The sequence below is a fragment of the Tamandua tetradactyla genome, chromosome 5, assembly GCF_023851605.1.
Source record: "Tamandua tetradactyla isolate mTamTet1 chromosome 5, mTamTet1.pri, whole genome shotgun sequence".
NCBI lineage: Eukaryota > Metazoa > Chordata > Mammalia > Pilosa > Myrmecophagidae > Tamandua > Tamandua tetradactyla.
In genome coordinates, this window is record NC_135331.1 from 133409314 (window position 1) to 133553492 (window position 144179).

At 38.0% G+C, this 144179-nt stretch overlaps 1 protein-coding gene and 1 pseudogene across 1 annotated transcript; both read right to left on the reverse strand.

Annotated features, from left to right (window-relative positions):
* Positions 1-2119: 2119 nt before the first annotated feature.
* HTR1B (5-hydroxytryptamine receptor 1B) lies at positions 2120-6543 on the reverse strand. The gene has a single exon (XM_077159253.1). The coding sequence runs from the start codon at positions 6361-6363 to the stop codon at positions 5191-5193; it is 1173 nt and encodes a 390-aa protein (XP_077015368.1). The 5' UTR covers positions 6364-6543; the 3' UTR covers positions 2120-5190.
* A 145-nt stretch (positions 6544-6688) lies between these two features.
* Positions 6689-117968, reverse strand: LOC143683325 (6-phosphofructo-2-kinase/fructose-2,6-bisphosphatase 3-like; annotated as a pseudogene).
* Positions 117969-144179: the final 26211 nt, after the last annotated feature.

A 144179-nucleotide genomic window follows, 5' to 3' on the forward strand; every position in this document is an offset into this window, starting at 1 on the left:
TTCTCTTTGTCAGCTGGCCCAACTCCAGAGACTGGCTCTATCTCAGGGAGCACTGAAAATTCTAGTATAATCCTGAAATGCGGATGCTGACTTTGGAAGTCCAATTTAACTGACAGATATATGAAATGACACACAGAAAATTCTCCGTTGGAGTTAAGAGAATTCTAAGGAGCAATAGTTGAGCAGGAATGGCTATAATATAAATTCACTTGTTTTCTTATTTTTTATCTCACTTTTGATACAGAAACTCAGTTTCGTGATACATAAGATTGTATTCACATTAGATATATGCCTTTTTAAGGCAAATCTAAAAATTATACTGATCTGAAAGTTTGCCTCCAGAGAAAAACTGAAATAAAAGTTACCTTGCTTTTGTGCAAAAATATATATATAGCCTTCTCTTTAAATATTCTGTCCTTGAATTATGGCTATCTCAACCTCAAACTAATGAAATTTTTTAAAAGGACACACTGGTGAAGTAAATAATCAGCTCCCTTTATTTTGAATGTTATTTGTATTCTAACCTTTGACTTCATCAGAACCATGTTAATCAAAGGTCACAATGTTTCAAAATACTAGTATTTTAGCATTATACCAAAACTAGAAGTGAATGAGAAAATAACTGAGTTTGAATATATTAAAAACTTAGGGTTGCTTTAGAGATTCCTGTCTGCATTTGCACTTTTGAAATCTGCTATTTTAAATCAATGATCAACTCCCTCTCTCTTGGCTCGTGCATCTTTGTTTTCACAATCCTTGAGGAGTCAATACCACTTGCAAAGTACCCAGGAAGAGGGATTTAGAGATTGTAAATGATGAGCCTTGGCATCTACTAAAGAACTCAGATGCACTCTGCCCCCTGGTGGACTATTTAAGAGTGGGTTTTGAGGAAAGGTTCAGAAACTTCATTTCCACCTCCTTCTCCTACCAGCCAGCCTCTTCCCCCCTGAAAACTAAAGTGCTACAGTTGGAAGCCTTTGCCCCATCAATTACATATTCAGCTGAATCAGTTATTCCCTTTTATATAATATAAAAACTCTGAGGTACCTACCTAGCCCTCCACTACTAAAATAAGAACTACAGTAGATCAGTTCATCATTAGTGGTGATCATGGGTTTGCCTGAGTAAGAAAACAGAGAAATGGAAAATGAGATGCCGAGGATAGATGTGGATGTGGCAGGGGACTCTGGGGTGCGGGAAGACAGGTAGATATCTCTTGACAAAGAAGAGGAAGTGGAAGAAGATGACTAAGATGACTAAGAAGGTACACTAGGAAACTGAGTATTTGGCAGCTTCATCTTGGGACATGAAAGCCACTATAAGCCATCTCTCCTGGTCCCTTTTAGCCTTTGGGTTGTGCGTCATCAGCTAGGGGGGTTAAGGGTGAAAGGCTGAAAATCTCAGTACCTTCTACTTAACCAAATTTCTTCTACTTGGCTACTTTGTCTTCCCCAGTCCTACAGGTGTCCCACATCCACTAAGGAATCAATGGGAAATAGTAGCTAATAGGCCATCTGGGAAAACCAAAAAAAGGTTCAGGCATCCTGATAGATACTTTATATGAATGGCCTTTAAACGTTTACACCAATTTGCAAGTGGGCAGCATTTGAGAGGGAGAACCGCACAGCCCTGTGTGCAATTCAAATGTAGGGTTTTATGACTTTCTAACTCCAAAACACCCTTCTGGTCTTCTTTGCTGGTGGTGTTCAGATAGGTCAGTCTCCTCCTCTCAGGGCTTCCCCAAATCATCTCCTAGTCCAGCTCCTCCTTTCTTTCAAGCACCATACAGTACCTTAAAATAGCACTGCCCATCCTCACACCTAAATGCTCTCTCCTAAGAATGCTGATGTAGAAAACTCATGATAGTGGACCTAAGTTATTCTCTTTGCAGAATGCATGATCTAAGTCCTCCTACGTTCCTGCCATATATGTAAACTAAATCCCTCCCAAACTGTGGTAGTACCTGCCTGTCCTCTACTGAATCATTTATCATTTATCATCAATCATTGTCCTAATGGCTCAGATTCCTAAATACAATCCCAGAATCCAATAATCTCCATAATAAAGTTCCCATAATAATAGGATTACTACCCAGTGCTTTTTGGAACACAAAAGGACTTTTATTTCATTATTTTCCTACATTTCATTTTCAGTTATACATTTTTTAAAAGGTAGAATACCAAAGGCAATTTTCAGGCACAGCAACTTCGTCAAATACACATAATCTGAGATTTAACTCCTTGAGTGAATTATAGTCCTCTCAAAGTTGCCTGGTTAAAGAAGATAAACCTAAGATAACAGAGAGGAAAAGTGAAGAATATTGTTCCATAGGAAATGTACTGAACTCAATAACCATTTATTCATGGGTGCAGTGTCCACTTTGAAAAGGAAACTCTAAAATTCCTAGAAACAAAACAATATTGGTAAATTGGATGGGTATACATTCATGTTTCTGTGAAAGTCTGTGCAATTAAACAATATGAAAAATATTTTTTTACCATAGGCAATGAAAATATATTTTCACTTCTGCTTAAGTTAAACATTCCCTCTCCCCTTTTGTGTTTGGCAAAAAAAAAAAAAGAGTGGGGGGACTGTGTCTGGCTTGTGAAACAAACTATGCTATAGGTGGCAATAACTGAAAAGGCTCTTAACATGTTTAACAACATACCCCTAGAATGAATAATACACTTTGCATAATCATATGCTATGCAAGATGATGATTCTAGATCTCTTATAACTACAAAGTTTTACAATTTTTACTTCATACAATATGCCCCAAATCCAGTCAATTTAGCCAAACAGGCAAACATTTGGATGGATAATCTACAAAATGGCAAACAACCCATTTGACTAAATTGACCGTGTTTTGTTAATATGAGGCCACAATAATTGTAGGTGCCTTATAAAGAAACAGTTAAAAGTGACTATTTGTTTCAATTAATTTGTCCCCCTCTGGCTCCTAGAAGTTGACTTAATTGCCTCTTAGGTTCAAAGAAAACATAGTTGCATAAACAAAAGACAGCATCTTAATAACATAGAAACAAATAGTAAACTGAAGACAAGCATATTCATAACACATAAACAAATACCACACTCTATGCACATTCATAACAGTGGCAAGCTGGGTATCTCCATAGGAGAAATGCCACACCAAACGAACAAAGAAACTTGGGGGTCTAGCTGAAATATAAGATTATCTAATGCCTAAAATTTTATCTTACTTCTGTGACAGGTATAAATGTTGATCAACATTCAACTGGAATGTAAGCCTTTGAATGGTCTATTTTCAAGAGTCATTTCCCCAAGTAAAGGTCTGCATGGTAGGTAGGCAGCTTGCTTCAACTCAATACATCTATTGTCTGACAATCTGGACTGGGGAGCTTCAAGCACAGAGTGAATCCATTTTACAAAGACAAGTTGCTTCTGCAGACAAAAGGTGTCAACTGCAGAAAGCCTGCTGTGAAGAGTGGGGTGTGAATTTTCACTGGCATATTAAATGCTCCAAATACACTCTTTTATTTCCTGTGCAGATGATCCTTTAGGGCTACTCCTTTTTTATTTAGATAATGCATTTTTCATCTTTTTTTTTTTACCTGTGATCTTGTTCTCCTGTATTGTGGAGCCCTTAGAGTAAATTCGAGATAACTAAGTATTGCTGAAATTTGAAAAGACAGATAAATTTAAAGTATTCCAGATATCCCACTCATTGAGCTGTCAGGTCAGTGACAGATTTCCAAGATTCAAAGCTTGCCAGTTTCCTGACTAGCCTAGTCAGTCTCAGGTTTAGTTCTGTGAAATAAAGGGAAAACAAGTTCAATTTTAGCTTCCCTGAGCTTTCCTAAAGTTCTTGCATATCATTTTCCAGTAATCCTTGTTCCTGCCCAAAGTTTAATAACAATAACTAGAGAAAAGAAACAGGCCCCCCCCCCCTTTAATATAGTGCTTGGGGCTCTTACTGCATTTTGAAGATTTTAAAGAAGGGAGCTAGTTCTCTTGGTTACTTTATGTTAGCACACAAAGGAATTTACAGATGGGAAGAGTGCAAATGACTATCAGAAAAAAGTCTCATGCATTTGAAGATTTTTTTTACAAGTCATAATATACATCTCCCTACTGCCCCACATTCCTTAATCGTTGAAGAACTGTTTCTATTTCATCAGTCTCCTTCATATCTCACTGAGTTAGATAAGGAATAAAGATCCTTTGCTTGTTAAAGAGAAATGTTTATCAAATACTAACCAGTTTAAATGATTGCATTTATAAGAAATATAGCAGCAGTTTGGGCTGAGTCACCCATCATAGCTTCCATTTACAGGGATTTAAGGTGTAAAATAACAGGTACATGAAATTAGGAAATATCAAGCAATCTGCAGACTTTGGCACTAGCACACATAATGTTTTCTTTGAGTTGTTAGAACTGTAGATTAACAGTCGCTAAACAGGAATTTTTAAAAGTACAAATCTGCAGAAAACAATCATGGATGTTGGTTTTCAGATTAACTCTCCCCATCTCCCATTCGCACTCTACTCCCATTTAGTTTCAATTATAATAAAAATAGATATCTTTGCATCAGAATTTCGCTGTTAACTCTTCAAGATTTCTCTGCACCATCCAAAACACACTTAAGGTTTGAAGCACCAAATCCACAAGTTTCTCCAACCAAGTTTAAATAAACAAAAAACGAAGACAGAAGGATGCCAAATAACTGTTCTTAAATGAAGCGGTAACACAAAGTTCTCTCCAACACACCACAGGATAGTAAACACCTAGTTCAAGTACTGTCAGGCTGTGTGTAGATCTGTCTCAGGCTTTAGACAACAACTACTAGTACCACTGGTTTTAGAGGGCATCACTCATCATACCAAAAGAAAGGCAAGTCTGACCTTCCCAAAAAGAAAAAAAAGTCGCAACCCCCTTGGATAAGTTGCCACAAGAAAGTCAGTGCTGAGCCTGGGGGTTTGAAGGGAGGAAGTGAAACTCATCCTCAGTAGGGAAGCTCCACTTTTAGTTTGAACAGTTCTTTCAGAGCTCTCTCCAAGCTAGGTCCTGGCTTCTCAGGACCCAGTGCCCTTGCCCAGGAGAGGCTAGGCTCCGACTCAGTAACAGGGAAAGAAGAGTCGACCTACCTGTGGAACCAGACCCAAAATGGTCCCCAAAGGCCGCTTAGGCGACCCACTGCAATTGACAAGTCAACTTGTGCACTTAAAGCGTATCAGTTTATGGAACGCTTGTTTGAAGTCCTCGTTGGACATGGTATAGATGATAGGGTTGATGAGGGAGTTGAGATAGCCCAGCCACGTGAAGAAGTCAAAGATGGCCAGGTGGAACCAGCAGGCATCCTTGCAGATTGGCAACACCAGAGAGATGATGAAGAAGGGCAGCCAACACACAATAAACGCTCCCAAAATGATCCCCAGGGTCTTGGTGGCTTTGCGCTCCCTAGCGGCCATGAGTTTCTTCTTCTCCAGCAGGGCGTCAGAGACTCTCACTTTGACTTGGTTCACATACACTGGAGACCCGGATTCGCTGGGTAATTCCGGAGCCCGCGAGTTAATGGAGGTGACCGAGGAAGTGGACCCGGGAGAGTCGGTTATCAGCTGGGCTCGGGTCAAGCGCTTGCCGGTTCTGTTGGGCGTCTGTTTCAAAATCCGGGAGCGAGCTTCCACATAGATGCGGCCGTAAAGTGCGATGAGGAGAAGTGTGGGGAAGTAGAAAGCGCCCACCGTGGAGTAGACCGTGTAGAGGACGTGATCTGTGTTCACCACGCAGTCGGACACTTCCTCCTCAGCCTTGGCCTGGCGCCAGAAGAAGGGGGGCAACGAGATGGAGATGGAGAAGACCCAAACCAGCACTATCATGACCGCCGCCCGCCTGGGAGTCCTTTTGGCTGAGTACTCCACGGCGTCCGTGATGGCCCAGTAACGGTCCAAGGCGATGACACAGAGATGCAGGATAGAAGCAGTGCAACAGGTGATGTCCGAGGACAGCCATAAGTCGCAGACCACCTGGCCCAGCGTCCAGCGACCGGTGACCGTATACATGGTGCTGATGGGCATCACCAGGATGGACACGAGCAGGTCAGTGACCGCCAGGGAAGCGATCAGGTAGTTGGCTGGGGTACGCAGCTTCCGGGTGCGGTACACAGTGGCAATCACGAAGGCGTTGGAGAGCGTGGTGGCCAAGGTGATGAGTGCCAGCAGGATGATCAGCAGCACTTTCCAGGGCAGGGCGATCGAGTCCTGGTAAATGTAGTCCTCGGCGCTACAGTTGTGGGAGGGAGCGGCGGAGAGGTTGGTTTGTGCAAGCCCGGTCAGGGAGCTTGCAGGCGGCGGCGCGGCACACTGGGCGCGAGGTTCCTCCATGGCTCTCCTCGCCCCGGCTCTGGGATGCAGCTCTTGGGCATGGAGCAGAAGAATCAAAAGGAACGCGGAGGAGACCACAGGCGCGTCCCTCGTTGCTAGTCGTGTTTTGTAGGTTCTTCTATTACTCCTCCGCCCAGGTCCCCAGCTTGTAACTAGAGGTCACGGGCGCGGCAGCCGTAGTGGGCCGGCGCTCCCTCTGCACTTCCCGTGCGCCTGGCGCTGCTGCCGTGTTTCTGGCAGCTCCTTTCCACGCCCCGTCTTACTCCTGGGTTGCTAAGGACTGACCCACCCAGCACCGCTCCACTCTTCTTTACCAAGGAGGCATCTAGTGGGCGAGCAGATGTATTGTTTGGGAAGGAGGCTTCGGCCAAGTGGGATCTCTTACCCTAACAGCTCGAGGCAGAGCGTCTCCTAACCGGGGAGGTCCTGAATCTGCAGACTCCGCCCGCAGGAGTTTCCTAGCTGTTGAAACCAAGGCTGGCTGGGGAGCAAAGACTCCGAGTCTTGCATTCCCGCCCCCCACCCCAGGCAGGGGCAGTTTGCTGCGGCAGCTGCGGACACCCGAGCTAGGTGGGGTGAAGTCTAGGAGCCGCGCCGCGCCTAGCGCCGCGCCGGAGCTCTGCCCTCTCTTTCTTTTCACGCGCTGGTCACTCGGGCGAGCTGCCCCGCGGAGACGGGGCCGCAGAAAGGGGGACTCTGGAGCTGGGGCTGCGACTGCGGCTGTTCGCGCCGCGCCACAGACGCCTGGGTCCCACCCGCACCGCTTGGAGCCATGCCGCCGGGCGCACAGGTCTGGAGAACCTGGCGCGGCTTGCGGAGACGGGGCAGGTGTCTGGGGGAGTTGGAAGGACGCTGCGTGCGCCAGCCCGAGAGAAGCGTGTGAGCCGCGGCGCAGACGGGCTCCTTTTATAGAGTCCCGGTCCGGTCCGCTCGAGCCGTGCAACTCTTGCAGCGCGGCAAGTGCGGACGCTTGCTCCCAGTCACCTTCCCTTTTCTCTCTCCCTCCCTCCTTTACTCCCGCCCTGAACCTGCCCGCCAAGGAAGCTCCCGCCGGGTCCTACTGCCACTCTCTTCACCTCCCATTCTGTGGCCCCTTCCCGACCTTTGACAGCCCAGCGCCAAGGTTCTGGTTAGGAATATGGGGGTGGGGGTGGGGGTGGTGGGTGGGGACTGAGGGTGTCAGGATCTTTCCTTTGCTTTCTTCGGAGCTGGCTTTGCGCGCCCGTGTGTCATGCTCACGCCCTCAGCCGTAATCACAGGCACAACCTCCGCGTCTTTCTTAGGCTCCCACTTCCCACCGTCGCACCCCACCAAGTCAGTGCAAGGTGGCGTATGCCCTCGTCTCTGACCTTTCCACTCTGGAATCTTAGCCAGCCTCTGCGGACCACACCCAGTTTAGAAAGAGGCGCCAGTAATATCGCCATAAAAGGTGACGGCCACTATGTGTGTTTGTGTTTCGGACTTCAAGTAATATATATCAGAAAAATAAAAATAATTTTTCATATCTGGCTTCAGGAATTTCTAATTTGCATTCAGTCCCTCCTCTTAACTATGAGTCAGGACAAAATAAAAAAAGGTGTTTGCGAAAAAAAATGTAAAAGTATCACAAATAGAAGGCAACTGCATGTGAAATTAAACCTTCCACTCCACACATCTGCTCCAGCCGCCAGGCAGTTCAGTGCCTCGGGAAAACAGTTCCCAGTGAGCATGTTCCGTCCCCCAGGCCCACCCCAACCCATAGAAAGAAAGTCACTAAAATTCAAGACAAAGGCCCATCAACACCATTAGAGTCTCTCCTTCAGACTCAACAGATACACATCAGGAAGGCAGGCTTAAAAGCGGCACCAAGCAATTCCATTGTCCAGGTCTTAGGGCCCAGAGCAGATCTGTATTTAGTTAGAGGCTCTCTTCCAAATGACAACATTTACAGAAACGAATGTAGCAAGCGCGGTAGAAGTCTGGGAAAGTTTCAACAAAAGTGCCTGGGAAGAACAATGTATTTTCATCCCTGATTGCTGAGGTGATACCCACAACGAATATCCAACGCCTAGATGAGAATGCATCCAATAAAAACTGCACGGTAATTGAATTTTCAGGTGAAGCAGAGGTATATTTTAGAGGGAATCCGTCTCAGAGCCATAGATTAGCTGCCCTATCAATCCAGGTTTAGAGGAAGAAGAACTGAGATCCTTTGCAGAGAAGAGCTTTTTATCCAAGGTGACACAGCTGATCAGTATACCAAACCCAATTCCGGGTATCTAAGCCAAAGCAGGAAGGCAAAAAAATAAAATATAGAAATAGAAGGCCCACTTCGTACTGTGGACATTCTTCCACCCCCACCCCACCCCGGGGGGGGGGGGGGGGGGGCTGGAGACGACCGGCACAGACTAAGACCCGGTTTCAAGCTGTTTATTTTCTAGAAAAGGTTATTGTCTTTTCAGTAACCACACGAACAAATAATCAAGGTAACACCACATAGCGTTAAATGTTATGAAGAAAATAAAACACATTAATGCACTGAGAGTGAGCGGGCTGCTTTAACTAAGGTGGCAGCTCTCCAGAAACGTCCTCTTGGTGCGGTCTCGGCTGCAGCGATCACGCTCCGGATAACGGGCACACCCTTCTCTCTCCTCCCCTCCCGTCCCCAGTGTCCAGCGCTTCCCCAGCAACTGGAAGGCGCCTTAGGAGCACATTTTCAGGGGTCCTCTCCCATCCTCCACCCCGCCCACCCATAGCAAGAGCCAATGTAGACTTGTTTTGCAAACTGTAGCGTTCTTGTAGAAACCAGAGAAGGAAAAAGAACAGGCGACTTTAAACCGCTAGGTGGGGGGGTATTGCCAAAATGTAGCAAACTGTGCGTTGGGGGGGGGGGTGAAATAAACTATTTTCCTGCTATTTTAGAGGAGCTGGGCAAGATTAGAGCAAAGCTTGAAGAGATGAGAGACGGGGAAGGCGAAGAGGAATGTTATTCGCTGCAAGAGATCTTTCCTCTTTTTGTTTCTCCTCCTAAAACAAGCAGAGGAGAAAACTTGGCTTTAAAGGTGTGGGAACCTGTGGCTTTCTCCAGCCAGGCTTTTGCCAAGCCCTTAGCAGAATCTGCCGCCACCGTGCGGTGTTGGAGTTTGCTCCCATCGCCTCCATTGGTAAAGAGTTGCTTGAACATCCCAGCCCATGCAGGCGGCATTTTATGCTGAACCACTTGTCACTATCCTGGCTCCTGCATTTCACTCACTCCTCCCATTTTAAAATAGTTAAGTATGTAGGTGTTTGCACATGTGAGTGTGTCCGTGCGTGTGAAGTACCCAGAGAACAGGGCACCCGTAAGGTCGCCTCTGCCCGTATCGCCCCCCTGCGGAGGAGCGGCTCCTGCAGGCAGTCCACGTATCCTCTCCACAGTCCCAAGTTGCGCTCGGAGGAACCGCCCTTCAAGGTCCAGGGAATTTAGCAGATACAGGCGCAGCACTGGGGCAAGGAGGGCATGAGTCGAAGAAGGTCCGGGGTACCAGAGCGCAGCAGAAGTTAGTTAGGCAGAAATGAGCTCCTGTTTGAACACTGAAAACTGTGAATGCGCTTTTATCGGATGCACCCGGGTGGTCTTTCAGCAGACGTCGAGGAGACGGAAAATGAACCGCAGTGAAACCTGTGAGCCCACACGAAGGCGGATACAGTAGAGATCTGCGGAGGGATTAGAAAATAAACCCCCACTCCCACCCACCCCCTGCCCCCAGGAGCTCTCCCCTTTGTAAGAAAGATGTTGGGCGGCTGCGCAGCAGCGAAAAGCCGGACTCAGGCTGCAAAGTTTGGAGTAGGGCACTTGGTAGAACCAACGCAGTGAAGAGACGCTCCTTCCGCCAACAGGCAAGCAGAGCAGTCCCCCCAGAGAACTTGCTGCAACTCAATCTAGCAGCCCCTAATGAGCCTCCTTGTGTGTGTGTGTGTGTGTGTGTGTGTGTGTGTGTGTGTGTTTGGGGGGGGGGGGGTGTCTCTAGGAGCTTCCCTGCATCTCCCAGAAGAGAAATACACGCAGAAGAAAATACGTGTGATTATTTTTATCTTTGTTTCGCTGAAATAAAAAAACTAGAGGAAAATGCAACCCCAGCCCCATCATACCTACCATTTGAAAAATCCACAAGCAGTCCTTCACCACAAAATGTGGGGATTTTGCAAGCGACTTTTTGCAAGTCACAATTCCTTAATCTAAAGCCACTCACTGTTGTTTTGTTTTGTTTAAATTACGATCCAAGAAGTGGGCAACAGGCTACAGCCACTTCTGCACAACATCCTTATGTGTAGAGGTAGCCCATTTCTACCTTCCTCTATTATCTCCAGTAACTTTTTCTTAAAACGTTTACTGGTAGTAATGAAAGTACAAGGTTTACCCAGTGCCTTGGTTCTTACCATCCTTGTTTCCCTTGATGAAACTATGGAAATGTTCAGATAAATGAACATATGTATGCATGCATATAAATACATACAATTTCTGCATAAAAATACTGAGGTTTCCAGACCCAGGCCCAGATCCCTCTCTGCATTTTTGGACCCTTCATTGGGCCCTTGACCTGGTATCTGTACCGTGGTACTTATAAGTTATGTGCTTGATTAGGGATCTTTAAATCTGGCCAAATAATAAAACTAGGTACTTTGTTCTCTAAATGCTAGGCTGGTGTAATTTAATCCCTGAGAATTAGTAGGTACGTTATTGTTTAAGGAAGAAGGCAGACAAAAAATTACAGCAAATATACATAACTTAGACCTTTCCTGATGCCTGTCTGTAGTAATCACTTTGCTACTCTGAACAGATACCTGCAAAAGCTAGCCCAGTGTCAACTAGAAGAACTAGTTCCCAACTAAGGTATAACTTATTTTATTTCTTGCAAAAACCTAGGCCTAGAAGGAAATTTCTCATTTAAAGCTAACCTTAGGTAATACAAGCACAGTTTTCAGCGGTGGGGTGGGCGGGGGGGGGGGGGGGGGGGTGAGGAGGCTACAAAGGAGGGTTGAATTTCTTTTCTTGGGCAAACAGTGGGATTTGGCAAAAATGATAATTCTTTGGCTAGAAAAGCAATGCCAATGATTCCATCAAACTTAGAAACAACTTCACATCATTGGGCAGCTCTTTGTTCAGGGTGAAGTTTCTTCTGAAAATCTGATTTAAAGAATTTAGTAGTGAAGTTATATACAAGCCTAAGGACAAAAGCAGTAGCAATTGGATTTTGTTCTGTATGCCTTATTTCTAAATCCAAAAAATTACAACACTGTGTGATTAGCTCTGGTCTTGCAGAGAAAACAAGTCAAGCTCAGTCGTGTTGTTTCTTCGCCTGTAATTAGTGAATAATTATTTTCCTTTATTGAATACTATGTACTAAACTACATGTCCCAAATACATTCTCTCATTTATGTCTTATAATAACACTAAGAGTTATGATTATCATCCTCATTTTCTTGGATGAGTAAGTTGAGGCTTAGAGAATGTAAGTAACTTCACCAATATCAGCCCACAAATAAGTGATAGAACCACTTTTCAATACAAATCAAATTGCAGGGACCAATTCTTTACCAATAGGCTACACTGAGTCAGCTATGCCGCTCATCACTGGGTGGCCAACTAGAAGAGTTAGTCTTGCCTCTGACTTTATTTCCTCCTGCCTGTGGGGTAACATAACAGAGCTCATGCTCTGGAACTCTCCAAAATATCTTCTGTTAGGTGCCTTCAAATGTTTATAGGGTGGATGGGTGGGGGTGGTGGGGGAGGAAGTCAGGTAGAAAATTGAACACCATGATTGTGTTTAGTCAGCTAATCATCATTCCAAAAGCAGTGCTGATAAGGGATCCCATATCACACATTCTGAAGTCCACAAACCAGATGGAAACCAGTTAAACCTTTAACCAAGAAGTTTCTTGGCTTCTCATCCTGATGTCATTTAATTACCTTCAGAGTATGCTTCTTTCTCTCTCTCTTCTTCCATATTTTTCTTTTCACTCTTTCTCCTCTCACTTTATCTCTTCATCCTGAACCATTGCTCTAGCCTCTGCAGTACATATACATATACACACTGGTGGAGAGAAAAAACAATAAATTAATGGTTTTCTTTCTAAATGTATGAATGGAATGTGTTAAATGCAGTGACATCCCCTGTCCCCCATTTTTAACCGAGTTAGTTTGAATATCAATTTTTAAAGAAACATAATCTAGAAAAATTGGATTGTGTTTCTTTTTCCTTTTTTCCCTGCGTACTGAAGTTGACTCTTTTTTTCCCCATGGGTCAGTATCTTACCAAAGAAAAAGAGAACTATTACTTGTGAGAAGATTATTCAAATAAAGATTCTTACAGAACATATAACAAGAATTCAGCAGTTAGGGAAGCTCACCAACTAAAAATAATGTCAAAACCAGGAAGGGAGACAAAAAATGAATCTAAATGCTGAGGTACTAAAACATGCACTTATACAGGAAAGAGCTCCTCTAGCCTCATTCATAGCTTCTTCTTACTTTATACACAGTTCTGACATGTTTGACTATGAGATTTCTAAGGTCCCTGAAGAGAAGCATTCCATTAGAAATGGATGAGAAACTATCTCAAATAAGGACACTGAGGGCAGCAAGATATCACAACTTGTCATAACTAATGCAAAATAGGCAGGGAAATCCAGGGAGAATTAAAAAAAAAAAAAAAGAAAAACCGAAAAGAATGAAAATAAAACCATTATATGTGTTAAGACATTTAACAGTATAAAGTATGGTTTTAAAATTCTTATTGCAAGTGATAGAAAACTAATATAATTATACATAAAAACAAAAGAGAGAATTTGTATTAAGGAGAGTGGAAACCCCTCAAAATGAAAAGAGGAATTGAACACCCAGGCTTTGAACTAGTTAGGGATGTAGCTGAGCCTTAGGAATAGCCAGCACTCTAGGATACAATCTCTTATTCTTTTTTCTGTTGGTTGCTCTCTGCATGTTTGCTGCTTTCTTCTCTTTCACTGCAGACAGACATTCTCCACACTGTTGAAAATACAGCCATTAATACCTTTTGAACTTTACAACTTTGCAGCTCCTATCATATTTCGTAAATTAATCTGAATTCTGAGTTGCAAATTCAGAAACTCTGAAAAATGGGTTGTGCTTCTGAGTAAAATATAGGAGGCCATCATACATCAACATTCCCAAAGTCACAACTAAAAAAGATGTAAATTAAAAAAAAAAACCTATTATAAGAGTTTGAAGAGCTGTGTGAGCGATAAGTACTTAGATGAAGTTCCAGAGAAAGAAAAGTACTTCCTAGGTGAGCTGTTGATTGATGCTTTTTTTATTTCCGGAGTCATTTGCCAATTCTGGGTACAGATTATGGATTAGACTGGTCCGGACAGAGGGACTTTGCTGGAACAAAGGGAAACCAGCAGAGTTTTTGATGGTCACTGTATTAGTTAGGGTTCTCTAGAGAAACAGAATCAACAGGGAACACTTGCAAATATAAAATTTATGAAAGTGTCTCACATGACCATAGGAATGCAGAGTCCAAAATCCACAGGGCAGGCTGCGAAGCTGATGACTCCAATGGATGGCTTGGATGAACTCCACAGGAGAGGCTCACCAGCCAAAGCAGGAATGGAACCTCTCTCCTCTGAGTCCTCCTTAAAAGGCTTCCCATGATTGGATTTAGCATCACTAATTGCAGAAGACACTCCCCTTTGGCTGATTACAAATGGAATCAGCTGTGGATGTAGCTGACGTGATCATGACTAATCCTATGAAATGTTCTCATTGCAACAGACAGGCCAGCGCTTGCCCAATCAGATGAACAGGTACCACAACTTGGCCAAGTTGACACCTGTCCCTAACCATGACAGTCCACCCCTTGTCAACTTGGCACATATATATATATATATATATATATATATATATATCACCTTAGACCATACTTAATTTCCAAATGAAAACAAATAAGCACATGTTTTTTCTTTTACCTGACAGTACTCAACTGTCCTGCATATAACTGGAAACACATTAAATCTCTCCAGAATAGCATGCAAATCCTTGGGCAACATTCATTCTTAAACTTGATATCTTACAATTTAAATAGTATAACACAAACAAAACAGCATTACAGTCCTCGTTTCTGTAACTGATCACGTGGTCGAAGTTCATATTTATCACTACCTTCTTCCACTACCCATTCCATGTTCCCTTTCCCCTCAGCAAGCACTTCAGCTGGCCATAGTTCTTTGCCTGGTGGGGTGACCCAAACCTTCATTCCTGAAGTCTCAGAGCCATTAGTGGTCCTGCCTGGATTGTGTTGTTGCAGTTTTCCATTGATTTTAATCACAGGGCATGGTAGTACTAATAGACGCCCCAGGGGATCTCCTATATTCCAAGAAAACTCTTCTTTCCCTCCATTATGTAGTTGCAGTCCTACTTCCTTCTGATAGTCAGGGTCAATTACCCCAGACAATAATGTAATCCCCTTCTTGGTGTGTTGATCCAGAGGCATAAGTAGCCCAAAGTGGCCAGGTGGCAATCTTAACTTCCAGTTCAGTGATATCACTGTTGTTTCTCCTGGAGAAAGCACACCCCGTTTTGGAACTAAAACCTGTAGACCAGCAGAACTCAGGGTAGCAGGGATAGGAAGCAAAAATTTTCCTAGTGGATCACTAGGAGTAATAGTGAGTGGCACCACACCCATTTCCACCCCTTGGTTCCTGGACCCATGGATCCTGGCTATGGGAGAAACAGCACCATACAGCGGATGCTGATTCAGAGCATACACAGCTTCCTGGAGAACATTACCCCAGCCTTTCAAGTGTTTGCCACCTAGTTGGCACTGTAATTGAGTTTTCAAAAGGCCATTCCACCGTTCTATCAATCCAGCAGCTTCTGGATGATGGGGAACATGGTAAGACCAGAGAATTCCATGAGCATGTGCCCATTCCCGCACTTCATTTGCTGTGAAGTGTGTTCCTTGATCCGAAGCAATGCTATGTGGAATACCATGACGATGGATAAGGCATTCTGTAAGTCCATGGATAGTAGTTTTGGCAGAAGCATTGCGTGCAGGGAAAGCAAACCCATATCCAGAGTATGTGTCTATTCCAGTTAGAACAAATCGTTGCCCCTTCCATGAAGGGAGTGGTCCAATGTAATCAACCTGCCACCATGTAGCTGGCTGGTCACCTTGGGGAATGGTGCCATATCGGGGGCTGAGTGTGGGTCTCTGCTGCTGGCAGATTGGGCACTCAGCAGTGGCTGTAGCCAGGTCAGCCTTGGTGAGTGGAAGTCCATGCTGCTGAGCCCATGCATAACCTCCATCCCTACCACCATGACCACTTTGTTCATGAGCCCATTGGGCAATAACAGGAGTTGCTGGGGAAAGAGGCTGACTGGTATCCATAGAACGGGTCATCTTATCCACTTGATTATTAAAATCTTCCTCTGCTGAAGTCACCCTCTGGTGTGCATTCACATGGGACACAAATATCTTCATGGTTTTAGCCCACTCAGAAAGGTCTATCCACATACTTCTTCCCCAGACCTCTTTGTCACCAATTTTCCAATTATGGTCTTTCCAAGTCCCTGACCATCCAGCCAAACCATTAGCAACAGCCCATGAGTCAGTATACAAACGCACCTCTGGCCAGTTTTCCTTCCAAGCAAAATGAACAACCAGGTGCACTGCTCGAAGTTCTGCCCACTGGGAGGATTTCCCCTCACCACTGTCCTTCAAGGACACCCCAGAAAGGGGTTGTAATGCTGCAGCTGTCCACTTTCGGGTGGTACCTGCATATCGTGCTGAACCATCTGTAAACCAGGCCCGAGTTTTCTCTTCCTCAGTCAATTCACTGTAAGGAACACCCCAAGAGGCCATAGCTCTGGTCTGGGAAGGAGAAGGTAATGTGGCAGCAGGAGTGGAAACCATGGGCATTTGTGCCACTTCTTCATGTAACTTACTTGTGCCTTCAGGACCTGCTCTGGCTCTATCTCGTATATACCATTTCCGCTTTACAATAGAGTGCTGCTGTGCACGCCCAACTTTATGGCTTGGTGGGTCAGACAACACCCAACTCATGATAGGCAACTCAGGTCTCATGGTAACTTGGTGGCCCATGGTTAAGGGTTCAGTCTCTACTAAGGCCCAGTAGCAGGCCAAAAGCTGTTTCTCAAAAGGAGAGTAGTTATCTGCAGCAGATGGTAAGGCTTTGCTCCAAAATCCTAAGGGTCTGCATTGTGATTCTCCTATAGGGGCCTGCCAAAGGCTCCAGACAGCATCTCTATTTGCCACTGACACTTCCAGCACCATTGGATCTGCTGGATCATATGGTCCAAGTGGCAGAGCAGCTTGCACAGCAGCCTGGACCTGTTGCAGAGCCTCCTCTTGTTCAGATCCCCACTCAAAATTAGCAGCTTTTCTGGTCACTCGATAAATGGGCCGGAGTAGCACACCCAAATGAGGAATATGTTGTCGCCAAAATCCAAAAAGACCAACTAGGCGTTGTGCCTCTTTTTTGGATGTGGGAGGGGCCAGATGCAGCAATTTATCCTTCACCTTAGAAGGGATATCTCGACATGCCCCACACCACTGGACACCTAAAAATTTTACTGAGGTGGAAGGCCCCTGTATTTTTGTTGGATTTATCTCCCATCCTCTGACACGCAAATGCCTTACCAGTAAATCTAGAGTAGTTGCTACTTCTTGCTCACTAGGTCCAATCAACATGATATCATCAATATAATGGACCAGTGTGATGTCTTGTGGGAGGGAGAAACGATCAAGGTATCTGAGAACAAGATTATGACATAGGGCTGGAGAGTTGATATACCCCTGAGGTAGGACAGTGAAAGTATATTGCTGACCTTGCCAGCTGAAAGCAAACTGTTTCTGGTGGTCCTTACTAATAGCTATTGAGAAAAAAGCATTTGCCAGATCAATAGCTGCATACCAGGTACCAGGGGATGAATTGATTTGCTCAAGCAATGATACTACATCTGGAACAGCAGCTGCAATTGGAGTTACCACCTGGTTGAGTTTACGATAATCCACTGTCATTCTCCAAGACCCATCTGTTTTCTGCACAGGCCAAATAGGAGAGTTGAACGGGGATGTGGTAGGAATCACCACCCCTGCATCTTTCAAGTCCTTAAGAGTGGCAGTAATCTCTGCAATCCCTCCAGGAATACGGTATTGCTTTTGATTTACTATTTTGCTTGGTAGGGGCAGTTCTAGTGGCTTCCACTTGGCCTTTCCCACCATAATAGCCCTCACTGCACGAGTTAGAGAACCAACGTGGGGATTCTGCCAGTTGCTCAGTATGTCTATGCCAATTATACATTCCGGAACTGGGGAAATAACTACAGGATGGGTCCGGGGGCCCACTGGACCCACTGTGAGATGGACCTGAGCTAAAACTCCATTGATCACCTGGCCTCCATAAGCCCCCACTCTGACTGGTGGTCCAGAGTGACGTTTTGGGTCCCCTGGAATTAATGTCACTTCTGAACCAGTGTCTAATAATCCCCGAAATATCCAATCATTTCCTTTTCCCCAATGCACAGTTACCCTGGTAAAAGGCCTTCAGTCTCCTTGGGGAAGACTTAGAGGAAGGTTAACAGTATACATTTGTGGCAGTGTAACAGGTTTCTTCCCCATAGGGACCTGGCCTCCCCTTCATTTAAGGGGCTCAGGGTCTGTAAACTGTTTCAAGTCTGGAAATTGATTAAGGGGCCGTGACTCTGTGTTTTTGTAATTCAGGTTAGACTTCTGTTCCCTTGACCTAGAACTCTTTTGTTTATACAGCTCCAACAAGAATTTAGTAGACTGCCCTTCTATTGTATTTCTAGGCACCCCATGATTTACTAGCCAATGCCACAAATCTCTGCGTGTCATATAATTTTGATGCCGCCTTTGAGTTTGTTGTCTATTATAATACCCACGTCTACCCTGTCTTTGGTGATTGAGTGCTGCCACCTGGCTTCTGCCAACTCAGGGTCCTGTCATCCCCATTGTGTTTAAGGATTCCAGCTCAGTGACAGCAGTTCCTACAGTAATATCTGACCTACAAAGAAGTGCAACCACAGAGCTCTTGAGGGATGATGGTGCTAGTCTCACAAATTTATTTCTCACTGTTCTGGTAAAAGGTGCATCCTCTGGGCATTCCTGGGGTGTAAGAGCAGGCTTTGCATGATAAATCCACTCTAACATCCCAATCTCTCTAAGCCTCTGGATCCCCTCATCTACATTATACCAGGGCAGTTCTGGCATTTCAACCTCAGGTAATGTTGGCCACCTTTTGATCCATGTTTCAACCAACCACCCAAACAAGCTGTTAACACCTTTTCTAACTGCTCTAGCTATAACATTGAATGCAGAATCTCTGCTTAGTGGGCCCATATCAATAAATTCAGCCTGATCCAGCCTTATATTCCTCCCACCATTATCCCACACTCTTAAAATCCATTGCCACACATATTCCCCTGATTTCTGTCTATATAAATTGGAAAACTCACACAGTTCTTTTGGAGTATAACGTACCTCCTCATGTGTGATACTTTGTACCTCACCTTTAGGGGCCTGTTGGGACTTTAGTCTAGTTATAGGTCTAGAAGAAATGAGGGGTGGTAGGGGTGGGTCATGAAAAGAATTAGAAATATCTTCCAAGCCATTTGCTTCAGGGCTTTCATTTGCAGTTTCATCTGGTGAAACAGGATTAATAACTCTAGGGCTAATCCCTTCAGGAGGAGGTTGGGTGGCCAATTCCTCAAGGCAGGCAGGAGGTGGGGCGGCTATGTCCTCAGGGCAGACTATTACAGGGTTATCTAAAGAAGTCTCAGCATGGTCTAGGGTTTCAACCTCACCCCCAACATCATTATCAATCCATATGTCACCATCCCATTTTTCAGGGTCCCACTCCTTTCCAATCAATGCCCTCACTTTAACGGCAGATACCATGCAAGACTGAGATTTCAGTTTACGTTGTAAAGTTGCTACTCTAACAATAAGATTCTGAGTCTGATTTTCAGAGATCTCAAGTCTATGGCTACAGGAAATAAAATTTTCCTTCAGGATACTCATAGAAACCTCTACACCTTTCAGACGGCACTTAAGCTTCTTGTTTGAAGCCTTAAGCCCATCCCTTTCACCCTTTAATGTATACAGTGTATCTAACAACAACCAACCAACATCTCTATAACTCTTATTCCTACAAAACTCTGTAAAGGTGTCAAAAACATTATCCCCCAGAGTCTGGCTTCGTACAAGCGAAGCATTAGGAGAATCGAATGATGATATTTTGACTATCTCCTTTGCCAACTCAGTCCATGGATTGGGAGTGTCATTCTGATTACGGGAATCAGAGTCCTTAGTGTCTCTGAGCCCAGTCAGAGTAGAAAACCATTCATAAAAACCCATTTTTAAGATTCTGTTCCTTAAGAACCACTCCTGGTACCAAGATGTATTAGTTAGGGTTCTCTAGAGAAACAGAATCAACAGGGAACACTTGCAAATATAAAATTTATGAAAGTGTCTCATGTGACCGTAGGAATGCAGAGTCCAAAATCCACAGGGCAGGCTGCGAAGCTGATGACTCCAATGGATGGCCTGGATGAACTCCACAGGAGAGGCTCACCAGCCAAAGCAGGAATGGAACCTGTCTCCTCTGAGTCCTCCTTAAAAGGCTTCCCATGATTGGATTTAGCATCACTAATTGCAGAAGGCACTCCCCTTTGGCTGATTACAAATGGAATCAGCTGTGGATGTAGCTGACGTGATCATGACCTAATCCTATGAAATGTCCTCATTGCAACAGACAGGCCAGCGCTTGCCCAATCAGATGAACAGGTACCACAACTTGGCCAAGTTGACACCTGTCCCTAACCATGACAGTCACTAAGACCAGTGTGACAGTTTAGAATCTAGGAGTACTCCAATATATGGCCAGTTTTCCAGATGGACATTTGCTGTGTGTTAGAGGAAAGCAGGAGACTGGGGGAGTGGAAAATCGTAATCAGCAAATTGAAATCTCCCATGCTTTTACAACACTTAGAAGATAAATCCTTCCCGAGTCAGAGTAGGACCCTGCATTAAAGAAATAATTGGTCTTTCCTCTCAAGCCATTCACAATATATATATTTTAAAACTTTTATTGTAGTAAAATACATATAGCACATTCCCATTTTAGCTATTTTCAAGTGCACAATTCAGTGGTATTAATTACATTCAAAATGTGATACCATCACCATCGCCCGTTACCAAAATTTTTTCATCACCACAAATAGAAACTCTGTATCCAGTGAGGAATACCTCCCCACACCCCTCTCCACTGGCTCCTAGTAACCTGTAATCTACTTCCTGTCTCTATGAATTTTCTTATTCTAGATATTTCATATAAGTGGAATCATTAAATATTTGTCTTTTTTGATTTGGCTTATTTGATTTGGGATAATATTTTCAAGGTTATCCATGTTGAAGTATGTATCAAACCTGTTCTTTTTTAAGGCTGGAAGATAATCCATTTTATGGACATACATTTTTTTTTTTTTTTTTTTTTTTTTTTTTTTTTAAAGGAAAGACAGAGAGAAGGAAGGAAGGATAGAAGGAAGGAAGGAAGGAAGAAAGGGAAACATCTTTAAACATTTTCTTGTTTTATTGTATTCTGTTTCTCCGTTTTTGTTACATGGGCTGGGGCCGGGAATCGAACCGAGGTCCTCCGGCATAGCAGGCAAGCACTTTGCCCGCTGAGCCACCGCGGCCCGCCCGGGACATACATTTTATTTATCACTCATCTGTTGATGGACAGACACTTGCGTTGTTTCCACCTTTTCGTTGCTATGAATAATGTTACTATAAACCCTGATGTACAAATATCTCTTCAGGTCCCTGTTTTTAATTCCTGAGGGTATATATCTAGAAGTAGAGTGTCCCTATTATATGGTAATTCTATGTTTAACTTTTAGGAACTACCAAACTGTTTTCCACAGTGGTGTACCATTTTACATTCCCACCAACAATGCACAGGGTTCCAATTTCTTCACATCCTCACCAACACTTGGAATTTTTCTTTTTTTTTTTTTTTAACATCCTAATAGGTGCAAAGAAAAAAGGAATTTTTCTTTTTTTTTTTTTTTTTACATCCTAATAGGTGTAAAGTAGTATCTTATTCTGGTTTTGATTTGCATTTCCCTAATGACTAATGATGTTGCATCTTCTCATATACTTATTAGCCATTTATATATCTTCTTTGGAGAAATTTCTGTACAAGTCCTTTGACCATTTTTAAACTAGACTGTCTTTTTTTTTGTTATTGAGTTGTAGGAATTTTTTATATATTCTGGATATTCAACTCTTATTATATATATATGATTTACAACAGTTTTCTCCAATTCTATAGATTGCCTTTTCACTTTCTTGCTAATGTCCTTTGATTCACAAGGGTTTTAATTTTCATGAAGTCAGTATATCTGTTTTGTAGTTATTGTCACTCATGTTTTTGACATTAAATCTAAGAAATCATTGCAGATTCAAGGTCATGAAGATTTTTCCCCATGTTTTCTTCTGTTTATTCTTTAAGATCTTTTATTTATGTCTTTTATCCTAATCAAGCCACAGTAAATAAATGGGGCAAAAAAACACGTCTTCCTTACAGCAGAATTCCAACTAATCCACATAGGTACTCTCCCCTCCGGGAGAAGGAGCTTAGCTCCCTCCACCTCAGAGCATGGGCTGCACTAGTGGCTTCCTTCCAAAGAGTTGAGTATGGAGAGGGGAAGAGGAGAGGGAGTAATTTTACAGTGAAACACCTGGACAGTGTGTTTCATCACTGATTAACATCAACAGTGATAATCATCAGGTTGACAGCATGTCCTCTTAACATGACGCGATGAGAAGGGCCCTTCACGTCTGTGATCTTCCTCCCCAAAACACATAACTCCAGGCTAAATCATGACAAAAGCATCAGAGAAAAATCTCAATTGAGAGACATTTTAAGAAATAGTTGACCAGTACTCCTCAAAACTGTCAGGGTCAGGTAGTAGTCTGTAAATTGGGAAATATAACTCCTCCAACTTTGTTCCTTTCAAGATGTTGTAAGCACTTGGCGTCCCTTGTGTTTCTAGACAGATTTGAGGATTGGCTTTTCCATTTCTACAAAGAAAAAAGGCTGATGGGATTTCGAATCTGTAGATCAATTTGGGCAGTATTTACGTCTTAACAATATCAAGTCTTCCAATCCACATTTACCGGATGGCTTGCCATTTATTTAGGTCACCTACAGCAAAGACTGTATTTTTTCATCATGTTTAACCATGGACTTCTCTATTCTTTTAACTTTACTCAGCTAGTGTTTTGACAGAGATTTATTTGAATGCTGGGAGATTTTTTTTTAAAGCCAAATTCACAGATACAGATAAAATGCAAAAAACAGAAAAGCCTATTCTGGTCATTGTAGATTGACTCTGCACTGGGGTTCGCCTTCAGCACTTAGACCATCTTGCTCTGAGTGTGAAGATCAACCAGAGGTGATTATGTCAGGTCTTCTCAGGTCTTTTCTGAGGCTATGTCTTCCCCTAATCATGCATTTGACTTCCAAATATTCCTCAGTATATCTGAAGGTTCCATGCCCTAATTTCCTTAGAAAACTCTTCCAGCTGGCAAATTTATTTCCCACAAGGAAATGGGTTAGGAATTCTGGGACTCCTTCATTTGTATACCAGGGCTAACTAAATAAGTAAATATCTTGTAAATAAGAAACACATTTCTTACTGGCAGAGAAAAGAAATTACAAAGAAAGAAAGGAGAAGACTGGGACAAACACCGTGACCCCGGATTGGAGTCCTAGCTATCAATATGGATTCATGGTTTTCTTTCATATATATATGTACTAAATACATTTTATCCGGTTATATAATTTTTCTATAAATTTATAAATATATATAAATTTATCAGGAATGTATATGCATGGGTTGTTATTATACATAAGTCCATTGTTTAGCTCTGTCCTCTGAAGGGGCCAGGAGCAGTGGTAGCCCAGTAGCTATGAGCATAAGTGACACCCAGATTTTAATTTCTAAATGGTGTTCCTCAATAAAAAGGACTCCTAGGAGAACTAGTTGATTTTAGGATTAGGTTAGGGAAAATTTAAGAGAAGCCTGATGCTTCCTGTGGTACCAAGAAGTAAGGAAGTACTTAAAAAAAAAAAAAGGTGGGAGGGGAGAGAGGCAAAGGGAAAAGAATAGTAAAGAAAGCAAGGATGGGCATACTGAAAGCACACAGGAGCCAACCTGAAAGAACTCTCAATGGCCAAAGCTGGAACAAATTGAACAACAAGATAAATAATGATATTTTAATAATAATACAAATAATCAATAACCATGAATCCATACCAATACAAATGAACAGATAAATAAAATTATTGGTGGGGGGAAAGGGGAAATAACAACTCTTCCTTACAGAAAATTACAATTAATATATGTAGAAGGAATGAGAGAAATAGAAAAAAACTCTTAGAACACCACAGTAATCATTGCTCCAAGCAAGATTCCCTATAAATGCTAAAATTAGTGGGTGAAAAGTTAAATAGTAACAGAATATTTGTATATTCCCAAAGTACCTCCCTCTAAATAATTAGTCGTTACAAAGAATAGTGAGTTCACAGTGGAAAACTGGCAGACACCATCTTAGTTTAGTGTTGAAGGTTAGCAGCACCAGAGATGTCACGTGATATCCAGTAGTTCCGACACAATGCCATGAGAAGGTACTTTGTCTCTGCAGTATTCCCCCCAAAGGATCCATAACTGCAGTCTAATCATAGAAAAGCATCACACAAACCTAAAATGAGAGGCATTTTACAAAATACCTGACTGATAGGCTTCAAAATTTTAGGGCTTGCATAAGGAGAGTGAGGAATTATCAGAGAATGGAAGAGACCAGGCAGACAAGTCATGTAATACAACGTGGGGTCCTGGACTGAATTCTGAAAAAGGATAAAGGACATGATGAAAAAGCGGGTGACATCCAAATAAGTTCTTTACTTTAGTTTCTAGCATTGGACCAATGTTAACTTCTTACTTTTCGTAAATGTTCCATGGTTATGTTAGATGTTAGCATAAGGGGAAGTTGGGTGAAATGTAGATAGGAATTCTCTGTACTAATTTTGCAACGCTTCTGTAATTCTAAAATTATTTCAAAAATGCTTTTATAAAGTGTTTATGAGAGAACTAAAGGTTTAGGATGATAGGGCAGAAGAAACCATGTGACATCTTAAGGAATTCATTTTATATAGTTATGATTTTTGAACCATGAGACTGTATTAACCATTTAGAAATGACTTTAATATTTAAAAATAAATACAAATAAAAGGAGTTATTCCAGGAATTTATTCTTTAGTTACTCTCCAAATTATGCCCAAAGATTTATGTATACAGCTATTCATATGGCATATGATGCAATGAAATGGCCTATTAGAAGGGAGTAAGAGATATGTATACCCTGACAAAAGTAAAATAAAATAAAAGGATTCAAGTAGAGATGGTGACAAAGTATTCAAGGCTTGGGATCTCATAATATCAGAAGTTCTCATTGCTATTGTTTGTAAAACACTAAAGGCCATCATTACCAGCTATGCCAATAATAATTTACAGATAATGCAAGGGCTTTGCCGTAATCTCCTAAAAAATTCCATGTCTGAGTCAGTATTGGCTTTCTCTGCCTCTCCCCAACAGAGTTCAAAATCCTATTCCAAAGGAAAGGAAAGAAGGATGGAGCACAGTTTTATGACAGCTTTTCCCAAGACTGAAATTTACTTTGAATACATGGACTAAGAGGCAGGAGAAAACTGTTTAGGGGAGCATAATGGCCATAAAACGCTTTTCAGCATGGGGAAAGCTTCTTGAGGAGATGGTTGGATTTGAGTGTTGCAGGACATGTAGGAGTTTGCAGACAGAGAAGGGGTGAAAAAGGAATCCGGACAGAAGAAAGAGCATATACAAAAGTAGATGGCGTTGTATATGAAACACAAACCTCTTTACCTCCCCCAACGTATCTCTCACCAGGGGCTGCTCCACAGCAGCCACGACGGCACTCACTGGTGGGAGTGCTGAGCCAGTTCATCTGTGGGGCAAGCTGGGGACACACCCCGGTCCTCAGTTCTCTGACTGTGGTGGGAAGGGGAGAAAGGGGAAGGGGAGAATCCTGGCATTGCCAAAAGACCCCAGGATCCAAGAGGAGAAGCCCTGTGATGGTCAATCCTGATTTCCACCTCCACCAAATACCTCCAGCAGGGCTCAGGAGGGCAGGGGAGAGAAGGGTGGGGAGTTGGCACTCTTCCCTCTGCTTTTTCTTTCCTGGGCCACCCCTCCATGGATCCTAAAGGGTGTCCTGTTTTGAGGCAGAGGGCTGTGCAAATACTCCCAGATCACGCTTTAGAAGGGAGATGGGCAGAAAGAGGAGAAGGAGAAGGAGAAGGCGGGACATGCTTTCTTTGAGGAAAGGAGTCATGCTTTCTTTGGACAAGAGGAAACTGCAGCATGTAGGGAGCGTTTTTGTTTTTTGCTTTTCTGGGCAGATGGTGGGGGAAGAGCAGGACCAGGCCCGCCTGGAGGGGGCGCTGGGGGTGGGGGCAGTGAGTGGCAGGGCAGAGAATGGTCTGGTCATAAAGCCGTATTCTCTCACCTCCGGGACCTTCTAGGAAAAGTGTAGAGAAGAACCCCACCCCTCACCCCCGCAAGCCTCCAGCCAGGCAACAAATTACCAATTTGGCTTGGTCGCTGCCCCCCACTCTTCCTCCAAACCCAACCTATGTGTTGTGGCTCCACAGTCCCTGCTATCTGGCCCAGCACCACTCCACCCTCCTTTTACAATATAAGGTCCCAGGAACCCTTTGGCTCACCTTCATTGTCCTCCTAAAATGCACGGGCCAGCCCAACTAGAGAGCAGAGCCCTTGTGAGGACAAAGGTTGTGTCTACAGACAGGACTGGACTCCAGAGGTGCCAAGCCCCAAAGGGCGGGTAAAACTCCTCCCGTGCCACGTGACTTTCCGCCCCAGAGACTGTCTGCCAGGAAGGGCTGGGACATGGTGGGCTGGGGAAATGAGTGGGTCACGGGCTGTCCCAGCCTGCCCCAGCCCCGACCGAACGGCCTCCCGCTCCTTAGCTCAGGAGTAGAAGCCAAGTTAGACAGATTCTTTTCTACCTCCCTGAGGTGGCTCCCAATCCTCAAGAAAAGAAAGGAGCTCACAAGAGACTTTGGTTCTAGCCTTGGAATGCAGACTTATAGACCGTAGGGGGTCCTAAGTGCCTCCAAATGTATTATTTCCAAATAAACTCTTTATACAACTTTTTTTTTTAATTGCACAAAACTTAAATGCTGAAACAAACAAACAAACAAACAAAATAACCTTTCCATGCTCATTTTCTAAAATCATTTCCTTTGTTCAACTGAGAATCTAGTTGTGGAGCACAGGGTTTGAATCTGAGGATTTGCAAGTATTTAACTCTACAGGGGGATATTTAAATATTTTCTTGTAGTTTCTTGTGCCCCTGCATGCTAATTGCAGCCTACTTACTTTACAACTAAAGTTCAGATTTTAAAATTTGACCACATTTTCTAGTGATGTTCAGCTGTCCACCAAGATACTAAGATTTTGTGTTTGGCTTCTCATCTGTGATAAACCACAGCTGCTTTATGGCCTGACCATCCAGCAGGCAATGATTTTCTTGCATCTTATTTTTTGTGCTTATTCTGACCATCTCAATTTACATGAATTTAAAGTCAATTTGCCTCCAAATACCAAAACACGAGCTAGAACATGTTTTTCTATCTTATGCAATTACTCCAGGTGCTTAAGGAAACATGATATTTGTAAGAAAGACTGTCATATTTTCTTTAAAGACAGGGCACTTTCTAGCCATGGTATACAGTGATTTGTTCCATGGATTTGCCAAGGCCCGTATTCTAACTCCACTGTCGCTATCAAATTCAGGCATAAGGCTAGGTTATATCAATTCTTTATAAAACTTCTCCAACTTCCCTTCCATAAATGTATGAAGGCTGATTTCTGACACAAGGGTTATGGAAGCAGCTGAATATTTCTTGCTGATTCATGCACTGTAAACATTATTTGGTTGGATCATTCCCTCTAAGTGGTCTTTTTCTCAATGTTGAGTGAAAAATTCTAGATCCAAGAGACGAGTTCTCATATGGGGAAATTTTACTTTCCTTCCAGTTCTAGACGGAATCTCCCAAGTTCTATTAGACTATGTTTCATCATGCCTTTGGTTGCTTTGCGCCCTGATAGAAAGCCTTTTTTCCTTGATATTTTTGTGTGGTGTTTCTGTTGTTTTTGTATTTGCTTTTGTGTGTGTATGAATGTGTTCTTTTTTTTTTATTTTACTAAGTGAGGATTTACACAATTAAGAATTACCGAATACCTTGACTCCGCCATGCAAACCTGCCTGCCCTATTGTGATGGCATTATATTAAACTTCCATAAAGATCAAGCTGCAATTCTTGAATTTACAAAAGAATACCTACTGACCTACTTTTTCTTCATTTTAAATATTTGGGATAGGTAGGACCATGTGTTACTTTATGTTGATCTGGTTTAGTGCTTAATGGGGCTGTAGCTGCTCTGGCCCCAAATGGTCCCTTGAGGCCTGAGGGATCACTGTACTGTGGCCCACCCATTCTCTACGCAGCTATAAAGACTTGGCAGCACACTTTTTTGGGAAACTCCAGATTCCGTGTTAAAAATGTCAGGTTCATTCTAGACACAGAAAATATTCTCGACTGATCAGAACAGACATCAATCTCGCGCTGCAGCAGGGTCTTGGAGACCCCAACTGCTCTACTGGGGAAAGGTCCCAGGAGGGCATACCCAAGGGTGTCAATGGCCACAGTAGAAAAGAGGACCCCACTCAGTGGGCTGAGGAGAGCAACTACCAACCAGTGTGGAAGTATACCCTACTTCCACCAATCTAAGGCCCTATCAGTAGTAAAGTGAACTATTATTCTATGCACCACACACACACAAAAAATGTCAATTGTCACAACCCTTTCTTTTCATTCAGAATTTTTATGTTATTTCATTGAAAGAGCTATGTTAGACATATTAAGTTATAGATTTTTGTTATGCATCACTTTTATGCGTACAGAAAAATAAACAAAATTAACTGCTTGATGTATTTTCCTAAAATTTCTTAACTTTAAGAATCACTTTTCAACAAAGAGTCATCAATATGCATATTTCTCCACACACTATCTGTATCATTAACAGCATGAGTCATGTAACATTTTTTTAAAAAGAGTACTCCTCTATTGTCTCTGGCGTCCTTTACCAAGGTAAAACATTCTGCTGGGTGCAGAAAAAAAGGATGACAAGTAACAACCACATCACAACTTCCACCAGCAATCATAGAATCCAGCCCTATTTCAGAGATGTTCAAATATAAGAAAAATATGTTTATCTTAGACTTGAAAAGATATAATAATTTCAATATGTTCAACAGTCCCTATGGTTATACTGGTCTGCTGATTATCAGTTTTGTCTCATTCATTACAGCTGATGTTTACATAGTCCATTTTGTGTCAAGATATCAGAATGTTAGTCAAATATTAATAGTTCATATTCTTTTCATAAATATTTGAAATCTGTGTGATATTATGCCCATTTCAGAAATTTGACAAACATTAAACTCTTATTGTTTATCTGTTAAGAGCCAGAATGGCTTTGGCAGAGAAAGAGAAATTAGATATAATTTTTAAATTAATTTTGTGAGTCTAATTCTAGTAATTTGACTGGATATGAGTAAACAAGAAAAAAATCCAAACTGAATTGAAATTGAACTTGAAAAATGCTATAATAAGAAAAAGGGAGCTGTTATAAAAACTAATACAGTAGTACAGAGAGGATGAAGATTTTTTTACAATAAAAGAAGAAAATTTGAGAACTTTATATATATCCAAAAGATGAATGAGTACATAAATCTAAGGGGGCCAATGGAAGGAATAGTTTAATATAAAGCCAGAGTCCCAAAGTGATTTTTTTATATGAAAAGAATGCAAGGAAGCCTTAAAATATAAATAATCAAATTCATTCTAGAATAAAGTAAGAAAATGCAGTAATGCTACAGAATTCTGAATCAGCAGTAGGAAGCACAATATTGAGAATATCATAGCATGTACAAAAAGGAAAAAACAGATGAGATGATAAGAGATGAAGAAGACAGAGATATATGAATATTCTGGAAAAAGAGTCCAGAAGACATACAAAAATCAATGATATAAATGAAAATATGTTTATGGCATTGAAGAAAATATAACTTCACTTAATAAAACTGATTACAAATTCCAGGTCAATTAATGTGAAAAGACCTACATATAAGTTATTACGTGTGTTTTTTTCCCAGGATAATTTTTTTAAATCATAGGATCTTGCATGGAAAAAAATAAGACAGGCTATTATCTTCAACAACGGAAACATTGCCAGCTGAATGATTTCTTTCATCAGTATTTCATCAACATAAGATGATGGAGAAATGTGTACAAAAGTTTTAGAGAAAAAACATTGCAAAATCAGTTATCTATACCCAGCCAAATTGCTACTGACTTGTAATCTCAGATAAGCAAGAAGTTGTACACTTACTTAGTTTGCCAGGCTGCAATGCCAAATACTGCACAGTGGGTTTTGGCTTAACAATGGGAATTTACAGGCTCACAGTTTTGAGACTGGAAGAAATCCAAAACTAAGATATCAGCAAGGCTTGCTCTCTTCCAAAATCTGTAGCATTTTGTTGCTGGCTGCTGGCAATCCTTGGAGTTCCTTATATCCTTTTATCTCTGCCTCCATCACATGGTGATGTCCTTTCCTTCCTGGCTTCTGTGAGTTCTGGGTTCTCTTTATAATGCCTCCAGTAATATGGATTAAGACCCACCCTGATTCAACTAGCCAAATATTAACTAAAAATGACATTTTCAAAAGGGCCTATTGACAATGCATTCACAAAACAGAGAAATGGATTAAGATTATGTATTTGCTGGGGAACATATACTGTCCTCTGGACTCCAAAAGGGCATGTTTTTCCCCCATGCAAAATATATTCACCCATCCCAGTATCCCAAGGCATTGAGCCATTCAGTTACAACTCTAAATTCAAAGTTTCATCAAAATCAATTATGGGTCTGGCTTATCCCGGAAAAAAAATTTCTCACCATCTGTGAACCTATGAAACTTAGAAAACAAGTTACCTGCTTCCAAAATACAATCGTGGGGCAGGCACAAGATAGACATCCCCAATCCAGAAGGAAAAATTGGGAAGAAAACATAGGTCATAAGTCCCAAGCAAGTCTAAAACCCTACAGGGAAAACACCATAAGATTTCAAGGTGAGAAACATCAGGCCTTCTGGAGTGTCCACCTCACCCTTTCCTAGCACCTGGAAGTAGAGCTCACTCCATACAAGGTTTCCAAGAACTGGAGTGATGACCTGGCTCTGCTCAAAAGCCAGAGACTAGGCCCCACCTTTTCCACACAGCAGGGTAGAAACCCCATGCTGCCCAAAGGCTTGGGAGGAAGCCCTTCTCCCTTGACCCAAGGAGATCTCTTAAGTCCAGACCTCTGCTCCCATAGTTCTGCCCTCAAAGTCATTTTTCTTTTATTTAGCCCCATTTCTGTCCCTGTTAGTCCAGGCCTGCAGTGCACCTACCCATGCAAAATTCTCAAATACCTTGTCAGTTTTACATATAGTCCAAGGGGGCCCATCTTACCAGACAAAAGGACTTTCCTCAGGCCCTTCCTGTTCATTTCCAATCCTGACTTCTCAGATGGCTGACTGGATCCATCAATCAAATGCTATTGAACTGAAAAGTTTGGAAGGATATGGGCCAAAATGTTAGCCATTAATATTCTTTGGGTGGAGGTATTACAGATGATTATCATTTGCCTTTTGAATTTATCATTTGAAACTGTGTATTGCTTTTTTTTTCTGAATTAAAAATGAAACTGTTTTTAGAAGCTATTCATTAAGCACTTTATTGCAATGTACAGATTATATCACCTACACAGACCTAAGCCTCAGAATTTAATATTGTATATGTGTGTTATTAACATGGGAAGCCAAACAATTCAAAATTAAGTTATTGAAATTGGATTCTACCTTCTAAAAATAAACATTCAACCAATGTAAGGCCTGCTTGCAAAAACATAACTGAATCCCTTTGTGCCAGTTTAAAAGTATTATGCATCCCAGAAAAGCCATATTTTAATCCTGATCCAATCTAATGGGAGCAGCCATTTGTTTTAATCCTGATTCAGTATAGCAGGTTGGAAACTTTCAATCAGATTATCTCCATGGATATGTGACACACCCAGTTGTGGGTGTGATCTTTTGAATAGATGGAGATGTGACTCCACCCATTCCAGTGGGTCTTATTAGTTTACTGGAATCCTTTAAAAGAGGAAACATTTTGGAGAGAGTCAGAAATGACAGAAACCTCAGAGCCACCAGAGAGAGAGTTGACAGAAACTTCAGGGCAGGATGATACAGTTGCCAACATTTGAAGAGGCACATATGTTTGGAGATGCCTGGAGCCCAGCAGATGTTGCCAAGAGATGTTAAGCAAGCCAGAACCTAGAGAAAGCCAGGGGAAGCCAAGAGATGAAAACCAGCCCCAGAAAAGCAAGTGAGAAACCCCCACAGGAACAGAGACTGAAAGCAACAAAGCCCAGGAGAAAGGGACCAGCAGATGGCAGCCATGTGACCACCCAGCTAACAGGGCTGTTCCTGACCCATCAACCTTCCTTAACTTAAAGTATATTTTTCTGGATACTTTAGTTTGGATATTTCCATAGGCTTAGAACTGTAACTTGTAACTTATTAAATTCCCCTTTCTAAAAGCCATTCCAGTTTTTGTATATTGAATTCCAACAGCTTACAACTAAGACACCCTTCTTAAGAAAAGAGATCATACATATAGAGCATGCTGAAGTATCTGATTTATGAACTCTTTGAATGTTTAAAAGAAGTTCCTGAATAACTGGACATTATAGCAAGCACATGGATTTAATTAAGCATAATTAGGTTGGATCATATTCAGGAAACTTGAAAAAAATACCAAGATGACAATATATTTGGGCCACTAAAGGGATAGTTCAAGTATGCTTTCAATAACAGATAAATTGTAAAACATAGATTGTTTTTAATTATGTTCAAATTTTAATATCTTTAGTGATTTCTGCTGTGCATCTATGGCTTTCCTGTGCGTTTTTAAATCACTGGGTTTATTTGCAAATTGCAATTAATTTTTTCTTTATAAGCTTGTTTGTTTTTTAAAATTATTTTTTATTAGAGAATTTCTGGGTTTTCAGAACAATCATGCATAAAATACAGGATTCCCATACACTACCCTACCACCAACACCTTGCATTGGGATGGAATATTTGTTACAACTGATGATAGCACTTTTTTTTAATTATTTTTTATAACTGCACTAAAATTGCACTATTTTTTTAACAGTAATACCCAGAATTTATTGAGAGATTCTGTTTTCTAGGCACTGTGTGAAGCAATTTACATGGTTTACCTCATTTAACACACCCAATACAAGGTCTGTGAAATCTGTGTGTACTGGTTTGAAAGGATTTATATACCCTAGAAAAGTCATGTTTTTATCCCAATCAATAGTGTGGGAGCAATGGTTTCTTCTAATCCCTATTCAGCACCATTGGTTGGAAACTTGATTAGGTTGTCTCCATGGATATGTGATTCAATCAATTGTGGGTATTAAGCTTGATTAGATGGAGACGTGTCTCTACCCATTTTACATGGGTCTTGATTAGTTTACTGGAAACCTTTAAAAGAGGAAGCATTTTGGAGAAAGCTTCAGAACGCTGCAGAACCGCAAAGCAGAGTCTACCAGCCAGTGACTTTTGGAGATGAAGAAGGAAAATGCCTCCCGGGGAACTTCATGCAAAAAGAAGCCTGGGCCACTGTGGCTCAGCAGGCAGAGTTCTCACCTGCCATGTCAGAGACCCAGGTTCAATTCCCAGCACCTGCCCATGAAAGAAAAAAAAAAAAAGAGGCCTGGAGAGAAAGCCAACAGAAGACTGCCATGTTTGCCATGTGCCCTTCCAGCTGAGAGAGAAATGTTGAACGCCAGCCATCAACCTTCTTAAACTAAGGTATCTTTCCCTGGATGACTTAGATTGGAAATTTCTATAGACTTGTTTTAATTGGGACATTTTCTTGGCCTTAGAACTGTAAACTAGCAATTAATTGAATTCCCTTTCTTAAAAACCATTCTGTTTCTGGTATATTGCATTCCTGCAGTTAGCAAATTAGAACACTGTCCTAATTTGATTTTTTTTTTAATTAGAGAAGTTGTGGGTTTACCAAAAAACAATGAAAAAAAAATACAGCATTCTCTTATACCCCTTATTAATGACACTTTGCATTAGTGTGGTACCTTTGTTACAATTGATGAAAGAATAATAGAATAGTATTGTTAACTATAGTCCTTAGTTTAAATTAGGTGCTTTTCCCCCATACACCACCCTATTGTTAACACCTTGTATTAGTGTCAAACATTTGTTACAAGTCATGAAAAGACATTCTCATACTTCTATTAGCTATAATCTTTCGTCTACAACAGGGTTCACTGTCATACAGTCCTATGTTTTAACTTTAATTTTTATTCTAGTAATATATATGAACTAAAAATTCTCCTTTTAACCATGTTTACATATATAATAGAGTACTGTTAATTACATTCCCAATAATAAAGTCCCACCATCACTACTATCCATTTCGAAACGTTTAAAATCAACCTAAATAGAAATGCTTACAAATTACACATCAGCTCCCATTCTCTATCCCCAGTCTATCCCTTTGCATATTTCACTCAGCAAAATGTCTTCACGGCTCATCCATGCTGTTGCATGCACGAGGACTTCATTCCTTTTTACAACTGAATAATACTCCCTTGTATGTATATATACCACATTTTGGTTGTCCATTCATTGGTTGATGGACACTTGGGCTGCTTCCATCTTTTGTTTATTGTGAATAAAGCTACTATGAACCATCCTGTTAGTAGTGGGATTGCCAGGTCATATGGTAAGTCTACACTTAGCTTTCTGAGGAACCGCTAAACTATCTTCCAGAGCAGCTGTACCATTTTACGTTCCCACCAACAATGAGTGAGTATTCCTGTTTTTTCATACCTTCCCCAACAATAATAAATGTAAGTTTTTTTTAAATAGCTGCCAGTCTAGTGGGTGTGAAATGATACCTCATTGTGGTTTTAATTTGTATTTCCCTAATAGCTAGTGATGTTAAGCATCTTTTCATGTGCTTCTTAGCCATTTGCGTATCCTCTTTAGAGAGATGTCTATTTAAATCGTTTTCCAGTTTTAAATTGGGTTGTCTTTTTATTGTTGAGTTGTAGGATTTCTTTATATATATTCTGGATTTTAAAGCCTTATTGAATATATGGCTGCCAAATATTTTCTGCCATCAAGTGGATCCTGTGATCTTGATGCATAAAAGTTTTTAATTTTGAAATGGTTCCATTTATCTATTTTTTTCCTTGCTTATATTTTGGGTATTAACAAAACTTCAACTATTATTTAGTAGTTTAATGTTAATATTTACAAAAAAGATATAGCAGTAATTATAATGCTCTATGGCTTTGTAGGATGGGTGTCATGATAAGCAACTTTGGTACCATAGATTTAGGGCCAAGCAGTGCTTTGCTCACAGTAGAAAATTTGGTAAACATTTGTATAATTAATCAAAAACAGCTATTCCAAAATGGAGCCAGCATAAAATTTATAATTTGTCACGTTGAGGAATTTTATAAAGGTACTTTAAAACTTAGTATAAAATACTTCTTAATACTTCTTATGTGTCATTGCAGATTTCCTTTGACATGTAAAATCATTACATTACTCACTTTTTGTATATGGTTTTTAATGATTCGCATAAGTCAAAAGTCCTTTCATACAGTTCTTTGAAATATAGTTGGACTTATTTAAATACATCATTATACCAGTAATCCAGATTGAATCAAATTATGCAGCTTGAATTGCTATGTGATAATAGCTATTTATTCTCTTCAAGGAAGAAGGTGGAAGCTGAAAAAATAGAAGAAAATAAAATTAAAAATAATCTGAGAAAATAAAGATGGTTGGATTAAATTGACTGAGCAAAATATCCTTTCTTCCTTTTTCCTTATTAAGAGAACCCCTGGGTGATACACCCAACCGAGAAAGGACATTTTTTCATCTCCCTTGAGAGAAATAGAGTGATAAAAAAGCAAATGATTTTGAGTGTCTTTTGGGAAATCCTATTTTGTGATTAATATGGCTGGAGTTCCTACAGCCATCTTGAACAGTGAGGGATTGAGCATGGAATCTCATGCTAAGGATGCTGAAGCAGGAAGTTATAAAGAGCATGGGTTCCAGATGCTTCTGTGAGAGTGCCATTCCAGCCCTGAACTGCTTACTTCAACTTCTTCAACTTTAGTAGGTCACTGCTATTTCCAGACTCTAAACTAGAGCCAAACACAGTTCCTAACTTACTTAAGATATAATCTTTACCCTTAGTGAATCAATATGACTTTATCAAGTCATACAATACTATTTTAAATACTAGTCATAATAGTGACTAATCTCATAAGCTTTGGCTGAGAGATAATTACTTAATATATCCTTCATTTCTAAATACATTTTCGAGCAGCCAGGCTTTAAGACCTTAGAATTCATTAGTGTATATTTTGAAACATACATGATAAGCTAAAGTGCTAAGTAATTTGTTTGCTAATTTCAAATAAATTAACAATAATAAAGGAACATAATTAACTATTTTAATTTACGTTTAATTTAATTTTCTCATATAGCTAAGTAAGTGCATCAAAGTTACCTCGAATTTTCTTCCTTTGCATAAAAATACCTATTTAATATTATGAGGATTTTTTTCTCTACACTTATGAAAATGAACATTGCATAATTCTTCCATTTTGGGGGAAGATTTTCTCAGTCGATATATCTCTTTGTTTTTTATTTAAAAAGTATTTATTGGGTAGTGTAATGGTGGCTCAGCAGGCAGAATTCTCACCTGCCATGCCAGAGACCCAGTTCGATTCCCAGAGCCTGCACATGCAAAAAAAAAGTATTTATTAAGGGCCTTCAAAGAGTGTGCAGTATTCAGGAGATGTAAAAGACCTGTTCCCAGGCTCAAGGAATTCAGTCTTCCCTCCAAATTTGGGAGAAAATGTGTCTGCCAACTTCCTAATTGTAAGTTTTAGTTTTGTACATTATATCACTTTTATTTCTAAGAGATGCCGTTATTAATTGTAATTATTATTTTCTATCTGAATAAAACCCCAAATCTACATGAACTGAAAACTTGGAAATGAATATTGAAAAAAATGCAAATGCATCACTCATCATCTGGAACCCTAGCTTTATCAAGACACCAGTCAAGAATACCATCAATTAAGATTTTCCTTTTAAGTTTGAAAAAAAAGATAGAGCCAAGTCTTTCCTCCTATTTCAATTCAGTTTGCCAAGAATTGCATCCATTAAAAATAGAAAAGCTAGTTTTGAATAAATTGTTAAGAATTATTTACTTCTTAGATCTTACTAAGAACAAGAAACTTTTAAAATTTTGATATAAAACAGAAGACATTTCCTTCTGGCACATCAAGGCATCTAAATCGATATAAAAAGTTTTGTCTTATTTCTTAAATAAATTTAAAAACAACACGTGTAAATGTTTTATGCCTCCTCTTTAGAAGATATTTTTCTATTCAAGGTGTTGAGGTAGGAATCACCTTTGAAAATTTGTCATTGGATATTTCTACTGCAGGAGAGGGTCCTTGTTTTGGTGTCATATCTGTCCTTTAAGATGGCAATAAATTTGGTCTTCTGCTAATATCCTATCACTTCACTTTGTATTAGAAGAGCTTTCAATTTCAAGTGGTTAAACTGATGGAATTTATCTAGCAAGACTGAATAGCTCACCTTTTGACCAAAAGACTTTGCTTTAGTAATACTGTTTATTCGTAACTCTTGATTTCTAGTAATTTTAGCTATCTGTCATGGGTAGAAATTAATTAGCTACTACAAAACTCTTCAAAGTATAAAATCTTGTTGTCATTAAAACCAACCTCCTCCCAACCCTCACTTTAGTGGTAGTTTTTTGATTTTAGGAAAAATCCTGACCAGGGATCTATAGATTCATCTTTGTTTTTATGTTGTGTGCATGTAATAATGCTCACTAGAAAGTTTTAATACATTCAAATTCTGTCTTTAAAAAAATGTACATCAAATCATCTGACCAAAATAAAACAAACATTTGATATGTTATAAATTCTATGGAAAAAAACTAGGTTTTGGTTAAAAAGAAATAGATTAATGGTATAGAATTGAGAATAATGGCAAAAATTTAAAAGTTTGCTGGCTGTGTTATTTTTTTTGATGGGAATTTGTAGCTCTTAGACATTATATACCAATACAATGTGCAAATATGTTCTTTATGCTAGTGACTTTTATTTTTGTTTATTTTTGGAAATATGTTTACTCATACTTTCTGGGAAGAAAAATGCTTTCACATTTTTTCAAGTTTCCATGAAACTGCTCTATTTATATGCGGATTATTTTTACTGTCCCTTTATTAACTGTTTTTACTTGAAGGTTTTAAAACAAAATTAAAATGTTTCACAATTTTCCCTCTCATCTTTTTGGTATTAGCTTTAAAGGCTGTCCTTGATCTCGTCTCCTCAAAACATTAACTTTATAAAATTATTAACTAGCTTTATAAAAATAGTTTTAGTTCTACTCTGTGTGACTTAGATTTTCAAAAAAACAATGACTATGCAAATTGGGATAGATAATTCCTCTGAGCTATTACAACAAGAATATGCCTCAGAATTGAATATTTTGGGTATCAATCAGGTTTCCAAGAAACTTTTACATGTAGCAAATTGCCAGCCCTCAGACACTATCCTCCCTTCCAAGAGTTTCTGTTTCATTTTTACTCTTTCTAAACTGAGCCTGTTGTACATTTTCAAATGTCCCTATATATATGAATTTTTCTAATAATTCAAATTTCACCCTTAAAAGATCAGAATCCCAAGCTAATTTATGAGGAAATTTTACTTGACATTCTTGGTTTTTTTCTGCCCTGTGTCATTGGGCAGACTGAGGAGAAAAACCTAAGCTCCATCACTTCCCCTTTACTCTCATTTATTTAATCTCAGTTTCAATCCACTTAGCTGGGGCATGCACCAAAGAAAAAGTACCTCCAGTTCAAAACCAGATAAAGGCCAAGATAGAATTCACCCCTACAGTGAGATATTAGCCAGGATAAAGAGAGAGGTGGGGAAATGGGGGTGAGAGGAAAGAGTGTTTTGGGCCCCGCGGACACCATGTTCAAAGGCCCTGAACAAAAGGAAACATGGGACATTCAGGGAATTGTAAGAAGGTTGGTGTGCCTGGACTGTGGTAAGGCCAAGTGGACGTGGTAAAGGCTTATTTGTGAGGAGCCTTTATGGTTGTGTATCTGTGTGCTCATGTCTGCACACATGCACAGCCAACCTTTTTGCTTCTATCCCCAAAGAGCAACTACTTTGCAGTCCTAGAGCTAGAGATGAAAAGAGCTTTAACCTAGTCATTCTTAATTCTCAGAGATGATCAATCTTTTTTTAGAATATGATGAAAACTATCTATCCCCTCCTTAGAAAAATGTACATATTCATAGAAGATTAAGAGAATTCAGAATATTGGAAGGTCTGTGGACTCCAGGATAAAAATTTCTTGTGGAGACTGATAATGGTCAACTGTTCCTTAGAACTTTTTTTGACCAACCATCTTGGGTCTAAGAAGGGGCTGACTGCAGGAATTGAAGTTCTGGATAGAAGCTAACTTGTCATCGGTCATCCCTGAACACTTATAAAGCTAGGAATGAAATTCCCTTAAGAAGTTTGGAATCTTTTAAGAATCCTAGGTGTTGGGTTTGTACTGAAGCAATATGGTATTGTTGCTTTGAAAGTTAATAATCTGTGACTATTTCCTTACTTATAAAATGCATAATAAAAATAGTATTGGGGGGTAAAAGGGTAGTTCAGTGGTACAATTCTCGCTTGCCATGAGACCTGTGTTCAATTCCCAGTCCTTGCACTTCCCAAAGAACAAACAAGCAAAACAAACAAAAAAAGAAAAATTCAACAAAATTGTGCTGCAATAATGGGATACTCAATGGAAAAATAATGAAATGTAACCCTGCCATACAGCATACAAAAAAAAAAAAAATAGTACCTACTTCATGGTCTGTTTTAACGTTAAAATGAGTTAATATGTGTAAATATTTACATTAAAATGCCCCAGGGGGGTGCAAGGGTAGTTCAGTGGTAGAATTCTGGCCTGCCATGATGGAGACCCAGGTTCTATTCCAGCCCATGCACTTCCCAAAAACAAACAAACAAGCAAAGAAAGAAAGAAAAGACAAACAGACAAAAATTCAACAAATGGTGCTGCAATAACAGGATACTCACATGGAAAAAGAATGAAATCTGATCCTGGGCATATAGCATACAAAAAAAATGCCCTAAAATTTTTCAGTTTTTATGATGAGCATCATCAATATCATTATCCTCATCATTCCCCTGAAAAAGGAAAATGCACTGTCAAGATACAATCCACAGGGATACAAAGCTTGCACCATTTGCTTCATAACCAGGCAATCTGATCTGGAGCTTATTGGACCTTTCATGTCTGCAGGATGACCTGTGTTCTGATTCAACTCCTACCACATACTATTCCCCACTCTAAAGCCTGGCAAAGACTGTTTCCTAGGAGAGTTCAGTCTCAGCTCACTTCAAGCCCAGTTGTTGGGATAGGAATGACCCACCTCTGAGTCAGGACCAACACTCAGTCATTCGGGGTTTCTAGTTCTTGTACCATCTTAGGAAGCCTTTTCTTGATGCTGTGAGATGCCTCAAGAAGCCCTAGACTGTTCATAGAAAGTGGCTTCACACAACATAGGCTTTGGTCTCATTCAGTTAGGGCAGAGGGGTTCAATCCCTTCCCTTCTGCTTCTTTGTCTTTGGACCCAAATTATTCTGCAGGCTGCTGCAGCCTTGGTATCTTTCAGTAATGGAACTCTCCAACAGTTCTCTCTACATTTGTCATTTGCAGAGTCAAGTTTCTATTTTCAAGGCAAGTTAACTTCAGGAACATAAAACTTCTTCCCCTTGCATAGAAAATGGGGTATTCTGTAGGTCCCAGGGATTCACTGGCACTTTGCTGTGTTCGTCCATGTAAGCTTCATACTTAAAGGTTGGTTCTGAATAGGATGGAAAAGCATGTGGCAGAAAGGGTGATAATAGGTAGGCCCTTAGAAAGCAATTATAAAAACCTTGCTTGGTTGTTCCTCTGACCCTTAATAAATGCTCTCTAGCCAATCTCTTCAGGTGGAGGGAACTCTGGAGCAGCTCCTGGTCCAGTGAAGCCTGGTAACTGCCGTGATTTAAAAAATAATAATTTGTAATGTTTGTAGAACTGGACCATATATGTAGAATAGTCCATTACCTTCTCTTCTGGTAGCTATAAAAGTGGATAGACCTTGTGATGTTCCATATATTCCAGTCATCCCGCTTCCATCATCACTGAATCACATGGTCTGTTTGTCAAATTCCATATTATCATATCTCAGGTCTCAGTAGAACTGCTATGGACTGTCAAAGATGCTCTCCTAGCATCTCCATTGAATGGGAAATTATGCAAAAGGCAGACTTGTATGGCTCGGAAAGTCCAACAGGCAATGCACAACTCCAGACTGACTTTGTAAGGCCTATAGATCCCTTTGTTGCAGTGAAAAGCATGAAGATGCGAATATGGCAGATATGGGTGATGGAGCTGGCAGTGAAGCAGAAGCAGAAATCCAGCCACAAACACAGAGCTATTCCTTCACTTGATTCACTTCATTGTCACCCTTGCTCTTAGGCCACTGACTCTAGTATAGGTGCTATGTGATATTTTACTGCATTTTCTTCTGCTTGAGGTCCCCATTAAACTGCAGCCCTAGGCCCTCCTTTTTGGGAACTTCTACTCATCCACTTGGCTGCCAGTCAAGCAAATCAGTTGTAAACTCTTTCCATATGCCATTGGAAAAACAGCACAATCAGCTATAATCACCTTTCTGGAGAGATCATTTAGGACCTACCAAAGGGTATGCAGCTAGTAAGAGGCAGAACAGAGAGGCCAACAATAGCTGTCTGACTCCAAAACCCTACACTCATCGGCTTTGAAATATATTTACCTTGTTTTTTTAAGTGTTCTGTGCCCCCAAATATCTAAATCCAGGTCCAATAAATGAAAGAGCCTTTAGAAAAGCCAGCAAGCAGTCAGAAAACCCAAGTTTGATTCTTCATTTTTAAACAAACTCTGCAAGTCTCCTTAGACAAATCAGTGGGTGCCACTTCCTAGGCCACACTGGACTGTGGTCAGCCCTCAATTACACAAAACAATTAGAATGACCTTAGGTGTAGGTTATCTTAGAAAGATAATTTCATTGCATCTGTTTTTGTTACATTGTGTTTTGTAAGGAGGAAAATGAAATAAGCTCATATTATTTTAAAGATTTTGCTATAAAGAATTAATATTGTAATCTGACATAGTGCTTTCATTTATATGAGAAGTTCAGAGATATGTCTATTCAGCATGGTGTACTATGATAACTGAGGAGTCAACCTGAAAGTTTTCATTCTGTTCCTTTATTCTTCTCTCACAGTCTGGAAAATGAACCACCTGAGTAACTGAGAGCTGACTATTAAAATTTGTACTATCATTCATCCCCTAGAGGAGTGATGAGACATAATAGAATGATTTATGAAAGGAACATTAAACTCATTAGGAAAAGGAATGTGTTTTACATTTTCTTATTAACATAGGACTATGAGCTAAAATGTGTCTATAGCAGAATAAAATATAACTAGCCACATCTCAGTGCATCAGTTGTAACACTAATCAGGGACCAGAAGACATAAAATACAGAAATGAAAATTACAATATCCCATTTCCCAAGAATAATTATTTTCTTTAAGTCTCTATTAATATGGCACAAGACTATTCAGAAACCAAAAATGTCACTAAAAATTGTATTAATAGAGAAATTGAGCATTTTAATCCTTTTTGATTGGCCTTCACCTTTCCATAGGGTCAATTTTAATATTTGTGTATTTTTATTGTAGATGTGAACAGGTTTCTTCCTGCTGGGTTGTCTATTAACCTTAGAGATGTGTCCTAATTCTACGAAAGCTGAGGATATAAATATTTTCATCAGATTCCAAAAATTAACTCAGCATTATGTGCTAATTTTTAGGGATAACCAATATTTCTAACTCGAATACAAAATCTAAGTTGTTACTAAACAACTCTGGTAGGGTGAATCCTGTACTCTAACAAAAGGTATCTTTTGATCTTAATCTGTGTCCCTGTGGGTTGTGAACACATCTGTAAGTAGAACCTTCTGAAGATGTTATTCTTGGTTAAGGTGTGGACTAATTGAGTCAAGGTGGGCCTTAATCCATATTACTACAGTCCATTAGAAGCAGAAGAAATTTAGATCCACTCAGAAAAAGTCACAGGGAGGAGCCAGAAGCTGGAAGTTAGCCGAGATAGGGAGAGTAGACACTAAGAGAGCGAGCTCTCCATATGAAGTGAGACAGACATGCGAGCCAAGGATCCCGAAGGACTGTGGCAAACCAGCACCAGAATGCTACCAAGTTTGGGGCAAAAGCTCAGCCTCACCTGTGAACTTCTAGCCTCAAAAATGAGCCAATCAATCCTCATTTAGTCCAAGGGCCAAATCTATCGCACAGACTGTTTCTGTAAAAACGACAACAACAACAAAAAGTTCTACTGGAACACAGCAGGTCCATTCATTTACATTATCTGTTGCTGCTTTGGGCTATATTGGCAGAGTTAAATAGTTGCAGCTAAGAATATAGGGCCTATAGAGAATGTAAGGCACACAGAGTGGAAAATATTTCCTCTCTGGCCCTTTACAGAAAAAGTTTGATAACCCCTGTTCTACATGATAAAAATTGGAAAACATTTCCTTATAGAGTACACAGAAATAACAGTAAGTCTTTTTCTGTTTTTGAATCCCTACCTAGGGTAATCTGGCATTGTGAATTGTAAAGCTTTGGGGTGTGATACTATTGACAGATCAGGGTGTATGACCGAGTCAATCAGCCTCTCCAAACAGTTCCACATCGTGGGTTGTCAATAAATATGACTTTCCTTCTTTCCTCTACAAGGAAGTTTGAAGTTGAAAATATTAATGGACAAGTCCTATTTATATAGAAAATTAAGTATTTCAGATGTCAGAAGCAAACTATTCAGTACTTAACACCAAAGAAATAATTTTAGTAAGATGCAGTGCTAATGCACCTAATATCCTTGGATTTAATCAGACTTCATTTATTGATGATGTTCCAGCTAAATTTGAAATGTCTAGTTTTTCTTTCCTACTTTCACATCATCGATTGCTATCTTAAAACACTTGCTACTGTTTATTTTTTATTTCTTGCAACCTTTTATTATATCTGTTTCCAAACATCATTTTTCGTCATTTCTATATAAAACAGACTTCCATTTTATGTTAGAGCACATCCCCTAAATTCAGATTTTTTTCACTAATTCTAGCTTCATCTTTGTCCTAAGACAAGATAAACAAGTTTATAATCTAAATAAATTTTGATGCTGCCACATGCACAAAAAATAATTCCATCTGTTCCCTTCTCTAAGTCGAATGGGCTTGGAAAATACTGAAATTGTTGGTTACTCAAACGTATGTTTCTCACCTTTCCTCCTGAATTCAACATATGGAATAAAATCTACTGTGTTTGGGGACAACAGCATTTTGTTTTTCAGCTTCAACTAGACATATGTAGAATTTAGCTGGGAAAATCTTTACTAAATTAGGTACTTTTAGTAAGTCCATAAATTTAAAGTCCAAAAGTCAAAGAAAGAATGGGGAAAAATCTGTAAAAAATCTGCTTTTTTTTTTTTTCCCCCGCTAATAAAACAACAAGCCAATAGTGAATGTCCTTATTCCACGCGGCAGTGAAGGGCACAGCCGCACTCCAGTGGGATCCTCGGAAGAAAGGCTGCCCTGGGATTGGCCTGAGCCATTTCTAATCTCTGACAAATGCTACTTCAGTTCAAGTCTCAGAATCAGTTGGGGAAAATTTGAAGTGGGGCTTTTCCTGAAGCAGTGACAGGTCTGTCCTAGACAAGCATACATAGTAAATCAGAATTTTCACATTTCATTCCCTGGAACTAACTCAAACAGTCAGCATGTGGCCAGGTATAAATCATTCAGTTAAGATGAAAGAGAACAAACAAGGAGAGCTGCAGTACTAAATACTGGAAAATAATTTAGAGATGAAGCTTTTTGTAAAATAATCAACTAGAAAAATACAAAGTTAATGCCAATATTTGAAAGGTTACATGCCAGATTCACAGACTGTAATATTAAAATGGAGCCAATTAGTAATTAAGTTGCATAAAGAATAATAATATAATTAGTATGAATCTCAATTAACTTATTAATTTTATAAAAATATTTACTCGATATGTGGTAAATACTTGGTAATACCAAGACTTAAATTCAAAGAGAAAAAAAATAGTAAACATTATTCTCTGGTCATCCAGAAGTAGCTGGAGGGTGCTACTGATATTTTAATAAATTAAAAATTTACTTTGGTACGACCGATACTTAGATCTTTGCAACTGGTACAAGATCCACATTTATTTTAGGGAAAGTATTACTAGTTAACCTGAGGGCAGAAACACACACTTCCCCTCTGCTTCATCTGGGTGTTTCTGCATCTTTTCAACCTAAGGGACAAACCTAGAACTCTTTAAACTTACCTAATCCAAACTTTTCACTTTAGAGATGGGGAAATTGAAGGCAGATTGTGTTTAGTGACTTAGTAAGAAGGCTGCATAATCAAGGTCTGAACAACTTGGGTACTGAGTTCATGAAACTACAGATTTGAACTCTGCAAATTCAATTTTGTTAATCAGCTTGAACCCCATTCTCTTCCTCCACAAGCAAATATATAATTTTCTTTTTATTTTTCCGCTTGGCGAACTTACTCTTTTTCTCCCTTGGAATCACTCCTTTGTGATTTGGGCCTTGGAACCTCTGCTTGACCAAGAATTAACTCTCAAACTGGAACCCAAGAACAAAGTCACAAATTCTTAGCTTTTTAGTGCAGAATGCATGATCTAAGCACATGACCAAAGTGGATGGCAGGACGAGATTTTTTTAGCACCCACCCCACTATTAAATAAAGACATTCTGAGTTGGGTAGTGAGAAGAGAATTGGAGAAGAATCAGTTCAGTTTGGAAGTTCATCTGTTTCCAAGTCCTGCCTTTTCCCCATCTTAGTAAGGGTGAGAAGTGTTACAAGAAAAGTTCTTTTTCTAGATACCTTTGAAGGATCAGATAGTTGAGGATTTCTGTACTCTACAAACTGAAGTTGTCAATAAATTTACTGATGTCCATTTAGCCGCAATGACATGGGAGCACTAGGACAGAGATAGGTGGCAAGCGTGTTAACAGGAGAGTATTTTCTGATAGCCCCTGGTTTCCCACAGGTACATGAAGGAAGAAGAGGATAACCTGATAAATATTTCCATGCTTTTGGAATGGATTAGATGAGTCAGGTGGGGCTGAGCTAGGGCCAGCACACACAATGGATACTAGCTGTTAAATGGGAAAGATGCAGAGCTAGCAGAATTACTGTGAGCTTGATGTCCAGGTAAGGCAAGATGCCTGATACCTCTGTGGATATAGCAGGGTCAGAAGATTAAAATAGATAAAAATCTAGCAAGGGATGAATCTGTACCTCTGTGAGGTCCGATAGAAAAATGAAATCACTCACATACTCTTTGCCAATGCTTACGGACTGTTTTTTTTTTTTTTTTTTTAATGCTTAGGAACATTTTAAAAAGACGCCCACATCTTGCATCAACATCAAAGTTGGTGACTTGCAATAAGCAGGGTAACAAACTCAAACACATGGAATTATACCGAATTTAACAAAATTTATCTGAAATGATTAGATTATGGGTGTTATTTTTCCATGCCTGATTGATTGGGAATCATTTCTATTGGGAATCAGAAACTGAACTGATCAATGGAAAATAAACTTATGTTTTTTCTCATGCAAATCATTGACTGTAAAATGCGTATCTATATTAGTTTCCTACTGATGCTATAACAAATTACAAAATCTTAGTGGCTTAAAAGAGCATAATTTTTTTCATTTTATAGTTTTGAGTGTCAGAAATCTAAAATGGGTCTCATGGGCTACAATCAAGGTATCAGCACGGCTTCACTGCTTTAGAATGCTCTAGAGGAAAATATGTTTATTTGTGTTTTTCATCTTCTAAAGGATTCCTGTATTCCTTGGCTAATAGTTTCTTTCTCTAACTCCAAATCCAGCAGTGTAGCAACTCCAAATCTCTCTCTGAATGTCTGTTTCCTTTTCCATCTTTAAAAACCTTTGTGATTATATTAAGCCCACATTTGGAAAGTCCTTTTTATCATGTAAGGTGGTATATTTGCAAATTCTGGAATTAGGATGCAGACATCTTTGGGAACCATTACTCTACCTATCATAGTATCTGTATGTTTATGTGTGTTGTGTGTGTATGTATGTAGAGGCAAATTAGGGGGAAAGAGAGTATGTGGGGAAGAGAGAGAAAGAGAGAAGTGTGCTTGGCAAACAAATATTCAATTTAAATACTCAAGTTCTCATCATACAGTTTAGAAGTTAGTAGTAAAAGCACCAACAAACTAGGAATCTTGATTACTTTCTACTCCATTAAAGAAGAGCCCCATCCACCAGAAAATGAATGTATAATGTCTTTATTTAACAAAAGGTCAGAATTAGAGTAATAATTCTAAAAAGACTTTCATTGGATCTTTGCAGCTACTGAAAAAAAATAGATTCATCATCACATTGAGCAAAATGCTCAGCCCTTTTCAGCCTGATGTCTGATTTCCTTCACTGTCTGGTCCCAACCTGCTTTCTTAGTCTTTCTAACCCACTGTTTCCCTTCACTCCTCAAGTTAACCCCAGTGTCCAATTTTATTAACCCCCTTCCTCTATCCCAAAACAACTTCCCCCTGGCTTTGTCTATAATCTTTCCCCCAATTGAAAAGCCCTCTGAAATCCCTCAAAATATGCCTGTAGAAGACCTTCTTCATCCTTAATGCTAAACCAAGTTTCAACTCTCCCATGAGAGCCTCTACGATGTAGTACAACACAGACTGAATGAAGACTCTTCCCCCAGTTCACCTCTACTGTGGCAGACTGCATTATGTACCCTACAAAGATACACTCTTTGTCTTAATCCATATTCCTGCGGGTGGGAACTTGTTTAAATGCAGTCCTTTGGAGATAGAATATCAGTTAAGTGAATAGGATCTTTTAAGATACTATTTAGGTATGGCCAAACTGAATAAGGGCATGTCTTAATCTATGTAACTGGTAGCCTTATTAAGAGAGGAAATTCTGATGCAGGCGAAGGAGCCAGAATCTAGAAGCAGAAGAGCAGACATCAGAAGCAGAAATCAGAAGAGCAGATACAAGAAGAGAGATCATCCTGTGAAAGAAGGTAGGAATGCAAGCCAAGGAACCCCAAGGATTCCAGCAATCAAGCAACTGAATGCTACAGATTTTGGGGAGGAATCATGGCCTCACTGATGCCTTGATTTTGGACTTCTAGTTAACCCTGAGCCAATACATTCCTTCTGTTAAGCCAACCCATTCCGTGGTCTTTGTCATAGCAGCATGGCAAACTATTTTAGAATTTTTCTTCATGTACACTGGTTTTAGTTCTGACTTTCTCACAAGATTGAGTCTTTGGAAGCTAGAGACAAAGACGCAATCATCACGATATCACTCGTTAGTGGGGAGGTGAATAAGTGAAAACATATTGGGTGCTCAATAAATGTTTATAAAACAGATAAATGAGAATTAGGTCCCATACCCCCCAAAAAAACCATAATAAATGAAAGAATGGAAAAGATCTTGAAGAGACAAAAAGCCAAATTCAATATATTTTAATGAATAGACTACAAACATGAATTCCATTCTTTATTATTATAGAAATTAGAGAGAAATATTTTCAACAAAAGTGTACTTGTTTCTAATTCTTCAATTCTCAAAAGATGGGATAAATATTCTGTTTGCCTGCTGGCAGATCTCAAGTAAATGACTTAAACAGCACTACATTTCTGATGAAAGTTTTTTTTAACTTTTTAAAATTGTAAAATATCAAATATATACAAAAAAGTAATAAACTTCCAAGTACATTTTAACAAGTCATTATAGAACAGATTTTAAAGTTTAGTATGGGTTATAGTTCCACAATTTTTCGTTTTTTCTTCTAGCTGCTCCAAGATACTGGATACCAACAGAAATATCAGTATAATTATTCAGCAGTGATACTCATTTGTTAAATACTGCCTTCTCTGTTATACTCCTCCCTCTCTTTAAATAACATATATACATAAAAACAATACATTTTAAAGTAAATCGCAACAGTTAGTTATAGAACAGATTTCAGATTTTGATATGGGTTACAATTTCACAATTTTAGGTCTGATGAAGGTTTTGATTCCATGCATTAAAAATTAGTTTAAATTGTTTCTCAAGTGACTGCCCAGAGGCTTTATATTGACGAATGCAATTTACAAATAAAAGCAAAATTGGTTATAAAACCAATAAACTTATATTGGTGTGGAATAGGAGACATTAAACAAGAATCTGCATCAGATCCCCTCTAGGAATGCATGTGTATAAAAGAGAAAAATTGCTTTGAACCAGAAGACAGAGAAAGAAAACACAAAGTTGATATGTAAGCCATGTAACCATGGTCTCAACTACCCTGGCTACTGACAGCTGTCAACCCAGTCTATTCACTAGGATCCTGTTTGAGACACTAGAGAAATTAGGTCCCTCAAACAACCCTGGAGCCATGAAGGACTCTTGAGAATACTGGAGCTATGATGGAGAGTGAAGATCACTGTTCAAGGAATAAGTAAGCTACATGCTAGTTTCCATATATTAACATCTGGGACTCTCTGTGTTAAAAAGTATCTTGGAGTCACAACCAGGGTCAGTGGGAAAGAGAACCGAACCATGATGATGTTGATAGGGGTGGAGGTGACAGCAGCCTGCTATTCACTACTGATGATCTAGGGGCCTGCTCATGGCCACAGGGTGTTTCTGGTTGGTAAAACTGCTGGAATGCAATATACCAGAAATAGATTGACTTTTATAAAGGGGATTTATTAAGTTTCAAGTTTCAATTCTAAGGCCATGAAAATGTCAGAATTAAGAAGATGCCTTCACTCAAGTAAGGCCGACTGAGTTCGAGGTTTTCTCTGACACATGGGAGGGCACATGAGGATTTCTGCTCTGCTGTCCTTCTCTCCAGGCATATGGTTTTAAATGGCTCTCTCAGCAGCTCCAAGCATCTGTGTCTGAACTTTCTCCAAATGTTCCCCTCTTAAAGGTCTCTAGTAAGATAATTACGACACATCTTGAATGGGTGGGGTCACATCTCCATAGAAATAATCTAATTAGAAGGCTCTACCCATGCACCAACAAGATTGGATTAGAAGAGCATGGCTTTTCTGTTTCAAACCAGCACACATGGGTTTTCATATTTGACTCAAGATATTTGGCTCCCAACTCCTACTCTAGATTTTTTATATCTGTACCATGCTGACTCCAGTGCCCACTTAGACCAAGAAGAATTTCACTTTAATCTGTGTCTAGGAGTTTATGTCTATGCCTTCTAACTAGAAACCCTGACCAACAGTGAGTAACTACTAACATGGCCCGAGATACTGCCTCCAAATGGGGCCTCCACAGCAAGCATGAAACAACTTTGAAAGAATGACTTGACAATTTCAGAAAGCATTCACATCTTGTATTCTCAAGTGAAATACTTTTTTGCATAGTTTTTCCTGCATCATTCAATAACAAGTCTCCATTCCACCTTCATTTTGGAGTTATGAATTCATTGTTATTTTAACATATGTACCAGTGCACTCCCAAATTGTATTCCTCTAAACTGTTTTCCATTAACTTATTAAATTAACTCTTCCATCTCACTCTGTGTACTTCACTAGGCTTTATCCTAGTCCACCTCCCTCCCATCTCACCCTATCCCCTAAACACGACTACTATAATGGACTAGAATTTTCCATGCTAGAAGTTTATACAGTGAAGGAAGGAAAAGACCAAAGGGGAAAAATGCTTAAAATGGTGGTTTATAAAAAGTCATCATAGAACATTTAACAAATTTTACGAAGTTTGGTAAAATTTGGCTAACTAAAATTATTACTTGGAAAAATTATTCCTCTGTTAAAGCACATGTTATACCCTCTTCATTTTCAAATACTTTATTAAGCAAAATGTTATCTTGATTGGTTATGAAGTCAATTCTCTTAGATGACATATATGACCACGAATTTAACACGTTGGTTAGATATTCAATATAGTACACACTAAAAATAAAGAAAAAAATTATCTGAAGGAACTGCAACAAGTAAATCATTACGAGACTAACTAAGCCTAGGCCATATTAGAAAGAAAGGGAAGGAAAGGAAGGAAGGAAGGAAGGAAGGAAGGAAGGAGGGAGGGAGGGAGGGAGGGAGGGAGAGGGGAGGGAGGGAGGGAGGGAGGGAGGGAGGGAGGGAGAGAGAGAGAGAGTGAGAGAGAGAGAGAGGGAGGGAGGGAGGGAGGGAGGGAGGGAGGGAGGGAGGGAGGGAGGGAGGGAGGGAGGGAGGGAGGGAGGGAGGGAGAGAGAGAGAAAGAAAGAAAGAAAGAAAGAAACGTGCAAGCAAAAAGAATCGTGATGGTTGGAAAAGAATCCAGCACTTTAACGGTTTTGTGAGCTTGAAATACAACATTGTAACATGTACACCCTAATTTAATAAAAATGAGATTTCCAATTTATACAGGAATGGGAAAAAATCAATAGATTTAGTGATGACTGCTTTGATAGGAAGAGCTGTGAAAATATTTTATATAACCAATTTGTATATGTTTTTTCCTATTTCCTTGGCACAGAGGAGGGAAAAAACACTAATTAGTAGTATTGCACTTCCCTGGGAGACATATGTTGAGGTCAATGATTAATTATATTTTAGGAACAAATTGTCGAATACTTGAATGCTTCATCTTTATCAAATAATGGATATTGAAAAGCAAGTACATCAATGCCTGTTTAAAAGTACTAAATATCCAGGAAAAAATGCTATGTGAAAAAAAGTAAGTATAAGCTATTGATTCATCCCCAAAACATAATGAATTAGGCTGTCAAAGAAGACGACAATAGAATGTATATAATACTACAACCACTTTTGTTGGAATGAAAAATTGTTTATGTCCACTGTGACTCCATATCCCCAAAGAATAGCTTTGAGATTCCCTTCTATTACCTAGTGCTTTGCTGTATATCTTTGGCAAGTCAATTATACTCTTGAATATAAATGTGTTGACTTAGACTTTATTTGCCACAAAAATTCTGAAGTACCAAAATTTTTAAAAAGCAGTTGCATCCTTAGTGACACTCAACCACTTGCCTCTCTTTCTCCAAGCTTCTCTGTTTGGGATTACATGTATAATCTCTGGCATATTTAACATAAAGAGTGATAATTTATTATTCAAAGTCGCTCATACTCCTTATGCTCTATTTATTGGAACTGTGCATGCCACAGCTACATGCTCCGCATGCCATCCACATTTACATGCTCAAGCTACAAATGTGGCACAGTCAATTTAAGACTATGATTGGACCTGAGAAGTAGCATCAACAATCAGAATCATCAGAAGAGAGGGGCGTGATGGGGGTGATACACCCAGGTAGGGAAGAGGATTTTACCCCTGGCATTGTTTATAAATCCTGGTACACTGTGTTCTTGAAAAGCAGCCTGACTGCTGATCGTTTTAATCACCATTTTTACATTCTCTGCAGACGCAGCAATCCATTTTGCTTGTACCCAGGGTGGAATGCTACTTCCCACCCTTCCTCCTCCTGGACTTGCTATTGTGAGCATCCATGCTCCAGAAGCAGCACTCCCATCTCATTCAGTGCAGTTACACCCTATTACTGCCTTGACTTGAACTACTAAGGGAAGGTGGTTTATTTTCCTCACAGACAGCAGGAGTGCAGGGTCAGGAAGAGTAAGGGAAGGAGAATAAGCCAATTTAATGGTATATTGTTGAGGTTGCTGTTGTGGCAATGGTGGTTCAATCCCACTGACCTCCTGAGAAGTGTACCGAAGGCCTCCACAATTGTCCACCTGAAAGGTGGGTGGTGCAGCTTTTCTCCACCAGCTTCCCTGCTGACTTGTGGAGGCTTGCCCCAGGGCAGTCATGACTAAGTCTGAACTTATTCTTTTTCTCTTGTTTTTTTAAAAATTATTTATTATTGTTCTTATAATAATAATTGTCATTGTTATCCATAATAGCTGCAGTTGAAACCAGAGTTGGATCAAAGGGGAGTGATAAAAGGCACCACAGGTTGTGTTACAATTACCTATCAGAGAACACTTTGATTTGGCAAATATTAATCATGCATTGCAGTTTAAAAGTGCTTTCTCAAATGTCCTTGGATTTAATCCTCACTATAACATATGAACTAGATATTAGATTTGTTGTTGTTGTACCACCATCATCATAATCATCATCATCTTAATCATCCCTACTTTGGATTAGGACTGCTTACCCCAAATTAATTTCTAGTAATTACTTCTAATCAAGTTCTAATAATTTATTGTGCAAGGAGTTAAATTCATTTGCAGTGCTCTTTCTATATTATTTTTCATTACTCTTTAAAGTAAATAAGAAACACATATCATAGTTACCCTTGCATGAAATTTCCATCACCTCTATGCATGCTCTTTGAATATTTAAAACAACCCAGGATACTATGATCATGTTAATTTCCGGGCATTAATTATAAAAGTCAAAATGGAGACAGAGAAAATATATGTGATGATAGGACCCTTAGCCACGGTTAACCTTTTCAACTGATTTCATGTATCATGATCCATATAGCCTTTTGAGTGGCTGTGTGGTAGCCAGCCTCCAAGAGAGCCCCAGTGGATCTTGCATCCTGGTATTTCAGGTCCATAAGTCTCTCCATCCACACTGAATAGGCAGAACTCTGTAACCAACAGCTATTTCAGAAATGCCAGAGTCAGACTTCTGAAGCCATGTCACAAAAGACATTGCCTTGCTGCCTCAAAGTACTTACTCCGGAAGAAGAAACTCCCTGCCATCGGGTGAGGACGCACAAGCAGCCCTATGGAATTATTATGGCAAGAAACTGAGGCTTCCAGTCAACAGCCAGCACTAACTTCCCAGAAGTGTGAGAGAGCCAGCTCAGAAATAAACCTTCAAAGCCCAGGCAAACCTCTTGAGGGACCCTGAACCAGATCCTAGGAGCAAAGCTGATCCTGGATTCCTGACCCATAGAAACTGTGTGGGATAATAGGTCTTCACTGTTCTTTTAAGCTGCTAAATTTACACAAAAAAGGAAAACTAAAGCAAGCAGGAATCTGAAAACACTGGTTGTGCCATTAGTTTACTTAGGAATGCCTGATTATGCTGTATTTTTAGAACTGACAAATAGAGTTAAAATTCACAAGAAATTCTGTCTTCTAAGAGCTACACTGTGAAACTCTTTCAGGCAAACTATCCTAATAAGACATTTGGTATTACAATAATTAAATACATGTTGCTTCCAGTACAAAATGAATCTGCTCTCTATAACCCCCAATCTAACCAGTTCTATTCCATAAAAATAGTAGTAACACAAGGTTCCAATAATCCATATTTCCTGGCTCACTATGTCATCCTAACTCAATGAGTGCTTCAGTCAGAATTTGAGTGGCCTAAGCTTGCAGGTTATATAGTTCAAGGTGACCCTTAACCAATCATTAATAACAAGATTTATCAACCTGAAATATTTCACCTGAAAATGTGTAACTATAGTATATGTTATGAAATGATTGGGGGTGGGAGAGTGGGTAAGAATTATTGTATACTATAGAAGTGATTGTTCTAAATGAAAAAATGCAAAGTTGTAGATAAAGCAATTTTAAAATGTTGAATAAAAACTAAACTGTCTAGAATAAATAAAAAGTAAGAAAATTTATAAAGACAGTTGCAATTTAACACCATAATAGATCATACTGTAATATTTTGGGGGAAGAGAATAATAGAGAATAATAATAATATCTTCTGTTTATAGAGTACTCTATGTGTTGTGCTTAGTGCTTTGCCCACATTATCAGTTCATTTTTACAATTGCATTTTACATTTACTAAATCATTCGCTGCAGCATTTGAGTGTACTATAACTTCTCTCATTTAAAAAATTGAACAAAAGAAACTCTTTTGACTACATATCCTCCTAGCAACTATTCCATTTCTCAGCTTGCTTTGATATCAAATTCCTAGAAAATTCTCTATATTAATTTATCCCAATTCCCAGTCTCTCATTCTCTTTTGGATACATTTCACAAAGGTTTCCCTTTCGTCATTTCACCCAAGCTACTCTTATCAAGTCACCAATGACCTCTAATTGCCAAGATCCTTTAGTAAATTCTCAGTATTCATCTTAACATGGCCTATCATCAACACTTGGCACAGCTGATCCTTCCTCCTCCTTAAAACACTTGGTTCACTTGGTTTTAGAATACTACACTCTTTGGTTCAACTCCCACAGGACTATTTTCTTTCTCAGTAGCTTTACTTGGTTTATCCTCATTTGCACAACTTTGAAATGTTAGAGTGTCCCTGATCAGTTCTTGAGAATCCTTTCTCTGTTCTCTGTACCTACTCCCTTGGTAATCATATCCTGTCTCCCAGCTGTAAATATCATCCATATACTGAGGACTCCCAAATTTATCCCTGCAGTGCAGACGTCACCTGTGAACTTAAGACATGTATTCAAACCATATTCAACATTCCCTGTTGAATATCTAATAAGCATCTCAATTTTAACATGTCCCAAAATGAACTCTTGATCACCCCAAACTTTAGTATCCCTTCACCTCTCTCCCTGTATCAGTTGATGGTATTTGATTCTTCTAGATACTTTGCTCAGAAACCTTGGAGTTATCATTGACTCCTTTGTTTCTCTCACACTCCACGTTCAATATATCAGCATATCCCGTTGATGCATCCTTTAAAATATCCAAAATCAGGCCACTTTCCAGCACTCCATTGTTGGCCCAATTCATTATCATCTCTCAACTAGACTATTATAATGGGCCCTTAACTGTGTCCATTTTCTATCTCTGCAGACCCTACAGTTTGTCTAAACAGAGTTTTGGGAGTTTTCCTTTTAGATTTAAGAGGGATCATGATGTTCCTCTGCTAAAAACACTCCAATGGCCTCACACAGAGGCAAATTAAGTTTGAAAAGCCTCTACAAGACCACATTGCTGGCCTACCATGTCCTCCTTGTCTCATCTCCTGCTTCTCTCTCCCTCATTTATGCCACTGAACCCAAATTTTTTTCTCAGAACATGCCTGCCTCAGGGCCTTTGCTCTTTCTGTGGCTTCTGCTTGGGCAATTCTTTCAGATATCTCCCTGGCTCACCACCTTATCCCCTTAAAGCCTTTACTCAAATGGTTCTTTCTCAGTGACAAGTTTTCTGACTACAGTACTTTTTTTCCTCATACCATTATCATTTATTATAGGGCTGCAATAGAGATGTTTTTTAAAAACTTTTTTCCCCTTCTTTTTGGGGGAAAAATAACACATATACAAAATAGCAATAAATTTCAAAGCACTGTACCACAATTAGTTGTAGAATATATTTCAGAGTTTGACAATTCCACAATTTTAGGTTTTTACTTCTAGCTGCTCTAAGATACTGAAGACTAAAAGAGATATCAGTTTAATGATTCAGCATTCATATTCATTTGTTAAGTCCTATTTTCACTGTATAACTCTACGATCAGCTTTGATCTTTCCTCCCTCTCTTTAGGGGTGCATGGGCTATGGCCAGTCTAAATTTTTCATATTGGGAGGGTGTGTCACTAACATGAGTTAGGTAGATGGAACTGTCTGATGTTCTGGAGAGGCTAGGCTTTCTAAGTTTTAGGACTTATCTGGTCCAGAACCCATCAGGAGGTTGTAAGTTTCTAGAAAGTTACTCTAGTGCATGGGACCCTTGTGGAATCTTATAAATTATATATTGCCAAAGGTGTTCCTCAGAATAAGCTGGAATGGTCCTGGTTGAGGTTTGGTAGGTTATAATAGGTAGCGAGGTCTAACTGAAGTTTGCATAAGAGCAACCTCCAGAGTAGCTTCTTGACTCTATTTGAATTCTCGCTGCCACTGACACTTTATTAGTTACACTTCTTTTCTCTCTTTTGGTCAGGATGGAATTGTTGATCACATGGTATCAGGGCCAGATTCATCCCTGGGAGTCATATCCCATATTGCCAGGGAGACTTTCATTCCTGAATGCCATGTCCCACGTACAGTGGAGGGCAATGATTTCACTTGCAGAGTTGGGTTTAGAGAGGCCATGTGTGAGCAACAAAAGAGGTCCTCCAGAAGTAACTCTTAGGCATGCCTATAGGTAGTATAAGTTTCTCCGCTACCTGCATAAGCTTCACACAGTAAGCCTCAGGATCAAAGGCATGGCCTTTTGATTTGGGTGTCTCTAAAGTTTGACATAGTATCAGGGGACTCCCTGATGGTAAGGTTTAATAGTTCTATATTCTTTCTCCCATCTCTCCAGGGACTTTGCGAATACTTTTTGATTATCTACTTAATATACTCTAGGATGTACACAGGCATTATAATAATCTATACAGGATTAAAGGGCCTTTTTCTTATGCTGATCTCCCTGTGTTTCAATTACTCAAATGAGCTATACAAATAGGTTGAGTTAAATAATGCACTAAAGAAAATTTCAGTTCCAGACCAAATTAAACTTTTTTCCTTTGGTCTTAAAAAGTACGTGTAGTTCTAAAATATAGACACTGTCTTCCTTACCCCTGTGCTCTGAATTACTTTAACTCCAACTTGACCGGCTCCATTCTTATTTCTAAGTATCAGGTTATATTTATATATATATATATATAATCCAGAAATAATAATCACCACTCTGGATTTAATGTGTCTGCTCTAAAAGCTTACAATCTAGGTCCCTGTTTTCTTATAAACATTTTCTAAAGGTGACCATACCATTGTTGTTCTTTTGTTTCTGGCTTATTTTGCCTCACCAAATGTCCTGTATGTTCATTCAGATCATTGCACGCCTCACAACTTTGTTCCTTTTTATAGCAGCACAGCCTTCATTCAAAAGTATACACCATCATTTGCCCAATCTACTTCTCAGTCAGTGCATCTTTAGCCACCTGCACTCATCAGGGATCATGTATAGTGACCAAAGTCCACAGTCTATTGACACTCTCAATTTTAGATAATTTAATTGTTCCCAAGAGAAAGAAAACCAATAAACACACCCTTGTCAAACAGGAAATCTAAACTTCCTCTTAACTCTTGTCCCTCCCCACATTATTTACCTCTGCTGTTGCTGTGATAGTGCTGATGGTTTCCTTTTGAACATAACTTATAGCATGCAAAAGCAGTTTTCCCCCTGTACCCTGGACTTAAAAACTCTTTGTACATTAATCATATCTTTCAAGTAATTCTTGCAAGAACTAATTCATATTTTTAGTATTAATCAGTGGGACACATAGGTCCATACAACCCCTTTCAATCTTGTTCATCTTCAATATGGTAATATTACTTCTAGACCCACTAGAGAACCACCTTCACTTTTATCTATTCCCTTATATTGGAATTCAATCTCATTAGCTAATGGTTCACCCATCCCTAGCTGCTATGTATCTATATTCTGTATTATAAGCCTCTGTTTATGCCTTTATGCTGGTCATAAAAGTAGAATCGTACAATATCTATCCTTTTGTGTCTGGCTTATCACTCAGTATTATGTCCTCAAGACTCATCCATTTTGCCATGTGCTTTAGGACATCATTTTGTCTTACTGCTGTGTAATATTCCATCATATATATATATGCATCATATATATATATACACCACATTTTGTTGATCCACTCATCTGTTATGGGCATTTGGTTTGTTTCCATTTTTGGCGCTCGTGAATAATGTTACTATAAACATCAGTGTGAAAATGTCTGTTTGTGTCATTGTTTTCAGCTCTTCTGGATATATACCAAGTAGTGCTATTGCTGGGTCTAGGGCAACTTGACATTTAGTTTCCTAAGGAACTGGCAAACAGTTTTCCATAGTGGCTACACCATTGTACATTCCCACCAGCAGTGCATAAGTGTCCCAGATGTGCGAGTGTCACATCCTCGCCAACATTTGTAGTTTCCACATACTCTCCAACATTTATAGTTTCCTGTTTGTTTAATAGTAGCTATTCTTATAGGTGTGAGGTGGTATCTCATTGTAGTCTTGATCTTCATTTCCTTATAGCCAATGAAAATGGCCATCTCTTCGTGTGCTTTTGAGCCATCTGTATTTGCTCTTCAGAAAAATGCTTATTCCTATCTTTAGCTCATTTCATAATTGTGTTATTTGTTCTTTTGTTGTTGCTTGTATGATTTCTTTGTATATACAGAAATCAAACCTTTGTCCAATATGTGATTTCAAAATATTTTCTCCCAATGAGTTGGCTGCCTCTTTACCTTTTTTGACAGTCTTTTGAGGTGCAGAAGCATGTGAATTTGAGGATTTCCCATTTATCTATTTTTTCTGTTGTTGCTTGTGCTTTGGGTGTAAAGTTTAGGAAGCTACCTCATGTTACTAGGTCTTGAAGATATTTCCCTACATTTTCTTCTGGAAGTTTATGGTGATAGATCTTATATTTAGGTGTTTGGTCTACTTTGAGTTAATTTTTGTATAGGGTGTAAGATAGGGGTCATCTTTCATTCTTTTGGCTATTTATATCCAGTTCTTCCATGATGAATTATTGAAAAGACTCTTTTGTCCCAGTTCAGAGAATTTGGGGGGCCTTGTCAAAAATCAGTTGACCACAGATTTGGTGTTCTACTTCTGCACTCTCTATTTGAATCCATTGGTCAGTATTTCTATCTTTGTGCCAGTACCATGCTGTTTTGACCACTGTGGCTTTATAATAGGCTGTAAAGTCAGAAGTGTTAATCCTCCTACTTCTTTTTTTGGCATGCTTTTAACTATTTGGGGTCTCTTTCCCTTCCAGATGAATTTGGCAATTTGCTTTTTCAAGTCTTCAAAGTAGTTTGTTGGAATTTTTATTGGTACTCTGTTGAATCTGTAGCTCAATTTGGGAAGAATTGACATCTTAACTGTATTTAGCCTTCTTATCCATGAGCAGGGAATGTCTTTCCACCTGTATAGTTCTCCTTTGATTTTTTTAGCAATGTTATGTAGTTGTCTGTGTACAAGTCTTATACATCCCTAGTTAAGTTCATTCCTAAGTACTTAATTCTTTTAGTTGCTACATTGAATGGAATTGTTTCCATTGGGTCATGTAAAGAAATTTCTCTAGCTTATGTAGAGAAATATTACTGATTTTTTTGCATGGGTGGGCACTGGGAAACAAACCCAGAAATGTTACTGATTTTTGCACATTAATTTTGTATCCTGCCACCTTGCTGAATTTGTTTATTAGCTCAAGAAACTTTGCTATAGATTTCTCAGGATCTTCCAAGATGGCATTTCCGTGTCATCTGCAAATAATGAGAGTTTTACTTCTTCCTTTCCAATTTGGATGCCTTTTATTTCTTTGTCCTGCCTGATTGCTCTAGCTAGAACTTCCAGCACAATGTTGCTCTCTCTTTTATTCTTTGTCAGTCTTGCTAGTGGCCCATAAATTTTATCGATTTTCTCAAAGAACCAACCTTGGGTTTATTGATTCTTTCTATTGCTCTTTTTTCCCCCATTCATTTATCTCTGCTTTAATCTTTGTTATTTCTCTTCTTGGGGTTAGTTTACTTTACTTTCTCTTGCTTGGGGTTAATTTGCTTTACTTACTCAAGTTCCTGCAGGTTTGCTGTTAAGTCTTTAATTTTTGCTCTTTTTTGCTTTTAAATATAGGCATTTAGGGAATAAACTTCCCTCTCAGCATAGCCTTTGCTGCATCCTGTAAGTACTGATAAGTTTTATTCTCATTTTCATTAGTCCCCAGATAGCTACTGATTTCTCTAGCAATTTCTTGTTTGACCCGCTAGTTGTTTAAGAGTGTGTTATTTAATCTCCATATATTTGTGAATGTTCTCATTCTTGGGTAGTTTTTGAGATCCAGCTTCATTCCATTGTGATCACAGAAGTGCTTTGAATAATTTCAATATTTTTAAATTTATAAAGACCTGTTTTGTACCCCAGCTTTGATCTATCCTAGAGAATGTTCCATGTGCACTAGAGAAGAATGTATATCCTTGTGTTTTGGGGTGTAATGACCTATATATGTCTGCTAGGTCTAATTCATTTAACATGTTATTTAACTTCTCTTTTTCCTAGTTGATCTTCTGTCTGGTTGTTCTATCTATAGAGAAGAGTGGTGTATTGAAGTCTCCTACTATTATTGTTGAAACATCTATCACTCCTTTCAGTTTTGTCAATGTCTATCTCATGTACTTTGGAGCTGCTTGATTGGGAGCCTAAACATTTATGATTGTTTCATCTTCTTGGTGAATTGACCCTTTAATTAGTATATAGTGTCCTTCTTTGTCTCTTATGATGTTTTTACATTTAAGGTCTATTTTGTCTGATATTAGTATAGCTACTTCTACTTTCTTTTGGCTACAGCTTGCATGTAAAATCTTTTCCATCCTTTCACTTTCAATCTATTTGTATCCTTGTGTCTAAGATGAGTCTCTTGTAAGCAGCATATAGTTGGATAATGTTTTTAATCCATTCTGCCAATTTTTATCTTTTAATTGGTAAGTTTAGTCCATTAACATTCAAAGTTATTATTGAAAAGGCATTTCTTGAATCAACTACCCTCTTATCTTTTTTAATTTTATTTATCAGATCTATATATTCTTTTCTTTCTCTATTTAGTCTCTGAATTACTCTTGCTGGTACTCGTCAATTCTGTGCCCTCCTCCAGACCTCCCTCTCCTGTCTCTTTTTTTTTTTTTTTTCAGCCAGAAGAACTCCTTTTAGTATTTCCTGTAGGGCTGATCTCTTGTCGACACATTCTTTCAGGACTTCTTTGTCTGTGAAAACTTTAATCTCTCCCTCGGTTTTGAAGGACAATTTGACTGGGTACAGAATTCTTAGCTGGAAGTCTTTCTCTTTCAGTATTTTAAATATATCATACCACTGCCTTCTTGCCTCCATGGTCTTAGTTGAGTTGTCTGAACTCAGTCTTATGTGGTTTCCTTTGTGTGGTGGCTTGTTTTTCTCTTGCCACTTTTAACATTTTCAACATTTGACAAACTGATTAGTATGTGTCTTGGTGAAGGCCTATATGGATTTAATCTGTTTGGAGTTTGTTGGGCTTCTTTGCCTTGTATATTTATGTCCTTTATGAGGTTTGGTAAGTTTTACCCCCATTATATCCTCGACTATTCTTCCTAGCCCTTTACTACTCTCTTCTCCTTCTCGGATACCAGCGATTCTTATATTTGTGCATTTTGTTTTGTCTGTCATTTCCCTGAGATTCAATTCAAGTTTTTCCATCTTTTTTTTGCCATTTGTTGTTTTGAGTCTTCGAAGTCAGTTATCCTGTCCTCTGTATCACTTATTCTTTCTTCTCTCTCTTCAAATCTGGTGTTGTGTGCCTCTAGTATGTTTTTTATTTGGTCAACAATATTAAATCTCTTTGATATTGACTATTTTTCTATTTATTCCTTCAAATTCCTTTTTATGCTCTTCTACTGTCTTCTTGATTTCTTTTATGTCATTTGCTGTCCCACTTATTTTATTAAGTAGAATTGTATGACCATCTTTGATAAGATGTTCCAAGGTCTGTGTCTCTTCTCATGTTTTAATTTGGTCATTAGGTAGGCCTATATCTGTCTGCATTGTGATATGCTTAGAGATCTTCTGTTGTTTTCATCTAATGAGAATATCTTGATTGATTTACTTTGAGAGTTGATTTCTTTCAGTAGTCTAAGGCCTTGTGTTTGCAGGATGGATGTGCATCAGGGAGCAGGGTATAAGGTGGGGCACAACAGTATCATAATTCGTTTCAGGGTAGATATAGGCACAGGTTGGGAGGTTATGCTGATTTTTGTATACGTGGGCACTCCTGATCTAGGAGCCTTTTATGTGCATGCATAGAGCTATGGCATCAGGTCCATGTTATGCCTTTGTCTGTTGGGGGCAGATTTGACCCAGCTGTGCCAATCAGCACTTTTTCTGAGCTGGATAGTGTGATTGAGGACCGTGCACATGAATAGTTGTAGGGCTGCCATAACTGAGGTTCCCAGAGCTGAAGGACGTGATTGGGGGCCCGTGTACATGTGCAGGTCTAGAAGTGCCGTAAACTAAATCACAGAGCTCAGGGGGGTGAGTGGGGTGAGGCTGTGCAACACTGTAGGCTAGGGTAGCAGGGATATGGAGGTTAGCACCTGAAGCCTTTATGCACTGGCAACAGCCTGCAGGGAACAGGGAGGGGGACACAGTGCATGGGAGGGGTGCAGGAGAGGTGAGTTGGGCAGTACTTGGGTTGGGGATGTGGGGTGGGTACAAGTGCTGGAGTCTGGTGGGGGTGATGGCACTAGGAGCATGGGGAATAGGAGCAGGTGACAGGATTTGGGTGCATGGGGTGTGGGGTGAGTCACCAGTCTGGGGCTGTGCTGGTGAGGGTAGCATGTTCATGGAACATGGCCTGGCTTATTTCCTAGTCCCCAGCTCCCGTCCATGCACTCCCACTGGTTCCATGCCTCCACGCCATGCTCCATATCCCTCTGCTTCTCAGTTCCTCAGCCTCTGCAACCAAGGCTGCCCCATATGGTGCAAAAGGCTCTCCCAGGTCAGTTGCACCTTGAATCTGAGATTGTCTCAGTCGCCCTCCCATCCTTCTCTAATTTTTCCATGAAGCAAGGCTGAACACTAGCTATTCTATTCAGCCATCTTCCTGGAAGTCCCCTGACTACAGTATTTTAAACAGGAAATCACACCTGTACTACGTAATACTCCTAATAACCTCCCTAGTTTTGGTTTTCTCCATTATACTTCTCATTATCTCATATACTGTATAGTTTAATCATCACTTTTTTGTAAGCTCTATGCAAGCAGGATAAATTTGCATTTAGTTTTGTACCTTAATCTTTCCCCAGTGCCTAGCTTGGTGCCTGGCACACAGTAGACACTCATTAAATCACTGAATGAGCTTGGCATTATTAGTAGCTGCACCTTTAGAATTGAGGCAATAAAGTTTAAAAGATATTAAGGAACTTTCCATGTTACACAGCTAGTCTGTTGCAGAGATGGCTACGAGATTAATCATAAAACCCACTTCTTTGGGATGTTAAGATTAAATGAACTAGAGCTTGTCTATAAATTAAGGACCAAATTCAGTGCATGTGACATAAAACCTAACTATAGTGGTTTAAAAATTAATAATTTAAATAAGGAAAAAATAGAATAAACAAAAAAAAAGAATTTATTTTTTCTCATATAACAAGGCATTTGGGAGTAAGCTGTACAGGGCTGGCACAGTTGCTCAAGGACCAGAAATTTAATATAGATCCAAAGGTTGGCACTGAGTAAAACAAACATATTCATCTGCTTATATACTAAATGCCAAAAATTATTGCAGTTAATGTGAAATGAAAATAAATCTTTGGCTCTTTTCTTAATGTGACCTTTCCTTTCTACCTGTTAAGATTTTGAGTTTTAACTTTGTCAGCCATCTATATGTGCATAAAAGAAATATCCATCATGTTGTAATGTGCTACCAATGTCTGTGTCACCAATGAGTGTAAGTCTGCCCTCAATTTCTTCATTTGGATTACTGATGGAAATCATTAAGGCAGTTAAGAATTGAGCCTTATGGTAGCCTACTAGCGACCATTCTTCTCTTTCACCTCAGCACTTTCTAAAGCAGTCATTCTACTGAGAAACAAAGCTGTTATAATATTATTATCCATATCAATCAACTTTTCTCTTAAGTAATCTTGAGAGATCTTTTCAAATATATTGCTGAAATTCTAAAATGAAATTTCCTTGGCCAAACTCTTGATACTGAGCTTAATGTCCCTCTGCCTCATAAATTTTCATTTCTGGTTTCTCCAAGCCCTTTCGCCCATGCTTTGAACTGGAAAATGAGCTTGCACTTATCACAGACCTAGTTGTTGTCTTTGCAAGGAAAACAGCCTAATCCCTTCATGTCACTGCAAGTCACTTTTGCCTCTCTACCTTCTCAGTTTCAGTGATAGCTGCAGACCTTGGACACTTTTTCCACTGTCAAGCTGGCTATCTCCTGCAAGCCCCTGAAAGGAGTCAGTTGGTCTACATGCTCTCCCTCTCTGAATGGTTTCATCCACTACAATAGCATTACCACCTTTGCCATGAAATTGATGCCAGTGACTTTCTTTCAAGCTCTAGTCTCACATGAGCAACTGCCCGCTAATCCTTCCACCATGGAACCATGCCCCATGAAACCATTAGAATTATCATGTCCCAATCTACTGAACTCTTTATCTGTTTCCCACTATTACTCTCACCACCAGTCCAACCTGCTTTAATCTGTTTATGGAACTACTAATCCTTCAATTTAGTCCAGTAAATTTTACATATATCTATTGGGTACTTATGTTCCAGGAAATGTTCTAAGTACCCTATACACAAAACTCAAGGCACTTGGTTTAGAGAAGAAACAAACTGAAACAACTTACATCAGTAGCATGATGTAAGTGCTGACTTAAATGAATTCATGGAAAAGATGAGCATACATATGAGGAAAACAGGAATATCAGAAGTATTATCCTCTGAATGTATGTAGTCTGCATGGATCTATAAACCAGCCAAGAAAACTCAGCACATGGAGACATTTCTCAGCATTTTACATAGCGGAAGCATCTCTAGGAGGTCTAGGCCAACATATCTAGAATAACTTAATAAAACAAAATGGATAAATGATGCATCTTAGGAATGGGAACAGCAGGAGGACATTAATCAGGTGAACAGGAGGAGGGACTACGACAAGGAGCCAAAGCCTTTTGACAACCTTAATGAAGAGATCCAACATATTTTTGGATTCCAAGAGGCTGAAAATTATGAAAAATGTTTCGATTTCTCACAATTGGCTTTGGCAGTCACAACATCAGCTGGAAACCCCTCAAAATATCTTCCTCAGCATGCACTCAGTGGAGAATTTGGTTCATGTCATGTCATAACTGGTATTAGCTTAGGTAGATATCCCTAGCTAGTGCTACAGCAAAAGTCACCATGTATTTATACAATATTAATTCTGTGACCAGCTCTGGACCACATACTCTGGGGGATACAGTGTAGAAGACAATTATAAGTTAATAATCATTTATAAATGACTTTTTCATTCATGAAATCATAAGCCTGTAAGCCTTTAAGCAATTTGCTATACTGTGTATATTTATAAGGAATGAAGTAATAAGACTAGTAAGAGAGAAATAAAGTGCAAAATGTAAGTAAAATGCAATTCTTAGAGGGTCTGAAAGATTAATGTCATGAGGCCTATTAAAGTGCTTTTTAAAAGTGACGAAACCCTGTAAATGCAAGGTCACAGTAGTTGTGCAATAGCACATTTCTCTTTATCCTGTGTCCTTGATAATGTCTTTTAGCATTCCTAACACTTTTTATTTTTATTTTACATTTCTAACCTTTCTTTACTATCACGGATTTTGTATAAATTATGAGGAGATATGAGGATGTAAAAAATAGGGAAGCTAAGAAAGGGCAACCAAAGAAAGCACAGAAACTTAGAAAATGTGGGCATGAGGTCATTTAGCAGGAGGAGGAAATGGTTTAAGAAGCTTGGCAGTAACTTTCCCACATTCATTAGCTGCTTATCCACAGAGCTGTGGTTTCTGACCAAAAGGAGACAGGAAATGGCATAGAAGACCCTAAAGAGATAAGGAAGTCTTTGAAATTTTTTTAGATCACATCCTGCCAGAATCTGCCTTTCCCAAATATCGATCAGGCCAGGACTCAGCCCAGGAGATGCTCATTGACAGCGGGCTGGGCAAGTGGCCTCAGACATTCAGGGCAATAGGAGAAAAAGGAGACAGGAGGAATCAAAGACAGTCTCCAGGTCAAGAATCTGTCCTAAACCAAACAAATTATATTATTTTCAATGCTCAGTATGTGCTCAAATGCATAGGATTTTTAATTCAAATATTCAAAGCCATCACCAGAGTATTTTGATTATACCAGAAAGTGATTCATTGCTGTGTTGGTCCTCAAGACTTACACAATAAGGCTTCTATTGACAGTTGGCTGAAAAAAATGAAAATAAAATGTATTTGACACAAGTGAGAGCTAATTTTGCAAAGAAACACAATATTTCCCCAGAAAAGAAGTGGCAGGATATTTTTTTTCCTCCAGGGTGTCATCAGTGAATGATAAATGAGGCCGTCGTGATCCTCTGCTAGTCTCATTTTGCTTCCCTCTTTGGAGCTATATTCCCCTAGCCTGTTGTTTGTAATTGAAGACAATCTCTCTCTCTTTTGTAAAAATGAACCTTTAATGGCCCAGTGGTGTTTGGGGAAGATTCCATGACACTAAGTCTGCCATGCAATACCCTCCATTTCAAGATAAATACAGAAGTGTCCCACACTCTTCCCAACAGTTTTTATTCAAGGCCTATTATCTCTATAGTACCAGACTATTTTTAGAAATTCAAACAAAAACTTCTAAGTGTCACAATACCCTCCTAATTAGAGGCCCTGTTCCAATTAGTCATGTGCTGGTATCATCACCCTCATGCATTTTCCCATGTTCAATGTCCTTCTTCCTTGGTGTCCATCATCAATTTATTACTTATGTTTCATCTCTAAGCTTATGCTTAAGATCTTGAAATATTTCATAACAAAGGCTACCAGTAAACTTAATTAACGAATGAAATATTAGTAAGCCATTTTGTTCTATGTGAGATGCATGGTTCCTTTACTCTAGCTATTTTTGTTGAGAATTTTAAACAAACTTCAAATTGCTCTGTACTCAACACTCTGGCTTTAAATTCACACAAATCTATTCAACTGGAATGGCCAGCTGTGAAAACACAGTGCTAAACTCTGGCATGAGTATGTCTCGTATGTGTCCCAAGGCATCTCTAACCCATCCTTATTTTCCCTCTAGAAAAAGTGACATAAGTATTCCCAGGCATTATGGGTCCTATGCTATGTCAGAGGTGGCCATGATGGTATTGTGACTAGATTCCAAAACAAAAGCAAAAACAAATGAGCAAACAAAATCAGGCTCTTTTGGAATAGAAGATTTCCTTAAGTCAATTAATAAGGGTTAAGTTAGCAGTAGGTTGGTGCATATTTAACTTCTTTCAATACCAAAAGATTATCAAAGGCACAAAAAAATTCATAACTATACTATAATTTTTTACAACTATGGTAACTAATTTTTTTTTCTTTTTTGCTTACTGGCAACAGATATACCTTTGAACACATAGTTTAGCATGGAGTTATTCAAAATGTTTATATTCCAAACAGAATAGAGATCTATTAGGCATCTGAGGAAAGAGTTGGCCACAACCTGTAGAACTGCAGTGAAAATCACCAACTCCCTGCCCCCCACCCCCATCTCACAGGCCCCCAAAACATTCTATGCAAAATGTAAAAGCAGTATAACTTTCACAAACTTCCTCAGGTACCTCAAATTTTGTTTCTACCCCTTAAATACATTACAAGTCCTCTCCTTCTGGAGAGGAAGGGAGTTCCTTTTTATCTAGAATAAAAAGGCTTTAATTCTGTAGATTATGGACAATTTTGATAGTCAAAGTAAGCAGCACACATGTCCCATTGTTTCTTTGGATTAATTAAAAGGTATGCTAAGATTTGGTATAAAGAATGCTACCCAAAACAGACTCATCTAAAGATAATAAGTCTTCTAGTCAGAGGAGGAGTTAATAACTCTGATGCATGTCACTTTTACAATTTCTTTTCCATTTCCTTATTTACTTTTCCTTTTTTCCAGCTTGTAATATTTGAGACATGGGTAGTAGAGGCTCCATTAGATCTCATATTTTGAACTTTGCTTGACTTTAGTTTAAAAATGGAAAGCTTTCAGTTGTTATAGCTCCCAGGACTTTGTAATTTAAATGAAAAACGCTCAAAATAAGGCCTTCTTAAGTCTAGACTGCAGTCCTATCTATTTAATTGAGCTTTTTTCCATGCTTCTCTAGCTGCACTTTATATTTTGAAAAAGCTCAGTAGCAAAATTACAGTGCTATAAAAGATCCCCCCTGTCTCCCACCTTTTTTTCTTGAAACTAACATTCTCATTTGATACATTTTTAGATGCTTCAATAAATTACACAACCTGACAACTATTAGATTTTTCCCTTATACTTCAGAAAATCAAAGAAAGGAAAAATATGCATCATTTTTAGAGCACAATATTTAAACTTGCTTAAAGGGTAATATCTCCAAAATCTGTGAAGGTATTGAAATTATTTTGCAAGATCCATTTTTCATAGGCAAGCAAGAATTATACACACATACACACAAACATGCAACTATACTATGCATATAATGAAGAACCACTGAGATTACAATTATTATTTTCTGGTGAAAACGCACATTAACCTAACTCAAAATTTATATCTGGCTCTTTGTATACAAAACTATAACCCAAAAGAGCCCCCTCTGCTCCTACTGAAAAAGTGCTGGTTACTTACTTGTGTACTGTTTATATGCTTCTGGAGAGTGTGTTCTTTCTTTGGAGTCTTTCTCTCTTGCTAAACATATATTTATTGTCTGTATTTTTCAAGGTGCTTTTTGTTGTTATTTAGTGTATTATGCAGGGTTCTCTAGGGAAACAAAACCAACAGGAGGTATCTATAAATATGAGATTTGATAAAAGTATTCATACAACTGTGAGGATGCACAAGCCCTGATTCTGTAGAGCAGTCCATGAGCTGGCACCAACAAGGAAGGTCTTCAATGAATTCCCCAGGAGAGGTTGGCTGACTGAAGTAGAGATGAAAGTGCTCTCTTCTGACTGCTGAAGTCATCACCTGTCCCTTAAGAGTCTTCAGCTGTTCCCGGCCCATGCACTTCCCTTCCAGGTCCGTGCACTTCCCAAACAAACAGATAAAAGAAACCAACAAAAACAAACAAATTCAACAAATGGTGCTGCAATAACAAGATACTCACATGGAAAAAGAATGAAATGTGACCCCGCCCTACAGCATACAAAAAAAAAAAAGGCCTCAACTGATTGGATTAAACATCTCTCATTGCAGCAGGTTCTCCCCTTATGTGATCATAGATGTAATCAGCCATAGATGCAGTCAACTAACTGATGATTTAACTCTACAAAATGTCCTTGCAGTAATGGTTAGACCAGAGCTTGTTTGGCCAGACAACTGGGCACCATCACCTGGTCAAGTTGAAACATGAACCTGATCATCACAGCCCACCCCTTGTCAACTTGGCAGCTATACACATCACCTTAAACCATGCGTAATCTCTAAATAGAATATGATAAAAGACATATTTTTTCACCTAATAATACTCAACTGTCCTGCATACAGCTATATATGCATTAAATCTCTTCAGAATAGGGGCAAGTCCTTGGGTAATATTCACCTTAAACTTGATATCCTATAATTTAAATACTATGACAATGCACCTTTTGTCAGATGATAAGGGGATAAGAGAGAGGAAAGCAAGCATATTTGCTTTATGTGCAAATACAAGTGTACTCATAACAACGGAAGGAAGAAATATTCTTACAATCACAGATGTTTCTGTAACTGGTCACATGGTTGTAGTTCATATTTATCATTATTTTCTTCCACTACCCACTCCATGTTCCCTTTATCTTCAGCAAGCACCTCACCTGGCCATTGTTCTTTGCCTGATGGTGTGACCCACACCTTCATTCCTGAAGTTTCTGAACCATTGGTAGTCCTACCTGGATTGCATTGTTGCAGTTTTCTATTTACTTTAGTCACAGGCTACGGTGGTACTGAGACACCATAGGAGATCTGTATTCCAGGAAAATTCTTCTTTAACTCCATTGTGTAGTTTAGCTCTATTACTCCTGACAGTCAGAATCAGTCATCCCTAGGCAAAACAGCAATCCCCTTTCATGCCTGTTGATTCAGTGCCATGAGAAGCCGAAAGTGGCCATGTGGCAGTCTTAACCTCCACTTCAATGGAATCATTGTTGTGTTTTCTAGTAGGAGCATTCCTTCTTTTGGAAGTAAGACCTGTAGACCAGCAGAGCTTAAGGTTGCAGGAACAGGAAGCAAAAATTTTCTAGTGGATTACTAGGCGTGATGGTGAGTTGTACCACTCCCACTTCCACCCCTTGATTCTTGGACCAAAGAATCTTGGCTATGGGAGAAACAACATGATGGAGTGGATGATGATTCAGAGGATACACAGTCTCCAGGAGAACATTGCTCTGGCCCTGCAAGGTATTACCAATTCGTTGGCACCATAATTGAGTCTTCAAGAGGCCATTCCACCATTCTATCAACCCAGCTGCCTCTGGATGATGGGGAACACCATAAGACCAGAGAATTCCATGAGCATGTGCCTGTTACAGCACTTCATTTGCTGTGAAATGGGTTCCTTGATCAGAAGCATGATAGTGTATAATGTATTCTGTAAGTCCACAGATGGTAGTTCTGGTGGGAGCATTGCATACAGGGAAGGCAAATTCATATCTGGAGTATGTGTCTGTTCCAGTAAGAGCAAATTGCTTTCTCTCCCATGATGGAAGTGGTTCAGTGTAATCAACCTGCCACCAGGTAGCAAGTTGATCACCTCAGGGAAAGGTGCCATATTGGGGAATGTGCTTGTTTGAGATGATGTATTTACCCTAGAAAAGCCAGGTTTTAATCCTAATCCCATTTTGTAAAGGCAGCTGTTTCTTCTAATCCCTATTCAGTATTGCATGCTTGAAACTGTAATTAGATGATCTCCCTGGAGATGTGATTTTATCAAAAGTGGTTGTTAAGTTGGTTAGATGGCGACATATGGGTGGGTCTTGATTAGTTTCTGGAGTCCTATAAAAGAGGAATCATTTTGGAATACTAGTGATTCAGAGAGAGCAGAGCAGAACGACATAGTCACAATAAGCAGAGTCCACCAGCCAGCGACTTTTGGAGATGAAGAAGGAAAATGCCTCTGGGGAGTTTCATGAAACAGGAAGCCAGGAGAATAAGTTAGCAGATGATGCTGTGTTTTCCATGTGCCCTTCCAGGTGAGATAGGAACCCTGACCATGTTCACCATGTGCCTTTCCAGATGAGAAAGAAACTCTGACTGTGCTCACATCATGTGCCCTTCTGCTAGAGAAAGAAACCATGAACTTCATCAGCCTTCTTGAACCAAGGTATCTTTCCCTGGATGCCTTAGATTGGATATTTCTATAAACTTGCTTTAATTGGGACATTTTCTCAGCCTTAGAACTGTAAAGAAGCAACTTATTAAATTCGCCTTCTTAAAAGCCATTCTGTTTCTGGTATATCACATTCCGGCAGCTAGCAAACTAGAACAGGGATTGAGTGAGGATCTCTGCTGCTGGCGGATTAGGAATTTAGACATGACTGTATCTGGGTTGGACTTGGTGAGTGAAATCCATGTTGCTGAGCTCATGCATAAGTTCCATCCCTACTACCATGCCCATTTTGTTCATAGGTCCATTGGACAATGGCAGGAGTAGCTGAGGAGTGAGGCTGACTGTTATCTACAGAAAAGATCATTTTATCCACTTGATTATTAAAATCTTCCTCTGCTAAAGGCACACTCTGGTGAGTAGTGTGCCTACATGCACATGGAGACAAATATCTTCATGTTTTTTGTCCATTCAGAGGGTCTATCCACATATCTCTTCCCCAGACCTCTTTGTTACCAATCCCCCAATCATGCTACTTCCAAGTCACTGACCATCCAGCCAAACCATTAGCAGCAATCCATGAGTTAGTATATAAACACCCCTCTAGCCAGTTGTCTTTCCAAGCAAAATGAACCACCAGGTGCACTGCTCAAAGTCCCACCCACTGGGAGATTACCTGTCACCACTGTTCTTCAGGGACATCTCGAATGGGTTGCAGTGCTTCAGTTGTCCACTTTGGTGTGGCACCTGCATATCATGCAGAACCATCTGTAAACCAGACCCGAGTTTTTTCTTCCTCAGTCAATTGAGTGTAAGGAACTCTCTAAGAGCCACAGCTCTGGGCTAGGAAAGAGAAGGTAATGTAGCAGGAATGGGGGCCATTTCCTCATGAAATTTACTTGTGCTTTCAGGACCTGTTCGAGCCCTATCTTGTATATACCATTTCCATTTTATAATGTAGTACTGCTGTGCACACCCAACTTTATGGCTTGGTGGGTCAGAAAATGAATAGCTCATGATAGGCAACTCAGGTCTCATGGCAACTTGGTGGCCCAAGTTACCAGGCCAAAAGCAGTTTCTCAAAGGGAGAGTAGTTAGTTGACTTTACTTCAAAATACTAAGGACCTGCATTGCGATTCTCTTATAGGGGCTTGCCAAAGGCTGCAGACAGCATCTCTGTTTGCCACTGTCACTTCCAGCACCATTGGGTCTGCTGGATCATAGGACCCAAGTGGCAGGGCAGTTTGTACAGCAACCTGGTCCTGTCACACAGCCTTCTCTTATTCTGGTTCCCACACAAAATTGCAGCCTTTCTGTTCACACAGTCAATGGACAGGAGTAGCACACCCAAATGAGGAACATGTAGTCCCCAAAATCCAAAGAAACCAACTAGGTCTTGTGTCTCTTTTTTGGTCATAGGAGGGGCCAGATACAGCAGCTTATCCTTTCCCTTAGAAGAATATCATGCCCCACACCACTGGGCAGCTAGAATTTCACTGAGGTGGAAGGCCGCTGTATTTTTGTTGGCTTTATCTCCTATCCTCTGACACACAAATGCATTACCAATAAGTCTAGAGTATTTGCTACTTCTTGCTCACTAAGTCCAATCAACAGGGTATCATGAATATAATGGATCAGTGTGATGTTCTGTGGGAGGGAGAAATGATCCGGTTCCCTGCAGACAAGATTATGGGATAGAGCTAGAGAGTCCATATACCCCTGTGGTGGGAAAGTAAAGGCATACTGCTGGTCCTGCCAGCTGAATGCAAACTGGTTTTGGTGATCCTTATGAACTGAGAAAAAAGCATTTGACAGATCAATAGCTGCCTACCAGGTACCAGGGGATGTGCTGATTTGCTCAAGCAATGATACCACATCTGAAACAGCTGCTACAATTGGAGTCACCACTTGGTTAAATTTACAATAATCCACTGTCATCCTCTACGAGACGTTTGTTTTCTGCACAGATCAAACAGAAGTGTTGAATGGGGATGTGGTGGGAATCACCTTCAAGTCCTTAAGAGCGGCATTAATCTCTGCAATCCCTCCAGGAATCTGGTGTTTCTTCTGATTGATTATTTTCCTAGGTAAGGGCAGTTCTAGCAGCTTCCACTTGGCCTTTCCTACCATAATAGCCCTCACTCTACAAGTCAGGGAACCAGTGTCAGGATTCTCCCAGTTCCTGAGTATGTTGATTCCGATTATACATTACAGAACTGAGAAAATAACCACAGAATGGGTCTGGGGACTCACTGTGAGACAGATCTGAGCTAAAACTCCATCCGTCACCTGAGCTCATAAGCCCTTACTCAGTGGACCACAGTAACATTTTGGGTGTCCTGGAATTAATGGCATTTCTGAGCCAGTGTCTAATACTCCCCTAAATATCTGATCATTTGCTTTTCCCTCATGCACAGTTACCCTGGTAAAAGGCCTTAGATCTTTTGGGGGAAGGCTGGCAGAAAGATTAACAGCATAAATTTTTGACAATGTAACAGGGTCCTTCCACACTGGTACCTGGCCTTCCCCTCATTCAGGGGGCTCTGGGTCTGTAAATAGTCTCAAGTCTGGGAATTGATTAAGGGGCCATGACTCTCTGTTCTTGTAAAACAAATTAAATTTTTGTTCATTTGATTTAGAATTCTTCTATTTGTAAAGATCAAACACGAATTTAGTAGACAGTCCATCCATTTTACTTCTAAGTACTCCATAGTCTACTAGCTAAGGCCATAAGTCTCTGAGAGTCAGGTTATTTTGACTGCTGCTTAGAGTCTGCTTCCATTATGGTAGCCATGCTTACCTTGCCTTTGGTGATAAACTGCTCCCAAGTGGCTTCTGCCAACTCGGGATCCAATCATCTCATTGTGTTCAAGGATTCCAACTCAGTGACAGCAGTTCCCTCAGTAATATATGACCTGCAGAGAAGTGCAACCACAGAGCTCTTCAGGGATGATGGAGCTACTCTCACAAATTTATTCCTTATAGTCCTAGTAAAAGGTGAGTCCTCTGGACATTCCTGGTTTGTATGGGCAGGTTGTCCATGATAAATCCACTCTAACATGCCAATCTCTCTAAACCTTAGATCCTTTCATCTGCATTATACAGGGCAGTTCTGTTATTTCAACCTCACATAATGTCAGTCACCTTTTGATCTATGTTTCTGCCAACTACCCAAGCAAGCTCTTAACACCTTTTCTAACCCCTCAAGCTACAACATTGCATGCAGAACCTCTGCTTAGTTGACCCATATCAATAAATTCACCCTAGTCCAATTTTATATTCCTTACACTTTATCCTATACATTTACTATCCATTCCACATATATTTCCCTCATTTCTGTCTGTATAAATTGGAAAACTCATTCAATTCTCTTGGAGTCAATTTTACCTCACTTGTCAGGGGGAAAACACTTAGAAGTGTCTTTCAAGCCAATTACTTCAGGACTTTCCATTGCAGTTTCATCTGGTTAACAATAATCATCTCTCCAGACAGAGGAGTGAGAGCTTTTTCCTCACAGAGGTGATTACAGGTTTAGCAGGCACTGAAGGGTTACCCTCTTCAGGTAAAGGTTGAATGGCAGACTCTGCAGGGCAGACTGGAGGTTGGGTAGCTGTCTCTTCAGGGAAGCCTGAAGATTGGGTGGCTGTTTCCTAAGGGCAAGCAGGAGGTGGGAAAGTTGTTTCTTCAGGGCAGATCATTACAGGTTTATCTTGCAAAGACTCAGCAGAATCCAGGGTTTCAGTGTCCCCACTGCCATCATTATAAACCCATTTGTCCCCATCCTAATTTTTAGTATCTCATTCTTTTCCCATCAGTGTACTGACTTTAGCAGTGGACACCTTACAAGGTTGAGAATGTAGTTTACTTGTAAATCTGCTACCTGCACAATGAGATTCTGCATCTGGTTTTCAGAGATCTCAAGTTTGCAACCACAGGAAATGAGATTTTCTTTCAGGGCACACACAGAAGCTTTCACATCTTTCATACAGCATTTAATTTGCAAATTTGAAGCCATCATCTCATTCCTAATTTTTATAACTGCATCCAGTGTATCTAAGAACAACCAGCCAACACCATTATACTTTCAATTACACAAAACTATGTTAAGGTGTCAAAAACACTGTCACTCAGAGCTTTACCTCTTATAAGAGTATAATTAGCAGAACCAAATAGTGATATATTGCATATCTCTATTGTCAGCTCAAGCCATAGACTGTTGGTGCCATTTTGATTATTGGAAATAGAGTCGAGTCATTAGTGCCTTTGAATCTAATCAAAGTATAAAATCAATTGCAAAAACTCATTTTTAAGATTGTTTTTCAAGAACCACCACCAGTACCAAAGCTGTATTTGTCAGGATTCTGTAGGAAAACAGGACCAAAAGGAGATATTGGTAAATATGAGATTTTATAAAAGTGCCTCATGCAGTGTTGGGATGCACACATGCAAATTCCATAGGGCAGGCTGCCCTGCTGGTAACGATGAAGGTCTTGAGGTGAAGTCATCAGGAGAGACTGGCTGACTAAAATAGAGATGAAAGTTCTCTCTTCTGACTGCTGAAGTCATCACCTCTCCCTTAAAAGTCTTCAACTGATTGGATTAACCATCTCCCATTATGGAAGACACTCCCCTTAGTTGAACATAAATGTAATCAACCATGGATGCAATAAATTGATGATATGAGTTCATTAAACTTCTTCACAGTAATGGTTAGGCCAGTGCTTGCTTGACCAGATAACTGAGCATCATCACATGGCCAATTTGATCCATGAACTTAACCATCACACTTAGTATTTAGAAAATTGTCTTATCTCAAAATCTAGTAAACTAAACTTTCCTTCTTTGTAGCATTTTCTATTATTATATCATTCTCCTTTCTTTATCAAATTCAAACCAGAGTAGCCTTCCCAAGTCTCTACTCCTCTTCTTACACTGCTACATTAATATTTCAGACTGACTTACACTAGTCTTCTTTTCTCAAACATAAAAGAAACCACAAAAGTAATTGTACCAGAATATTTGTCTTCAATGCATTTTTTTAATCTCTCAAAATCCAGAAATAATAATTACCACTCCGGGCTAAATGTGTCGGCTATAAGAGTTTATAACCTAGGCCCCTGTTTTCTTATAAGCATTTTCTAAAGGAGATGATACCACAATTGTTCTTTCGTTTCTGACTTATTTTGCCTCACCAAATGTCCCACAGGTTCATTCACATCATTGCATGCCTCATGACTTCATTCCTTTTTGTAGCAGCACAACATTGGATCATACATATGGGTGTGTACTTTAACTCCATTTTAGTATGTCCTGGACAATAATCTATAAGCAAATTTCAATATTCTGGGATCCAAGGAACGTATCATTGATTATGTTACTGCTCTATAATGATATAATAATTTAGTTTCTTATAGCATTAAATTAATTTTTCTATGTTCAATTTTATATCAGAGAAGCAATCGAGTATTCAAATCACAAGAACCTTTTTAATATTATTCTGAAATATTATTAATTGAGAAAATTTGACTTATTTTGCAATGTCTTAATAATTTCCACAGTGTAAATTTTATGAAGTCAACTCATTTAGAATCAACTCAACTAGTCACTTTTATAATTTTAACTTGTTTAACTATTCCCACCAAAAGGACAATAGATAGAATTATATTTCAATGTGACACCCCTCATTGTAAAAGCAAAAACACACACATGCACACACACACACAAGGCCATGACCAAAACTAAATGAAGAGTTACGCAACTGCCCCAACAAAATGCTCTTTTAAATGTCCAAGTAGGCTTTACTATAAAATAATGAAGAGTTGATCTCAAGAACCTTTGAATTTAATGGGTTTATTCAACTATTTATGTGTTCCATACAACCAAAATAGGAAGAAATTTAATAGTTTTGAATTTATTACTTACAGGGTTTAACTCAAAAGTAGCTGTTCTCTTATATTAAATACTTTCCACTCAACGAGCTTATCAAAGATACTAACATGTCTAGAGAAATAAAAAGCTTTTGTTATAAGGAAAATATAATTTCTTCATGGTAGTGCTATACTGAATAAAATGAATGACTCAAAATGTATCCCTACTATGTTTCTATAAACACAGTCAACAAGATAACATAAAACATTCAAACAGGGTTCTGATGGCATAGAGCCCAATTCCTCAATTATGACGTATATTTATCCTCCTACAGTGGTTAATTTAAAAAAATAGTTTATCACCAGTGAATTGAAGTGATTAAAAGCATGGAATTATTTGCCTCATTGTTTGAGAGAAAGACAATAATTTCTGCAACCTTAGCTTATAATCTTGATTTTTAATACATCAAAAAGATTCTTTATATTCATTAGAAGGTCCTTTGTGGACATGAAAATGATTTCAAATCCAATCTTCTCCAAGCCTTTCTTCCCAGACACAGAATTCTAAACCCATGGTACTCATCCCTCCAGCAAACATTGTTTTCCATGTCAGTCATTCATCTCTGAAACTTCTATCCTCTGAAAACTACTTGTTGCCCTCCAGCTCAAATGTATACTTCTGATACTGGCCTCAAAATTATACAGTGGCTGGCCCAAGATGTAATGTGCATATACATCTTTTCTTTCCTCTGATTTGCCCGTTTCCAAAAGTATTTCTTTAATGAATCCTAGTTATTTTCAATCTACAATTATAATTCCATACTATTCCACTTAATACAATATCTATATTTTTCCAGCCGTGCTTGTTTCTTTTCTTCCTTTTTATTAAATTCCTTAAGAAATGATGCCAGATATTCCTCAAATATGTATTTCAAAACCTGAAATTATTAAATAAGCATTATGCTACTTGTTGGCTGTCAGACTGAGCAGGAAACTTACAACAAACAAAATGAAATGTGGATTTCATTCTGTTAAGCCTGAACATCACTTAGAAATCAAGTGCAAATGGCTTAATTTGGTTTCCTAGAACAAAAGTACTTGAGAGCAGTGAAAAATGCAATAATGTTTAATGGACTATTTTAATATATGATGAAGTTCCCAAATTGTAATTTGCAATGAAAACAGTTGGTGGCACTTTGAAACAATTTTTTGTTTTTGACATCATCTTTGCTGCCTGCGATTTGTTAGAAAATTACACTAATATACAAAGTCTTCATAATTACATTGATTTAGACAAATTTTATGGTGTTCAGATGATTTTATTTTAATATAAATATTAACTGTTTGTTATACACCTTGAGGAAAAAAAAAACAAACGAAAATAATAGCAACTGTGTCCCAAGTAATAGTCCATATTACTCAGTTTTTTTGTGTCTCTGTGTGTGCCGTATGGTGGGGATCACATTTCATTCTTTTTCCATGTGATTGTTATTGCAGCACTATTTGTTGAATTTTTTTGGAGGGGGGGATAGATACATAGGCTAGGAATCGAATCCTGGTCTCCTGCATGGCAGGCGAGAATTCTACCACTGAACTACCCTTGCACTATGCAGGTATGTTTTTGCAAGAGTTCAGACTGATTCAAAAATTTTTACTTCCTCTTCAAGGCAAATTGAGAGTCTCTTGAAAACAGCATTTCTTACCCAAACACGAGACCAGATAAAGTAGATACAACAGTGTAGGAAGGATTGAGATCCTTTAACAGCTTCTTAAATGTTCCCACCCTTCTTAGATCCTCTTCCCCATTAGGCTGTTACATGACTTAAATTTTCTACAAGAGAAAGTTGTTCTTTGGGTTAAAATTTAGTGTAATCTCTTTCAAGGGAAAAATGCCCTTGACAAGTATAGTGTATTGTTAGTATCAAGACCGAGAGGGACTTCAGTTTTAGGCAGAATATAATCAGTGGTTACACAAATAAGTATTTGTATAAAGGTTTATAGTTCTTGTAGGGGCTAGTGAGGAATAATTACTTTCAATACTTTCCTGAATTTGGAACTAAATGAGAAGCAGATGCCAAGATCACAGATGAAAAAGGGATTCAATAAAGTTGGATCGAGAATGCAGTTTTGAGCAGCTCTGCTAAATGCACTTTCTAATACTTTACCCCAGAATTTTACTGCCTATTTCCCAGCTGTCCTGGAAGTTAAAACAAGGAGGAATGCAAAGGAATGTGCTGTTCTCTGGGACAGTGTATTCCATGAAGAAAAAGCCCAGATGGGGGCTGAGTTTATGCCTGCTCTGTTCCAGTGCCTAGTCTCTGAGGAGGGTTAGAAGTAGATAGAAACTATCTTGCCAATACTTCCAGAAAGGTAAGTGATTCTATTCTTTGGGAGCAGGCAGGGATAGTAGGAGGGAGTGACAATGGGTCTCCCTAGAGCCATGGTTCTTAAGTTGGATGATTTTGTGCCCCAGGAGACATTTGGCAATGTCTAGAGACATTGTCACGTGGGAGAGGGAGGCTGCTCTAGTATCCAGTAGAAAGAGGCCAGGTTTGCTGCTAAACTTTTCAGTGCACTGGAGAGCTCTTCACAACAAAGAATTATCTAGCTAAGCTTGGAGAAACCCTGCCCTAGAGTTTATTTATAATTACTTTAAGATTCATTAACTAATATTATTCTCATAATTGCAACATGAGAATGCAGTAACAGAGACCATTATTTTACAGAAGACAGTCTCAAAAGGCTAAAAGAGTTTCCCAGGATTATAAACTTAAACCCAGACTTTGGATAATAAATAGAATTACCTTACATTTTGATGAGGGGTAGGTAAACACATGAAGTCCCACCACTTCCTGGGATAACAGGTTCAAAAGATGGACCATAGTGAAGAAGTTCGGTTATCAAAAAGGTAATAGGAAGATTCATAGAATAGGAAAAGAGAAGATGAAAGAAAAGCTGGTAAGAATTCTGGAGACAAACTTCGGCAACCCCTCAGTTAACAAGAGGCAGCCCTGCCAGAGGAGTTCAGTGGGAAACTGAAAGTTCCTACACTAAACACACTGAGACATGCTTTTTGATGAAGAAAACTGATGCTAATTATAAATTTCCACTATTTGGGGGATTTCCTACTCATCTTATAGACTGTATGTGGTTTTCAATTTCAGTTGAATTCATGGTAGATTTTAATATAGTTTGCTTTGAACAAGGTCAGTTTCTCTCTGCTAGCCTTGTTCATAGGTGCTGCTGTATAGTTTTGGGAATGTCTTACTGACAAGGTGTTTGTGACCATGTAAATTAGAGGTATAGTTAAATGCAGAAGGCAGTAGACACTGTTATGACAGATGATTTCTTGACTTGGCAAAAAGGAAATTCTATGCATATTGAATAGAAATGGAATAGAACATCTGAATAATTTGTTACCCAATATAAATTATATCATATGGCATTATTAGCACAAGTAGAGACCTGAAGTAGAAGCTAGGAGACAAGCAAGTGATAAAATCAAAAGAATCTTTTCCAGAACCAGCCAGTCTTTCAGATGGTTGACATAGCGGTATTCCAGGTAATACAAATGAGCCAAATTAAGTCCCTGAGGACTCTGCAGTTTAACTGGAGAGAGATATGTAATAATTTATTATAATATGATGAGAGCAATAATATTAGTATTTTAAAATAATATGAAGCATGAAAGGAAGAAAGATGCACCAAGTGTGGATGGAAACATGGGAGACTATCACAGAGGAGAATATATTTTAACTAGATCTTAAATAAGATATATTTTACAATTAAAAAAGATAGAGGGGATATCTGGTAGAAAGAAAAGCATCAACAAAGATTTTAAAAATGATCCAGTTGTGTTTGGGAATAAGATATGTTTCTATGACAGCAGTATAGACTGAAAGAGTGACAAGAAATGAGGTATGACGATAGGGTGGGTCATTTGCCTTCTTGGAAGTTTAGAGTCTAGCTGAGGAAAAAAGTTTAAGCCAGGTGATTAGTACATGATATGAGTCTGAACTAGCATAGTGAATGGGAAGGAGAGAAAAGAAATAAATCAAGGGTGATTTCTAAAGCAGAAGTGATGAAACTCAGAACATGATTGGTTGTAGGAGTCAAAGAAATGGAAAATATCAAAGATATCTCTTTCTTGTTGAGTGCCTGGGTGAATGAACTAGAGTTAAAGGATTCTGAACTTAAAGGAAGAGAATGAGATTGAGGAAATGGCCTAGAAAATAATGTTATTTTGTGTACATGTTCATCAGCAGGTACCAATCCATGAGGGGGTATACAATTGTATTTCAATGTGCAGACCTGAAGTTCAAGAGAGCACTAATGGCTAAAAATATTTGTTTATTATATGCTTGGTACTGGTGATTTTGAGCACTGCCCAAGTCAAAATTTTGATTGCTGTTTTGAAGTCTAGTATCTATTTCCTAAAAGAACATGCATCTAATGAGGATATAAAATACAGAGTTTTACAGTGATCAGTACACATGCATTAATATAATTAAATGCTTAAATTTACATAGCATGGAATATATATTGTGGAGGAGTTCACAGGGAAGAGATATCAATGAGTGATGCAAAAAGGCTTTGCAGAGTTAGTGGAATTAGGTGAGGCCTGTGAGGATGTGTAGAATTTTAGTAAGCAGAGAGAAAAGACATAAGTACAATCCAAATGGAAAGAAGCCCAGGAAACAATGGAGCTGAACATGATATAGTCTCTAGATAGTGATACTTTATTTTGGGGGAGCAATGGAAAATTTAGTTAACTAAATAGAATGAGGATACAATTATAAAGAAGTTGACAATGTTTATACTAACAAATGCATCTTCACATATTATGTAAAGAAGATAAGACTCATGGAAGGGATTTTATTTTTTTAAACAAGTGGCATAATGAAATGCATGTTTAGTAATATTTGTCAGGCAGTAGAATGCCAGAGACTAAAATTCACATTTGGGTCCAACCACCATTTACCATCTAATGATGACCTGTTTTTCATTCATTCCTTCCCCCAAATATTTATTGAATGACTACTTTGTCCCATTTTTCATCCTTGGAATATAAAGGTATGCCACATAAACAAGATCCTGGCACACAAAGGAGTTTACAACCTAGTTGGGAGAGAAAGCAATATGAAAGAAAGTCACAAATGCCATGAGAGAAAGGGAAGGCAATTTCAGGCCTAGACAAGACAAGTAAGAGCAGCATAAGAGAGTAGTGAGTGATTCCCAAGGGAATAAAAATAACAAAATACCTCGGTAACTGGTAGAAAGTCTGTACCACTGACAAAGACAGGGAAGTGAGAAACAAGACTGGTTGAAAACGGAAAATTTCACTTTTGCATATACTGATTTTGATGTGTTAGCAATGCAACTAATTTAGTGGAAAAATGAATACATACAAAAAATAAAATTTGTTTAAAAAGGAAAAAATATTTATAAGGGCATATGTATGATCCTCTATGAGAAAAATTTTAACAATTTACCTTCTCTGTGAGTCGATTCTCTGCTATAAAATAGGCCAGCTGTGGTAATAAATAGATTCTAATTTTTTACTATATCACGACTAGAAGATGTTATTAAAACTCCCAAACTACACTTTAGAATAGAGCAAATTGTATCTGTCCTATATGAATTGGTATGTGTATGTTTGTTTTTTTTTTTAATCAACCAAGATGCCACCCACAAAGGAGACAGACTGACCTGAATCAAAAACCTGCAGCAATCAATAGGAAACCATTTCAATAGTGAGTCGGTTTACCAGGTAGGCCTTATGATTAAACCAAAGCCCCAGAAATTGTGAAGCTTCACTGTAGCCATTCGTTAAATATTCATTTTCTTCCAGATTGCTCTTTACTGTAGACAAAGAAAATTTGAGAGTCAAAGGGATTATTTGCTCCTAAAACATAGAAGATGTTCTTGACTTCTCTTTATACCTGTCTTCTTTATATCCAATGCCTTTTGAAAGCATTCAAAATTTTAAAATTTTGGAATCCATCTGGAGTCTTTCAATATCACCCAATTCTCATACTGCAGTTGACTGCTAAAATTTGCATAGTGTCATTCAAGATGATTAGATAAGATGGGCTACCTCGCAGAGCTGCCTTTTGCATGTCCTGAATAAACTATTGGTGGAACTGTATTCTTTCCTCCTACCACCAAATGGTGTGTGTGTGTGTGTGAGATCTAGTTTCTACCTATTGTTACATTCATCATTTCCTACTGCCAATTTCCTGCTTGATGAACACCTCGCATGATAAATTCGTGTCTGGGGAGTTCACCTATAAGGTGACCAGCCATCTAACTATAGAGTTTTGAAAAATAACATTTTGTTTCTTTAAATTGAGGAATGGAGACTCATAGATGTATGTAAACATAAGATCTGCTGCCTGCATCCACACTGTCTGGCATCCAGGGCACTTGCCTGACCTGCTTTTTAGAGAGCTATGCAGTACTGCTTGAAGTCTATAACACTTTAAAACCAAGATGTTGCTTATGTAGCAACTCAACAGTAATGAATCCAAATATTCTTCGCAATTGATAAATAGAACTGGAAAAATAAGTCTGCTATTAGCCATACTAACATCTGCCAGCATTTTATGCTGAAAATTTGCCTCACTGGAGGTAAGGCAACTACTGTCATCAGCTTCTAGCTAATTAATTTAAGGAGGCTACTTGCAGTTAGTCACAATTAGTAAGAGTATAGGGATTTTAATACATTTGCTAGATACCAACAAGACACACTCATATTCTTTGCATTAAAAAGAATGAGCAAGAATAAAATACATATTTTACATTTATCAAGAGATGTACCTGGCTGTGCTGGTTTGAAAGGATGTATGTCCCCTAGAAAAGCCATGTTTTAATCTAAATCCCATTTCGTAAAGGCAGAATAATCCCTATTCAATACTGTATGTTTGAAACTGTAATCAGATCATCTCCCTGGAGATAAACTTAATCAAGAGTGGTTGTTAAACTAGATTAGGTGATGACATGTCTCCACCCATTTGGGTGGGTTGTGATAAGTTTCTGGGGTCCTACAAAGTAGGAAACATTTTGAAGAAAGAAAGAGTTTCAGAGAGAACAGAGCAGAATGACACAGCCACGAGAAGCAGAATCCACCAGCCAGCGACCTTTGGAGATGAAGAAGGAAAATGCCTCCCGAGGTGCTTCATGAAACAGGAAGTTAGGAGAAGAAGTTAGCAGTTGATGATGTGTCTGCCATGTGCCCTTCCAGCTGAGAGAGAAACTGTGACTGTATTTACCATGTGCCCTTGCACTTGAGAGAGAAACCCTGAATTTCATCAGCCTTCTTGAACCAAAGTATCTTTCCCTGGGTGCCTTAGATTGGACATTTCTGTACACTTGTTTAATTGGGACATTTTCTTACCCTTAGAACTATAAACTAGCAATTTATTAAATTCCCCTTTTGAAAGCCATTCCATTTCTGGTATATTGCATTCTAGCAGCTAGCAAACGAGAACAATGGCTTAAAACAAAATGCTGCAAACATATCTCTCACAAATATCTTTAGTTAGATAAAAGCTATTCTTCTCAAGGATTCATTTTTGACAATATCTAAGAAATATAATAATATAAAACAATTCATATTTATTCATAAGATTTTCAAAAAGATCAGTCAACAAGTAATCATATGTCATTAGGCACAAGGTTCTATCCTGTGTTGATATTAAAAATATTTAATCTTCTAAACAACAAAGTCAAGAATGAAAAATCGGCTTCAAATCCCATGCCAACTTAAATCAATTAGTAAGGCTTCCAGTATTTTCAGAGAGTTATATGGTTATTTCTGGTTTCCTGTCAGAAACAGTACTGTGATAGATGAGTGAAGATTGCCATGGGTATGGAGAAGACAGTCACTGCTTTCACTGACCGTCATGAGTTTGCCACCCCAACATAAGGTAATTTCAGGCAAGTCTAGCAGCTAGAACAAACTCATGACAACTTTAATGAGCAGTCATTACCAAAAATGCCGAAGTTCTAAAACATACCTGTGTGCCATTCAACCACATCTGCACTTTTGACACAAGACTATAAGCCATACAAAGAATTTCTTCACAGGGCAACATTACATTGATGGAAAGCTCATGAGAGTTTAGGTGAGTATTTACTATGAGTCAAGTATTCAGCTAGATGCTAGAGATATGCACACATACACATTATAGGTTAACAATCAGTGGCTCACACACGACTTCTTTTAATTTGTTGGGAATAGTTCCATGATTTTGGAGGTAATGGGATTAGATCATGTATGGTGAGAACTTTGGAAAAGTAACTGAAAAAAAATCAATTTACAAATGAATCAATAGTCTGAAATGTGAAGTCTGCTTCTATCCTACTCTCCTAAATGTTCTTCAAATGGGAAGCAAATGTCTACATCTAAAGTTCTTGGGTCAGGAGTAGAGAAGCAGATAGCATGCTACATCAGGAAAAGGAGTAAATATTTACCTTGGCAAGCAGCTCCCATTAATTTTAAACCTTCTGAGAAACATCGCTAAACCATCTCATGACACTAAGGTTATATCCCATTTTCTTTGGCTACATAGCAGACCGAGGAGTGTGTAACAAGAATACTAGCTGAAATTATACAGTTCTATGCTGAATTTGGAAGCCTAAGTAGAATTTCTGATCATTCATTTTGATAAGAATTGATTTTAAATACTGTCCTTATTTTGTCAGTCAGTCATGTAAACTACTGCGTATCTTCAACAGATCAATTTGGTTCTAAATTTTGTGGACTGAAATCCAAATTTCTTTCACATTAGACTTTCAATACCTATTACTGAAATCATATTTTAGACTATTTTTAATGATTTTGATAAAATACTTCACCAATTAGAATACTATGTAGTTTATTATAATGGTTGCTCCTATTTGGTAGTGCCATAGTGAAATGAGAGCCTAAATTTGATGACTTGAACTCTGTAATTAAAATTTTGTGTCAACTAAATAGGAAATGATAAGCTGTGGTGACTCTTTTAAAATTATCAGAATTAATGTTTGAATTTGTTATTATTAATCAGAAAGTTTCTGAAGCTGAGATAAATTTTTGCATTCGAGATATAAGGAAAAATAAAACAGAATATAATTAGGCAAGAAAAATAAAGAGTTTATGATTTAATCTATTTTAGATCGTATGTCATTTATTTTGAAAAATGAAAGGCTGATAACAAAATTAACCTTTAAAAAAATTAGATCTCTTAGAAGTGAGTGTTTGTTTGGGCCATGGTGGCTCAGCAGGCAGAGTTCTCGCCTGCCATGCCAGAGGTTCAATTCCTGGTGCCAAAGTATGTTTAAAAAAAAAAAAGTGGGTGTTAAAGAAATGTGATAAGCAAAATTAAACTGAAGTTAACTTGATCTTTCATGTTTTTTCAATTTACTCAATTTATTTTAACTTTGTTCCCCCTATCATTTATATCTTGTCCATATTTTTTACTCATCTCTAGTTAAAAGGAGCATCAGACACAAGGTTTTCACAATCACACAGTCACATTGTAAAAGCTTTATCATTATACAATCTTCTTCAAGAAACATGGCTACTGGAACACAGCTCTACAGTTTCAGGTACTTCCCTCTAGCTACTCTAATACACCATAAACTAAAAAGAGGATACGCATAAGAATAACCTTCAGGATAATCTCTTGACTCTGTTTAAAATCTCTCAGGAAATGCCCTAATTTTAACTAGGCAAAGCAAAGCCAAAGCTTTTTTTTTGCATGGGCAGGCACCAGGAATCAAACTCAGGTCTCCAGTATAGTAGGTGAGAATTCTTCCACTGAGCCACCATCACACTGCCAAAGCCAAAGACTTTTAAACAGGAAAGTGATTTAAGTAACCTAAACTCTACTTGCTTTTAAGATATTTGTTCATTGTGTTATGTTGTTTGACTACATTGAAGTGAGATGTAGATTTCTTTTTTACTTAGCTTGCTTGGGATTTGTTGTGCTCTCCAAATCTCATACTTGTCTTTTATGCAATTCTGGAAAATGTTCAGTTATCAACTAAGAATTGCTCTTCTATGTTCTCTTGTGTCCTTTTTACTTTTTTTAACTTTTTAAATTATATGATATAACATATATACAAAGCAAAGAAAGAAAAAAGCAATAGTTTTCATAGTACTCTTCAACAAGTAGTTATAGGACAGATTCTAGAGTTTGTCATGGGCTACGATATGATCCTCTCATAGTTTTCCTTCAAGCTGCTCCAGAATATAGGAGGCTAGAGGGCTTAAATATTTTTTATCATCACAATCGACTTTTTTTCCTACTTTTGTTTGGTAAAAAAAAAGCATATATACAAAAAAACTATAAATTCTAAAGTACAGCACCACAATTAGTTGTAGAACATATTTCAGACTTTGACATGAGTTACAATTTCACAATTTTAGGTTTTTACTTCTAGCTGCTCTAAAATAACAGAGACCAAAAGAATATCAATTTAATGATTCAGCATTTGTATTCATTTGTTAAACCCTATCTTCTATGTATAACTCCACCATCACCGTTGATATTCCCATACCTCTCTTTAGGGTTGTTTGGGCTATGGCAATTCTAAATTGTTGCCATTGGAAGGGTCTGCCATCAGTATGGGGTAAGGAGATGGAACTATCTGATGTTCTAGAGAGGCTGGGCTAGGTTTCAGGACTTATCTGGACGAAGGACCCATCTGGAGGTTGTAGGTTTCTGGAAAGTTACTCTAGTGCATGGAACCCTTGTGAAATGTTATATATTGCCATAGGCATTGTTTAGGATTGGCTGGAATGGTCCTGGTTCGGGGTTAGCAGGTTATGATAGGTAGCAAGGTCTACCTGAAGCTTGCTTAAGAGCAACCTTCAGAGCAGCCTCTCGACTCAATTTGAACTCTCCCTGCCACTGATATTTTATTAATTACGCTTCTTTTTCCCCCTTTTCATCAGGATAGAATTGTTGATACCATGGTACCAGGTCTGGATTCATCACTGGAAGTCATCTCCCACACCACGAGGGAAACTTTCACCCCTGGATATCATGTCCCATGTAGGGTGGAAGGCAATGATTTCACTTGCAGAGTTGGGTTTAGAGAGACTGAGGCCACATCTGAGCAACAACAGAGGTCCTCCAGAAGTAACTCTTAGGCATGCCTATAGGTAGTGTAAGCTTCTCCGCTACTTACATAAGCTTCAAAAGAGTAAGCCTCATGATCGAGGGTGTAGCCTATTGATTCAGTGTCCCTAAAGTTTGGCAGAGTATCAGGGGATTCTGTGATGGTAAGGTTTAATAGTTCTGTATTCTTTCTCCCCTCCCTCATGGGACTTTGCCAATATTTTTGATTATCTGCTTAATATACTATAGGATGTTTCCAGGCATTACAATAATCTATACAGGATCAAAGGACCTCTTCCTTATTTTGTACTCCTTGTGTTGCAGTTGTTCAAATAAGGTATACAGATAGGTTGAATTAGATTATGCATTACTGAAAATTTCAGTTCCAGATCAAATAAACCTTTCTTCCATTGGTATCAAAGAGTATGGTGGGTTCTAAAATATAAACACTGTCTTCCTTATCCCTATGTTCTGAATTACTTTAAACCTAACCTGCTGTGCTTCATTCTTATCTCTAAATATCAGGTTATATATATAAAATAGCCTCTCAAAATCCAGAAATATAAATCACTCCAGAATTAATGTGTCTGCCCTAAAAACATACAATCTAGGCCCCTGTTTTCTTATAAGCATTTTCTAAAGGTGACCATACCATTCTAGCTCTTTTGTTTCTGGCTTACTTTTCTCACCGAATGTCCCTCATGTTCATTCACATCATTGCATGCCTCATGACATTGTTCCTTTTTGTAGCTGCACAGCCTTCGTTCATAATTACACACTATTGTTCACCAATCTACTTCTCCATCAGTGCATCCTTCAGTCACCTGCATTCATCAGGCATCATGTAGAGGGCCCAAAGAACATAGTCCATCAACATTCTCAATTTTAGATCATTTTACTGTTCCCAAAAGAAAGACAACCAATAAACACACTCTCTCCAAATAGGAAATCTAAACCTCCTCTTAACTCTTGACCTTCCCCTATTATTTACCTCTACTGTTGCTATGGTAGTGTTGATGGTTTCCTTTTGAACATAGCTCATAGTATGCAATAGCAGTTTTCCCCCTGTACCCTGGACTTAAACACTCTTTATACAAGAATCTTATCTTTGAAGTAATTCTTACGAGAATTAATTCATATTTCTAGTGTGAATCAGTGGGACACGTAGGTCTATACAGCCCCTTTCAATCTTGTTCATCTTCAATATGGTAATATTACTTCTAGACTCCTATCTATTCCCTTACATTAGAGTTCAACCTCATTAGCTAATGGTTCACCTATCTGTAGTTTTTATGTATTTCTAAGTACCCTATATTCTATATTATAAGTCTCTGATTATGCCTTTATGCTGATCATAAAAGTGCAATCATACATTATCTATCCTTTTGTGTGCTTCAAGATGTCATTTTGTCTTGCTGCTGTGTAATATTCCATTGTATGTATATACCACATTTTGTTGATCCAATTGTCTGTTAATGGGCATTTGGTTTGTTTCCATCTTTTGGTAATTGTGAATAATGCTGCTATGAACATCAGTGTGCAAGTGTCTGTTTGTGTCATTGCTTTCAGCTCTTCTGGTTGCATGCCAAATATTGCCATTACTGGGTCATAGGGCAACTCATTATTTAATTTCCTAAAGAATCGCCAAACAGTATTCCATAGTGGCTGTGCCATTATAAATTCCCACCAGCAGCGCATAAGTGTCCCAGTTTCTCCACATCCTCTCCAAGATTAATAGTTTGCTGTTTGTTTAATAACAGCCATTCTTTTAGGTGTGAGGTGGTATCTCACTGTAGTCTTGATCTGCATTTCCCTTATAGCCAATGGAAATGAGCATCTCTTCATGTAGTTTTGAACAATCTGTATTTGCTCATCAGAAAAATACCTAATCATATATTTACCCATTTTATAATTGGCTCATTTGTTCTTTTCTTGTTGACTTGGATGATTTCTTTGTATATATAAGAAATCAAACCTTTGTCCAATATGTGATTTCCAAATATTTTCTCCCATTGAGTTGACTGCCTCTTCAGCTTTTTGACAAAGTCTTTTGAGGTGCAGAAGCAATTTATTTTGAGCAGTTCTCATTTATCTATTTTTTTTTGTTGTTGCTTGTGCTTTGGGTGTGAAGTTTAGGAAGCTACTTCCTATTACAAGGTCTTGAAGATGTTTCCCTACATTTTCTTCTAGGAGCTTTGTGGTGCTAGTTCTCATATTTAGGTGTTTGATCCACTTTGAGTTAATTTTTGTTTAGAGTGTAAGGCAGGGGTCCTCTTTCATTCTCTTGGCTATTGATATCCAGTTTTTCCATGCCCAATTATTGAAAAGACTATTTTGTCCCCATTCAGAGGATTTGGGGACCTTGTCAAAAATCAGTTGACCATAGATTTGGTGGTCTATTTCTGCACTCTCGGTTAGATTCCATTGGTCAATGCTTCTGTCTTTGTGCCAGTACCTTGCTGTTTTGACCACTGTGACTTTATAATTGATGTTACAGTGAGGAAGAGTTAATCCTCCCATTTTGTTCTTCTTTTTTAGGATGCTTTTAGCTATTTGGGGTCTCTTTCCCTTCTAGATGAATTTCATAATTAGCTTTTCCAAATCTTCAAAGTAGGTTGTTGGAATTTTGATTGGCACTGCTGAATCTGTAGATCAATTTAGGGAGAATTGACATATTAACTATATTTAGCCTTCCTATGCATGAGCAGGGAATATCTTTCCACCTATTTTGATCTCCTTTGATTTCTTTTAGCAATGTTATGCAATTTTCTGTGTACAAGTCCTTTATGTCCCTAGTTAAGTTCATTCCTACGTATTTGATTCTTTTAGTTGCTATTTTGAATGTAATTTTTTTCCTTAACTGACTCCTCAACTAGGTCATTGCTTGTGTATAGAAATGTTACTGATTTTTGCACATTAATTTTATATCCTGTCACGTTGTGAACTTGTTTATTAGCTCAAGAAATGTTGCTGTAGATTTCTCAGGATCTTCCAAGATGGCATTTCCATATCATCTGCAAATAATGAGAGTTTTACTTCTTCCTTTCCAATTTGGATGCCTTTTATTTCTTCGTCCTTTCTGACTGCTCTAGCTAGAACTTCTAGCACAATGTTGAATAATAGTGGTGACAGTGGGCATCTTTGTCTTGTACCTGATCTTTGGGGGAAAGCTTTCAGTCACTCTTCATTGAGTATGATGCTGTTTTCATATATTTCCTTTATCATATTGAGGTCATTACATTTGATTCCTATCTTTTTATCAGAAAAGGATGCTGAATTTTGTCGAGTGCTTTTTCAGCATCAATCAAGATGATCATGTGATTTTTTTTTGATTTGTTAATGTGCTGATTTGATTTGTAACAAATTTGATTTGTTACATTAGTTTATTTTCTTGTGCTGAACCATCCTTGCATTCCTGGTATAAACCCCACTTGGTCATGGTGTATGATTCTTTTAATGTGCTGTTGGATTCAATTTGCTAATATTTTATTGAGAACAATCGGGGGCCCATGCACATGCATGGGCCTGCTGGGAGTGCCGTAAACTGATGCGCTGAGTTCGGGGGGTGGGGTGCGGGGTGAGGCTGTGCAACACTGTGGGGAGGGCAAGGGTAGCCTAAATATGGGGTTTAGTGCCCACCACTGGCAAAAACCTGGAGGGAACAGTGGGGGTAGGTAGTGCTCGGGAGGGGTGCAGGAGAGATGGATTGGGCTGCTCTTGGGGTGGGCATGTGGAACAGATATGTGCACTGGGGGCTGGTTGGGTGGGGGCATCTGGAGTGCAGGGAATGGGAGTGGATAATGGGGTTTGGGTGAGTGGGGTGTGGGGTGAGTTGTCAGTCATGGGACTGGGCTGGTGAGGGTAGTGCGCCAAGGAGTGTGGCCTGGCTTATTTCCTAGTCCTGCACTCCCACCTGTGCACTCCTGCTTGTGCACTCCCACCGACTCTGCACCTCCGTGCCAGGCTCCAGCTTTCTGCTTCTCAGTTCCTCAGCCTCTGCAACCAGGGCTGCCGCATGTGGTGCAAAAGGCTCTCCAAGGTCAGCCGTACTTCTGAATCGCCACCTCAGTCACCTTCCTGTCCCTTCTCTAACTTTTCCATGGACCAGGACTAAGCTCAAGCTAGTCTATTTGGCCCTCTTCTGGAAGTCCCTCAGTTTGATCTTGATTACCAAGGTTTTGAGATTGTTGACATTAGGTTGACTGAAACTGAGATATTCAAAGGCGATATCTATTATTTACTCACAAGTATGCAGTTTCCACAGAACCTAACATTATTGTGTCTGGCACATAGCAGGCTCTCAAAAAGCTAAATTAAGAAATCAACACTACGGAATCAATCATGAAAAAACTCAGGTTACAGATACTATAATAAATCAAGTAAAAGAACACTATCTTTTCTGAGCCCACTGAGGGTTGCTAAAGGTGAGACAGTTTTATAAAGATCACACAATATTTATAAATATCTCCTGTCAGTTTTGTTTCCCTAGAAAACCTCAACTAATACAGTGGATTAGCCCAACAGAGTCACGTGTTATAGATAAGTGAAAAAAATGGTGGGTTGCGCTGGTTTGGAAAATATTTTTTATCTGAATATTGAGTATTTACCTGAATAGTGAGCAATGATCTAGCTTAGAAGATGTATTTTATCTACATAATGAATAATATTTATTGCTTTTCAGTTGATTCCATTCCATTTCTCTTTTTCTATACCTTATCTCTGACCAGTATTTACCTAATTATTATTGTATATACTCCAATGATCTATGAAACCAAAAAGGGAGAAAAAAAGCTAGAATGAGATCTAATCAACACATGGTCAAGCAGATATGCAGATTGTAAGTTGTTCCTTGTCTAAAGTTTTTCCTGCTCTGGAGCTTTCCAACAAAACACTAAATTCAAATATGACCTAAATGAAATGCAGTAATTATGATGGTACCACATAAAAGAAGAAAGTAGCCAGAAGACTTTCCAGTAGAATTATTTGATCAAGTACATGACTTTTGCCCTAATGGCAGGGAAAGCTTCTGTCAGACCAAGAAATATCCTTCAGGATAAAAAAAACAATCTGATAGAAGATTTACTCTATCATTAATACAAGTAAAAGTAGGATAGGAGGAAATAACAGAGGAAAGAGAAGGAATCAGATCTTCTGATTATCACAATAAACTTGAAGATATTTTTGTAAGTGTGTATAAAACAGTGCTGAGTTAAGGATGGTTGGTTAGAGCTTACGCTTATAGATTTAGGATGATATTTGCCACAATTTATGCCCAAAAGTCTAAGGATGAATGGAAGAACCGGATGGTGGGGCAAAGATCTACACAATAAGCTGAAAAACGATCAAACTGAAGTTTCAGACCAGGCCTGCACGTAAAGGCAGTTTGTGGACATGTCCTTCGTGAGTGAGAGATGCAGCATGTGAGTTTAACAGTCTGTAAACTAAGGCTAATGGCTCAAGAACCAAGGAGCCCTGCAGTCAAGGAGAAACTGTACAGTCCCGCAGTAGCAAAATCTGTTTACCTGTGAGGCAAGTTGTACTGATAACACTTGTGGATGACTTCATCCTTTTAACTAGACTACTTGGGATCTAAGTGACGGTCTTGCCGTCTCATAGAGCATCAAACAACATATGATTAATCTTTGTACCAGGCAATGTCCCAATCAGAGCTTAAATCACATAGGGGCATAAAGAACCAAGAAAGCAATTGGAAATGTGAAAATTTAATATCTTGGCTAATAAATACATTGGTTTAATGTTTACATTACAATAATCCTTAAAATTTATTCTTTAAATACAAACTGAAATTTTATTCTTGATTTGTGTGTATATAGCTGAAATGTATGTATTTCAGGTATTCATACCAGGGAAATATATTGAATTTTATTTAATCAGGGATTATTATTATTCTATATAATGCTCACATTATAATAATCCCTGATTATTAAAATATTAAAAACATCTTCAAGAGAAAGAAAGACATATATCAGAGAAATATAGTTTTGTATTTATCAGGAATTATTAGTGATTTAATTTCTTAAGGATTATTCAAGTGTAAATATTAAAAATATATTGTGTTCAATCTGTAAACATTCTTGACTCTAAAGCAGAGAAAGAATAGAAATGAAGGTTGAGAAGAGCTCGAATTTTCTCCAAAGGGACTTGGCATCCCTGGTGACTCAGCTTCTCCCGACACTAAAGTGCAGTGAGCTGTCACTTTTCATTTCTAGTCAAAGTGCCAGTCAGTTATAGACCTACCCAGCACCTTTTCCTTACCAAATTCTTTATCATTGCCAAAGGAGCATGATTCTGAAAGAAGGGAAACATTTAAACTCAAATCCATGCCATAGAGATGTATTGTTTACCCATAACATCAAACTGCTTTTTTATTTGCAAAGACCTGATCAAAAATGGGAAAACTGAAGATGTATATTCTTAGAATCATATGACTATGAGAGACACGAAAGAATAACATTGTCCTTTCCCGAGGGAAATAAAACACTGAAGAATGAGAAATGGCATCCCCTCAACACACCAGGAAAGAACAATAATGCATTGTGTCATGAGTCTTCTAAAAGAGAATAGGCTGAATATCACTGTAGTCCAGGGTACAACAGAAGTGAAATGCACAGCAGACTTTTAATGAACCAGTATTACACTTTTTTTTTTAGTAGTTGAAAGTATTTATTACAGAGACATGTTCATTTTTGTCTACTACAAACCTAGGGCCCTTTTAAACAGAAAATACACTGTGTGGAATATCTGCATGACCTCTCAAGGGGAAAAATCTCTTATAGCTAGCTACAAGGTAGAAGTAGCTCCAAAGATAAAAAATTCACTATGTATAGTAACTTAGTTCTGATATTACTGTCATGACAACTTTTTGTTAAGACTTAGTAATAAACACAATTATGACAGCACACCAGAACAGAGAGGAAATTAATCTAATTTCCAAGAATTAATTACCTAGCCACTTCACCTACTTTTGCATCTCCCTTAAAAAACTCCTTGGGAACATGAGCCCTAATTCAAGTATTTTTGTAACCTGAGTGCCCAACACTGTTTGGCTGCCAAGGGCAGGTGCGCAGTAAAACTTTAATAAATGGATATGTTAATTCTCTCTTTTTTCCAGTGTGCATTGACTGATTATCTCTGGAAAGAAAGTGTAACTCAGCAACCAGTTTTGTAACTGTTAGCAATTTTTGTTAGTACAGCTTGAAAAAGATTTTGTAATCAAGGAGATTGTAACTAATGGCTTTGCAATGCTTTTTCCCATTACATTTACTTAGAAACTCTTACTCATTAACATAAATAATAGTATAGTTTAAATCAACTGGTCCAGGCAGAATATTGTTCTGGAGCCCACAACTCAGAAAAGCAGTTTTGAATGAGGATATGGCTCCTTATGGAAGAAGGAGCTCAAAAATTTTCTAAATTGGCAGGCTTAGTAACTCATATGGAGAGAGGGGTCATTTTAACTCCTTTTCTCAGTATATCCCCTGTGGCTAACAAGTGCTTGACACACAGTAGATACTCAGTGTATCCGTGCTAAATCCTACATGGGAAATTTTATTTGCCAGGGGAAACATGAACATAGCCCCAAAAAGAACTGGAAAGTTTTAAACATAGGACCCTGGTCTAAATTTTTTGTAGAAATTATGACTTTGTGGGTAGGATGTATGCTCCTGGAAAGCACAACACATATTTTATATATTTTTGTATCTCTAGCAAATAGCACAATGCCCGGTGTATGGGAGCTACTCAAATATTTGGAAAACTAATACATGAGTCACTGTTCCAGAGAGAATGAAGATATAATGTAGCATTCTCCACTCCCACCATGCCCAAGTCGCTCTTACTACTTTTAAAATGTGTGGACAAGGAAGGCAACATTTATTTTCTAGTTGACTCAATCAAAGCCCCTTTTCCTTTCTTTGCTGACTTTTTTGTTTGTTTGTTTTCAGACTGCTACTGTGCCTGATTTATTCAGAGCTGGAAGTTTTGAGCCTAAAAGTACACAATAAAAACTCTATGGCTAGGGCAGTGCAAGGGTAGCTCAGTGGTAGAATTCTCATCTAACATGTGGGAGACCCGGGTCCGATGAAAAAAAAACTCTATGGTGTCTTGATCTTAAAATTTTGTCACCTAATATTTGTTTTCAAGAATATGTCTTATTTTGATGGTTATAATATGTCACCAACTTGAAAGTCAAGAGGGCCAATTTAGATAGGATAAATTGAATGAAGTGGAATAAAGAGAAACCCAGATTTTTCCCATTAGTTCTTATCTTCACTTTTTTGAGGCTTTATGTATAGAACTTTACCATCTGCCACATAAAATATATGTGCTGCTACTTCAAAGTCAGTACCCAGAGAAACTGAGTTATTTAATCAAAGTGCCTCAGCTGACAAAAAGTTTGAAGGGAGATTAAACTGATCTCCAATGCTCTGTCACTTTACTGTGCCTCAGGATCCCATTCAAAGTAAAGATAAGTATCTTGTGGAGGGTTTGTGAGGAGCAAAAGATCCAAGAGCCAGTATTCAAGTCACAAGTTCACTTTCCAGGTCAAAAGATTGTCTTGTTCTTTCAAAAGAAAGATAGTAATGGCCGGTCATGCAACATGTTCGGTATTAGAAATTGTTCATTCTCATTATTTTCAGATAATGACATATGACAGAACTCTGAGAGCACTCCTCTGTTTGATTGCTCACAGCTGTGGTCTACACAGTTTGGATAATATCAGATCAATGGGTTTTAAACTCTGGAGGTTTTAAACATCTTTTGCAACCAAAAGATGAATCTGTTAGAATTCCTCTTTTCAAATACATTACCCTGGGGAACATCTGACCCATGGAAATCTGGTTCCTTGGGGAGTTGGCGATGGGAAACAAGCCTCACGTAGCCTTTACTTGTTTCTGAAGACAGCCAAGAGACAGCGTGAATCTTTTTATGTACTGAGCTGGCACTTCTCCTTACACGTAAAGGTATTAATAAAGTTGAGGTCAGTGATGCTAAAAACAAACCATATGTGAAGTATTTGAAATATCCCTAAAGCAGCACTTGGCAAGAAACAATTATTTCCAAACCAAATAAAGGTATTGCTTGTATAAGAAAATCAAGTCCAAGTACTGTAATCATTTTAGGATATGCCCTAGACTATTATTTTTCAGTGCCTCCATTAAAACTCCATTTCATTCTCCATGTTTATCAAAATGTGCTTTTTATTATCTTTTTAATGTTTAAATGTATTTATCAAAGTAATTCATGTGCACAGCTATTGCTTTTAAAGCAAATACTGCTAAAATGGTGGTAGAGGAAGGTGGGCACACCGTCGTTTCTATCCTATCACTCCTTCTTCCCTGCCTCAATTTCAATCCTATTTCCATGACGCTTCTACCTCCAGGTCGTAGCTATTTCTTTTCACACTCCTACAACCATCAAAGACTCTAATGATGCCTGTGAATTGTGCTATAGTGCAGCAAAGATCACACTTAGCCTCCAATTTGGGCATAAACTAGTCCAACTACCTACTCAGACTGCTCTGAATTGTCTGGGTTTCAAAATGTTTTAACCGCAACTTCAAGTGGGAAAACTACCTTTACTTTCTCTTGTGCTTGGTAACATGAACCAGAAGTAAGGATTAACTTGGCCAAAATGTATTCTCTATGTCTCATAGGGAGGGAGCTGACCTCCTGCCGAGCACCAAGGGGACCACTACAGCCAACTACTTAAGTCAGTCCATCCTAGTGTAGTGCTGAGGTGGTAGAAGTGGAGCCATTCTGCCACCAAAACATACAGCTACAACAGTGAGGCTTGGTGTCCAGCCTCTGGTCACTCCAGGGAAGAAGTGTGTCCTCCCACCTCCCCACCAAGAATGGTGATGAGGCAGAAAAGAACAGGGAGAGACCAAGATGCTGCCATGTCATCCTGATGTGCTATCCCAAAATATGATTATTCCAGAGGAGGGGCAGATGCTTCCCCAACCATGCAGTATAAAAAAGTCTCACAACCCAAGGGCCAGGAAACTTCTCCCAGAGTCTGATATCTGCACTGCTGGATCCATGTGTGCTGTTCTGGTGGCAATGAACAAGTAAGACGTCACACCTTTATAGCTACCATCTCTAGAAGTTTTCCCAAAATGCTAACTCAGAGGACCTGAGATGTGTGCTGTAAGATTTGTATTTACACAACCATTGACTTTAAATCAGTGTTACCTAATGCGCTCACCAGCTTTTTAGCTCTTTCATTCTTTCTCTGTTGTATGTCCTACTAGTATTTTAACTCTTTCATTCTCTCTCTGTGGAGTCCTTCTTTAAACCCTAAGATTTAGGAAAGAGGACAATCTAAGTGAGAACCATTAAACTTTACCCCAAATCTCCCTGATTCTTTAACCTAACTCCTCTGCCCTAATATGATGATGATGATGATGATGATGATGATGATGATGGTGATGATGAATCATACTGAAGAATCCATATGTGCTTTCATTTTCTGCTTTGAATAACAGTGCCAAATTAAGGTGCTTTTCTTCATAACTGTAACATGAATCTACAGAAGTCTTTAGAATTTTTAGTATGCTTTCTGGTAATGTTTTCATTAAGGGCAAATATATCATAGCCCATCTCTCTTGTCTTCCAAACTGTTTATAGAGACAGCAAAGAAATCAAGCATCAATACTCTCAGAGATTGACTGTCAACGGTTGTATCGGTTGCAGTAACAACGGAGAGGGAAAAGTATTATAGTTTCAAACACATTGAAATAAATTAAGCCAAAAATTTCACAAGCAAGATTACAGGGCAAACACAATATTCATTTAAGTCTTCACTCTAGCAAAGAAATGCTTGCCATGAACCCAAACCCAGTAGAGATGGATGACTGGGGATGCAGGTGGTACAGATTCTCACAAATAATTCATTTAGTCATCCAGAGTTTTTTGCTTTTATCAGAATAGCATTTTGTTACTATTAGTAACAAAATCAAGGATATGATAATATTTATATTAATTTTGAATGACAGCATTTTTATATGAATTACATTCACCTCAGGTTTACTGTCACCACTCTAACTCGTCTGCCTGCTGGTATGTGTTGCACTCACCTGAATGAATTCTACGATTGCCTCTTTCTTCATGCCTATACTCAAGCATGCTAGTTCTGCAGGTTCATATTACACATCAGGACAGGTTTATCAACTATTAATATATCAACAGCCTCAAAAGAGACCTCACACTTCCAGGAATTTCTTTGCTTCTCTGGACAACCCACTTTGCTTTTGCCCATAATGAGAATAGCACATGGGTGAAAATAAATCAAGAAACTATTTTCAGACATTGCTTTAGACAAAACAGGACTCTAATCCTGGAGAAAAAGTAAATTCACAGGGGAGCCCCATATTAGCCCCAATTTTCTGCTTGGGGCATTTTCCCAGCTAAACAGGATAGAAATGTTGAAGCTGGACAGAGAACAGCAGTTTCATTTCTTATCTTTAAGATCTAGCTCAAGTGTCATTTCCTCAGGGAAGCTTTTCAACCCCAATCTAAAACAGCTTCCTGTATTAGAATTCTTGTGGACATTTTTTCCTTTCCCTCAGAGCAGCTAGGTTCATCATCATCTTGATTAGCAAGAACATTTCTTTTAGCATGTCTCATACCCATTATTATGCTGTAAAGTTCTGGAAAGTGGACCATCTAGCCCAGCTCACCATCATATACCTGGTGCCCTGGACGGTGCTCCGTATATAATCTGTAGTTAAAGCTAGTAAAATTGAAGCTGTGCTTAACCCACATCCTGTTAACAGACATAATTCAGACACACTTATAGTAATGTGTTGCACATTGGAGCTAATCAGTTTTTACCACTAAAAGGAAAACTTTGAGAACGATTATTCTAACAGTACCCCAATTATTTTGGTTCTGAGCAAGTTAATTATCATTGTGAAACTTCAGTTATTATAATCTATAAAGTTAGAAGCCTACAATAGATCAATAGTTTTCAAAAATTTCTGAAGCAAAAAATACTTTGTTGAAATAAAGTCCTATGCAGAACCCAAGTTAGTTAGATATTAATGAAAGGATAAGTTTTGATGGTAGATGTGTGTGTTTGTGTGTGTGTGTGAGAGAGTGTGTGTGCCTATCTTCTCTCCTACTCCTTGGGGGTCAAGGAGGCATGTGGGGATAGGAGAGGAGATGGCACCCCATGCGACTGGCTGCTACTAAGTTGTTGTGAGGTATAATACGACATCTAGTCTAGATATTATTTATGCTTTCTTCCAGCTATACTCCCTTATGTTCCTAAAGTGTGTCAACATTTACTATACTCTCATGATAAAATAAATTTATAAGCTCAATACTTTTGCTTGTTTATCCCATTACACATTCATAGATTTGTATTCAGTGAACAAAATACCCCTATACAGTTGTGATGATAGTTTTTTCTTCATTAACAAATTTAGATGAATATTCTCAGCATTGCCTTCACTTGGGAAAATAAAAGTTAACCTAAAAATATTCATACTATAAGAGCATTCTATGATCGGTAAGAGCAAAATGTTATTTTTCTACTTCAATGTGCATTTGCAATAATAAAATAATTTAGCTAGAAAAATAGGAGAAGCTAAACTACAAGGAGTACATAAAGTGAATTCAGATGATTTCTAAATTCTTTGTTTCTTATGGGGAAGGAGGGAAATGTAGGGCTTTTGTCAAACTTAACTATTGCCTGGTCTCTGAATTCTAAGTTTTCCCTATGTTATTCCTTTGTTCTACCTAGAATACTTCTCCTCAGTGACACATTGTTTCCACAAGCCAAAGTCTGTGGAAACCCTTCAAAGTCTGGCTGAAGTGCCACCACTACTAGGCTTTCCTAACTAACCAGTATTAGTCTATCCTTGCCCTGAATTTTCATAGGATCTTGTCTTTGCATTTATCACTTTCTAACTTTTAAAACAATAATTTTAAGAGGAGAACTTTTAACAAAACATATATTTGATATATATCATATATATAGGAGATATCATCTTCTATGTGAGCAGTAAACATTGTGATAGCAGGGACCTTGTTACAGCACCAATAACTCAGTGATTATGTATACATAGTAAATACTCCCATCATAACCTCATACCCCATTCCACCATTGTAATGATTATTTGTTTAATGTCAATATCCTTCATAGGCTATATCTGCATTTCAACAGAGACAATATACACTTTTTCTCCAATACAATGCCAGGTATGTAGTTGAAATTCAAAAATATATGGTTAAGCAGGGAAATCCCTGATACTGTTTCAAACATTAGGGACTCTGGAGTCAATAGACCAGGGCCTTGATCTTGAGGCTTGCTCTTTGAAGCTTATTAATGTAGTGAAGAAGCTAAATCAACCTATAATTATGCCTAAGAGTTTCTCAGATGTGACTGAGAAAGCCAGAGGAGACAACCTCTCCAGAACTTCAACTAGTTCCATCCCCCTATACCATAGTATCAACAGCCCTTTCCAACATGAGGAAGTTAGAATGGTCATAGTACAAATTCCCCAATAATTGGGAGAAATTTTGATATATATTGATATTTCTTTTAGTTTCCAGTGTCTTGGAGAATCTAGAAGGAAAAACCTAAAGTTGTAGAGTTGTAACCCATACCAAACTCTGAAATCTATTCTGAAATTGCTGAGGTATGCTTTGAAATTTATTACCTTAAAAAATTATATCTCCTTATATATATGTTACTGGAATTTTGAACAAGCAAGTTTTGTAAAACGTAATAAGAAGAAAGCATTTTTTTTACCCTCTACTGTTTGTTTAAAATTTATTCATATGAGTATCAGATAATTTTTCCCCTGACTATGGATGAAAATTCTGCCAGTCTCATGATTTTTATTATTACTTGTTAATACAAAGCCCTCTGGTATTTTTGAGTAGCAAAAGTTATCCCCCATTCAGAAATTAAACTATCTTGTCAAATATATTCACACTTCAATCTTCATCCATAGGTAAGATTTCCCTCCACTTCCCCAGCTCAGGCCAGCTGCAGGCAAATTGCATACCATCCGGAAAAGAGTGTGGCCTTTTTCTGTTTCTCCAACTTATTCTTCCATCATTTCTCTACCATGTACCTCCCACTCCCAAGTTAAAGCTGGAGAAGGAACAATGGAAAGGGGAGCAGAAAAATCCCGACTTGAATGTACTGTTCTATTTAGTTTTGTGCTCTGCAGTTCTGTAAGATGTTAATAAATGACTCTGCTTAGGAGTGTTTTTGAAGATTCTGCAGAAATCCCCATTGAAAAACATACAATGGTGCCCCTGTAATGTAAAAGATGTATTTTCCTCTGAATGCTACTCTCATTACTATCCGTGTTTGTGGGAATATACTCCCAATAAGCTCAATATAGGTCCCATCACCCTTCTAGATAGTCCTCTCGTATACAGAATGAATCCGAAGTGGCTGACATCTGGTCCATGGGAGGCCCACTCACACATCATTGCCTCTGCCATCAAAAGAAGTTTATCTGGTGCCTAATTCAGAATGCCTTTGCTCGACACTCTAGAAAAATAGACACCACCTCTACGACAATAAAATTCCCAAGTATATATTTGACTACAATCCACCATGCTCACAAAACTTGAGGGGACACTACTGAAATTTAATTCATGATGTCTATGAAGTCTCTCTCTGTAGGCTTAGGATAAGGGAAGGCACACCTTCACCCTTACTTCAAGGAGAATGAGCTGGGACACATGGCATTGCTTTCTTCAAAGAAATCCTCATCCCCAGATTCTTTTCTATCTCCAACAATATGACCTTTTTATATCCTCTCTATGCAATTATTTATTGCCACAATAATACTGTATAACAAACCACCCCCAAACTCAGGGATTTAAAAAAATAAGCAATAATTTAACACAAAAGCCTAAAATTCAATGATTTAATTTGGTCTTGGTTGAGTTGTTCAGTTTTAAGTTAGCTAGATTCATTCATATGACATATGTCAGCTGTGAGTCATCAGATATAGAATGGCCTCAGCTGAGATGAACGGGAGACTTAGCATGATTACACATCTCACCTTCCAGCCAACTAGTCCAGCCATGACCTCATGGCAAAGGCAGAGGGCCAAGAGTGAGAATGCATGTGCAAGTGCATTTCAAGCCTCTGCTTGTACCATATTTGACAACATCCCACTTGCCAAAGCAAGTCATGCAGTCAAGTGCAGAATCAGAGTGAGGGAGCATTACAAAGCTACGTGTCCAAGGGCATGGAAACAGAAAGGGTGAAGAATTGGGGCCAACAGTGCACATTCCATGTGGTAGAGTAATCTAACCAATTCTCAGCCATAATAGAATGTTTAGTGTTTAAAAATTCACTTGGGAATATAGTTTCTAAAAAAAAGTTAGGCTTTGGTTGAAATTAAACCAAGAAATTTCCACATTAATTTCCTATTACAAACACATGCTACTTTCAGTTCAGAATTTTGAAAGAGCTAATTCCTAAAGAATATAATTTAGGGGTATTTTTTTTAAGGACTTAACAACTCAAAGATGCATCATATAATTAAATCATTATAACAATGTATGAGAGAATGATGAGTTAATTATCACATAAATGGGTGAAAATAAATTCAATTTAGCAGTATCACTACAATAAAAACATAACTGAGGTATTACTAATGAGTACTTGGTTGCTGTTTTAGTTTCCTAGGCCACTGAAGCAAATGTCTTGAAATGGGTTGGGATAAACAATGGAAATTTATTTATTTGCTTATGGGTTTTGAAGCTGGGAAAATATCCAAATCATGGTGTCATCAAGGTGATGCTTTCTCTGACACATGGCACCTCATTCAGGAAAGGTCTTAATCCTATTCCTGGAGTCCTTTCTAAGAGAATGAAAATCGGATGAAGAGAGAGCAAGCCAGGAAAGTAAGAAGCTGAAAGCAATGAAACTCAGAAGAGAAGGAAAATACCAGCAGATGCCACCATGTGCCCTGCCATGTAGAAGAGGACTCAAGGATTGTTGGCAGCCGGTCTTCAGGAAAAAAGTATCACCTTGATGTGGACATTTTTGGATCAGCTATAAAACTGTAAACTAATAAATTCACATTGTTAAGCTAACCCATTTCATGGAATGGCGGTCTAAGAAACTAAAACAACTCCCTCAAGTTTCAGAATCCTGAGTGGAAAAGTGCAATTGCTGCACCTAAATCACATGTCTATACACTGGCTGTCAGACTTGGGTATGGGAATATCTGAACCCTTAGGCTTCTGTACTGGAAGTACAGACTGAAAGTATCTTCAAATTATAAAAAGTTTTAAAAGAACAACACAAATGCTCACTATTGATAGATATAGAAGAAAGTAACTTTGGGATTCACCAGCCAGTATGGATAGATGAAACTGTTCATAACCAGGGCATATGGAATAAGAATAAAAATTATGCAGGCAGGTATATAAAATATATAAATACCTAAGTCTAAACTAAAGAGATTTCAGCTCATAAATAAGTAAAATCATGTCGTAAAACCACAGACTAAAATTCTGGCTCTGTATTTATAAAAATTCTTGAGTCAGACTACCTATGAAACAATAACCACCTTTTGCATGCCTTTTGAGTTACTGATTTTTGTTGTTAAGACTGGATTGAGAAATGCTGGCATCATAAGCCAAATCAAAACCTTAAAATTAGTTGAGCCATAAATATACCCCGTAATTAGTTATAGTAAAATCAAACTGTGAAAATACCTTTATAAACTTGCCACTAATTAGGTCACTGGGAAAGAAGTATTCAAAATTAGCGTATTTTCTGATAAGCTAAGGCTGTTTAAGGCTGGAATATATAGATTAAGGGAAAAGAAGAACTTAAATAAGAAATGAAATTGACTATAGATGTGTTCCACTGATATTTCTTTCTCACTCTGTTCCTGTCCTAAGGCCTGGAAAATATATAGATATAGCAGAGAAAGAATCAAAGAATAAAAGGATGGTAAGATATAATTATTTTAGAGACTTTAAGTATTGCTCCATGACTGTCAATAAATGAGCTTTCCCCTCCATTATCCTCATGGGGCAAGGATTAAAGAAGATGGCATCCATTTAAATTTATTGGGCACCTCAAATGGTACATTCTAATCCACTTATTTTCTTTGAGTTCGCTTTTGGTAGTGTGTTCAGAGTGGGCAATAAAATTCACTTTGGGGTACTGAAAGTTATGCATAGTACTTTTTATAAAGTGGCCTGTAATATTAGACTTTCTTGAATGATAATGGTTAGTATCACTTAAATTTGTGCTAATCCAAAAATTTAAAAGCTAAGGAAAGTTTGGGGACAAAAGGAGAGAGAGAGGAAAAAAACAAGTAGCGAGAGCAGGAAGAACAGCAGCAGCAGGATAACTATAAACAGAAAGAATTGGCTTCTTCTTTATAATTGAAGACTAATTCATTTTAATAGGATAGAGAAGACTGTGAAACAATAGTATAAAAGGTAACAATCAGGGGTGCATGGGTGGTTCAGTGGTAGAATGTTCACCTTCCATGTGGGAAAAGCAGCTGTCTGAACAAGCCATGCACTGGAACCAACTCACAAAACCACTGAATGCATCTCTTCCAAATTCCACCTTCAGTGGTGTCACTCGATGGCTTGAAATTGAACATAATGGGCATAATTATATCATGAAAATTAGGGTTTTTGTATGGGTTTGTTTTTTTCTCTGAGAGAGATGGTAAACTCTTCTCAGAACACTATTGGCTAGAAACTGCAGAGAGGGAGGACCCCAGGAACAAGAATACTTGTAGAAGATGTGCACCATCTATTGACTGAGGCCACTTTGTCACAGAGAAACACATGGAACCATGTAGCAGTAACATCCAGAAGCTGTAAAGGCCACCACTGCTGCCTGGGGCATCCAGAATCACATCTAACCCAAAGCAGTAATAATGTCTGCGTAGGTGATTAAGAATTTTAAAGAAATCTTGGTCCAACAGCCCTATTAGAGTGACACAGAATCTGGACCTGTAAGCTGAATCTTATGAGAGGACTAGGATGCCGTGTGCTGCTCTCCATGATATTGTCTGACCCTGCATTTGAGAAACCCCAGGGAACAGCAGTATCATGTTGCATTGGAGCCTGAAGTCATATGTCATTTGGAAGTGACCAGAGATGATGATGTTCTATAGTGGCAAATCCAAAACACTCACCAAAATACTTACAACAGAAGGAGAAATAATGAAAAGCCACTACAATGGACTCTGTTTACCTCTTGAGATTAGTTACAACAGCTATATGAAATCCTATATGAATAAATCCCAATTCTTATTTTGCCTCTATTTTAGTTTCCTAATCTACTTAAGCAAATACAATGAAATGGTTCAGTTTCAACAATTGGAATTTATTCACTCATGGTTTTGAGACTGGGAAAATGTTCAAATCAAGGCATCATCAAGGTGTTGCTTTCTTCATCCAAAGGCCACTGCCATGATCCATGGCTCCCCTGCCATATGGCAAGGCATATGGCAGCATCTGCTGGTCTCTCCCTTCTCTTCTGGGTTTCACTGATTTCAGCTTCTTGCTTTCTTGGCTCTCTATCTGTCTGAATTTCATTCCAATTATAAATACTCCAGTAATAGGATTAAGACCCAATCTGATTGAGGTGGGTCCTACCTTAACTGAAGGAGCCTCATCAAAACGTCCTACTTGCAATGGGTTCCCACCCACAGGAATGGATTAAATTTAAGAACGTGTTTTTCTGGGGTACACACAACTTCAAAATAGCCTCTTAAGTCCATTTCTATTCATTTTAACTTTAAGAATATTTTTCATAAAATAATTTTGAGGTTTATTCACTAATCAACATCACTTTTTATCAAACCATTGCATGTTAATTTATTAAAGATTATCATAGGTAAAGTTATAGAGATAACTTTTTTTATAGAGATAACATTTGCATTATATAGCCATTATATAGAATTATACAATTAAAGCAATGTTTAGACTTTATTTTCACTGCTAAATAATATGTATACTTTGCATTGGAGAGTTAACCTCTTTTAAATTCTATTAAGAACTTGATGTCCCTCTGTCCTTTCTTTTCCATGATCCATGATTAGGGAGCAAACTTTACATGTGTCCTTGTGCAAACACCTGCAGAAAGTGGCATGTATCAGAGACAGTCTTAGCATTTCATGACATCTACCTCACTGTTCTTGGAAAATTCCCATAATAATAAACTATTTACAATATTATTTTACCATATGTCAGAGAAAACTAATATATTCTTTAGGCAATAACCTAACTTATGCAGTAAATCCAATGTTTATGCCTATATATTCTGTATTCTCAATTAAATTCAAAGCCCCTATTATGGAATGTATGTTTTCTTTACCTTCATATTATTCTAGAATTTTAGCTATTTCGAATATTATGACATCCAAGCTAAGGAAATTGAGTTATAGAGTAAATGAGAACCACAGAAATATAAGTCACAGAAATCTGGGTCATGAATTCCTGCTCTGCAAAAAACATGAGCATTTAACTTGGAAGAGAAAACACAAACTCAAAATAGTCAATCCACAAGGTCCTTACTGTATGCTTACAAATAAAATCAACACCCTACCCCAACACAAACCAAAATGAGACAGAAAATTATTTTTTCTGCATCTTCTTTGAACAGGGAATTTCCCAGTGAATTAAAAAAAAGTGCTATATTAGAAATGCTCTGCAGGGTATAGGGACCTGACTACAAATAACCTAGCAATAATTTTTTTCCAGCAATTATTTTTTAATAAAAAATGGCAATTCATGAATGTTGAATTAGTTAGCAAAAGTATGTGTGTTATTAGTAAGCAAGAAAATAGAAAATGCATAACAAACAAGGGCATGAAAGATATTTGCAAAGTTCCTTGCAAGAGTAAGACCAAAAATAGCATGAAATGAAAGCATGGCAACAGTTAAGCATGTGTTATTTTAAAATAATGACTAGGAAGGATGTTTTCCTTCTCCTCTGCATGTCAGGAAAAAACTAACTGAAAGGAAGCCATTTGTTAATGGAAGTTTAACAGACAAACAGGATTTAGGAAATATAGAGACTGGGGAGAGCAAACAAAAAAAGTCAAAGGTCTAGATATTAAAGAGAATGTTTGAGGAAATGAAAGATGTTCATACATGTGGAAGAGCTGAGGTTGTGAGGATGAGAGGAGAGTAAAACAGAGGCCAAATTGTAGAGGTCTTTGGATGCTTCTTTTAATTAGTATCTTCTTTTCTACAAATTTTCTCTAATACTTAGTTTCTATACATATTTCTTTACTTAATTTTGAATTTAGTTTGGTATGTGGTGTAAGGAATAGAGTTATTTTACAAATTATTAATAGTTGTTTTGATAATATATATATTATACACAGATTTGAAAGGACACCATTATTGTATTTTCAATTGTCTGTTGTATCTACTTCTCTTTTAGAATTATCTATTCTCCTCCAAAGATTTCTTTATTACTGGTGTGCAAATATTATATTGCATTTATTTAAACTTCTCATGATTTTTGATGAGTGGACGGTAAACCAGTACTCATTGTTCTCATTCACAAAAAAATGAATATTCATAGACATTTTTCTTTACTCATGAACTTGCAAATTAATATGGTAGTTCCATACAAAAATATTTTGGAGGTTTTGATTTATGTAAGTGTATTAATATATTAGCATTCTATTCTTCCCATCTGTATTAGCTAGGTATCTCTAGAGAAACAGAATCAGCAGGAGATATCCGTAAATATAAAATTTATGAAAGTGCCCACGTAACTGTGGGGATATAGATTCCGGGGTCTGTAGGACAGGCTGCAAGCTGGCAGCTCTAATGGAGGTCCTCGATGAACTCTCAGAGAGGCCGGCAGGCTGAAGCAGAAACAGTGACTGTCTCTTCTGAATCCTCCTTAAAAGCCTTCCAATGATTAGATTAAGCTTCATTCATTTGCAGAAGACACTCCCCTTAGCTGATTACAAACACAATCAGCTGTGGATACAGCCATTGTGATCATGATTTAAGTCCATGAAATGTCCTCATAGCAACAGACAGGTCAGCACTTGCCCAACCAGACAACCGAGCACCACCACCTGGCCAAGTTGACACATGAACTTGACTATGACACCATCTAAAAAAATTTATTCAAGTTTTATTTACTTACTTCAATATACAATATAAAATTTTTGCCCACATTGGTCTTGTACATGTGATTTTAGCATTCTTCTTATATATTTTATTGTTTTGTGGCTATTTGAATGGAATCCCTCTTACCACAATATATTTAAATTTGTTGTTTTTGATGAATAAAATAATGTTTTCAGTAGATTTTAGAGTATAGCATAATACAGAACATGAACAAAGCATAAATGTTCAACTTTACAAATTTTATTAAGTGAACACATCCAAATAGCCATCATCCTGGTCAAGAAATAGAATATCACCCCAATCTCAAAATTCTCCCTCATAACCTTTCCAAGTTACTTTCATTATGCCTCTATTTCTCCTATTGTGCTCCTCAAAGTTAGCTACCATCTTATCCTTTACTTCCGTATTTTAGTTTTACTTATTTTAAAAGTTCATATGAACAGAATAATACACTCGATACTCTTTTTTATCTGGCCCCTTCTTTTCCAACATTATGCTGCTACATAGAGCAGTAGTCTATTCCTTTACTGCTGATGGGCATTTGGTGATGTTGGGACACTTATAAATAATGCTGCTGTAAATGCTTATTCATGTTTGTGTGCACATGTATGTGCATTTATGTTAGAAGTGAAATTTATGTCACTGGTTATCTGCATAAAGCCACAAAGTGTTTCAAAGTTACATCCATTTTTACTGCCATTAGTAATGTACAAGAGTTTCAATTGTTTCACATTCTCACCAACATTCAATATTGTCTTTTTTTAAAACCATCCTGACAGGAGAACAGTGGCATCTCACTGTGGAATTAATTTACTTCTCCATGAAGATTAATGAATCTGGGTGTATTTTCATACCTAGAGCAATGTTTTGTATAATTCTTGTACAAGTGTTTTGCCCATTTTTCATATTTCTTGTTGATTTAAGAATTTAATTTCTATATTATAATTATACATTCTTTATCAGATATATATACTGCCAATATCTTCTATTCTGCAGCTTGACTTATGGAATGGTGTAGAACCTCTAATACAATATTAAATATAAACTGTGATAAAGGGTATCATTCATTGTTTCCTGATCTCGGGGAGGAAGATTTTCATATTTTATCATTTAACATGATAATTTCTGAAAAGTTTTTTGATGTTTTTTATCAGAATGAGGAAGTTTCCCTCTATGATTAGTTTACAAGGTGTTTCTAGCATGAATAGGTATTAAAACTTAGCAAGTGATTAAAAAAATCTGTTTAGACAATCATTTGCTTATTTTTTTTTATTTTGTTAATGTCATGAATTGCACTGATTAACTTTTGAAGTTAAAATATATTCCTAGAGTGGGGGTGCAAGGGTAATTCAGTGGTAGAATTCTCTTTTGCCGTGTGGGAGACCTGGGTTTATTCCCGGCCCATGCACTTCCCAAACAAACAACAGGCAAGCAAAGAAATGAAAAACCTACCAAACAAAAATTCAGCAAATGGAGCGGCAATCAGGGGATACTCACATGGAAAAAGAATGAAATGTGACCCCTGTATACAGCATACAAAAAATACATATATATGTATATTCCTTGAGTACACTCTCCTTGGTAATGATGCATTTATTATTCTTTTCATATATTGCTGAATATGATTAGGATTAATCTTGGTTCAAGTGGAAGTTGAGTGCAGCCTGGCACCTTTCACTGATATACAAATAGATCTCGTCCTAGGAGCTAACCATGTTGTCTCAGCTTCTAGGATCAGATGATAAATGTGAACTGACTCCCTTCTTGGGTATTTCGTGCAGCAGATAGGTCTGGCTGAGCATTCCTTCCCCTCTTGCCCTGAGCACATATAAACATGCCCAGACTAAGCATGGGAGTTTTATGGCACCTGGCCCACCCCCTACCCCCACCCCACTCCTCATCCCTCACCACCTCCTGCTATATCTATACTCAGCCAGAAGGGTGTGGTATCCTTCGTTTTGTGGTGCAAAAGGGATGCGCACATGACATCTCCCTGAGTCAACCCACTGATGAAGACTCCCTGGCCATGAGGGATAACCAAGTATTTCTGAAGTTGACCTTGCCCTGTCTCTTCTCTGTGAGTAAACATTCTATCCAGTGCCTGGGTGAGGCATGCCTTGCTGGCGATCCCTTCACCTGCAAACCACGGAGTGAGCTGATACCCTGGGACTGCTGTTCCTGGTGGCAGGTCTTATACTCCTGCTACTTTCCATGAACTGAGACTCCTCCCTTTGAGGTGGTAATAGGGTCTCATCCTGAGGGATACTTTGCCACAATAAGCACAATGCAGACAATTGGGCAGTACGAGGTTCATGAGAGATATTGACCTGCAATTTTCTTTTCTTGTAATATACATGTGAGGTTACAACAGCAAGAATATGTTAGCCTAATTAAAAAAAAAAAAAAGAAGTGTTTCCTCTGTTTCTATTCTATGAAAAATGTAATGAAATACTGGTGTGATTTCTCTCTCTCACTCTCTCTCCATATATACATATATGTATAGTATGTGGCCAATATATTTAGCTATTAGCTATAGAAATTAGCTGATGAAGCCATCTGAGCCTGAAGTTTGCTCTATAGTAAGGTTTTTAATTGAAGATTTAATTATTGAATGGATAATAAACTTGATATTTGCTATTTCTCATTGCACAAGGTTTGGAAAGATATTTTATAAGGTTTTAAAACTAAATTCTCAAATTTATTGGCATAAAATTGTTCACACTGCTCTCATTTTGTTCTTTTAACATCTGTAGAATCTCTAATAAGCTATGCTTTTGCATTTTTGATCTTGGTTATATACGCTTCTTTTTTTTCTTAACAGTCTTGATATAAATTTTTCTAGTTCACTGATCTTGGCTCTTATCTTTATTTTCCTCTTCTTTTTGCAATCATAGGATTTAATTAGATGCTATTTTTCTACCTTTTTGAAATGGATTTTTTAGATGATTGATTTTTTCCCCTTTACTGAAAGCTATAAATTTCCTTCTAAAATCCATTTAGCTCCATTCCACAGGTTTTGATATATAATATTGAATTTTCATTCCATTCAAAATATTTCTTTAATTTTCATTATTATTTCTTGTTTTTGTATTTCAACCAGATACTTTATTGGTATGGCAACTGCAAAATATACAAATTTCTCAAAGGCATTCCATGTTTGAAAGCTAGCATAGCTTTGTCCCAGGTAATTAATTCAGACAAAAATACAGAACACGGATAAGTCATAAACCACACTTGAATGGTCCCCTAAATCAATTAACAACTAAACCCTACATATAGAGCTTTCTATTTCCAGGCTCCCCTCATACATATTAAATAAATAAATAGCACAGCTGCAATCAAAGTAACAAAATAATAATTTCAAGTATTACAAATGAAAACATCATTGGCGTGGTTCAGCTTGTTTTTCCTCCCCCAAAATGAAGAGGGGCATTACTCTCAGGACAGAATAAGGGAGCAGGGCTGGGGACTTCACCGTAAAACAAATATGCAAAGTTTAAAACACTGGTCCCAGGTGGGTTTTTTGGAGGGGTGTGTGTAAGAATTCATCACTAGCAAAGTGTGGTGACTGAAGTTCACATGTACTTTCTATCAAATACCTTCTCAAAAGCCAGACAGCCAGTTTCAAAGAAGCAGCATTGCATCCTACTTCCTGAAGATTTTATCCTCCCTTCCACATCTATTGTCTAATCTCCCCATCTGGGCTGGGCCCTTCTCAAATTAAAGTTCTGTCAGGCAAAGCCTTGCGTATTGATGCTTTACTTTAAGCAGACAGAGATGAGGAGAAACACACCTTCAAAGTACTCCAGTTTCTAAAAGACTTAAAAGTCTATATTCAAAGAGTCTATTCTGATAACTAGAAGCAGAATGAGGCTATTCTTCCCTGAAACTGGAACATAAGAAAACCATCCTCAAGAGCAAAAAGCCATAACCAAAACCACGACTGTCCTACCTACACGCATTCACACACATGCAAAAGGTATTTGGAAAGGCCCAAGATGGTGGGAAAGAGGAAAAATAATCCAAGTTTAAACTTGTGCAAGAATGTATAGAGAAACATTCTCTCAGGAAGATTGCCAATTAAGGGGATGTTGGTTGGGGACAGGAAGCACTTGGGTGGTTTATGGTGAAAACCACAACTTGACTGCTGGAATCTGAAACTTGCCTCCACTTCCCACTTGATCTCAGCTAAGGAAAGGTGCCTTCCTTAAAACTTTGCTGTCTACTCCCAGCCTCAGATATCTGCTCCTTGAGCTAAGAGAGGAAGAAACATAAGGGCTCAAAGGCAAAAGCAGGAAGAAAAGTGGCCTTTGGCACCAGCTTCTAGAGACACTCACAGGGCCATGTGGACAAACTCTATTGTTTAGTTTCCAAGCTATTTCTTCTAGGCCTTAAGACACCCCTCCTAACCACCCCCCCCCCCAAACTTTGGGGAAACAAGGAGAAACCAAGACACAGAAATTAGAGCTATTTAACATCACAAATCCCATCATTCTGCTTCCAACCCCTTCCCCACAAAATATCACAGTAGCCATGAAGGCAAGGCAAGGTCTATGTTTTATACTTCTGAATTCCCCAGGGGACCCAGCACAGGGGTCAGCATACAGCAGATGCTTGACAAAAGCTTGAGGAATTGAACTGAGTCTTGATGGGAGATCATGTGCAGTCTCTTGGAGGAAGTGGCATCTAATGAGGTCTTGCTTCAGCCACTGTCCCCACCTAAGAAATGTGAGGGGATGAAAGTTCTGAAGGAAGCAAACCAGACACTTGCTTTTCTCCATGCTGCCTCCCAAAGTCAGTCTTGTGACTGTTGGAAAACTCGCTCCCTGGTCGATTGGCTGGGGTCCTTTGAGCATCCCTATCTCATGAGCATGCCCCACTGCCCACATTCTTTCAGAGGCCCAAAACCATCAAGGGTGGAGATCAGACACCATTGTTCCTTAAATGAAGATGCAATTTCTTGTCACACTTCTATAAAAAGTGCAAAATCAAACAGCCCCTGCAAGATGATTCTCTCAGGTTCCTCCAAAACTGGGAAGGAGATGCAGAGGGGATCAGGAGCCCTCCATGAGAGAGATCATCCTATTTCAGTAAACTATTTCCTGTTGTCCATTGACAACTTTTTCAGCAGTGGAGTACAGTCCTAGAAAGGTGTGTAGACATGAGAGAGAGTCACTGTGTGTCACAGCTCAGCTGACAAGTCATCTCAGTTCAGGGATTACTCCGGAAAAGCATCATTCTCTCCACAACCCAGTCTGGCTCCCACCATCCCCAAACCACTATTCACTCAATGCTATTCTCCTGAGAAATCAGCCTGAGCCAAGGTACACAAAACAGCCATGCAAATGATTTCAACATACCTTCAACTTCAGCAACTGGTACCAAGACTTCCTTTAACTTCCAGTTTCTACTGCCAACATCTTCTCTCTCAGCTATGAACATGGCAGAACCAAGATAATGCAAGAAAATAAACAAAAAGGAATGGAAGTGCCTACAGTTCCCTCCTGGGGCCTCATCTGACCTCCCCCCTTACCCATTTATCCTCCTTCCTGGAAGCCTGGAGTAAGCACAGGACAGCTTGGCTACAACTCCATTGGAGACACAAATTCTCTTAGACTAGTAGACCCCTTCAACATCATGCCCACCCCACTACAGATGTCCTTGGGCTCATTTGGCCTTGGATGAATGGTAAAGCACAAGCTTCAAAGATAGGAATGGAATGGAATCAGGTTCATCTGTTTTAATGTTTCCTGCAGGAGTAAATACTACTCTGGGAGCCTTTCAGGTTAAACAGGCTTTCACTAGCAAAGGCTGTCCCAGCAGCTACATGGGCACCTCCTGGGGAAGGCAGTTGGGCAGGGCAGCAGAAGTAGAAGCCTCATGCTCCTCAAAGCTGTTGATGCAAGGCTTTTAGGTAGGCTCAGTTCTGGTTAGTGGGGTGACACTATTGCATCTCATGAGCAGTGTTCTACTTTGCTAGCAGCCAGAATGAAACACACGAGATGGATTGGCTTTTAATAAATGGGGATTTATTTTGTTAAAAATGTATAGTTCTTCAGAAGAAGGGCAGCTAACCTTCAACTGAGGTTCTTCCTTATGCGGGAAGGCACAGGGTGATCTCTGCTGGCTTTCTCTCCAGGCCTCTGGGTTCCAACAACTTTCCCTGGGGTGATTTCTTTCTTCATCTCCAAGGATCTAGGCTGAGCTGCGAGTGCTGAAATGAGGTATGCTGAGAAGCTTTGGCTGTGCTACGTTGCACTCTCTTATTTAAGCACCAACCAGCCAATTAAATCAAACACCATTCATTGCAGCAGGCACGCCTCCTAGCCTACGGCAGATGTAATCAGCACCAGATGAGGTTCATATGCCATCAGCTCATGTCCTAGCAATAGAACTAGGCACCTTCACCTAGCCAAGTTGATACCTGAATCTAACTACCACAAGCAGGTTAAGTACCTTCTTTGCATCCTTTGACTTTTCCAGTGTGTGTTCACTGATTCTACATTCAAATAGATGGATTCAACATGGCGACCATAAGCCACCAGTGTCTGTTTCAAGTTTGTATAAAGAGGGCATTTCAAGTAGGATATTTCCTCTGTGCTTTTGCTAGAAAGTAGGCCACCAGACACAGCAAAGCCTGGTGTCAAATCACCACACATTCTTTTGCCTTTCCAGCTCCATGATCACAGGCCTTGGGCATGGACCTGAGCTGGTAGATTTTACTATTGGATGATGGTAATAGTACTTGTCCTATCTCTGCAGGATGTATTCATTGGAATGGGTCTCCTTGTAAGTCATCTCCTCACACATACTAGGGTAGATGTTGTTAAGTACCTTTTACTATTTGTAGAGAACTTTGAGGGCTTCTACTGTCTGGATGGTTCAGTTGGCTGATACATATTTTGAAGTCCCTTACGTTCTGTTCCTCAATAAATTTGCTCTGGGCATTGTCAAATTTCTTGCCCCTGCTGGACAAGCCAGAGTCCCTGCCAATCTTCCCTTGGATGTTGCACTCACTTTCCCTATGCCCACACAAGTAGATGTTGCTGAGCTTCATGTGGATATTCATTAGGTAGTATACAATTCAGCTCTGGATATGTTCCTGAACTCTGTTCACCAAGAACCTCTGGCCAAAGTCAATCACCTTAATTAGTGACAAGTCCCCATAGTATTTATCTGGGTCAAAGGGCTGATAGTTGGCTTCATAGCAATTAATCCTCTTCATGAAGTCTTCTATGGCTTCTGCTGAGCTGTGAAATTTGCAATCCAGGCTGGAGATTTTCACTTCCCTGATATTAGAGGTTACCATTGTAAGACTGTCTCATACAGACTCAATGAAAAAGTTATTTTCATTGGCAAAATGAAGAATGATGTGTCTCCTCTCTCTAGTCATATTGGTGGCATCAAAAACTGCAATTTGACCCCCTTCCTGAATCAGGTATGTTTTGATATCTCTCAAAGCAGCTAAGGCACATTGCTTTTGGATTTTCATAGCTTCTTCATTATCAGGGTGAAAGAAGTCATAGGAGATATACTACTTCATAGCCTCCCAGTGATACTGTCCCAGTTGAACACTTATGCAGATCCAGTTGAGGTAGTGGGCCAACTTCTTGGAGATGTAGATCTTTTCCTGGGCTGGGAGGCCCATCACAACAATTTCTGTGGGGTAGTTGTTCAGCTTTGGCCCACAGGCAGGGGAGAAAGGAACCAGAAGGAAGCAGGCAAACAAAAACATCATTTCACTTTATTTACGGTGTTGCTTAGGGCTGCACTGGGCTACCTTTGTAGATCTCCAATTCCTTAATACCCTTTCCTGAAAGGCATCACAGAGGAGGTGCTCATAGCAGGCTGGTCTTGAGCCCCTGGGCAGTCCTAGGCACTGAGGGATGGTGGCATCAAAGTGCCAGCCCAGCTTCTTGGGGTCCATGATTTCTTCTTTGACTCATGAATTACATAGAAATGCACATTTAATTTTCAAATCTTTAGGGATTTTATAATTACCTCTGGCTATTGATTTCCACATGAATTCAACTTCAGTCAGAAAACCTACTCTTTAATATATAAATTCTTCAAAGCTTCATAATTGCTTAATTACCCAATATATGATTGATTTCAGTGAATATTCCCTATGCATGTGGGACCATGTGTAGTTTGCATTTGCTGGATGCAATTAATTAGGTCAAATTAATTGAGTTGTGCAGGTTGTCTGTATCTCTACAGATTATTTTTTAACTGGTCTTGAGAAAATATATAAAGTCTTTCATTGTGATTAGAGATTTCTCTTTTTCTATTTTTTTTAGTCCTTTAAGTTTTGTTATATATATATATATATATATATATATATATATATATATATACATATATATTTTTTTTTTGGTGGGGGGAGTGGTTCAGGAATCAAACCCAGGTCTCCCACATGGAAGGCAAGCATTCTACCACTGAATCACTGGCACACCTGATGTTCTGCATATTTTAAGAATATGTTATGAAGTGCAAATTTGAATTATTATAGCTTCCTAGTGGATAAGCATTTTTACTTTTATGATATCTGCCCTTTTAACTCTGGTAATACTTCTTGCCTAAATTTTACTTTATCTAATATTAATATAACAATATCAGTTTTCTTTTGATTAGTAATTATATGGTACCTATTTTTTGGTACTTTTTGCTTTCAGCTCTTTTGAATCTATATCTTTACAATGTTTCTCTCAAAAGCAGCCTGTAGCTGGGTTATATTTTGTTGTCTGCTCTAACAATCTTGTTTTTAATTAGAACAATAGGCCATTTACATTCAGTATGATTTCTAATCTCAAATTTCATTCATTTTCTCCATGCGTTTTATATTTTTTCACTCTTCTTGCCTTCTTTTAGATTTGTTCAATTTTTCTCCCTTTATTACCTGTTAGTTACATGTGTTTTTACTATGCTTTTAGTGATTTCCCTACTGTTTCAAGATAAACCCTTGACATATTACATTCTAAAATAAATCATTACTTTATTTTCCCAAAAATCCTAGGACAACATATATTTTAAATCCATTTGCCTATCCTCAAATATTTATGCTACTGTTGTCATGTATTTAATTCTACACATTTTCATCCTCAAATGACAATATTAATGTTTTTCATAATATCAATATTCATAAAATTTACACGAATACTTAAACCTTTCTGGTGCTTTTCATTTCCTCATTTTACTTTCATGTTTCCAGAATTTGCTATATTCCTTTTCCCTGAGGAAGCCCCAATTAATAGGTATTTTATTGTAGCTTCATTTGAATTAACACATCTTTATTTAGACTTCATGTTAAACAAACTCTAAATTTTAGAGTAATTTTAGATTTGCATAAAAGTTGTAATGATAATACAGAGTTCCTGTATACTTTTGACTCAATTTCCCCTATTATTGACATCCTACATTATTTATCACATTATTAAATAAAGTCCAAATTTTACTCAGATTTCCTTAGTTTTTATCCAATGTCCTTTTTTTCTGTTTCCAAATACCATTCGGGATGCCATATTATATTAGTCACTACCAAGTTCCTGTTACCTATGACAGCTTTTTAGACTCTCCTTTTTGATAACTTTGACAGTTTCGAGTAATACTAGCCAGGCGTTTTATAAAATGTCCCTCAATTTAAGTTTGTCTGATGTTTTTATTATGGTTAGACAATGACTATGGATTTTTGTTAGAAAGTCACAGAGGTAAAGTCCCATTTTCATCATGATGTTAACCTTGAGCACCTCACTGTTTGCCAAAATATTCAAATACATGTCCTCTTTCCATATTGAAACTTTTAGAAGAAAGTCATTATGAGTATCTCACAATTAAGATGTGGTGAAATATGCTCCTCCTCTTAGAGAAGAGTATCTACAGAAATTGCTTGTAATTCTTCTACATAAGAGAATTTTTAGCTGCCCTCATCATTTACTTAATTACTCAAAATTTACTTATATCAGTATGGAGTCATGGACATTGTTTTATACTTCAGGTTATAATCCAATACTCTATTAATTATTTTGTTGTTTTAAAATTTATTAGCCTTCATTCTTGAAAGAAGTGTTCACTTGTTATAGAAATGTAGCCCTGTAATTTTTTCTCTTTCAACACTAAAAATATATCATTTTACTTTTTTCTACTTTTGGTCATTTCTGTTGAAAAGCCTGTTTTCAGCCTTTTCATTGCTCCTTTGAACATCATGTGTCTTTTCTCTGTACCTGCCTTTGACAATCCTCTTGGTCTTTGTTTTTTAGCAGTTTAACTATGATGTACCAATGTGTGGTTTTACTGGGGTTTGGACTATCTTATGATTGTAGAGCTTTTTGAATTTTGACTTGCTTTCTTTGTTAAGTTCTGGAAACTTTTCAACTATTATTTCTTTTACCTCATTTCCACTTATCTTTTATGGCTTTCAAAATATGTGTATCTTGCCTTCTTCTGCAATTCTATTTTATTTTTCTTCATATTTCTATCTGGGTATTTTATACTGTTCAAATCTTCTAAGTTGCAAATGGTCTTTTCTTCTGTGTTTAATCTGCTGTTAAACCCATGTGGTACCAAGTAGTTATAGAACAGATTTCAGAGTTTGGTATGGGTTAAAGTTCCACAATTTTACATTTTTCCTTCTAGCTGTTCCAAGACACTGGAGATTAAAAGAAAAATCAATATAATGATTCAGCAGTCATACTCATTTGTTAAATCCCATCATCTCTGTTATAATTCTACCTTTTCCTTTGATCTTTCTCCCAAACTTTAAGGGCCTTTGGGTCATGCCCATTCTAACTTTTCCATGTAGAAAAGGAGTGTCAATAATATGGGTTATGGGAATGAAACTAGTTGATGTTCTTGGAGACACCGGCCCCTCTGGGTTTCAGAACTTACATAGTCTAGAAACCCGTTGGAGACTGTAGGTTTCTGGAAAATAATCTTAGTGTGTGAAACTTGTGTAGAATCTCAGATAGAACCATAAGTGTTCTTTAGGGTTAACAGGAATGGTTTTGGTTGGAGTTTGGCAAACTGTGGTAATTAGCAATATCTACCTGAAGCTTGAGTAAGATTAGTCTCTAGAAAAGTTCTCAACTCTATTTGAACTCTCTTAGCTACTGATACCTTATTTTGTAACATTTCTTTTCCCCCTTTTGGTCAAGAAGACATTGTCAGTCCCACAGTGGCAGGGCTAGGCTCATCCCTGGGAGACATGTTCCACATTGCCAGGGAGATTTTCAACCCTGATGTCATATCCCACATAGTAGGTAGAGTAATGAATTATTTGCAGAGTTGGGCTTAGAAAGAATGGGGCCACATCTGAGCAACAAAAGAGGTTTTATGTAAGTAACGCTTAGGCATAACCATATATAGGTTTAGCTTCTTTGCTACAGAAATTAGTTTCACAAGGGCAAGCCTCAAAATCAAGGGCTTGGCCTACCTAATGTTTGAGATAGTATCCGGGGCTCCCTGGTGCATTATGCCATTTTTGAAGAGAAGTATACTGAAAATCAGAATGTCACATTTCTTAAATTTTCCAGTCTATCTATTTCTAAGTTATATAGTTAGCTGTATCAAGTTTTGTCAATTATAATTTCTTTATGCATTTGACTTTCATCAGTATGAAAATTCTCTTTTGTTTAATACTTTTCACCTTAAATTCCATCTCATCTCTTATACAGTGTGTTAATATTATTTCAGCTCTTTGGAAATTTCATTATTTTTCTTATTTTAAAATATTCACCTAATGAGGCTTTTTCTATGCTTTTATGTTCAATTTCTCTATACTAATGATGTATATCTTGATTTTGCCATTTAGTGATCCGAAATTTGAAATATTTGCTAGTACAATAAATATATTGACATTCTGCTTTAACTATTGATTCTTTTTTTGTCCTTACTTCTACCTTATTCTCTATTTGTTCCTGTTTTCTTCCTTGCCTTTTGCTAGATAATCACATCTTATTTGCTGAGATTACTTTTCCTTTAATTGTATAGAATTCCTATATAAAATATTTCTTACCTATATTTTCATTTGCATTATTCTTGTTCTAGTGATTAACCTTATATTTTAATATGAATATTTAAACAATTTTTTTATGAATGGGTAAACCAATTGTTATATATTTACTCTTTCTTTGATTCTTTGTTCTCATTATGCTGAAGCATTTTTCATGAGATCTTCAAAATGGTCAAATATCCTAGTTCTAACTTTAAAATAGATATCATTGTATTTTGAATTATATGTTCAACGTATTTTCTGTTAGAAAATTGAAGATGTTATTCAAATGTCTTTACCATACACTTTTGCTGAAATAGTAATGTGGTTCTAGTTCTTTTTTAGTTAACTTCTTTGGGTCCCCATCTCATTGTTGTCTTCTTTCAATTCCCAGTGCTCTGAAATGTGAAACATACCCCATGATGTGCCTACACATGCTATTTAAAATTTCATCTATTCACCCTTTGTAACTCTTTTAATCCAAAATTTTGAGATTACTATAGCCCTGGGATTTGTATTTCCTTATCTCTTTGCTTTCAATATTCTGTCACCACTCCCATTAAACACAAGCACGTGTGCGCACACGCACACACACACACACACACACACACACTCCTGTTATCATCTTGTGGGAGCCTGTTAGATATTTGCTGAAACATTTTATTATTTATATCCATATCTTCTGTTTTTTAAATTGTACTTTTCTTTAGATGTGGGGTAATATCTCTACTTGCTCTTAAATTTATTCACTCTAATCCACTATTTATTCCGTTCTTCTCTAGAATTTTCATATTTTGAAGACCAGTTTTTATATCTCCTATCTCCCATTCTTTTATACATGGGATATAATCTTTTAAAGAATATTCATCATACTTATTTTTAAAACTTCTCTTGGCTTGCTTTACCCTATTTCCCTAGGTTTAGCATTTTTGCTTAGATTGTTACCTGCCTCTCATACACTGCTTTTTTCTCAATGTATAATAATATTCTTGCTTTTCTTCTCATCTTTGAATATCATAATCTCTATATGCCTATCTATGGATATTATTTATGAAAGCCAATTTCTTTTCTTTGACAGCAGTGTGGGATGTATAGCAAGGAAACATTCACTGTTAACTTATTTCCAGTTTCTATGGGTTCCATTTGCCTCCTGAAGGTTATCATTTGCCTTGCTCACTGTTCTGAGTTTCAAGTTCTAGCTTCCACCTTCTCTATTTTAATATGGGCTCAACAATTCTGCTGCCTATGGCTTGGCACAGGAGAGTGAAGGCTGTAGCATACTAAGAGTCAGAGCCCAGTTGCAGTTTGCATTTAGTCTCTCAATATTTGTCCCTGACATTTTCCCTCTCATTGCTTCTATTCATTCTGAGCTTGAAAAAGTCTCAGAGATACTCCACTCCCAGGATCGCATTTGTCTTTTGGGGGAGTTTAATTATTAACTAGTTTGTCCATCTAACCAATCCCCTTTACTTTTTCTCAAAAAGTCTTCTTACTTTTTGTCTTCTAGCATGTTTATAGATGTTTTTAATACTTTTATGTCATTTCAATCTATTGAAGTGGTTGAGGATGTAGAATGTGTGGTCTTCTAGGCACCCTGATTTAAACATCTGCTTAAAGTCATCGTTTAAAAGGGGCAAAATTGAGGTTCTAATCCAGTTCTCTGAAACAAAAACTCCTTTTCCCCTTATACTGTGCAGTAATACTCAAAAGGCATAATAAATATATAAAGTGGATAATCAGAGAGTAGTTTAACACTTCAGTTCTCACTGGATTGATCGAATTTTATACATTTACCCCTAGCAATGTGACAAGAGCATGTTTCAATCCTAATGCCAAGAGCTTCCTGTGTAAAATCAGATCAATTATGAATTCATTTGATGCTTACAAATCTCCGTAGGGGCAAGAAGACTTATTTGCTAGCTTTGCTTTATTAAGTATAAACAATAGAACCAATCAGCAATTTTCTTGTTGCACATGGACCAAAAAATTTATATACTCTTTTTGTACTATACAGAAGGTTTTCTGAATATAAAATGGCCTGCTTTTAATTTGTTTGGTGATTGAATTATTACTTCCATTAGCAGAGCAGAACTCCTATTCCATCAAACTAATTTTTCTTAAATACACAGCATATATGATGCCAATTATAAAAATAGTTTATACTGGCATCATTAACTTGGGGTTTTGATTAGGTCAATATTAAGGACAACTTGAAACTCAAAACTTTCTGTTTTCATTTTGCTCTCTCTTCCAGCTTCTCTTTACTACCTTCCAGTGTTTCCTAACAGTCAACTAAAACCATTAGGGTCAAAGAAGTAACTGTTCAAACAAACACTGGGATTTGTGATATTTCCTTATTTTAGCTAATAAGACAAAGGCACATAAGTGTGTTTCTTTTCACTTGGATTTACTCATATTCAATTCTTAATAAGCCTCATTCAGAAAGAACAGCCTAACCCATTAGTGTTAATATGTACCAGGCTGTTATGTTACCTATCAATCATTTCTTCCCTTTTTAAATATGCATATGAAAATATTTCCCCTCAAATTGGGACTAGACCACTCCTAGAGATGCCATCTGTTTCTCAGAAAGAATATACTGTCTGCTCTTTCCCCTCTGCTTTTTGTGCTACATTTTGGATATCAAAGTCTAACAGAAATGGTCTGAGAATACTTTTCCCAGGGAATTACGGAAGGCAAGTTTCCCCCACAACACCTATACTCACCAAAATAAAGCATCACATTTAGATTTTTGCAAGTGTATTATGGTGCTTCTGGCTAAATATTCAATTCATTAAAAGTACTTTCCCAAGCAGTTCCTCAAAAGGGAATGAAAGTGGTTCAGCAGGCAGAGTTCTCGCCTGCCATGCCAGAGACCTGGGTTAGATTCCCAGTGCCTGCCCATGCAGAAAAAAAAGTGGGGGGAAAGAAATTACTCCAGAGAACAACTGGATAGTCATGTCATTTTTCAACTGTTCAGGGGAGCAGTTTGTCTACAAAAACTTTGTGATTTGGTATATGGAAACTCACCCTGCAATTTACAGTCCAACTTTAAGCAAAATAAATACAGGTGGGGAAGAATTCACCAAAATAAATCTAGCTTTGCCTAGATGTGTAGCAAGAACTAGGTGAGAGATTTTCCATACTCATATGCTAAGGAAAGTTGTACAGGTGACAATACACTCACCCCGTCAGCCTTCCAGGTGTCCAAGATTGGCCAGGGACCCGAGGACCTCTTAGGTGTCCTCACAACATCCCTACACCCTATTATGACATTAAAAAAAGAGTCTCCACTATCATGACTGGAAAGTGATAGGGAAGCACTGATGTAGATAATAATAGCAAGTCCAACCTAACTCGACCTAAAGAAGGTTATTGGTGATAATTTTTCCATTTCTAAGCCAGGTCGGGAAAGAGGGGGGCTGATTTTCAGTATGAAGTTCCTCTCTGCATAACCAGAAAGAGGGTCAGCTTTACGCATGCAAAACTCTAATAATTTTATCCTTCTGAATTTCAGCTTTAAGAAAGGTATTTCTTCACGTCTCAATGGCAAAAACAACCACCGATCTGCAGTAAAGATAAACCATCCTCAAACGATGTTATTATTTTTCAGGAAAACAAGCCAAAAATTACTAAGTAAACTAGACTTTTTGCCTAGCACTTTTCGTATTGAAATCATTAAACATGCTAATTATTCACTCAAGTGAAAATTTCTTTATAAGAAATATAAGCTTTCTATTTTCTGAAAAAAAAATGGTTTCAGTAAACCACACTGCCTAGAACATAGTAGGGGCTTAATAAATAGGTTGAATCACTAAATATCTTTTTTGAACTCCATTACAACCATGAAGACTCATTTCTTCTCCCATCAGTACAAATAGAGAACAAATAAAAAGCAAAGAAACAAAAAGCTACACACTAGAGCCTTGGCACGAAAAGGATAACTCTTTTCTAGTACAGATCCTACCTTGGACAAGTTTTTCTCAGTAAGAAAAATATATTTTCTTTCAGTTGGTTATTTTTTGCTCCACCCTCCTTATCAAACAGTAAATGCGGGTCTAATTTTATGCAACCAGAAAATTGCTTGTCCATCAACTTGCCATTGCTAACAAAGGATTTGAATACAAACTGTCTCAGGTAAAAGGAATACATTTCTTATAACACAGCAAAATATTTTTGAACAGGAACTTGATGTTGGGTGCTTTTCTTCTTTACTTAATTTTTTAATTACAGAATTTGTAGGTTTACAGAAAAATTATGCATAAAATACAGAGTTCCCAAAGCACCCTATTATTAACACTTGCATTAGTGTGGTATATCTGTTATAATTCATGAAAGAACATTTTTATAATTATGTTATTATGGTCAGTCATTTACAATAGGTGTCACTGTGATGTAGATGTAGAGATTTAAATGGTTTCATGACAAGCTTCAGCTTGAGAATTTCTCCTGAGTCAAGTTGGATCATATCTGGGCTACAAGAAGTTACAGAGAGGAATCATGGAGGGGTGGAAGGACCAAGATGTAATTTAATAAATCTCCATGCTAAGGTAAATTACGAAACATTAAGTGGGTCTCAAGCAATCTCAGGTGTTAAGAGCTTTGAGCATAATTAGGAAATTAAGGAGAAAGTTTGGATGACTGTGCCAAGGGAAATGCCCTCTGTAATGAACATGTTTAAATATGAAATTTTTAAAATAAATTTAAACAATAAATTTAGGATAATAAACCCTATTAGTCATTTAAGATAATACCAATCATGATTATACACTGTACTGGTTTAAAGCTATTGTGTACCACAGAAAAGCCATTTCCTTTAATCCTCATTTAATACTGCTGGGTGAGAGCTTTCTTATTGTTTCCATGGAGATGTGACCCACCCAATTGTGGGTGGTAACTTTTGCTTAAGTGGTTTCCATGGAGATGTGTCTCCATCCATTCAGACTAGGGTAGCTTACTGGAGCCCTTTAAGAGGGAACCATTTTGAAAAAAAAGCTTGAGAACCAACAGAGCCATTATAGCCAGAGACCTTTGGAGATGCTGAAGGAAAACACACCTGGGGAAGCCTTATGAAATGAGGAAAGAAAACTAGTGCATATCGCCATGTGCCTTCCCAGCTGAGAGAGAAGCCCTAAATTTCATCGGCCCTTTCTTTGGAGTAAAGGTATCTTTCTCTGAATGCCTTAATTTATGTTCATGGTCTTAGAACTGTAAACTTGCAACTTAATAAATTCCCTTTCTAAAAGCCATTCCTTCGTTTCCCAATGCCTACCTATGCAAAAAAAAAAAAAAAAATGCCTTTCCATTTCTGGTGTATTGCATTGCAACTGCAGAAGCTAACAAACCAAGACAAAAATACCCTGGCCTCTTGCTTTCCTTAATATTCTACCAAGTGGAAGCATAGGGGACATTAGTAGAATTAGAACCTACTAATGCATTACAGAAAATGAGCAACCACAGTCATTCCACTAATCCAATTAAGTATCCCTTAGATACAGGCATCACCTGAGTCAAGAATCAACATCTGCAATGATATCAAAGGAGGGAGTGGGTAAAGACACCCTCTTCTAAATGTACGAGGGAGAACAAAGGTGCAGCTGCCTGAAGCTCTTGGAAGGAGGGATGAAATACATTTCCTCTTTTTCCATACTGTTCCAGGTATCTAAAACCCAAGGAGGACCTCACACAGAAAAGACCTGCACAAAAGAGTCATTAACACTCATTGTGAGAAATACACTGAACCACGACCACCAACAGCAACCTGCTTTGGAGAACCCTACAATGGCGAGTAGAGAAGAATTGGCAGCCATTGCTTAGTGTTAGGGAGAGGAAGAACTAACACTAGGCTGCAGTTTTCCAGGTGGAGGGAGCAGCTGAGAAGCTTGACTTTCCAAGCAGGTAAGGAGTCAGAGATGACATGATTTTTAAGAATTTCCACAGAGTAGGAGCAGTACTGCTTATTAATGAACGCCTGCAACAGAGGGACTCTTGAGGACTGTTACCAATCCTGCTTTTTCTACTAAATAAACAGGGAAAAGATATAACTTATGTCATTAAGAGAAAAAAAAGCAAACAAGTGTTTGAAATTTAGAGGAAAGGGGGAAAGTATCCTAAGCAAACTGAGATATTTTGCCTGTTGAAAACTGTGGGACAGATTTTGATGCAAGACATGGGGGTGGAATTCTATCAGGATCTTTTAAAAGAAGTACCTCAAAGGAAAGTAAGCCAGTAAATATATGATGAGGAACATGCAATTAATGATGAACAAAGTATGGAGAGATAAAATACAAAATTTTAATAACAGAATTGTCTAGACTGATTTTAAAGCAATAAAGCACGTGGAGAGAGGAAAAAGGCAGCAAGCACATAAAAACCATCCAGATAGTGCACATTTGAGTGTGTTTAAGTGAATTTTTGCAAAATGATCTTAATCACATGCTGATTAAGAGACAATAAGAGCAGTTTTCAAAGTAAAATGTGACAAATTATACAAATATAAAGTCATGTAGCAAATACAGAAAAGAATATTTATGTAAATCTTAAATAGCAAGACAGGTGAACTCAAACGCAGCCATATTTATAGAAAAAAAGTATTAGAGATGGTATTCAAAAGAAGTAGCTCTTAAGGAGCACTTAAATTTGGTTATAAATTTTGTTGGATCTTCCATTTTCCCTCTTTCTTTTAGCCCACCTCTTTTCCCTTAAAGAATTCCTGAGAATAGTTGAGAATTTTTTTAATCAAGTGAAGAGATAGGAAGAGATAGGATTTCTCATAAATGCTGAGAAAATCTTTGGGAAAACTCTCAGAAAAGTATTGCAGTTTAAAGAAGCAAACAAATATTTGGGACTCATATTTCTGGTATTCTGGTCCAACTAACTGGCTGTGTAATCTTGGGCAAACCACATCACCTCTATTTTTCTATCTATAATATGACAGAAGTTGGGCAAAATACTCTCCAATATATTGTATTTAGCTCTAACATTAAGCTAGTTTCATTTGTTCTATGTTACGCACAGTTTTATCATTTTTATTAGACTTGTCATGCAAATCTTTGAAATATTGAGGGAGACGTAAAGCATTTGATAAAGCTTTGTATGTAAAAAAGCAAATTAGAAAGTTATGTTGAAGGGCCACATTTACTAAATTTTTTTTTAATATTGATTTAAATATCAAAATGCATTCATGGTAGAAACAATTCTGCTAATGGTCACAGAATAGTGTATTTTGACAAATGCTTTCTACATCTAGCTTTTAGAACTTATAAGGTTTGGATAGGGTTCCAACTATGAAATAATTTCTGTCCAGAAGAATAAATAATCTGAAAAGAGGAAGAAGAAGATTGTAAAATTGCTATGGACCAAGAAGTTAAATTCTGATTTATTATTTCTATTGGTCATTATATAGCTAGTGATATACCACCTTTTCTTCAGAATGTATCCTCCATAATAAAAGCTTGAAAATCAGAAATCCTGAACATTCACTTTATCACAAAAGAATATGCTCAATGCTTGAGAAAAAGCTTTTAGATATCTGCATAGGAGTGGTCATTGAAGACATGAGGTTGGATGAGATTTTAAAATGAGAAAAGCAAAGAGAAGGCAAGCCTGATCTTGAGGTATTCTTATCGGTAAGATACAGGAAGGTACAGTTAGGCAGAAGGAAAATCAGGAAAGTCTATTCCAGATTCTGATTTTTTTTAATTATTCTTTTCCAAATGCCCTTTCTAATTTTTTGCTTTTAAAATAGTTTCTTGGAAGTGGAAGGACTTTCAAGGACAGAATGACTAGGAGAATGAAGAGCAGCAGAGAGTTAAAAAGGAAGTCATTACATATTATTTTCTTGGAAATGGACAGAGTTTCATACAGCCAAACCATTTTAACAAAGTACCAACTCACTGTACAATGGAGGAAAGTTGAGGAGACTAGATTGCACTATATCTTTTACCATATCCACCCTAAACTATACCATTGCTCTCTTTTTTCTCTTTAAATAGCCAAGAAACTGACTTTGAAAACACAGTTGCATAAAGCTCACTTCTAAACAAAGTGGTAGAGGAGAAATAGCATTTTGGAACCCAGTGTTTGGGAACTCAGCAAAGAGAAATTATACAAAACTCCATGACACACAACAGGCAAGGAGAATGCAGTTATTTCAGAGCTTATATTATAGCAGGGCTTTCTGTGAAACAAGGCTTGCTCCTAGTGGCACTTACTTCACTTTTTTTTTTCTTTTTTTCATTGTTTTTTTTTAGAGCTCAGACAAGGAAGCTCTCTAATCCTTTCTGTGTCTCTGTGATGCTCTGTATCTCTCTGTGTTGTCTCTCTCTCTGTCTCTGCTGTCTCTCATCAAGAAGCACTTTATTCTAGTTTGCTAGCTGCCGGAATGCAATATACCAGAAACAGAATGGCTTTTAAAAAGGGGAATTTAATAAGTTGTTGGTTTACAGTTCTAAGGCCAAGGAAATGTCCCAATTTAAACAAGTCTATAGAAATGTCCAATCAAAGGCATCCATCCAGGGAAAGATACCTTGGTTCAAGAAGGCTGATAAAGTTCAGGGTTTCTCTTTCAAGTGAGAAGGCACATGGCGAACACAGAGTTTCTCTTTCATCTGGAAAGGCACATGGTGAACACGGTCAGAGTTCCTCGCTCATCTGGAAGGGCATGTGGTGAACACAGCGTCATCTGCTAACCTTCTCTGCTGGCTTCTGGTTTCATGAAGCTCCCCAGGAGGCATTTTCCTTCTTCATTGCTAAAGGTCACTGCGTGGACTCTCTGCTTCATGGTGCTGCAGCATTCTCTGCTCTCTCCAAATTTCTAATCTCCAAAATGTTTCCTCTTTTATAGGACTTCAGAAACTAATCAAGACCCACCCAAATGCATGGAGACACAATCCCCCCAATCCAGTTTAACAACCACTCGATTAGGTTACATCTCCAGGGAGATGATCTAATTACAGTTTCAAACATACAATGCTGAATAGGGATTAGAAGAAATGGTTGCCTTTACATAATGGGATTAGGATTAAAACATGGCTTTTCTAGGGAACACACATCCTTTCAAACCACCACACACTTTTTCCAGAGAAGAGTCATAGGTGTACCCAGACTTTTGAGTCCCTGGTATGTATCACCAACATTAATTCAAGCTCTTACATAAAGAAAAATCCAAAACATTTTTACCTACCTCAGAGAACTATCAAAATCATTCAATGTTTAAGGCTCAAGCAAAACATTTAATTAGCAAAAATTCATATTTATACTTCAGTGATTTCTAACTAGCCACAGGGATGATCTTTAAAGTGAAGAGTGTACCAGATGGTTCTTTGCTGGCACAAATTGTTCTACATGTTTATAACAGGTTTCTGTAAGTGCCTTTGATTGACAACAGCCAGTTGTGTTACAAAACAGTGTGACATCAGGTCAATCATGATGAAACTTGATAATGCCACATCAATAATGTGACATTTTATTCTGTAGTTTGAAACAAATTGCTGGAAGGGAAGAAAGTGATACTTAGTAATGGATGATTACTCGAGACAACTGTTAGCTCATCATGTTGTAGCCTTTGTCGATAATGTTCAAGGCCAATGGCTTGAGACCAATGACCATCAGAACCCCTAATGACTCTCAAATCGGGAAATAAATATATCCTCCCATGCAGAACATAATATATACAGTTGTTTTTGTAAAAACTGTTGTATTACCTAACACAATTATCTAGTCTCACATTAAATCACAGGACACATTTGGATACATAAGGAGTAGGCACAACTCCTAAAGGTCACCACATGCCCTAAATCCACAATTATGGAATGAGCACAGTAGGAGAAAATATGTCCTTCTTCTGTAGGTCAGATCATTCAAATAAGCAAAGCAAATATTTTATTATTTAAAATAAATAAAGCTGACCCACCCCCTGGCTCCATTAAAATAATATCACTGCACTCTTTTATCCCAGTCTGTGATGGTCATGCCAGCTCTAACAGAGTAGAGTCTAGAGCTTTAGCTTATCTGCAAGAAATTCAAGCAGAGAAGCAAGTCATGAATGGCCTAGAAGGATATAGGGATTGTCTGGCATGCAGAAAACTTGATCCAGATGGGGTGATGCTGGGAATAGGGGAGGTGAGGAGGTGGTACCTGTAAATGATGGTGGGAAACCCAAAGCGGTCTATTGGGGAATTTGATTAATTCTCAGTTTGACTTGTGTGATGGCAATCCACTTCCCACCTCCCCATTAAAATCATCAGTTAATTTCATATTTCTAGTTGATGTGTCAGATAGGGGGGTGGGGCATAGTATGAAGAGCAGTTTTGAGGCAAGTGACAGACCTTAGCAACCAGAGCCTTTAATGAAAGTCTCATGTAACAGGTCTGATTCTGGGCAGGGCTGGTTGACTTGCTATTCTCTCGATCTGCCTACCACTCTCTTCCTTTTCTTACTAGGACCATCCTCTTCTTTTCCCATGAACTGAACCTAATATCTTTTCAAGTCTCACCCTCAATGTTGCATACCCAATGAAAGTTGCTCTAGTCTCCTAACAGGATCTGAGCTCTTTCTCCTTAAAATACATAATATTTTGTAAGTAAACTTCTTACAGCACTTAAAATAATCTGGATGATATTTTTGCTAGTATGGCATTTGGCTTGAGGTGAGGAACTGTGTTGTTTTGTGTGTATGTGTGTGTTTTTTGTGTGCTGTATGGCAGGATCACATTTCATTCTTTTTCCATGTGAGTATCCTGTTATTGCAGCATCATTTGTTGAGTTGTTTGTGTGTTTGCTTTTGTTGGTTTCTTTGTGTGGAAAGTGCATGGGCAGAAATCGAACCCGGGTCACTGCATGGCAGGTGAGAATTCTACCACCGAACTATCCTTGCACCCCCAGGAACTGTGTTTTATTTATCATTATTGTTACTGAGATTATTAGTCTGACACTCAAAACATGTTAGTTAAAACATCCTAAACAAAAATGTTAGGCCATTAATGAGAAATTTAAAAATAGGTTCCTTTATCTCTACTTTGCTTTCAAAGAAACTATCTTTAAATGGGACAGGGAAAGTATTTAAATTTTGATATTTAACTTGGCTGGTGTGTGATACCTGCTTATGAGATAAATTTATTTTAATAATTCCTTTCAATTGTAGTAATACAGAAGATAGTTCTTCAAAAGGAGAACATGACCTTTAACATTTTATCTGCAATCTTTTAGAGGGCCAGGAAGTGAGGTCCTCTAAAAATCTTTATTGGAAAGCAGAATTGATTATATAGTAGGCAGACTTCGTGGCTGCATTCTCTATTATGTCTTTGTTGGCACAGGCACACACATTGTTCTTTTTTTCAATAGTTGATTAAGAAGTTATATTATACACAGGAATATTTTTTCAACAGATATTTTCTAAAATAAGGAGCTTCTTTTGCTTGCCTTTTTTTTTCTCTCCTTTTTAATCCTTCCCTTTAAAAACAATTAACTGGGGACTGCACCAAACTTGCCCCACATCATTTATTTTGTAGTTCAATGTCCTGACAGAGACACAGAAAATGGCCTCATATGATGTCCTATATATTATCCAGTTTCATTTTCAGGTTCAGGCATCAGCAGGAGACAATAGTGATCAATTGGAGCCACAAAAGCCCTTGAATTCCTCTTTTACAAAATTAATCTTTTTCTTGTCATATGAAAACCCTGTCTTATATTACATCCCTGCTACTACCTGAGGGAGGTAAAAAGATTAGGCAAAATGCTGCATGCTGTAGATGAGGGCATGAAAGTTTATGCATTTCACTTTGGGCAATTTGCTGTGAAGTAACAGAATGTAGCGGTATTCACAAAGGAAGTGCTGTCTAAGAAGATCATTTAAATTAAACATGCTTGGAATCTATTGCTTTTGAATACAAATAGGAGAAGGAGTATTCCCCATATGAAAATAAAATTATTGCTATGTTTTTATTGCTATGGTATTTCAGATTTTGTTTGCTGGTAGCTGCTGGGGAAATTATGACTTCTTATATACATGGAACACAAAGTACTCCTAGAGACAAAACAGAATTGAAGAAGTACATTGCTGTGGAAGTGGATTTCATTCCTCAACAGCATTAAATTAATTATCAGAGCTAATGGATATCCAGGTATTTCAACTTAAACACAAGGTGACTAATAACTGAGAATAAACACATCTTTCAATTTATTGGAAATTACACCTTTATGGTCCTTCTTAGATGATTTTGGTTTTCAGGATTCCCCATTTCACAGTATCTAGTCAAAAATATAGTTATTCTTTGAATGTGTATTTAATGAGCACCGGTTATATGTCACAGTATTCTCAGCCCCAAAATAAATAAAGACTTTTGCCCCTCAAGGTATTAAGAGTTTAAGTGGGTAGGGGCGGGGGGAGAAAAAAAGAGCGAGTGAGAGGGAGAGAGAGAGAAAGAAAGAAAGAGGGTAGAGAAAAGAAAAGAAAGATATTGAGCCCAGTAACAGCAGAGTAACTTCTATTGGACCAATCCTCCTCCCTACACCAAAAAAAAAAAAAACTCTTGATAATTTTTTTAAAGGACCTATTGCTGGCTCTGAAGGTAATCAAGGAACAGGAAAAATTGAGGAGAGTCTGCACTTAAAAGAGGGGAACCATATGAATCAGGTTTTTATGATTTATCCCTAAGCATATTCCTCAGTCCATCAAGTGTTAGATAAACTCAAGTATCTGCACAGTTTTATTGGCCTTACGAGACATAGGTCAAATTTACGAATTGCCAGAGTATCTTAAAATTGAATGGAAAAACCTTAGAAAGTAGGAAAGCACAGAGGGAAGAGCCCAAAGGCTACGTACATTTTCCTCCACCCTTGGCTGACTCCTGAATTGTACAAAGGAGACTACAAGAAGCCCAGGAAGAAAATGAGAGCTAGATGGCTGAAAACTTTGGGGAGATTTTAGCAACTTCCTATGGAAAAGAGGCAGTTTGACATTTACAATTCAGTACATTAGAGGGACATGGTAAATACCCCAGACTTTTCAATGAAACACCAGATAAGCATTACTTTAGGAATAGGAAATATGCACCAAAGTTAAGAAATTTTCCCTCAAACTAAGACAAAACTGAAATAAATCCACCTAAACAAAACCAAGACCAAGATAAATGAACAAGACAAACATAAATATACAGAACAGTGCAACCCAAAACATAAGGATATACATTCTTTTCAAGGGCACATGGATCATTCTCCAGGATGAGCCACTTGTTAACTCACAAAACGAATCTCAATAAAATCAGCTGTGGATATAGCAGACATGATCATGATTTAATTCTATGAGATGTCCTCAGCACAACTGATAGGCCAGCACTTGCCCAACCAGACAAACAGGTACCACCACTTGGCCAAGTTGACACATGAACCTAACCATGACACCAGGATAGAATGAAATGGAAATCAGTTACAACCAGAGAACTGGAAAATCCACAAATAAATGAAAGTAAAATAGCACTCTCTTAAACAATCAGTGGGTCAAAGAAGAAATTACAAGGGAGATCAGTAAATAACTTGAGACCAATGAAGATAAGAAAACAACATATCAAAACTTACAGATACAGCAAAGGCAGTGCTGTAAGGAAAACTTAAAGCCCTAAACCCTTACATTAAAGAAGAAGAAAGAGATGAAATCAAAGACCTAACTGCACACCTGGAGGAACTAGTAAAAGAACAGAAAATTGACCACAAAGGAAAAGCAAAAGAAGAAAGAACAAAGAGCAGAAATGAATTAAATTAAGAATAAAGAAAATTAGTAAAACCAAACATTGGTTCTTTGAAAAGATCAATAAAATTGACAAACACCTAGCTACACTGACAAGAAAAAATAAAGATGCAAATAAATAAAATTAGAAGTGAAGGGGAGACATTACCACTGACCCCACAGAAATGAAAAGGATCATAAGAAGATACTATGAACAACTGCATACCAACAAATTAGACAATCTAGATGAAAGGGACAAATTCCTAGAAGTACATGAAAAACTTATACTGACTCTAGAAGAAATAGAAGATCTCAACAGACCAACTGCAAGTCAAGGGATTGAATCAGTCATCAAAAACTCATTATATTATTCCCTCTACATTTGTGTATGTTATAAAATTTCTATAATAAAAAGTTTCTAAAAGAATCCAAAGGTATAATAGAGAAACATAATAATAAAGTCAAAGTATTGATTTGCCAAATGAAAGGGTATGCAATGGATTAGGAAAAAAAATGAAAGAATGGTTATAAGCAAGATATACTCTGGTTAGTTTGCTAAACTTCACATATTAGAAACTTCACATATTTTCATATTCCAGGCACAAAATCAAAAGGGAAAAAAGTAATATTGACTTTATACTTCTATATAGCAACATTTAGTGCCAAAACAATGGAGTGTGTCTATAAGCTCTGAGGAAAAATATGACCCAACAATATTATACCCAGCCAGGTTGAATTTTAATTGTAAATGCAGCAGGTAAAAATTCTTAAACATGAAAGTACTCAAGGAATATAGCACCTTGTGAGTCATTATTTAAAAAAATTATAGATGATGCTTCCAGCCAATGAAGAGACAATATGGAATTCAGTGTAAAAGGACAAAAGGAAAACCCAATGCTGGAAGAAAATGGAGAAGCATTTACAAATTTTTGAAAGGCAAATATGCATGACCCAAATCTACTAAATCCAGGAAAGCTGTCCTGAAAGCATAAAGGGAAAAGGTAGATTTTATCAAATATGAAGAAACTCATGGAACAATTCATGAGTTTTCTTGAATTTGTTACTTGCTGATGATCTCCAGTGACTCAAGAAATAAATAAAAATAGAAGGCTCAAGTATGGAGAAATGTATTTAAAAGACCATTACCTTATATCAATTTAAATATTGAACTAAGAATAATATTGGCAGAAATTATAGTTACAGAACAGGCTATAATTAATGTAAGCTCTAGTAATATAAAATAGTAATATGAGAAAAATTAGGAGTAAAAGCCATTCCATTTCTGGTATATCACATTCTGGCAGCTTGCAAACTAGAATAGATACCATTTCACACCCACTAGAATAGCTAATATTTAAAACAACAACAGAAAATTATAAGTTTTGGAGAGAATGTGAAATAGGAACAGTCGTTCATTGCTGGTAGAAATGTGAAGTGCAGTCACTGTGAGAAACAGTTTGGCAGTTCCTCAGAAAGCTAAGTATAGAATTACCATATTACCTAACAATTCCTCTGCTAGGTATAGACCCCAAAGGTTTAAAAGCAGGGATTCAAAACATGTATTTGCATACCGATGATCATAGTGGCATTATTCATAGTTGCCAAAAGATGGAAGTAACCAAAGTGTCTACAACTGATGAATGGATAATCAAAATGTGGTACATACATACAAAGCAATATTATTTAGCATTTACAGTGAATGACATTCTGGCTCATGTGACAACATGGATGAATCTTGAAGACATTATGCCATGTGAAATAAACCAGACACAAAAGGACAAATATTGCATGATCTTACCAATATAAAATAATTAGAATAAGCATACTCATAGAGCTAGAATCTACAATAAACCAGCAGCTGTACTGGGGGTAGGGAATGGAAAGTTAATGCTTATTTTTATGAATTTCTATTTGGATTGATTGTAAATTTTGAAAAAGGATAGTAGTAATGGTTAGTACATTATCATGAGTGTGATTAATAGCACTGAATTATATATGTGAAATCAGTTAAAGGAAAATTTTAAGTTATTATGTGTCATTAGAATAAAAATTAAAAGATTAAGCATAGGACTAAAAAATTCTGTCTGGATAAATAAGCAAAATATGCTATTTACAATTTATGAACTTTAAATATATACACACAGAAATATTAAAAGTAAATGAAGGAGAATGATATACCATGAAAACTTTAATGAGAAAAAGTCTGTTATAGCTGTGTCTGTCTGTCTTTCTATATAAATCAACAAAGTAGTATGCAAAACAATAATTATTAACCAGAGATAAAAATGAAAGTATCAATTCACCACAAAGATGTAATAATCCTAAATGTGTATTTTCCTAGTAAGATAGTTTTAAAATTCATGAAGCATAAGTGACAAAACTAAAGGGAGAAGTAGACAAATTGGCCATACTAGCTAGAAGTTTTAACTCCTTTCTCTTAGTAACTGATAAATTACATGTAGCCCAAAAATAGTAATAATATAAAACATGAATATTATTAATCAATTGATCTAATTTATATTTTGAAACACTTCATCTAATAGTGACAGAATATACATATTCAGTAAACTTAGAACATTCAACAAGACAGATAGTAGTATGCTTGGCCATAAAACAAATCTCACTGAATGTAATGCCATTGAAATCATTGAGTATATTCTCTGACTACAAAGACCTAAGTAAGAAATCAATAACAATAAGATATTTAGAAAATTCTCAAATTTTTGAAATCAAGCAGGTATTTTGTAATCATCAATGGGTCAAAAAAGCAATCAAAAGGAATTTTCTTTTTAAATTTAAGCCTAATAATAATAATAAAATAATGACATGTTAAAATTTGAAAGAGGCAGATAAGGGAGCCCTTAGAAAAAAGTCATATTAATGTTTATATTATAAAAGAAGAAAGTTTAACATACTGATCCAAGTTTTTACCTTAAAGAAATACAAAAAAATAACAATTTGGAGAAGAAAATTACCAAAATTTCTGCAAAGCATGAAGCTATGGAAGATGCCTGTTTGGGAAATTAGTATTGCCTGAAGATAATAAAATAGTGGGGAGGCAGAAGATAAGCATGGTAAAGTGGGCAGGTACTTATGGCATGGTAAGCCATATGGGTCTCATGTGCCAAACTAACAAATTTGAACCTTATATCATAAGTCTTGGGAGATAAATTATGGATTGATTGAAGGTTAACATCAAAACAGAACTTTGAAATCTTTTAGCCCAAAACTGACATTGTACAATGACTTATAGTTGCCTCTTAAGATCATAATGACATACTGTATTCAAAACGTTTTTAGAACATTACTGCTTTTTTACCTTTGGCTATTTGCAGCTATTTCTGGGAAAAAAAGGAATGGAAGTTGTACAGACTTAGAAACAGCTTGTGCCAGTTTGAAACTATTATGTACCCAGGAAAGTCATGTTTTAACCATGTTCCAGTCTTTTGGGGTTACACTTATTGTTTATGGTGGAAACCATTCAGTAGATTGTTTCCATGGAGATTGATCCACTCAATTGTAGGTGTGACATTTTGGTTAAATTACTTCCATGGAGATGTGACACACCCAATTGTGAGTGTGGCCTTTTGATTAGATGGAGATGTGACTCCACCCATTCAAGGTGGGTCTTGATTAGTTTACTAGAGTCTTAATTTTGGAAAAACTTCTGAACAATAAAACCAACTAGACACCCAGATGTTTGGAGATGTAGTAAATGCCCCCTGGGGAAGCTGTTTGAAACCAGAAGCCAAAGATCCCAACAAAATGCCAGCCATGTGCCTTCCAGCTGACAGAGTTGTTCTGGGGCCCTCAGCCTTTCTTGAGTCAAGGTTTCTTTCTCTGGATGCCCTTAGTTTGGACATTTTTATGACCTTAGAACTGTAAACTTGCAACTTAATGAATTCTCTTTATAAAAGCCAACCCATTTCTGGTACATTGCATTCTGGAAGCATTAACAAACCAATACACAGCCCAAGAAGTAAGTCCAAAGATGACCACTGAAGCGGAGATTTAACAAATCTGCATTTAGGAATATTTTTATTAAGTGATTTAACAAGAGCACTTGTTTTGCCATGAAGTTAGCATTTCAGGTCAAGTTTAACAATACTGATTGAGATTAGGAATTATTTCTTGGAGAGGAAAATATAGTTGAAGGAGGAAGTTCTAGGTGTTAGGAGGAATGTATTCAAGAGACAATTAACACTTGCCCTTTGAAAGGAAACATGGAATTAACAACCTCAGAAGCTCAGAGTAAAGAAGCATCCAGTCAAGCACTATAAGTGTGGTATCAGAAATCTAATGTTTTTCCCTGAATCTGAAGACTGTTATCTTCTTTCAGAACATTTCTACTTTTGATGTCATCAGTGTTGCTGCCTTTGTGAGTTGTAAAGGAATTTCTGAAGCAAAGAAAATTAAGACCAAAGTATTGTTGCTTAAAATCTCTCAACTTAATGCCCTTGAAAGCCAGGCATGGCAGTTAATATTATTACCTCATTTAAGAAACAAATTTAAATTCTTTCTATTCAGTGGATACCTGTTACCTACAATATTGTATTCAATCAATCAGTATTGTTAAACTTGACCTGAAATGCTAACCTCATGGCAAAACAAGTGCTCTCGTTAAATCACTCCATAAAAATATTCCTAAATGCAGATTTCCAAGCTTCTCCCCCCAAAATACTGTAAAGAACAAAGAGAGTAAACAGTTACAGCAACATATTATTTGCAACATAAAACAAGATTATGCTGTATTTGAACTCTCATTTACCATAAATATCTTACTTCATAACATAAACATATTTGTTATAATATTAAACTTAAGCTTTTTATCCTTACCAGCTCTCCCCACCAGATTTTGAGTAAGAATGATATTCCAGAAAGATGCACTATACTAATTTTTTCACTTCCAGCCCATTTGCCAATGCCAGAGTGTGGTTACTGCAGTCAGAAAATCATGAACCAATAGAATTTAGGTATCTAAATATCCTAGTACTCTGACTCCTGCTTATCTGCCCACCTCATCTGCTGACACACTCTCACTGTAATTTACCTGCCCATAATCATCTTAAGACTAGAAACTGATAAGCTCCAGAATTAATCTCAGAAAATAAAATGTTGACTATCTCTAAAGATGACTGTCTTGAAATAATGTTGTCATGAAATTGTCACCTATACTCCCATGAAAAATCAATAAGAATGGAAATAGTTTGATTCCCCAAAGTACAACGCTCTTAATGGAAAGGCAATATTATTAACTTGAATATGTGGCCAAATCCATACAGTAGAAGCTTCAGTTATAAAGACTCTTAGAACTCTGAATGCTCAGTGATATTTTCCCTCTTCTTTTTCCTCTTTGACCTCCTCTTCCTCCTCTTCTCCTTCCTCATCCTTATCCACCTTCTCTCCCTTCTCCTTTTCCTCCTCCTTTTTAAATTTTAAGGTTTACAGTTGTGCATTTCACAAAATTAACATGGTTGAATGAAAAACTTGTCATCATGTTTATGTCCATTGTCAAAGTGCAAATGGATTTAAAATTCAATTTTCCTGGTTTCTTGTTTATTCCATTATGAAACTATATATGTCCAATTTATAGTTAGTTGTTTGAATAAAGGTTTATCAGATGTCATTAAATCCATTGTTCTCTCAGAAACTTAGAAAATGCTCTTCCTTCCCAGATAAGATCTCTTGAGAGAATAGATGCTTCACCTTGTAAAGTGTTCTGTTTTTCCAGAGCTGCCCTGAAAATGAGTTTTAAAGTACTCTGAATGCATGTTTAAGCATTCAAAGAGAAGAATAAGAAGCCTTTGACCCAGGATCTGAAATTCTATTCTGTCAGCAGTCCTGCAGTACGGCCCTCCAGTATAGATAGTCTGCCACCAGAATTCACAGCTCAGCCTTCCACTGATACCACTTAGGTCAAGTGTTACTGATGTGGAGAGCTGTTGGAGTTCTCTGAGAGGTTGAGAACTCAACCAGAGCCTGGTGCATTGAGGGTTCTTTACTCTGTTGTAGGAAAGAATTCAAGGACTAGCCAGTGTGTACAGCCCAAAAGTTAAATGTGTAACAAAAATACATGCTCAAAAGAAGTGAGCGCGGGTGTTCTCCAAAGGATGAGAAGCACTCTGAGTTTGGCATACCTGTGTTATAAGGACTTGAAGGGGTTCTTCCCCCTCAGATTATGCTAATAATTGATTGATGAGCTGCATGGTTCGTTGGTTCTTTTCAGGCACTGACCTAAGTGAGGAACTTTCTGTGTGGGTCTTAGAGTCACTTCCCCCTCCTTCCTTCACTATCTGACTTGCCTCATTATTTTCTTTTCATTATCCAGAAGTCCTGCAGTTTCTCGCGGCTGCCTACTTCAAAAGCAAAGTGTCCTTGATGATGTTTTCTTTAGCAAAAAAATACAACACTTTGTTATTAGTTTCATTTAAACAGTAAATTATCTTTAAAGAAATTTGAATAATAATTTTAAAGACATGTATTTACCCTGTAGTTACCATTTCTAGAGCTCTTCATTCCTTTCTGCAGATCCATATTTCCATGAATTATAATTTTTCTTCAACCTGAAAGATGGCCTTTAGCATTTCTTGTAGTGCCCTGGTGCATTTAATCATTCCTGGTGGTAGTTTTTCTGGATTTCCCATGTTCCTTCCCTCACTATTCAGTTAAATATTCATGCTGGACTATCAGCAAGTTTCTGGAAATTCCTTTCCATTCAGTTTTCTACTCTTTGGTATGCTGTTCTGAGAACCCCAGCCATCTTTGACTCCTCAGACTCTCAGGTCCATCTCCGTGCCTCACAGATATAGAAGCTCACGTAAATTTTCCCCTGCATTTCTGCCCACAGGCCACCTCTTCACCAGATGCAAAATGAGCCACCAAGCCAAGGGATCTATATCTGAGTTTCACAAGCTGCCCTCAACATTCAGGTCTCTGATCCAGAATCCTCAGCAAAACATACCCTTTCCTTCCTGACTAAAATGCTTATGCAAATTTGCTCTTTCAGTATACAACCAAAACTTGATCAAATATTCTCAGATGTGCCTGTGTACTATTTGAGTTCAATCTGGAATCACATAAGAGGAAGAGGGCAAAGTGCCTAACTTTGCCTGGTAGATATTAAGAAAATTCCATAGATGAACTTATCTTTAACTGTACTTTAAATTTTGGTCAGAGTTTGCCAATCAAGAATGGGTGGAAGAGGTACCAGACCGAGGAAAGATCAAGTATATGTTTTCCAACATTTATCTCTTGCAGTAATTCAGTTTAAAGGACCAAATCCATCAGCACTTTTTGTTATTACTGCTTTCTCTTCCTTTCATAAAATAAACTTAACCTCTTGTCTTTTCTTTGGAAATGAGGTGAGTTTTTGTCTTATTTTGTTCTTCTACATAAGAGCAATTGATAAAGATGGATAATCACAATCTACATAATGGAACAATAGGTTATTCTTACCCTTGGCATACAAATTATTCTTATCTCTCTGTACTTCTGTCTCAGTTGAAAATAAACTGAGTAGAAATTTTCTTCCATATGCAGAGATCTTGAAATTCTGCTACAAGTCAGGAGGTTTATTAAAGGTGAATTGATAACGGTTACCTGTGGAAATATCTAAGGCCACACTAACTTTTGGGCTTTGTTGATTTAATATGATATTTCCAAGATTGTAGTTAGTCTCAAAACTTCTTTCTTACTATCTTTTCCATTCCCTAGTTAAGTAGTCCTATTATCTCTCCCAAAATAAGTGTATTCTACATGCTTATGAACTGATTTCGTATATTTTAAGAGTCCAGAGATTAATACCACATTTAAACTAATTATAAGAATCCAAACTATAAAACTACTAGAAGTAAACATGGGAAAGCAACTTCAGGACCATCTGTTAGGCAATGGTTTCTTAGACTTTGTGCAAAACTCATGTATAAGTTTATGCAAAAACTTTATGCATGAACCACAAAAGAAAATACAGATAAATGGAACTTAAAAAAAAAAACTTTTGGGCATCAAAAGGCTTTATCATGAGAGTAAAAAGACAACCTATAGTATGAAAGAAAATATGTGGAAACCAGATATTCAGTATGGGGGTTTTGTGTTCTTGTTTTATTAGAAAAGTTGTGAGTTTACAGAACAATCATCCATAAAATACAGGATTCCAATACCCACCCCACCACCATCATCTTGCATTGGTATGGAACATTCATTACAATTTATATGAGCATACTTTTATATTTGTACTATTAATTAAAGTCCATGGTTTAACTTAGGGCTCACTCTCTGTGTAGGATAGTTCCATTTTTTTTATATTTGTGCTGTTACCATATATGCAATCTAATATTTTCCCTGTTAATTGTATACAGATATATATCTCAATTCTCTTAATTGTGTTCATAATGTT

Excerpts from the sequence above, each read along its gene's own strand:
- HTR1B (XM_077159253.1), bottom strand. The coding sequence starts at position 6,363 with ATGGAGGAACCTCGCGCCCAGTGTGCCGCGCCGCCGCCTGCAAGCTCC.